Consider the following 127,172-nt stretch of genomic DNA (forward strand, 5'->3'; position numbering starts at 1 on the left):
GAGGACAGCCTGTCATTTCCTCGGTAGTAAACATCCCTTCAGGCCCCTAAAACCACTCTGCCACTCTGTCCTCTACTTGTATGTACGAGTGTCCAGAGGATAAGCTTGGGTGTGCCATTCCCCAGGCTCTGCTCCTTTATCTGCTGTTAAAGTCTCTCACTGGCTTAGAATTGACCATACAGGTTAGGCTAGGAAACCCTAAGGATATACCCATCTCTGTCTCCCCAGCACTAGGATTTCAAGTTCTTACTACCACACCCAGCTTTGTTGTTTTATTTTGTTTGTGTGTTTGTTTGTTTGAAATAGGGTCTCTCTTTATAGAGCAGGCTGACCTCAAACTCTTAAACATCTGCTTGCCTCCTCTCCTGAGGTATGGATTTAAGATATGCACCATGGGTCCTGGAGAGATAGCTCAGAGGTTAAGAGCACTGACTGCTCTTCCAGAGGTCCTGAGTTCAAATACCAGCAACCACACAGTGGCTCACAACCGTCTGTAATGAAATCTGGTGCCCTCTTCTAGCATGCAGGGAGAACACTGTATACATAATAAATGAATAAAATAAAAAAAAGATGTGCACCATGACACCCAGCTGACACACAGCTTTTTATGTGAGTTCCGGGGATGGGACTAAGTGCCTCATGATTACAAAGCTAGCAGTTTGCTGACTTAGCTCTTTCCTCACTGTGCCTTTTATTCTTGACCTCCATGCAGACTGTGCCATCCTCTCCTCTAACTGGAGGCGGGGGACTACAGGGTGGCAAGCCCTACACTCTGATGGTAAATACTAGCCTCTCCCCATTCTTTCTCTCCTGTTGGCAAAGGCAGGATGAGGGGATTATGGGAAAATGAAACCAGAAGGTGGGAACATTTGGAGGATCCAAAGCCTGGCACACATTAAATATTTTTTTTTTTAATCAAATGAGGGGCTGGAGAGACGGCTCAGTGGTTAAAAGCACTGGATGCTTATTGCTAAACCTCCTTCCCAGGAAATGTAATCAATGTCTATCCTTTCTTCTAAGGTCTCAATGACAAACCAAGGCACAGATCTACCAAGGTTCACTCTGGGGAGGAAACAAATGAGTTTACTGTATTTCCTTACAAAGCACAGGTGAGGGTTTACTTATGGGGTGTGGTGCTCCTTTCCCTTAGTCCACACCTGAAAGCATTTATCCAGTAGGCTTGAGGGTTTCCCCATAGCTGAATAAATGAAGCTAAACACACCAGTCATACATGTGTACTCTAGCAGGCAGATCTCTGTGAGTTCGAGACCAGCCTGGTCTACAAGAACTAGTTCTAGGACAGCCTCCAAAGCCACAGAGAAACCCTGGCTCAAAAAACAAAAAACAAAACAAACAAACAAACAAAAACACATGTGTACTCTAGCCCTACTAACAGTCAAGGCAGCACTTTATGCCACAGCTGGTTGGGAACATCTGGATGCTCAGGGAAGGGTCCTGTGACTCTCCACATCCCTTCTAAGTGGGTATAAAACAACAAGTCCAGCTGAGATGATCTTGTTGCAATGGGAGTTACCCGAACGCCCCAAGATAGCAGTTGTTTGGCTCAGAGGATGGCCATCTACAGCACTGCTGGTCCAGAGGATCTGAGTTTGATTCCCAGTACCCACATGATTGCTGACAACCATAGCTAATTCCTGCCCTGGGGGATTTGAGACTCTCTTCCAGCCTCTTCAGGCACCAGGCATGAATGTGGTACACAGACATGAATGCAAGTAAAAACACCCATATAAATAAAATATTTTTAAAATGAAGTCAACATTCAGGAGACAGAGGCAAGCCGATCTCTGAGTCTGAGGTCAGCCTGATCTACCTACATAGTGAGTTTCAGGAGAGCCAGGAAGGATTACAAGCAAGACTCTGTCTCAAAAATAAAATCAAAAGGAAAGGAGAGCCAAATAAATGAATAAAGGTAGGAGAAATCTTGAGAGTCAACCCAGAGAAAGCATTTGCTTGTTTATGTATTATTTAGTTTTTTGAAGATAGGGTTTCTCTGTGTAGGTTGACCTGGAATTTGTTATGGAGACCCCCTTGAACTCAGAGACCTGCCTGCTTCTGCCTCTCGTGGGCTAGAATTAAACGCATGGCTCCTTTTTCTTAAACAAAACAGAACATTTATGTGTATCTGTGTTCACACATATACATAGGGAGGTCAGAGGACAGGCAGGAATCAAGGCTCTTCTTCCACCATATGAGTCTCAGGGATTGAACTCAGGTCCTGAGGTTTGGCCGCAAGACCCTTTAATCCATCTCACTGACCCATTTCTATTTCTCGATTTCTTTGTTTGTTCAATTTTATTTTATGTGTTACGAGCATTTTGCCTGCATGTCTGTATGTATGTGTACCACATGTATGTCTGGTGCCCTCGGAGGTTCAAATGATGCTGTTAGAGCCCTTGGAATTATGGATGATTCTAAGCCACCATATGGATGCTGGGAACCAAACCCAGGTCCTCTTCAAAAGCAATAAGTGCTTTTAACCATGAGCCATCTCTCCAGTCACTTCCAACACTTCTTAATTTAGAGAGCGTTAAGGGGGAGAAGCTTTTGGGTTTAGGTTCTCTTAGCTGGTGATACTTGAATTTCCTCAGCTTTCTGTACATCACACCCCCAACAAATGGCACTTTGCAGACCCAAGATCTGTTGGGGACCTTCCCACTTCCTGACATCACTCACTCAGTAAACTGGATCACTTTGTAACTTCCAGGTGAGATGCAACAATGGGAATGCAGCTTGGTGATAAAGTGTGTGCTTATGCTTTGCAGGCTCTAAGTTTAACCCCCAAAAAACAAATAAAGATGAAATATAGAGGGCAGTTACTGAGGTCTGGGCTAGCTAGCTGCAGGGCTGGCTGGCAGAAGGGCCTGTTCCCTCGTTTCCCAAATTGCTAGAGATCTACAAGCTAGCAGAGTGAAGGATGCTGAGTGGGTTTTGGCTGCCAAGCTTTTGGAGGAAGCTCTGCAGAAAGATATCTCCTGGTTCATAGGGGGTGGAACCTGCAAGAAATCTTGGGGTGCTTCCTAGCAACAGCCTTGGAGGAAGGGGAGGGAGAGGAGAAAAGGAGAGAGGGCGGGGCTTGGGCATGTCAGCTCCCACTGGAGCCCAGAGAACAGGCTGTTCCTCCTGCTTCCTTGGCAACCAAAATTCAAGCTTGGGGGGGGCAGCTGACAGAGAGACAGAGAGAGCCCCTTGGAGGGTCTTTAACTATCTCACTCATGTCCCACCTTCTGGCTTTCTCCATAGGTGAGGCAGTGCCTCGAAGCAGAGATGAGGGGATAGGCAGGAACAGTCTGATGGGGGGTGTGGTTCATGGCAAAGAGAGAAGGAACGGGAGCTGGGGATAAACTGAATCTGAGAAGAGCTGGAAGCTTCAGTAAACAGGTGGGCGGGATGAGCAGGCGGTAAAAAGGATGATGCAACACCAGGTCAGGGGCTATAAGCCGAGACCTGGACTGGATCCTGGCATCTGGTGAGATGCCAGCTCTGGAGGCAGCATGCCCTTCACTTTGCCCTTGTCCAGGTCTGTTATCAGCCCATATTGGAGACCCAGGGGAAAGTGGGAATGGAGAACCTTTGCTGTAAAGCTCAGTGTGCCTTGCTCTACCCATAGCTTGGCTGCTTGAAGGTGGTCTTGTAGGTGTTTCATTTGCTAGATCTCACCTAGGATTTCAGTTGGGGCAGGATATTGAGAATTTAAGGAGGAATCCTCCATCTTTAGAGCCTTTATCAAGACAGATGTAGTGGAGAATGACTGAATCCCAGGACTCAGCAGTTGGGGGAGAGGAGCAGGAGGCTCACCAGTTCCAAACATTTTGGCAGTTAGGGCTATATAGTAAATTAGTAGCAAGACCCTGTTAATCAGACCAACAAGGAAAACAAACAAACAAAAAACTCTCCAGAACATGGAGAGAAACAAGAGTACCACCTTCCCATCTGAATTCTTGAAGCCTGGTCCTGGTCCAAATTACTGCTGAACCACTCAAGCAGAATATAATTGTATTTCTCATACCCCGGGATTATCTCTCAGCTCCTCTGGTACCCCAGTCTCAAGAGACTTATTTCCGTATGGGCTTGAGCATGGCCCCTGAGCCTGTACACTGCCTTGCTCCCCAGGGTTTCCGTCAAACCTGATTATTGTTGAGGTGGCTTCCATTGGCAGACAGCCACTCTCAGCCCTCTGACTGCACACTGCACCCTCCTGCTTTAAACTGCAGCTGTTGCATGTCCACAGGGAGCCGGGACTGAACAGATTCATTGACTGCATGCTGACTCTGCACACTGCAGCCTCAGTCCCCTACTGCAGCTGCCACTGTACAGTGCAGGCTTCCTTCAGCCTGTGTGTGTGTGTGTGTGTGTGTGTGTGTGTGTGTGTGTGTGTGTGTCATCACCAATAACTGTTACCTTCCACTTTACTCTTCCTCATCCCAGTTTTCCTTCTCTTCCCTTTTGTCTCAGGAGCCCCAAGAGAGGCATCCTTCCTTCCCCACAAGCATTGCAAACCCTTAAAATCCCTTGTAAGAGAAGTGGCTCCGTGGTTCAGGGTGTAGGTGGCTGAGACTAAGATGAGCAAGGGCAGCCCAACTTGGATAGACTGTTGGTCAGCATCCCACTCAGCAAACGATTCTATCCAGTATAAACTGAACGGTTAGAAGAGCAGCTCCCCTGACACACTCACTGGCTCCTCCCCAAGAGCAAGCTGGGGAGGCAGGGCTCCGCCCTGGCAGCCGTGGGAAGGCTATGGCCCCCGCTGGTAAAACTGGGCTAATGACAGCGGGGGAACCGGCGGGGCCAGAGGGGGGTGCTAGGGTAATTAGACCTCTGCCTGGCGGTAGTAGATCCCGAGATGAAAGGGGCTATGGCGTCACTGACAGGGTTTTATGTCCATGAATGCAAAGGGGTGTGCGTGTGTGCGCGCGCGCGCGCGCGCGCGCGTGTGTGTGTGTGTGTGTGTGTGTGTGTGTGTGTGTGTGTTTGGTGCACGTGCGTGCGCGTGCGCGCGCAGGGGTCCGGAACTAGCATGGAGACCTCTCCTTTGAGAAAATGAGTCCATCTATTTGCAGCCACTCTGCTCCTTAGGTTGGCCCTGGAACCATTTGGATTTTGATGGTGCAAACATGAGAGGAGATCGTACCTCAGTGAAACTGGGAGCCGAGGGACAGTAGAGAGTCTTGCCCACCCCCCTCCCCAAGCTTAGCACGGGCTGTATATTGTTGGGGAATGGCTGGTGGGCACTGAATAGAAAGAGCCTCTATGGAGAAAAGAAACGTTTGCAGGAGGAGGCAGTGGATCCAGCATTAATGTTAGAAATGAGAAAGGAGGCATGAAAATGAAAAATGAGACTCCAAAACGGTTAGAAAATAAAATGGTTGAAGTTAGGAGGATTTCAGAAGTTACCTGCCCAACACTTGGATTTTAAGCTCTAACTAACCCTGGCAGCTGTAATTTGTTCAAGGTCACACAGAGAGTTGCTTGGAGAGAAGGGACCCGAACTATGAAACAAACCTATCGTTTGGTATCTGGGCTTTCTCCCGGATTTATAAGGTGCAGAGAACTCCCCGAAACTTCCCCTCTACCTCAGGGTGCAAACCAGAAAACCCCCAATTCTCCCAGCGAGTAAAAAGCTATTAAAAAAAAATGACATCTTGCTCAAAATGTGTCACAGAGCCTCCTCGCTCCTCGACGGAGCCTCAGGGGTGAAGTGGGCGAGTCCGAGCCTAGTAGAGGCCAAGGCGAACGAGGGGCTGCGGGGCGACCAGCCGGGGTCCCGGGGCGCGGCGCGGGCCGAGGGGCGGGGGCCGACGGCTGCGAGGCGGCCTGCAGGGAGCAGCCGCGAGCCGGCCGGGCGCGCGGAGCCGGAGCCCCAGCCGGAGCGGGGCGGGGGAGGGAGGAGCCTGAGCGGCCGCCGCCTCTGCCGGAGGAGCGCCGGGGCCGCCACACTCGCCCCCCGCCCCCCGCGCTCACTCGCACTCACACCCCGGCGCTGGAGGCGGGCGGCCCGGGCCCAACCGGCCCCCCATGGACGCCCCCAGCACGGGGCGCTGAGACCCCCGCGTCGTTGCCCAACTCGGTTCAGCGCGCCAAGCCAAGGTAAGGAGGAGGGAGCGAGGGGGCATTAATATGCAAATGCATCGCGATTGATTATGCAAAGCCGCGGGTCTCTGGCCAGCTCGGAGGCGGGCTGGGGGCGGCCAGGGGGTTCCCGTCGCCGACCTGTGCCTTTCCGGGCGCCCGGGTGACCCTGTCACAGCCCGAGAGCGAGCCACTGACGCCCTGGGAAAGGGAGGTGCTGTTAAGTGGTCGGTGGGCCCCGGGGTTCGCTCGCGGAGATGGCGTCTGGGCCTCCCCTTCGAGGGCCCGCCCGGCCTCTGTCCGGCCGGTCTGCTGCGCATTCCCGGGTTGGGCCCCGCTGCCTGCCGAGGCTCCCCCGCCCGCCGCGCCGCGGTTTGTTTACGGTGTGCCAGAAGCCTGTCGTGCCCCCCCAACCCTCCCCCCTCCGCCAAAGAGGGCGAATGGCCTTTGCAAAGCCGCCTCCAGCTACGGAGGGCAATGTGGGTGCGGCAGGGTGGGGGGGGGCCTTGCATGGGCTGGGGGAGAGTGAAGTCCCCCTCCCCTCCCTGCTTTCCCAGTTGAGCATGGCTTTCTGGTTGCAACACTCCTAATTGCAAAAACGCGGCGGGTGGGGTGGGGGGAATGTGAGCCTGTAGTAGTGGGGGTGTACTAGTGGATGGTCCCTGGATGATTAGGAGAATTGCTGGCCTGTGGTGGGGAAGAGAGGAAGCAATGGACCCGTGTTTGTGTGAGTGTGTGTGTGAGTGTGTGTGTGTGTGTGTGTGCTCCCCTGTTTCCCTCCCTTTGCAACGTGTCTCCGGTGGCCCTTTTCTGTCTAGGGCCCTCCCTTGTCCAGTGTGAAAGGAAGGCCTGGGAAGATGTCAAAGGCAATGGAGAGAGCCACCCATTTCGGGGACCAGGGGTGGGGGGGTACACAGAAGGAAAGCCGGGGAGATGGGAGCCTGCCCCTGAATGCTGGCTCTGGACCCAGGAGGGGGAGGGGATGAAGGGGGCCATTGTCCAAGATGAAGGGGGAGGCAAAGGTGACATGCAGACACAGATATGCCCACACAGACAGCCACACGAACACTCAGGGACACCCAGGCAGATTCAAGGACAGGAGCTGCTGGACACACCCACATGGGGACAAGGGAAGAGGCAGACTGCTGCTGCATGGTGGAGCTCAAAGGGGTTGGACACACCCACGGGAGACCAAGAGCAGAGAGACAGCCTGTGCACATACCCACGCACAGGGTCACAGGGAGATGCTGTCACACACAGGGGCAAGGAAGAGTCGCTGTCACTATCACATGCATGCATGCATGCATGCACACACAGCAGTTGCACACAGCCGCACAATTACAAAAGACCCTGTCACTCACAAGCACACACGAGCTCACATGTGCCCAGTCATGCAGTCATCATTGCTTGCCATGACAGTCACTGCCACTCAGTCAAACAAAAAACACAGCTACACATCAACACATGTGTACTCAACTTAGCAACAAGTATTTTCCTGGGTTCATCTGTGGAGCTGAGGTTCTATGGACAACAAAACCTTTGCTACCGAGAAAATCAAATTCATCTGTATAAAAAGACTTTTCTGCATATTGGTGCACAGGATGCATTCCTGATAATATAGTCTGTTACTGTTGGTTGTCATACCACCCAGTTACTAGATGGCAATCTCCTTGAGACATGGGAGAACCTCTAGAAGAACCCTGGATCCCACCCAGAGCCTAGCACAGTGTGTGCTCTGTAAACACTTGTTAATTGATTGACTGTAGGAACTCCAGGCACAGGTGCACTCCTTTACACCTAGTCTCACAGGTGCAGGGGCCATGCACAGGGCTCCCGAGTGCAGTCACAGGTCCCACCTGGCAGTGTCCAGATAACCCTTGCAGATAGACACATTGTAGCTAGGGCAGGAACGCACTTAAATGCACACAGCCACAGACTATTCCCTCTGGCTTCTTTCTATCTTCTAGGCTCAGCCACTGTGTAGCAATGGGCTCTCCCCCCCCCCTTTTAGAGGGACAGAGAAACAAGAGCAAAGTGGGTACAAAGGGGGTTCCAGAGGGCCGAGTCATGGGCCTGCAGCAATGTCCAGTGACTTCTAGCAGCTGGGATTGTCCTGGTTGCTGGGGGAGGGGTGTCTGGGGAAGAGTTGGGAGTGGCTCTCTGGCTCTCTCTCATCCCTAGCCTATAAGCCAGTGGGGACCTGGCTGCCCCTGCTAGGGTTTATTTGGCTGGGCCTTTCCTGGGGACCCTTAGTTGTCCCCAGCTGAGTGCTTGCCTCCCACTGTGAATCTGCCCCCTTTCTCACCTCTGGCCCTCTTGTCCAAACTTGGAAGCTTTCCTTGGGAGGCCGTATGCTGGCTGGCGAATGTCTGTGTGAGTGAGGTGTATTTTTGACTTGGAATTTCTCTCTAACTCTGTCTGTCTTTCTGTTGCTGTCTTGGGGTGTCTGACTCTCTCTCCTTGTGTCTCTGCCAGTCTGTAACTCTCTCTCTCTCTTGCCCTGTGCTTGTCTTCATTTCTGCCACGGTCTCTTTTCTCAGAGCTGGCAGCAACATTCTTCATACTTTTCCAGTTGTTAATGCTCAAATTCGGGCCCTTTGGCCCGCCCAGCCTGCTTCTGGGGTCAGCAGGAGGTTGGGGGGGTGGGGGGGTGCTCAGCTGGCTGCTCAGGACATCCTGCCTTTCCTTAATGCTGCAGCTGCGGCTGGCCAGCATGTTTTGGGGGCTGGGGATGGGGAAAGGGAGGGGAGTAGACTCCCCTGTTGACCCCTGAATCTGGCAGGCCCACAGGGAACACCAGTTCAGTGGGAGCACTTTAGGCTCAGGCTACAACTCTTTAAGGAGGTGGTGAGGAGGCTCCTCCCCTAACTGACCCAGGCGGGAAAACCATGCTCCCCCCTCCCACACACACACACACCTTGTGCAGTGACAGGAGTTGGCAGGACCCAGTTGGGTCTGCATTAGGACTCATGATGGCCTTTCTTCACACCCCTGGCAGCTGAGACCTACCTCAGAGATGTCCCCGACAGCTGTGTCTTCCTTGCCCAACTTCATGCTTGGTTCTGAGGGTACAGCTGTTTAGACTATGACAGTTTTGGGCGGGTTGTACCCATACATGAGGACAGAAAGAGTGGCTCTTTGAACAGGGGCTACTGGCACAGGAGACCCAAAGCCTGGGGGAGGGCAGTGGCACCAGCATGCCGAGCTCTGCTTCCTGTAGCCTTGGTCTGTTTGGATGAGAACATACTAGTAATGATTCCATCATAGAATATGTATGGACTTCAACAGAAAGATAAACTGAGGTTTATCACAAGGCATACATAGCCAGATGAAAGAACAAGGTATCATTATTCTATCAGGTCATATTGCAGATCTTGCGTTGTTATGGTCAACAAAATCGGAATTTTGTTGTTTGCTTTGGAGTTCAGCTGCCTAAGTTTGAATCCTAAATGCCTCTTCCTAGTTGTGTAACCTTGAGAAGACTTTTAACTTCCTTCTTGCCTTATCTATAAACTAGAGATGATGATATCTATCTCTTTTAACTTTTGATATTTATAGTTGTTAAAAATATATTAGATGCTTGGGAGGCTGAGGCAGAAGGATCAAGGCCAGTCTCATCGACACAGAGTTGGAGGACAGCCTGAGCTATAGGAGACACTGTCTCAAACAGATAGACAAGTATACAATGCTTTAAAATTGCCCAGTTCATAGTGAGTTGTAGTGAATGGCACAAGCCTGGATTCTCAGCACTGGCTGGAAAGCCTGAGGAAAGAAGCCAGGAGTTTGAAGCCAGCCTTAGACACAAAGTAAGAGTCCCCCAAAATGTCCCTAGTTTACTCCTGGAGACCCTGGAATTTCTGGTTAAAGTGTAGTAGAGATTTGGGTGTCCTGAACATCACAGGAATGAGAAGGGAAGTGAGGGGGGAGCAATGTATGTCCAGTCTCTTCACCGTTCACATACCATCTCTGGCTCACAGGGGGGTTTTGTGTGTGTGTGTGTGTGTGTGTGTGTGTGTGTGTGTGTGTGTGTTTCTAACAAGAACTAAGAGCCCATAGGCCTCAGTTCTCAGCTGGCCTCTCTGCCCCTCTTCTCCTGACCCTCACCTTTTAACTTAAAAGGAGTCCTTGGCATCTCAGCCTGGGACACACCTCCTCAGCTAAAAGCACATGCATGAATGCCTGAGTGTCACCATATCTCTCTTGGGACAAAGTCTGAGTGTTTACAATGAGAGAGACAGAGAGAGAGCACATGCATGAACCAAAGCGGTGCCATCTCTACAAGCCTAGGAACTCAGGAAGGAGCGCCCTTCCTCCTCCTTAGGCTACCAGCACTAGCTACCTTACCAGGACCTTGTCCTGGCTCGAAGACACCAGATTCCCCAATGCCCATTAGTAAAAGGTGGTGGCAGGGAGGAAACCGAGATGCTGAGGAAGGAGCAACACATAGCACCTGGGTCTGCCTTGGTGTCCCTTACTTGACTGTGACTTTAAGAATCAGGATCCTTTCCCCCACAGCCCCATTTGTTCAGCCCCTGCTCTTCAAGGTGAAGTAAGGACATTGAATGGGCCCTGTCTGTTAGTGGAGTGACTCGGAGCCTTTGGTGTGAGAGACAGTCTCAGTTCCAGTTCTTATGGCTACAGCGGCGCTTAGGGAACTTTGGAGCCTCGTGAGGGGAGGCAGGTGTGGTGTGTGGAAAGAATACTGGCTGGGAGTTGGGGGCTGGGTTTTTGCCATTCACCAGTTGTGTAACTTGGGGCCTGGCTTTTTATTATATATTACCCACTTAGGGTAAGGGTCAAGAACATAATATTGGGCGTAGGGCTATAGCTCGGTAGCAGAACACTTGCCTGGTGTGCATGAGGTTTTAAGTTTGATCCCTAGCACTGCAGGAAAAGAAAAGAAAAAAAAAACAAGACACATAAAGCAATATGGTAAGCATGTTCAATCTGTATTGCCGCCTGTCATGGTAAGCTAGCTAGCTGTTCCTGTGGATTCTTCTCTCTTCCTCAGCCTGGCAAATGCCAGGCTGAGGATGCACGTGCCACCGGGAACCAGGGACAGTTTCATCTCTCACTGAGACATCTGTGGCTCTCATGCAGTAGGACGCGTGTCATGTCCTTTTGCCTGACAGGCAGGAGATGGGGTACCAATAGGGACCTCCTTCCTGTTTGTTCAGAGAGGTCAGAAGTTCACAGGTAGATGGGGAGACAAAAATGGATATTATTGCACCCGGAAATACTGCCATGCTTCTTTACTTTGCAGGTGGGCATTTGACCTGAAGAGAGGGAGTTAGGATTTACAGGTTAGTGCCAGAGGCACAGCCACACCCACTCAGCAGTGGCAAAGAGTGGTGGTTTGGGCCAAGCAGCCACCCACCTTCTCTTCTCCTCCCCTTCCTCTTGCAAGGAAGAGATGAGCTCCTGGCTCCGAAGCCCTGTCTGTTTCATTTTCTCTTTTACCAGGCCTGGGGAGGAGGAGGAGGGGACAAGCTTTGGTGACTATCAGCATTTTCATACACATCAGTGAGTGGGTGTGTTGTGCATGCATCCATGTGAGTGTTTTGTGCATGTGTGGGCTGGGTAGGGCTCTGAATATCTCCTGGAACGGGTCCTGGAGCCCTGTAGTTCTGCGCATGCGGGATGAATGTGTGAGTCTGCACGTGTCCATGTGTGTGCCTGAGACTCAGCTGCATTTGCTCTTCTCTCTCTCTCTCTCTCTCTCTCTCTCTCTCTCTCTCTCTCTCTCACACACACACACACACACACACACACACACTCTCTCTCTAATCTCTCTCCCATCCCCAGTTCCTTTTCCTTCCTTCCCTTTCTATTCTTCCCCTCCCTCTGTCTCCCTCTGCATCTCCTCTCTTGCTCTCTGCCTCCCTCCCTCTGCCGCTGCCAGTTCTGACTAGGTGGGGGCTAACTCTTGCCTCTCTGGTGTGCCTAGGAGAACATCCTGTCTTTCCTTCCCCTACATCATTCCTTCCCTTCCCAGGTGATGTTTCCTGTGGTTGGCAAGCAACTTCTTCTGCCTTAGAAGAGGGGACTGCAGAGGGAGTACCCCCAAGCCTTGTGCCCATGATGCCATCTGCTCAAGTGCCTTGGCCCCATGACATTCATGCCTCCAGCATTCAGCTGCCCCAGCTCCAATTACCCCGATGGCTGAGGGTGGGGTGGGGAGAATACACTATGCCCAGTTTTTTTTTTTGGGGGGGGTTGCTCCTACTTTGCCTTCTTGGTGACTTGGATTTCTTGCTGTTTTTTCTGGAGGGAATTGGGAAAGGGGACCTGAAATTCTGTGAGGGATGGGTGTACAGTCATCCATCACTAAGTGTGGAGGTGTGGAGACTGAACATGGCCAGGGAAGTGACCTCTAGACCTAGCACCCTTGATGCTTTGTGGAATTAACCTGGACTGGGGGAGAGAGAAGAAGCAGGTGGCTAAGGCTCTGGGGGAGTGGGGTGGGAACACAGTCTTTGATGTTAATACTGGGCATCTGGCCCAAGACAAGGCTACTGTTTATGTCTTTCTGTCTTTGACCTGCAGGGGGGGATTTCCTGTTATAGTCTTTCTGGTGGTGGTGAGGGGGGGACGGACAGGGAGGATCCTTTGTTTAAGCAACCCGTCTCCCCCTAGTGCACATCCCCCACCTAGCCTCCCATTCCCTAGTTTTAAGGCCTACAGTAGCTAGGAAATCTGAGTTCCGGGTCACTGCTCTTAAGTTCCAGAGTGCTCAAGCAAGATCCCACCCAGAGGTGCTGCCTCTCTTGTTCCCCACCCCCACACCTATAAACGGCGCCTATGTCTGTGTGTACTTCTCTGCCAAATAGTCCCTGCCTTCCCGCCTTCCCTCTTTCCTGGCACTGGGATAGCAGAGAATTGGGTGGGGCAAGCCCAATCCATACCTGAGACCAGAACGAGGTAGGGGTCTGGGGAAGGAGGGAGAAGCCCCAGTCCTAGGGAGGCATCTGTCCTGAAACATAGGGTATGTGTTGCCAGCTCAGGTACACAATTGGCCATAGCCTCTGTTAGGTCGGTGCTACTTGTGGGAACCCACGCTGGCACCGGGCACGTCGGCACACAGATGCCTGTTTGCCTGTGCATGCCCGTGTGTGTTTGGGCTACAGTGGCCGCCCTGGCCTCTCCACATTGCCCTTGATGATTCCATAGTATGGAATCAGGACATGTAGGCATGATGACTGGGAGTTGGGGTGGGGGATTCTTACCCCCATCCTAGTAGCAAGCAGAGGGGAAGGGGAGAGGGAGGTGTGAACCTACCCACAGCACTATTAATAGCCCACATGCCAGGCCACCAAGAACCAGCTGTCACCGTGGAAACCATTTCTGCTCCCCCCTCCCCCAGCCTCCATGGGGTGGGACTTAGGCAGGGCAGAAGCACCCCCCACCCATCTTTCTTTGTTACTTTCCTTTCTCCCTTTGTCTCTCTCTTTCATCCGCCTCTCTTCCCTTTATCTGTCCTTCCCGCCTCACCCCTTCCGCCCTCATTCTCCTTCTCATTGCTCCCTTCTTCCTTTTCCCTCTACTTCCTTGACACCCCTAGCTCTACCCACATCCCTGCTTCATCTCTTTGTTCTCCCCTTTGGGTTTTTCTTTCCCTCTTCCCCATTATTCACACCACCTGCCTCTTCCTCCTTTTTCTCCCCTTTACAGCTCCCCACTACAGTGTGCATACATGCATGTGTGCCTGTGTGCCCTGGTGTGTGTGAGTGCATGCGTGTGCATTTGTGTGCGTGTGTGCACTGGTGTGTGTGAGTGCATGCGTGTGCATTTGTGTGCATGTGTGCCCTGGTGTGTGTGAGTGCATGCGTGTGCATTTGTGTGCATGTGTGCACTGGTGTGTGTGAGTGCATGCGTGTGCATTTGTGTGTGTGTGTGTGTGTGCGCGCGTGTTTGACAAGGATGGCTGAGCTTTCTTCAGAGTGTTAAGGACAAAGTTCAGGGGCCCCAGGAAGGCAGAGCCATAGCCCAGTACAGATGCTCAGAGGCATGCTTGCTGCATGCTGCTAGATGGCTAAGGGCAGAGTCCCTGCTGGCAGTCTCAGGAGTCCTCTGGGCGTATCCCAGGGATCCACAGAGCTGCAGAGTAGGACAGGCTGCAGTGGGAACCTGGCATAGTGCCCATGGATGCCGCATTGGCTTCTTGTCCCTGTCCCCCCATTGCAGAATCACTTAAGCTTAATGAAATGCTTCCCCCTCTATGGGCAACTTGCCCATTCTGTCACCCAACAGCTCCTAGCTGACAAAGAAGGAGTGGGTGGCCAGGCCAGTGGACAGGTGGGTCTTGCTGTCCTGCTGTCCAAATGAAAATGAGTACCTGCACCCTATAGCTCCACCCCCTCTGTCTCTTTGGGTCTGACCCCTCACCCCCACCCCTTGCAAAGGATGTGCTAGGAAGGAGCTGGGGATATTAAGCTGAACTCCAGGAAGAGTGGGAAGAGGCTGCCCTTCAGGGTGGTTATCCTTGACGTAATACCCCTCCCCACTCACCTTTTCCCGGCCTGTAGCTAACATGAGCTCACATGGTTCGTGCCTTCCTGCATGCTGGGCCTCTGCCTGGGCTCCGTATAGCCTTAGAGGTCCATATATATCCTTGGAGAGGCTTTCAGCTGTCCCCAGGGGTTCTAGACTTTTGCTAGGTGCCAGGCAAAAATGCTCTAAGAGGTGAGGATAGCACCTTGCCCCCTCCCATTGCCAGGGGATAACCTGGACTACAGCACCTGGCACCAGGGCACATTCAGCTCAGCACAGAGGTGCGGCAGACAAGGACCCTGCCCCTCCCGCTGTGGGCACGTGCAAGCCCTTGGCAGTGTCCAGACACATTTGGAGTTAAGGCTGGGCCAGGGAGGAGAGAGGGGAAATAAACAGGGTAGCTTAGTTTGGCACTGCCCCATGTCTGCCTTGTAGCAACTGGTAGTGGTGGGATGCTGGTGGGGGGGAGGCGGGAAGGGCACCTCCAGAGCTCTGGCCTGAGGCAGGAGCCTCCTGTGCCACTGCTCCTGAGTGAGGTTCCCTGCCAGGCCCTGCCCACAGCTGCTAATACCCATTCCTGCACTCCCTGGCCTTCTTTGCCTGCCCCCAAGGCCTGTTCCCCAGGGCTGCCCCTCTCTCTGCTTGCCCACTCCTGGGTCTGCCTCCTCCCTTCCCTGGGGGCGCTTGGGCCTCCGGCTGGCGAGTGGATTTTTCCAGCTTCTGTAAACAAGTGGTGGCAGTGTGCCAGGCGGGCAGGAGACAGGCGGGGGCAACACCGCAGCCAGGGTGTGCCAAGCACCGAGGCACAGTTGGGGCGGGGGGAACGGGGAGGGAGACACCCAGACCCAGAGAGAGAGAGAGGAAGAGAAAGAGAGAGAGAGATTCAGACAGACAGACAGACAGACAGACTAAATGAAGCCTTGCTGGGCACAGACAGCAATGGGAACAGACTAGCCTCTATTGTCCAGCCCCCATCGGGCTCCTTGCTGTTGCCCCTCTGTTCTAGCTAAGAGCAGTGGGCCCCAGTGCCCAGCCCTGGGCATCCCCACCCACTTCTCCTCCTCCCCCACCTCCACCCCTTAGGGCTGGCTACGCCATTATAAATTTATAACAGGAATTTCTCCACAAGCCAAGAAAAACTTGACCTACTTTCTTGATGGCTCCCTGGGCTACGTCTCCCCACTCATCCACCCCCCCAGACTCCTGTCCAGCCCCCAGTGCCCAGTCCTGGCCCGGGGGTGTCAGAGACATGCTAGGCCCCTTCTCTGCGCTCCTCCTGCTGCCCTGCCCCTGCCAATGCCCTGCTTTATCTCTGCCCCCTCCTCTCACCCTGACTCCTTATCAGCTCATGGGGGTGGGGCGGGGGGCCCAAGGCAAGGTCTCTAGTGCAGCAACCACGTGATGGAGTTCTAAGTGGGGAGCTGTTAGCCTCCCATATGCCTGCACCTGCCTATGTGCTTGCAGACAGGGTACCACAGGCCTGCAGCCAGGATCACAGAGGGACTGGAGGTGGGGCCATGTCTAGCACTATCCTGGCTCTAAGTAGCAGAACAAGGTTAGCATTAGAGCCAGGCTGTGGCTACCTGCTTCCTAGCTGCATGAACTTGAGGGACTCAACAAGCTTTCTGAGACTTGGTTTCCCCAACCTGGAAGGTTCATTTTATTATTTTTTAATGTTATGCTATTTTTTTTTTGTTTTTTTGTTTTTTGTTTCTGTTTTTTCGAGACAGGGTTTCTCTGTGGCTTTGGAGCCTGTCCTGGAACTAGCTCTTGTAGACCAGGGTGATCTCGAACGCACAGAGATCCGCCTGCCTCTGCCTCCTGAGTGCTGGGATTAAAGGCGTGCGCCACCACCGCCGGGCTGCTATTTTGTTTTTGATATAATGTTCACTGTATAGTGTAGGCTTGCCTTGAATTTGTGACAGTCCTCCTGCCTCAACCTTCTGACTACTAAAACTATAGACTACTAAAACTATAGAGCTACATAGACATACATCCTCAAACCTGGCTCGATCTGGAATTTTTTTTTTTTTTAAGACAGGGTCTCTAGTACATACTGGTCTCAAACTCATGATGTGGTTGAAGAAAACCTTGAACAACTTCTTTTTTTTTTTTTTTTTTTTCTTTTCTGAGACAGGATTTCTTTGTGTGTAGCTCTGGCTATCCTGAAACTCACTTTGTAGTCCAGGTTGGCCTCAAACTCACAGAGATCCGCCTGCCTCTGCCTCCCGAGTGCTGGGATTAAAGGTGTGCACCACCGCCCAGCCAACTCTGAATTTCTAATCCTCCTGCCTCTAGCTTCCAAATGCTGGGATGACACACATGCCTGCCTGTTCCGTCTGCGGAGCTCTCGAGTCCCCTTCAGAAGGCACCATCATATCTATTCAGTCAACAGCAACATGTGTTGGTTTCCTTCCTTTTCCCATCCTGATGAATGGCAGCCAGTCAGCTAAACCAGCTAATTCTCATTCTTAAACTGGACTGGGCTTTGGGACTTGTGAGAGATTTAAGAACTCTTAAAGGGGCCAGACATGGGGCCAATACACCCTTACTCCCAGCAGCCCCCAAAGCATAGGCAGATGGATTTCTGTAAGTTCTAGGACAACCTGGTGTACATAGTGAGTTCCAAGCTAGCTAGAGCTACATAGTAAAACATGGTCTCAAAAGAAAAAGAAAAAGAAAGAAAATCCTCGAGGGGTAAGAGTTGGGGTTTCATTAATGCCCTGAGAGCAGAGAGAGTCAGTTCCCATTTGCATTTGTTGTCCCTCTCCTTTAAGAGTGGGCTAGGGCCGGGCATTGGTGGCGCACCCCTTTAATCCCAGCACTTGGGAGGCAGAGGCAGGCGGATCTCTGTGAAATCGAGGCCAGCCTGGTCTCCAGAGCTAGTACCAGGATAGGCTCCAAAGCTACACAGAGAAACCCTGTCTCGAAAAACCAAAAAAAAGAGTGGGCTAGGGACATAAACCAGAGGAATGATACTGGCCTAGCATACACAAGGCCCTGGGACCGCCCAGAATTGCTAGGCCCCCAAAAGACACTTAGTGGGAACCTTCGTAATCCCTACTGCTATCCCTCTGCCCCACCCTGCCTTTGTGGGGGACTCCCCGCTATGCCTGTGCTTCAAACTACTTGTCTCTGATCCCCTCTTGCCCTATAACCCTGATAAATCCTAAGAAATCTTGGGTAAAGGGTGGTAACAATAGCTAATATTTAATAGGCGCTCATAAAAGGCCAGGCATTTGTTTGAATGTGAATATTGAGACTTGCTCCCTGCCGCGTAGATGACCTCATTCTTTCCCTTCATCCCTCCCTGTGTCTGGGGCCTGTGCTGTAGCTCTCCAACTGTACCTGTGATAAAAGGTTATTCTGGCCCTAGTCCTGGACCTTCCCTCCATGCCCACTGACATTTGCTACAGGCCCCAGATAGCCACTAAATATTTCCCCTAACTCTTGCTCACTTACCCACCCCAATGGCAACTTCTTATCCCTGCCTCTCTCTCTTCTCTCCACAGATATCTCCAGACAGGACAAGACTCTGAGGACCCTCCCAGCCCCTAACCCAGTGCTATTCACCACCCCAGCTTGCCCCTAGCTCTCCCACCTGCCACTCCCTGGCCCCTCCCACCACCCGCCCTCACCCCTTGGGGCGCAGGGCATGGTGTGAAAGGCTGAGTACTGAGGCGGGTACCATGGGTGCTGTGCCCTAGGGCCTGGGTGGCGGGGGGTGGGTGGCCTTTGGGCGTGGGGGGCGGGCAGTGTGCCCACCCCAGTCTCTTGGCGTGCTGGAGGGCGTCCTGGATGGAACTGAAGTGAATGGAACAGAAGCCAAGCAAGGTGGAGTGTGGGTCAGACCCAGAGGAGAACAGGTAATGAATGGATCTGGCAACCTGGTTGTACCTACTCAGAGCAACAGGCATGGACAGCTTTCTGGGCTTAGGAGAGCTGGTCTCTTTTAAGTACACCTGAATATGGACATGAGGCCAGCAGGCCTGCTGCCTACCTTTGTCCAGGGGCTGAGGACATGTATACATGTCTCAGGGAATAGGCACTTGGCTTGACAGATGCTCACTTAAAAGGAGGAAGCGATAGGAAACAGTCATTACAGGCAACAGACACGTGGCCCCTTCCTTGGAAGTGCTGGGTGGTCTCAAATGCCCCCCATCGTCCCCTCTCCAACCACTGTTGCCCTCACTTGAGCGTGTGTGATCCCAATGGCCTTGCCATTTTCTTCTTCTTCCTACCAGTCCATCCACCATCTGACCACAAACAAGCATGCTTGTCCACAAGCCATGGTGCATATAACATAACATTTCCGGGTACAGGCACCAATAACTATTGGTCACAACCCACACTTATTTTTGGAATCTATTGGAAACTCCACACACTCTTCCTTGTTCATGGTCAAAGGCGGACGCTGCTATGGGGCTCCTCCCAGGAAGTGGAAGTGCATGGCACATGAAAGCTTTCCTTACACATGGATGAGGCGTCACCTTGTACACGCAACCAGGGAGGGGTTACCTCTTATCTGCGCTAACCTAGATCAGTTCAGAGGGTCCCTGTCTTCCAGGTCCGCTCCAAGTGGCACAGAACCCTGTCCCATTTGGCATGGTGTCCCAGGAGCTGGGTACAGCCTGTGCCTATGGCCAGGGAAATAGTGGGGGTGGGGTGCTCTGAGGAGCAGTGTAGCTATCCGTTGTCTAGGAGATCAGATCCTGAGCCAGAAGGCCGCAAGCTCGACCAGGCAAAGCCCTTGTGTTCAAGACTGGTTCCTGGAGGGGTAGAAATGGTGGATGGAGTTTGTGGTTGTGTAGGTGGGGCACTGGATAAGCCCGCTCTCCCAAAGCCGACGTACCGTACCACGCTTAGACTGTGAGACAGACTGTCACCATGTAAACTGTCACTTACATCTCCTGTACTTCCCTGCCCAGGTTTATGGGCGAGCCTGCTCTAAGGTCTTGTAAAAAGGTAGGAATGAGATTCTTAGTCCCTCAGAGCTGAGGCACCACTTCTGGAGCCCTCCCCTCCCCCATGGCTATGCGCCACCTTGTGGCTGTATGTGGAACTGCACCCAGAGGTTCTAGTCTGGTGATAGCCAAAGCTGCCTGGTCAACTGGGCCCCAGGTGGCCTGAGTTCGCCTGCACTCACACACAGAAGGCAGCAGGCAAGCCTGACCTTCTAGCCTTGTAGGAAACAGACAGGGGTAATCCCCAGGGTGTGTGAAGCACAAGGCTGTCTATGACCGTGACCCTGGCCAAGGTCACTGTGTCAGTGTGTTGGGAGCTGCATCAGGCTGTAGGAGGAGGAGCCCTGCAACATGTCAGACACAGGGTGGGTGTGGAAGGTTATACAATCCTTGCATGCGTAGAGGCTTATGTAACCCGTGTGTACTGAGGTTACGTAACACATATGTGGGAAATCTGGCAACATGTATGTGCTGTGGCTGACAGTTGCTAATAATACCTTGGATGGGGCAGCTCGGCCCTTTCCCTGGCTGGTTCCAGGTGCTTGGTGTCACAATGCATGAATGGCGCCTCAGTTTTCTGATTTGACATATGGAGGCCTTGAACAGGGTCAGCATGGGTTATTTAGCATGTGTGCATGGCCTTAGACATTAAGCAACATGTTCACATGGCAGAGAGCATGGCACCAGTAGTAGGTGCCTGTCCAGGGGCTTCTACAACACATGGACACATCCTAGAAGTCATCCGAGAATGCCCTGAAAATTGCATGAGTTTGTAGATCCCAAAGCTTATTACCATATTTGGGTTTATACTGAAGGCTGCATAGTTATTCACATGCGTGGGTGTCATGTTGCACATATATATATATATATATATATATATATTCTAAAGGTTACATAGCTTTAAGAATATTCCAAGGAGCATTTCAGCATATTTGGCATAAATTGAAGGCTTAACTATGTGAGTGTCCTATAGATTGTGGGTGAAATGTGTATGTGTATGTGGACTTTAGAACGCTGCTTATATGTGAGACATGTGTGAATTTTGGAGTCTCATAGCAATACTTGTCTGTGTGAATGTGTTGGGGCCCTAAGCATAATTTTGTCCCCATTTAAGCCCCTTATCTCTCCCATGCAGCTACCAGATAGCTGGCTAGACTCTTCTAAGCTTTGTCAGTTGATGTAGGGGTAGGAGGTAGACTAAGGACTTAAGACAGAGGGAGCCAGACATGGAGGGTTTTGGAACCTCTTAGATGAGAAGGGACTGTCCAAAGGCTACCCTGTGATTCTTCTCGCTTTGCCCCATGCAGTGCCAGGTCACCAGATGGAAAGCGAAAAAGAAAGAACGGCCAATGTTCCCTGAAAACCAGCATGTCAGGTGAGCCTGGCTACACATGCCCCTCTCCCTACCCTCACCCCTACAAGAGCACACTTGGCTCCTCCAAGGCTGGGCCTGGACCTCCTATGTCTCTAGAGGGAACAGCCTACAGAACATGGGTTGGATTTGCATAGGGGTGAGAATGGTGATTCAAAATGTATCCTGGCCTTTAAGGAGGAATTAGGTCAGGAAGGGCCTCTTTCACCCTCCTATAACCTCCCCATTGAAGGTTCTTTCTGTTCTCCTGGGGGGGGGGCGTTTCTTCTCCTAACTCCCTATGCTATCCTGTCACTTAGATGTAACATTGAAAAATAAAAAGTCCTAGCCAGGCCAAGTGCAATGGCACCTACCTGCAGTTAGAGAGAGCTGTTTGGGATACTGACATAGAAGGATCACCTGAACCTAGGGGTTCAAGACCAGCCTGGGCAATATAGTAAAACCCAGGTTCAAGAATAAATACATACATGGAAGGAGGAGCGGGGAGGGCCACTGAATGGGCAGTCAGAATGAAGATTCCATATATTAGAAGGGAAGGGATGGACAATCCCCCCCACTATATGTCTCCAGGACTTTTCCTGTCTACTTGGCGGTAAAGAACGCTTTAGTGGAGCTGGGCTAAGAGAAGAATGAGAAAGGCAAAGATGGGGGTGGGTGCAGTATAGAAGTTCCTCTACCGGGCTCCACACCATGCCCACTGCCTCCACCCTTTCCCCCTTCCCAGGGTATATCCCTAGTTACCTGGACAAAGACGAGCAGTGTGTCGTGTGTGGGGACAAGGCAACCGGTTATCACTACCGCTGTATCACTTGTGAGGGCTGCAAGGTATGGACGAGCCATCTCCTGCCCCATCCCCACTGCCTGTGCCCCTTTGAGTCTCCACGCGTGGCATGACAGTCGATCTCTATAAACACGTAACCTAAAGCCTACTCGTTATATCATTTTTCTCCTCATGCATTTATTCATTCATTTGTTCATTTATAATCCTCTCACGTGCCATTTGCCTCACCTCTTTGAGCCTCGGTTTCTTCATTTATGAAATGGGATTATGCTACCTTTATCTTAGAGTTAATAAGCAAATTAAATGAGATAATTCACCTGGTCCTGCTTTAAATACCTGCAGAGGGTTGGGAAAAGGAATATGGCAGAGGTAAGAATTATAACCGTGATAGAGTCTTCAAAATAGTGCCAAGCACATCCAAGAATTTCATCCATCCTTGAAATGTTCTAGGGGTAAGGGGTGAGCAGCCAAGAGTGGTACTGCACACTTGTAATTCCAGGACTTGGGAAACTGAGGCATGAAGATCATGAGTCCCTGGGATGGATGGATATACATACATACATACATATATATATGTTTTTTTTTTTCTGGGCCAGCCTCAGCTACATAGGAAGACCCTATCTCAGAAAAAGAATTTGCAGCACAGTAGTGCACACCTTTAACCCCAGCACCCTGGAGGCACAGGCAAGCTGTTGCCTATGAGTTGAAGCCAGCCTGATCTACATAGAGAGTTTCAGGCCAGCCAGGACTACACATTGAGATCCTGTGTCAAAAAGCAAAAAGCATGAGGGATAGAGGATATGCCCTACCCTCAAGCTACCTGCAGTCAACCAAAGAAGCAATCTGCAAACAAGAATCAGAGTCTTTCAAAATATGGATCGTGGAGGTTTGGCAAGATGGCCCTGTGGGGAAAGCACTTGCTGCCTGAGCATGAGGATGTGAGTTCAAATCCCCAGCTCCCATATAAAAAGCCAAGGATGGCAGCATATGTGTTTGTGATCCAAAACTGTAAGGCAGAAACAGGAAGATCCTTGGGGCCTGCTGGCTAGTTCCATAGTGAGACCCTGTGTCAAATACAAATGAGATCAAAAGGGCAGAGAGTGATTGAAGAAGACACTAGATGTTGACCTCTGGCCTCCCCGTGTACATGCACATATATGTGTACACACACACACACACACACACACACACACACACACACACACACACACGGGTGGGGGGTATGATTGATTCCTGGGTCACCTACAGCACTAGTTATAATGCGGATTCCCAGGCTGCATTTGCCCCTACTTAGTCCCAACCTTATTGTGCTGGAGCCCAGAAGTCTGCTTTTAACAAGCGCCCCAGGTGATCCCAATGTACCTGAAAAGGTGAGAACCTGTGCTGAAGGGTCATAATGGGGACATAGAAGAAAAGATGACCAAAGGTTCTTTAATATCAGAGGGTCAAAGGTCACAGACTTGACAAAGCCTATTAGATTCAACCTGTTGCAACCTGTATGGCTCTTTCAGGACCACTGCCTCCTGCAAATACAGGTCTTTCCAGAAAGAAACCATTTAAAAGTAGGTGAAACCAGTAGGGATGGTAGTGTATGCCAATAGTCCCATATACAGAAGATGGAAGCAAAAGAGTTAGAAGTTGAAGGCCAAGGGGTGGAGAGATGGCTCAGAGGTTAAGAGCACTGACTGCTGTTCCAGAGGTCTTGAGTTCAATTCCCAGAAACTGCATGGTGACTCACAACCATCTATAATGAGATCTGATGCCCTCTGATGGTGCAAAGGTATACATGCAGATAGAGCACTCATATACATAAAATAAATAAATAAATAAATAAATAAATAAATAAAAGATTTATTGGTTATGTATACAGTGTTCTGCCTGCATGTCTGCCTAACAGAGGAGGGCACCAGATTTCACTATGGATGATGGATGGTTGTGAGCCACCATATGGTTGCTGGGAATTGAACTCAGGACCTCTGGAAGAGCAGCCAGTACTCTGCACCGCTAAGTCATTATTTCTTCAGCCCATAAATAAATCTTTAAAAGAGAGAGAGACAGAGAGACAGAGACAGACAGAAGAAGTTCAAGGCCATCCTTAGCCAAATAGTGAGTTTGAAGCTAGCCTGGCTCACATAAAACCCTCTCTCAACCTGGGCCATGGTGGTGGCACATGCCTTTAATTCCAGCACTCAGGAGGCAGAGGCAGGTGGATCTCTTGAGTTCAAGGCCAACCTGGTCTACAGAGTGAGTTCCAGGATAGCCAGGGCTGATACACAGAGAAACCCTGCCTCACAAAACAAGACCTTCTCTCAAACTAACGCACAAAGGCATACACACAGTGTGGAACCCTGAAGTTTTTCTCTCCTACTGTTGGCCAAACCAAAACCAGTTGAGATTCCAAGTTTCATAGCAATGTTCCTGGAAATCATAGTAGCAACAAAGTCAAGAGAAAGAATCCTTAGCTCCAAGGACATCTGGGTCCCAGGGGAACATCTCCCAAAGTGCCCTGTCTCCACTTCTAGAGTTTGGTTTTGTAGGTCTAGAATGAGGCCCAGGAGCCTGCATCTTGGTGCAGTAATTTTAATTCACTCCAGGTCTGAACTCTCAGATCTTAATGTCTTCCACAGAAGGCCCAGTTCTGGTGTCAAGGTTAAATGTAACATGCATGAAAGGCACATGCCAAGTGCACATCATGTAGTAAGATTCAACAGGAATCCGCACTTCACGTTGTTAACCTCCCGATTCTGCAGGTTTTTCATTTAAAACAAAGACTAAAACATCAGATTTTAAAAAATTTACAGCCAGCGTAGGTGGCGTACGCCTTTAATCTCCTCACTCTGGAGGCAGGCGGATCTCTGTGAGTTCGAAGCCAGCCTGGTCTACAGAGTGAGTTCCAGGACAGGTTCCAAAGCAGTACAGAGAAACCCTGTCTCAGAAAAACAAAAACAAAAACAAAAATTACAAGTTATTAATGTTCCCACTCAGTGCATTTTCTTGAATATTGATCTTCCTATTTTATAAATCCCGTCTGCACAAAAAAAAAAAAAAATAGGCAAAACATTGTATATGAGAATGCTTTTGGGGTCAGCATTGCTTTTAGAGTCATTAAGCAAGCTAGGCAAGATATTAATTGGCTTTTCTAGGGCTGGCAACGCAGCTCTTTTGGTTGAGTGCTTGCTTAGTGTGCACAAACCCTGGGGTCCATCCCAGCACCACGTAAACCAGCTGTGGTGGCACTTGCCTGAAATCCTAACTCCAGAGGTCAGAAGTTCAAGGTCAGACTTAGCTACACAGTGAGTGTGAGACCAGCTTAGGCTACATGAGACTCTGTCTTGGAAAATATATGATGAAAATTTAAGAATGATTTAAAGTAGACTTCCAAGGCCTCATAACGCCCACACCAGCCCAGGCCCAATGCTTTCTGTTACATTCCCTGCTCTGCCACCACAGACATTCCTCATCCCTCTGCAGCCTGAGGGTAAGGGCATGTATTTCTCAGCTCCTTTGGCCTGGTAGGATCCAGCAATCCTGGGCCTATAGTGACATGTGGATGCCAGATGACACTTGCTTCCCGTGCCCCAGTCTTACTCGATGAACTGTGTGGTTGGCTCAGGAGAGGAAGTCATAATGGCGAAAACCTGCTTCATGTGTCCCCACCCTAGGGCTTCTTTCGACGCACGATCCAGAAGAATCTCCATCCCACCTATTCCTGCAAATATGACAGCTGCTGCGTCATTGACAAGATCACCCGGAATCAGTGCCAGCTGTGCCGCTTTAAGAAGTGCATCGCTGTGGGCATGGCCATGGACTGTAAGAGGCACCCATGGGGCAATGGAGTCAAGCAGCTGTGGTGGGGTTGAGTATAAGACTAGCAGATCCCTTCCTGGGGACCTTCAGGGCAGAGTGGTGCAGCCCTAGTCCAGGTCAGGCTGATTGTAAAGTCTCGATCTCAGATTTGGGATCTGGTGCCCTCATCCCAAAGGAAGTGCAATTCCTGGGTAGGCTTGATGCTTCTTGCCATTTCAGGACCTTAGAGAGGGAGTTGTTAAGTAAAAATTCCTGTGTACCCAACCTAGCAGGGTTCCTGCACCCCAGGGAAGGCACATCTAAATGAAGAGGGGGTATTTCCTCAACTGTGGGTTGAGTAGAAGGGTCAGCTAGCGACTCCTCATACCATAGGTCAAACCAGAACATGGTATTCCTCAAGCCAGCCTATTTAGAGTTGACTGGGTTCCAGTGATTAAACATGGTTTGTATTGTGCCACCCTATTGCTAAGTGATTTGGGAAGTCACTTGACCTTTGTACGAGGACAAGCAATTTCTGAGCATCGTTGGGGGGGTGGGGGTTGCCATGCAAAGTGTCTTTTGTCTGTCAACAGTGGTTTTAGATGATTCGAAGCGAGTGGCCAAACGCAAGCTGATTGAGCAGAACCGGGAGCGGAGACGGAAGGAAGAGATGATCCGATCGCTGCAGCAGCGACCAGAGCCCACTCCTGAAGAGTGGGATCTGATCCACGTTGCCACAGAGGCCCATCGCAGCACCAACGCCCAGGGCAGCCACTGGAAGCAGAGGCGAAAATTCCTGGTAAGGAAGCATGCACACCAAGAGAGCAGAGGAGTAAGAAATCGGGCACACCCAGAGAGCAGAGGCTCTACTCTCCTGGGAGCCTTCTTGGTTTAATCCAACCCAAACCTGGCGCACTGTACCTGTTGGCAGTTACGGCTTTCTTTTCTTTTTCTTTTTGTAATTTATTTATTTGTATTGCACATTGGTGTTTTGCCTGCGTGTCTGTCTGTGTGAGGGTGTTGGATCCCCTGAAACAAGAGGTACTGACAGTTGTGAGCTCCCATGTGGGTGCTGGGAATTGAACCGGGCTCCTTTTAACCACTGAGCCATCTCTCCAGCCCCCAGTTCTGGTTTTCTACACCTTTGCTTTCTGGAGCCTGTCTGTTCCATCCAGTGGGGTGCTCCATGAGAACTGGGCCTTATCTTCCTGAATTCCAAGGTAGAGCTAACCCACAGGGACTGAGGACAGAGTCAACATAACAGTATTGTGGGGCACCTGCAGGGCTCCAGGCGTTTTATTGAACCCTCACAGAACTTACTGCCAAGTTGAGGGCCGGAAGGCGATGGACCACTGGGGCCAGGCTCCCTGAGTATGCTAAGGGATGGAAATTACACTAAGGACTGGTTGTGTGACTCTGGTCATACCATTTAACTGTGCTAGGCTTCTGTCTATGAAGTGCTGTCTTCCATAAAGATTTGTGATGAGGATTAAAAGGAGCTATGTAAAACAGTGTGGCCAGCCTATGGTCTGCTGCCGTGTTTTCAGTCGTTATGGCTGTGTTTTATTACGATTTATTGACTACTATTCTCACTATTATCAGCACTAGCAAATTTGAAATGCTCGCCCTGGGCTATCCTTTTGGAACACAGTCATGGCTGGGATTTTTTTCCCCCAGGCTGCCTTGGAGCTCCCCCTGGTGGGCAGGGAGTCTCAGTGAGCAGTTGAAAGGGGTCCACAGCCCCAGTGACCCTCATCTCTCTCCCTCTAGCCGGATGACATTGGCCAGTCACCCATTGTCTCCATGCCAGATGGAGACAAGGTAGACCTAGAGGCCTTCAGCGAGTTTACCAAGATCATCACCCCGGCCATCACCCGTGTGGTGGACTTTGCCAAAAAACTGCCCATGTTCTCCGAGGTGAGTGGCAAATGGAAGGAGAGACTTGCTAGAGGGAACCTAGGATCATTTCTGAGGTCACACAGCCTCACTGGGTATTCCTCAGATATTTTCTGGACAGGGGGTGATTCTCGTAGCTTGTGTATACACACACACACACACACACACACACACACACACACACACACACTCCTTGAGTGACCATTTTACCTCCAGGCAGCATGACTCATTTCTTCATTCTGCACAGCACTAACTGGAAATAGACTGTTGTACTAGCTGTGGGACCTTGGCCAACTTACCTAAATGCCCTGTACGTCAGTGTTTTGAAGAGGACTGGAAGAATGATGGGACCTCACTCTTGGGCCTAACTGTGGGGTTTAAGTGCATAAGTGGCCATGGCCCAGCAAAGAGGGTGGGGAGGTTGTGGGGCATGGAGAGGATGTACTGAGTGGCCTGTGCTCCTGTTGTTCCACAGCTGCCTTGCGAAGACCAGATCATCCTCCTGAAAGGGTGCTGCATGGAGATCATGTCCCTGCGGGCAGCTGTCCGCTATGACCCTGAGAGCGATACCCTGACGCTGAGTGGGGAGATGGCGGTTAAGCGCGAACAGCTCAAGAATGGCGGCCTGGGTGTAGTCTCTGACGCCATCTTTGAACTGGGCAAGTCACTCTCTGCCTTTAACCTGGATGACACGGAAGTGGCTCTGCTGCAAGCTGTGCTGCTAATGTCAACAGGTATCTTGCCATGGCTGAGAGGTCCCAGAAGCTCTCAGGAGCTCTAGAGTTTATTTACACCTAAGGGTTCTTGCTTTCCCCTTTATTGATCTTGCATAGGCACTGTCTCATCTCTTCACTCCCCGGCTCCCTCTCTGTTTATCAGTCCCTCCTCTGCCCCCTAGTCCTATATTTTAATTATTTTTTTTGTCCTCGTGTTTGGTCTCCAGACTATTTATTGCTTTTGATCTCCAACCTTCTCTCTGCCTCTGTTCCCCCTCTGCCTCCAGTTTTCCTCTCTTCTCAATGCCATCTCTGTTTCTCCACCCGCCTCATGGATCGCTTCCTCAGGTTCTTAGGGGCCTTCCTGAGTCCCGGTCACCTATTCCTACCAGGTTGGCCTCTAACTCAGAAATCTGCTTGCCTCGGCCTCCCGAGCGAGCGCTGGGATTAAAGGCGTGCGCCACCACTGCCCAGCCTTGATCTCTCCTGGCGTCTCTGCCTCAGAGTCCCTTCATGCCCTCCTGAATGTTTCTTCTGCATTTCTCTCAGACCCTCGGTATTCATGCCTCCTGCTTTCCCTCCCTGCAGACCGCTCCGGCCTGCTGTGTGTGGACAAGATTGAGAAGAGTCAGGAGGCGTACCTGCTGGCGTTCGAGCACTACGTCAACCACCGCAAACACAACATTCCACACTTCTGGCCCAAGCTGCTGATGAAGGTGACTGACCTCCGCATGATCGGGGCCTGCCACGCCAGCCGCTTCCTCCACATGAAAGTCGAGTGCCCCACCGAACTCTTTCCCCCACTCTTCCTCGAGGTCTTTGAGGATCAGGAAGTCTAAAGCCTCAGGCGGCCAGAGGGTGTGCGGAGCTGGTGGGGAGGAGCCTGGAGAGAAGGGACAGAGCTGGGGGCTGAGGGAGAACCCCCCACCTCTTCTCTCCTTCCTCCCATCCTTGGATAGATGCAGCTCCCATATACCCCTGCACTGCCCAGTCCCCCTCAGAACCTCCTCCAGCCCTTGGACAGGGCAACAAATGAACTTGCTATGAAAGACAGTGTGGGAGGCTGGGGCCTAAGTCCTAGAGTTTCTGGGACCCTAACCTCTAAGAAAATAGGGGAAGGGAGGAAGAAATAAGAGGGACAAGCCATCCTGATTGTAGGGTCAGGAGGAATGAGGAATAGGGGCAGATGCCCTCACTCACCCCTATATACACAGGAGAGCCCTGCCAAGTTTCTTGGCCTAGATTCCCTTCAGGCCACAGGTCTCTACTTCCCCAAATACCTGGGTCCTGGGTACAAAGGACAGTTTGGCTTGGCTCCTCCCCTGGAGGCTAAAATGGTAGTCATCCTTACTGCACTTTGGAAACCAAGCGAGGGGAGAATATAAATGAAGAAAAACTAGACAGAAAAGACAAAAAAAAAAAAAAAAAGACAAAAAAGAGAATGTTAGAGAGAGAGAGAGAGAGAGAGATGATATTAAGTTATTAGCTGAGGCTGGCCCAAGGGGAAGGACCCCCTCCCTTCCCACCCCCATGCACTTTGAGAGCTGCCCTTCTGACCCCAGAGAGAAATGCCCCCAGCAGACCTACAAGGGTAGGGCTGCTGATTCGAGCTGTGAGATGACAGAACAGGGTCCTGGCGCCCCCTTGCCTTGCCCCCACCCTGTGCCCCTTTGGCACCGCACCCCAGTACTTCCTCTGCTGTCTGCCACTCGTGCCCGCTGAGTGCCATCTACCTCTCACGCTGGATGCCAGCTGGCCCCTCACCAGCCTGCCCTGTTGCCCACACAGCTCCCCTTTCAAGTGCCCAGCCCCAGGGGCCTCCTGTCTCCCTCCTCCTACACCTTGGCACCCACACACAGGAAAAACTGTGGCCCAGGCTCCTTCCCTCCTCATACCCTGCAGTATTAGCTACAACCCAGATGCTGCTGCAAGGGGGTGGGGGTGGGGGTGGACATGTGTGTCTCCCAGAACCTCCGCCTCTGTGGGACTCTGTTTCCTGTCTATTTTCTGGGCTCCCTTTGCCCTCCTTAGTCCCACTTGATGCACTAACCCAGACGTAGGGCAGGTTGGCACGCAGTGGGAGTTTCTATCAGTGGCACTTAGGGGCCCAGGGGAGGAGGCATTTGGCACTCCTCCTGTTTTCTTTGAAGCTCTTTAGGCCAGCCACCCCTCTGCCCCTGGGAACCTTCTCCCCTCTTCTTTTCTAATTCAGGGACTTTGGCTTGAGCCATCTCCCACCCTCTGGTGAGGAGTGCTCTGTTGGTCTGCGCTTGGGTGAGCTGCCCTCCTCTCCTCCTTCTCCTCCCTTTGGCTACAGCCCACTCCTCTGCAGAGAGAGGGAGGGAGGAGGTGGCCCTCCCATGAGTGGGAGGGATGGGAGGAGAGGGAGAAACAGAGCAGACCAGTGGCCCTGGGCTCAGGGCTGCATGTCGGCAGGGATGGATGGGTGGACATAGATGCCCCCCGGAAGCCATGGGGAATGGGGCAGGGGGCGGGGGAGGGGTGCCAGGGCTTCCTGCGCTTTGCACTATTGGGGCAAAAATGTCTTAAGCAGTGGGGAACCTGCCACCCCACTCTGACCCTCAGCCTGCCACAGCCCCTACACACACACACACACACACACACACACACACACACACACGAGGAAGGCAGTGCTTCACTGTCCCCAGGGCAGTGTCCTCTGCCACTGTTCAGGTGTTCCAACTGGGCAGAGGGCCTGGAGGAGCATCTCCTGTCACCTGTGCATGTGCCTGCCCCACCCCTTGGGGCCCCTGGGCCACCTGTGCTATCTTTGTCTCTATCTTCTTTCTCTCTCCTGGGGTACTGATTTCCATATTCCTCCAGTCCCATGGGTAAACCCTCTCATACCTTCCTCCTATACCTTGGGGCCCAGTGGAGTTCCTGACCTGCCTGCTGTCTCCCTCCTTTCCCTGGCTCCACTCCTCCTTCTCCATTCCCGTTCTCAGCCATGGGCATGGCCTCTTACAGGCACTTGGGAATCCCCCCCTTTCCCCAAGTCATATGAGCTGTGAGCCCCTTCCCCTCAGCCCTTCCCCTTCCCCTCCCCTTCAGCCCTTCCTTCCCCTCAGTGATGTGGAGTGTATGTGTGTTCCTATGTGTGATTGTATGAGTGAGTACATGTTGTGGGGAGGAGCCAGAGAGACTCAGGAGTGCCACGCACCTGCTCTAGAGAGGCAGCTGTCCCAGTCCCTGCTGTGGAAGTGGGGGACAGGGCCCTCTCCTGGGGGCCATTGGTGCTAATGGGGGGTTGGTCTTGGCATGGGTGCTTAGCATGCCTTCCCCCAATGTTGGCCCGGGGCACTAGGGCAGGCCAGGTGGGGCAGCAGGTGCAGTATTGATGGGAGGATGGGTTGCTGGGAGAAGGATGGGGGGGGCCAGGCCAGGACAAGGGGGTGCCAGAGCCATGACCACTACCCTGCCCCTACCACTGCCTCTCCATCTCAGTATTCCCCCCTCCCATCACTTATAACACACATACCTCATCCAGCCTCCTCCCTGCTCAGACTTGGGGAGGGTGGGGGAGGAGGAGCCCCTACCCCTTCCCTGGGTGGTGGGTCTATAGGGCTGGGAGAGGGCAGGGCAGGGCGTGTGACATAGACACCGTCCATTAGGGGGAACGTACTTCCTGCCCTAGGAACTCCTGGGTGGAGGGGGACACTACCCAGAGGCGCTACTGAATGTATGAGAAGCTGGTGCTGGGGTGGGGGGGGGTTATGGCTAGAAAACAGGGAAGGAGATAGGTCCCTTCCCCAGAGAGGGGTGGGACCGGTAGGGGTGACTTGAGGGGCTCCTACTCCTGCCCCACAGTTGACAATCAGTATGTCTGTTATGTGCGATTTTTCACCCCATTGTGTTTTGGGTCAGGATTTTAAAGAAAGATATTTTTATGGTAATTGTTGCTCGTCTATTTTACTATATATTTATGTAATAAATATATGATGAAAATAACTCCCCTGGGCACCCCCCCCTTAGACTTGCGTGCTGTTCCCCCTTATTCTCCCATCTGCTGGCAGAGTACCCACCCCACAAGCTGACCAGATGGAGAGGTGCCCCCCCCAGCCTTGGCAGTAGTCCCCTCTACCCCCCCCCCAAACGAGCACACATCACAGAAGCCAACTCAGCTGTGAACTATTGGATTTGAGACAGGAACAGAACAAATCGGGGGGCTGGAGGAGGGTGGGAGAGCAAGAGTGGTTTAAATAGGGGGGGTGGGGAGCATGGTGATGGGGGTGGGGGAAGAGTTATTTACAAGAAGGCTCAGGGGGCCAGAGGCTCATCTTGGAATATTTTATAACAATATAAATAAGATTCTGGTTTGCTTTTCCTTTTCGTCTCGTAAAGGAGAGAGAAGTGCAGAGTTCGATTCTGTACAAGGGGGCAGCGGCAGAAGGCCGGCCGGGCGGGTCACTGGGCGTCCACCCGGAAGGACAGCAGCTTCTCGGAATGCATGTTGTTCAGGGTCCGCAGGTCCGGCAGCTTGAGCAGCAGCTTGGTGAAGCGGGAAGTCTCCGAGGGCCGGTTCTTCAGCACCAGAGCCCGAAGAGCCCGCAGCAGCGTCTCCTGGAGCTGCTCCACCGAAGCGGAATTCTCCATTCCCGAGCGGTCTGTGGGGAAGACGACAGCAGTGAGGCAGGCTCCCTGAGCTCCTCCTCCTCCTCTGACGAGGACCCGGAGGTCTGCGAGGACCTGGCAGGCAAGGCAGCCTCGCCCTGAGGCCCCTTGGAGGGTGATGGGGGAGGAAAAGGAGGGCGCTACTCCTCCTCCCAGGCCTCTGCCCCAGAGCAGGGCATGCCCAAATGCTGGGAGCAAGGCCACAGGCTGGCCACCTCCCACCCCTCAAGACCACCCTCCCACCCCGAGCAAGCCACATATGGCCAAGCTCCCTTGCTTTTTGCTCTGTAGTACCCCCTGCCTGGGATGCCCTTCCCCCACTATGCCTGGCAGTTATCTTGTCCCTTTGAGGCCCTACTCAAGTGTCACCTCCTTCCCCAGCTCTCCCAGGCAGAAATAGTTGTCTGTGCTTTCTTGGTTCATGCTAATACTGTGACACTTATCTCACTGTTTTATAATTAGTCGGGCATGAGTCTGTTTCCCAAGCTAGACTGTGTCTGAATCATGTCTGTACCCCAGTGCCCAGTGCAGGGCCTGGCATAGAGTAGGTACTCCATAAAAGGTATGTTAAATTGAACTGCGTGTGCCTCCTCCAGGGTCAGGCGAGAGCTTGGCCTACCTGCAGAGACAAGCACCACAGCGGTGAAAAGGCCCAGCTCCTCCTCGGTAAGCGCCAGGGAGTTGAGCTTCTCGCTGAAGTCAAACATGGCATTGAGCAGGTCGCCCATGCCCATGGCACCGAGCTCCTGCAGACTGTAGGTTGTGCGGCTCAGGAACATCACTGTCTGGTCCTTCACATTGAACAATGATGCAAAACGCACCATCAACACCTGAAGGGAGGACAGGCATTTTGAGTGAGGAGGGAGGAGCATTTGCCAAATGATTCCCTACAGTTTCCCCCAAACTTCAAGGGTGTGGCCTTAGATTGCCAGTAAGGGGTGGCCTCTGAATGGCCAATGGTGGGGGGAGGGCCCAGGTGGAAGTAACACCAGTTCTGGGATGTGCATCTAACTAAATACCATCCATCTGCCAGGTGTTACTCTGATACAGTGAGTCTGGAGTAGACACTGGCTTGGAGGACAGAAGCCCCACATACCCAGAGGCGGTAATGGGAGTTCCACCTCCTCCATCAGAAAGAACACAGTTCCAAAGTCCCTGAACCCCTTCCCCACCCTAGTCACTGAGCTATTCCCACTGGCTCCTTCCCGTAGTTAAGAGCAGGGAACATCAAGTATTGCTCACCTCAAAGGTGCCAGCCTTCAACAGGGTCACCTGGTCATGCTGAGAAAGGTCACGGAAGCCGGGGATGTGCTTGGCAAACTCTACCACCTCACGCACAGCAGGTGTGAAGCTCATTGAGAAGTCTTCCCAGATCTCCTGCACAGTCCGGCCACTGCGTCCATGGGGATACATGTTCATGGGACATGCCTATGGGGACGATGGAGTTAGGAGGGCCATGTCAGCCAGGTGGGCTCCTCACCTGGGCTCCCCCAGCAGGACTACTTTCCAGGTTCTGCCTGGGCTAAGAGCTATGGCCCCTGAGGATGGGTCTCTGGCTTAAAATAGCATTCAGGTGTTAAGTGACGATTAAGAGTTCCCAGGGAGAACCCAGGTTTCAGGGTCATTTCCTGAGCAGGGGGTATTCCCACCATCGCCAGTTCCCACAAACAGCTGACACCACCTGCCTTCCTCTAGGTCCAGCCTTCCAGGCCCCCTCCCTCTCTCTCTCCACATTGGCTCCATGCCCTCACCAGCAGAACATTCTTGGTGTTGCCTTGCCGTAGACCGTTCGCAGGCGCCTCGCCTTCTGAGGCCGAGTATACGTGGGTGGGGCACAGACGATGCCCATTGCTGTTGGGTTGGTGGCAGCTGTGATGGGCAGAGCCAGAGGGCCAGGTAGGAGGGTAGGAGGAGGGGCCCTGGCATAGACCATTCAGTGTTTCATTATGACGCTGAGCCGCCAAAATATTGTTGTCGTTGGGGGCAGGCGGGCATCCCTGACTTTCCCAGCGGTGTGGGGTAGTAGCTGAAGGGCTACCTGATGCGTGATTGGCATTGAAGTTGCCAGGTGAGGTGCCTAACTTGTCATGGGCGTAGGTGAAGATTTCTCGATGGGCCCGAGCCACCTGGGATATGACATCCTCCACAGTGGGCTCAGGGCTGGGGGATCTGGGTGGTGTCAGCTGTTGTGGGAACTGAGAGAAGCCCACCAAAGGAGTGGGGGCTGGCGCAGGAGGGGTCGAGGGGCCTATGGAACCCGAGGTGGGATGTGGGGTAGGTGAGGTCTCTAGAGGACACAGGCTGCTCAGTTGGTTGTTGGCCAAGTTCATGGCGCTCTGCATCTCAGCGAGCATCCGTTGCTTCTCTCTCTTGGGGATGCGCCCAAAACGCACAGCTGCAACAGGATGAGAGCCGTGTCAGGAAGTTCTCACATACTCACATGCCTGCCTCTCTTCCTTCCTTCCTCCTAAAGGGGTAAGACCCTGAAAGCTGGAGTTCCACTTCAGAACTGAAACCAACAAGGCCACGCCCATTCAAAGGATATGATAGTAGATGGATGGGGGGGGCGGGGCACACACACAAGCGTGTTTGTCCAAGAGGTTAACACATGGGCAATGACATTCGCAGTATCACATGTCAGAACTCAAGGCTTTTTTTTTCCCCCCCCTACGGGGAGGATTAAGGTAGAAAATGGGTGGAAGGATATGGGGCAGGGAGGAGACATGGGGATACTGCCTTACCATCTCTAGACATGCCAACGGAGAGACACTTCTTGAAGCGACACTGCTGGCATCGGTTGCGATTGATACGAACAATGGAGCAATTCTCATTTTTCAGACACCGTTTGTACTGGATATTCTGTTGGATGCTCCGACGGAAAAAGCCCTGGAAGGCAGGGTGACTAGTGAACCTCTTCATCTAAGCTGAGCCCCTGCATCATGGGGGGAAGGCATCACCTGCCTGGGTCCTCAACCCCAACCCGCCTCACCTTGCAGCCCTCACAGGCATGCACGCCATAGTGGAAGCCTGAGGCCACGTCCCCACACACTTTACACAGTAGCACCATGCCATTCAGCTCTGTGGGAGGAGACAGGCAGAGGGTAAGCAGAGAGGCCTGAGTGACCTGAGATATGGAGGCTTTCCAGGCTGAAGATTGTCAGAGGGAAGGGCTAAGGAGGAGGCTGCTGTGTCTAGGAACACTCAGGTGACTGGACTGGACGGAAACCAGTACAACTCTAAAGAGAAATCCCAAAGATCAGGGCATAGACCTGAAGGTAACTGTCAGATGGAAACCAACTATCAACTGAATCCTGGCTCAATTCCTTTCCCCTAAATCCGCAGGGCATTTACTCACTGGTAATGTTGCTGGTGCCTTTGCTGGGAGGCACTCGGCTGCTGTCCTCCATGGCCACTTGTAGACTTCTTGGGGGGCTCCCGTTATAGAAGGAGGAGGAGGAGGAGGAGGAGGAGGAGGATGACGATGATGCTGAAGAAGGGGAGCTATCATCACTGAGGCTGGGTGGTACACTTCCAAAAGAGCGGGCAGGGTCCTGGGTGAGGGAGCCGGTGGGAGACGGTGGGAAGTATGCCGGACAACCTTGAGTCAGGGACTGGAAGCTGCCATTGGAGCTGTCACTATAGAGGGACTCCGGGCTGGTCCGGCTGGGAGAGGAGCCACTAGAGCCAATGTAGGTGATAACGCCACCTAGTAAGACAATGCAAGAGAAGGGTATCAACTATCATGTGTGGTTCAAGGGCACCACCTGCTCATCACCAAAATACTGCTCTTAGAAGTTATGCATGTAGAACCCCTAAGCTTGGGTAATAAACAATTCTCCCACACACACTAGGTAGGCATGGTCAACCTTAAGAAATTCTCCATCACCTACTACATGATAGTCAACCTAGTCACAAGAAACACCCATAGCCATTTATTTGCACAATACATTCAAATTCTGCTTTGGGTGAGGCATAACCCCCACTGGGCATCTCATACATGGGAACCCCTGCCCTAGATATTTTCCTGAGGGAATACTGACTGCAGCTAGTAACTTAGTTATAAGGGGTACACTTGGGGCTGGGATGGGCAGCTGACAGCCATTCACAAATAAACCTGCTGCCAATTATACACTAACACCTATCCAGTGATGGACCATGAAGAGTGGCTAGCCAAGAGGTCATACTACTGTAAGACAGTCACCTTCCCTTCAAACCCAAAGACATTTTCTCATAGAGTAAGGAACAGCCTGGCGCCCCTGGCCTGCAAGCGATGAGTCACAATGACTCTGAGTCCAAGAAAGACTTAGAGATATGAGCTGCAGAAGATACAAGAGAGGAATAAATTGTCCAGCCTGGGGATTTAGGCATTCCCCCTTTCGGGTCTCAGCCAGATGATGACTTTGGCTCTATAGCTCCACTCAGGGACTTTGTCCCTATGGCTACACCGCCAACCAGGTGGTTCTGCAGGTATTTGTTCTGTGGTATTTGCAGAAGAGAAAAGTGACTTGCTTACCAAACCTCTGCCAAGCACTTTGCTTGGCCTGCCATGGGTGGAGTGGGGAAAGGGAGGATCCCCAGACACGTGTGTTCGCTGACACATGCCATGCCACCGTGTCTGCAGAAGCACATGTCTCACTCACCCACTGACACACACTAAACTAGGCAGGGCAACCTTAAAATAGCTCAAGGTTGGTCAGGGTGAACCCAGCTGCCCATAAAATAGTTGCAGAATGGCTAAGCGGCTACTGTTTCACGGCTGGGGTGGGGGATGGGATATTTATGTGGACCTAAATGAACTTGACCTAGTTTATCCATCCTGAAAGAGGGCATGAGAAAGTCACTCAAAAAGTCTTCCAACTTTGAAGTGAGAGGCACTGCTCAAAGACCCCAGTTCTAAATCTAGATCTGTATTACTACCAATTTGCTTTCCAACCTAGAGGAAACCAACACTTCCTCTTTTGGTCTGTTTTCCTTTCTGTGAGAAACACACACACACACACCAACAAAAAAACAGTATGACGGAAAGAAGTAGGCTTTCTGCTCTGATCCTCAGAAACTCATGTTTTGGCGGAGAAGACATTCATGGCAGGCAATGAGGGTACTTGGGGAACAGTTAAAGACTTTGGGAACGAACATGGGAAAAAGCTGAGTCTAAATGCAGTAAAATGATGTTAGTGCGATTAAAATAAAGGGGAGTAAGTATGAACTGGTGTGAGGTCTCGTTGGGACGCATAAACTTGAGGCCAGAACAAGTCACAGGGGTGGCCCCGTCTTAGTCAAGTCTCGGCCATGGAGGGTAAGAGGACCAGGCAGTTGGAGAGGAAAAGAAAGCAGGCGGGGGCGGTGAGTCAGCCCAGCTTCACCCAGATCTAGGTGGAGAAGGGCGGGGCGGGAGCCTGGCCCTCAGCTGGCCTCACGTCCCTGCTCCACGTGTGCCCCTCGCACGTGGCTCCCCAACGAGGAACCCCGGAACTCGAAGCACCGCCTTCTCTTCCCTTCTGTCGCAAGCAGAAACCCGCCCTCACCCCGCCCCTTCGGCGGCGTCCTGGGTGGAAGGCTGGACCCTAAAACCAAGCTGGGCCGGGACAACTGAGGGGAGGAGAGAAGGGAACACGCGTTGCTCAGGCAACTTGAGGGGCGGAGCTCATTATGTAACGAGGCCGGGAAGCAATGACCAATGGGATGGTGGCCACGGCTTCTACTGAATGAAAACAAATGCAGCACGTGGGCCCGGCTCTGCAGCCATGTGAGCCCTCCCCAGGTTCAGGCGCTGTGGGTGCCCTGCCTGGAGATGAGCCCCAAGCACCCGACTCCTCAGGTGGAGTTCCCTACTGCCACTGAGGATTCCCCTGTAAGAGCTGACCCGTTCCTTCACACCCTCCAGTCCCACAGCTTCCCAGACTCCCTGGAAGTGGGCTAGAACTTGAAAGTGAAAAGCGACAGGCATTCTACAGCAGCAAGGGATGGACAGATGGGGAGGTTCCCCGACACTGCTTCAAAGCGGTCCGTCTCCCTAAACTCTTCCACTTGCCACGAGTATCCACCCTCTGTTTCATCTGCCCAAGATTCAAGTTCCTGCGGCTCAGGGGAATTCGGAGGGGTAGTTGTGATGATTAGGCTTTAGGCGCATTACCAGCCAGAGTAACCCGCCCTGGAGATCGTACCTAATGGCTCTCAGCACAGTAGCAAACACCGGCCAGAGGGAATCCCCAATCCTTTACAATTACAAAGTTCCTCTCCTAAGCCGTGGATGGAAATGGAGACAGTGACAGAGCAAGGATAATGATAAGAATCTTAGTACCTGTGTTGTTGTTGGAGTCCAGAGTCGTCATGTCTTCACCGGCTGAGAGCGGTCATTCAAACTGGACCTTGACACAAACTGGAGGTTGCAGTGGTCTCTCTCGCCCCCTGGGCAATGGCTGAGGGAGACAAGTGGACCCCGCGGCTGAAAATCAGGATTCCAGGCACCAAGCAATAAGGTTTTGGGGTGGCCGGGCTGCAGCCCTGCAGAAGGGTAGGACGCTGAGGCAACCGAGGTCTGATTTGCATGGGAAGAGCAGAGAGAATGTGTGTAAGGAATCAGCCTGCAGCAGATCTGGCTGTAAGGTAGCAAGGAGGGTAGGGTCTCTGCAGTGCACCGATGCCACTCCTGAAGGTTCCGCAACACTGCAGGGTAGCAAATCTGGAGCTTCGGGTGCAAAAGTCCCAAAAGGAGAGAAGCTGCAACCAGGAAGTAAGTAGGTGGTGGAGAAACGAGGCACCCAGACACACAGAGAGACGTGTGCCCTGCTACGTTCCCTCAGCAGTAATATTTCACTCTGCCAATCTCAACCGCCTTTTGCCCGAGCCTTTCCCTGGGACAGAGGACTCTGCGCAGGCGCCAGCAGCCCAGGGTTCCCGGGCCGCACGCGGCACTGGAGCAGGTACCATGTGATTCCAGGGAGCGCCTCGTGCCCCAGTGACACACTTTTCCAGCAGCCGGCACGTTGAGCTCTATGCGGCTGCGCACCGCCAAGATTGTTGGGATTTGTAGTCTACTGACAAAGTAGGCGGAGTGCGTCTATTCCCCCCTTTCTGCTTTGCAAAAGTGCTTGTTGGCAGCAGGGAGGAGCTGAAAGTGGACTAGGGTGGAGTTTTCTGAAGAGTCAGGGTGGCGTGTTTGGAAAGCCTTGTATGGCAAGGGCATGTGAATTCCTGGGGAGGGCCTGGCAAGCTTTACTGCTCTATGGGAGATCAAAGCTAAAAGGCTCTTTTTGCAAACCTAGCAAACAGCAAACGTGAGACCTTCACGTGATTGCAGAACTGACCTCGCCCTGAGGTTATTGGTAAGGGGGGGGGGAGTGGGGAACACGGGACACGGGACAACAAGCTGAGGAAGGAGATTTCCCTGGAGTCAAGAATTTAAGCTGGTTTTTGCTATGGTGACAAGGCGGGATAGACATTGTGAGTGCCTTTCACTTACACCACCCCCCCCCAGGAAGAACACCCGCGGGAAAGGAATGACACAGATAGAGTGGGGATATCCCTAGGGACTCCCTGTTTGCTTATACGACACCACACTGCCCACTCAACTGACTTTGGGGTGAGTCATTTCCCTTTATCTGGGAAATAAAAAGGACAACAGAGGGATACTTCATGGTGAAAGTGCTTTGAGGTCCTAATGTGAAGGGGTCTGCTCGTGCGTGCGGTACATACTTCGTACTTCGTACTTCATGGGGGCAGGAGTTCACAGATTACCAGAGAGGACACGAAGATCATTTAATCCCTCCTCCCATTGGCAGTGTGTGCTGGCTCGTGCCTGCAATCACCGTACTTGAGAGGCTGAGGCAAAAGGACTGCCATGAATTTGAGGCTGGCCAGAGCTACATGGCAGGACCCTATTGGGGAGGGTTTGGGGGGCAGTCATCTTCCTTCCTCTTAATGAAGAAGGAAAAGAAGGGGCTGGCCCAAGGCCAAGCATACACTGCTGCTTTTTTTAAAAAATAATTTATTTATTCTTATTTTATGAACATTGGTATTTTGTCTGCATGTATGTCTGTGTGAGGGTGTCAGATCTTGGAGTTACAGACAGTTGTGAGCTGCCATGTGGGTGCTGGGAATTGAACTAAGGTCCTCTGGAAGGACCACTGAGCCATCTCTCCAGCCCAGCATCCACTGCTTCTTTTGTTTGTTTGGTTTTGGTTTTCTCTGTGTAACAGCTCTGGTTGCCCTGGAACTCACTCTATAGACCAGGCTGGCCTTGGAACTCACTCTATAGACCAGGCTGGCCTTGCACTCACAGAGATCCACCTGTTTCTGCCTCCCGAGTGCTGGGATTAAAGGTGTGCCACCACGGCCTAGCCACTGCTTCCTTCCTTCTTTCCTTCCTTTCTTTTATTTTCGAGACAAGGTTTGTCTGTTTAACAGCCCTGGCTGTCCTAGAGCTCACTCTGTAGACCAGGCTGGCCTCGAACTCACAGAGATCCGCCTGCCTCTGCCTCTGCCTCCTGAGTGCTGGGACTGCCTGGCAGCTTTCTTTTTTTCTTTTTACCTGAAAGCTTTCTTCACTTGCTTTTAGGCAGCTCAAGAGAAAGAAGTAATGGAATTCTGGGAAGTAGGGCAGCCACCTAGGAAGCAGAGAAAAGCATATTGGCAGGCTGGTGGTTTGCCCTGGGCTATTTGGTTTGAAACTTAAACAATGAGTGAGCCCCCCCACACACACACACATACACACACACCTCAAAGCTGGAATGAGGGCACCAAGGAAAAAGTAAGCTGAGGGTTAAGGCCAATGATAGTGACTGCACAGCAGGCTTGGCCACCGATCCTCTGAAACCTAGGCTTCAGCTCTGTTCCCTCACACCTAACAAGAGTGGGACAGACAAGAAACAGCAGGCTTTTCTCTGGCCCTGCCCCTTGAGCCCCAAGCAAGGAAGCTGTTGCAGAGCACTATGGGAGGAACTGGGAGGAGCTAAGACAAAGGAGGAAAGAGGCTTTCCAGGAAAACTTGGTTTTGAACTCAACCTCCACTCCCTATCCCTCCTCCCACTAGACTGTGTGGAAGAACTGGGAGGTGAAGCTGCTCTGTCCCTGGCTCCCTGCTCTGAGTGACCTTCCTGAGTGGGTCAGAGCCAGGGGACCCCACCCAGGTATCTGTCAGGGCTGTTCAAATTCCAAAATCCCATGGTGCTATCTAGACCCTCCACCCCACCCCAGTGCCAGCATTGCCTCTGACATGGCATGCTTCCCTTAGTTGCTCTGTGGCCCCCAAGGCACTCTGTCTGCTCTGTGTACAGCTGTTGTGGTCCTGCTTTTGCTGAGCATGTTTCCATATGAAGGAAGGGCCAGAGATCAAGACTCCCCTGGCGTTTGCAGCCAGTGAGAAGGCAGAGGGAACCAGAGCTGAAATTCATTCAGCCTAATCCTGCTCTTGGCAAGAAGCAAAGTTGTTTTCCAGTCTGTGTGAGGTATGAAGGCAGAGGCTGGGAGGAAGGGAGGGAGGGGTGCTGCCTCTGACCCCTGTTTCCTCTGCACTTCACATAGGGCTCTGCCTTTTCTCCCTGACAAAGAGCCTTTTTTTTTTTCTTCTGAGACAGGGTCTAGCTCAATGGGATGGCCTTGCATTTTGAATCTTCCTGCTTCTGCCTCCCAAGTGCTGGGGTTGCAGCTGTTACTCATACACCCAAGTCAAAGAAGTGACTTTGGATATTCCTTGCAGTGGAGATGAGGACATGAGCCTACTTCGCACTCTCTACCTCTTTTGTGGGATTCAAGGGAATAAAATGAAAGGTTGGGCTTTTTCTTGGTTCTAGAAGATTCTAACATGTAAACTCTGCTTTTTTCTCTACCAGGGACTTCTAGAAGAAGAGCAGAGGAACCAAGGAACCAGGGAATGTGTTGTCTCACCCAAGGGAGACTAGAGTAGACCGATGGCTTTTCTTTGGCTTAAATCTTAGCTTAAGACAACAGGTGTAGGGGCTAGAGAGAGATGGTTTAATGCAACACTTAAGAGTGATTGCTGCTCTTGCAAAGGACAAGGGTTCAATTTCCAACACCCAGCATGGCAGTTCACAGCCACCTGTAACTCCAACTCCAGAGAATCTAGCACACTCTTCTGGCCTCTCTGGGTACCAGGCACATACATAAATGCAGGCAAAACACCCATACACATAAAATAAAAACTAAGTTAAAAAGGCAGCAGGTATAGTTCAGTACAATCTACTTATAGCCAGTATAGCGGCTCCTCATGCCCATAATGCAAGTAATGTAGAGGCTAAGGGAGGAGGATTACTATGAGTTCAAAGTGAGCCTGGGCTTCTTAAGAGTTCCAGGTCACTACAGTAGAAGACCTGTCTCAATCAATCAATCGATTAATCAATCAATCATCAAAAACTCTACCAAAACAAAAACAACCACACAACATCCTTTGCTCTCACACCAGCTAGACAGTCTAGCTTTACTACACACACACACACCTGGCATGCACATGCACACAGACACATATAGAGTCAATTTTAGCTCCCAAGAGACCAGATTCAATGAACAACACTCCATAAAGTGCAGCCTGGCTCCATATTGTGTGCACCTCCACTTGGCTTCTTTGAAGTCTAGGATTCTGAGGAGTGACCTCACTATTTGGAGGCTTTGTTGGATCCTCTGTGTTTGTGTTTTCAACTGTGTCTTTAGTTTCCCCAGGATTCTCTGAAATGGGGATGACATCAGAAATAGAAAAACAGGGCTGGAGAGGTGGCTCAGCAGTTAAGAACACTAGCTGCTCTTTTAGAGGACATGGGTTCAGTTCCTAGCACTTATATAGTGGCTCACAACTGGTGTAACTACAGGTCCTGTCGATCTGAAGTCCCCTTCTGCTTTCCTCAGGCACCAGACATGCATTTGGTATACATACATACATGCAGACAAAACACACATACACATAAAATAAAAATAAATTTTTAAAATCTTTAAAAAGAAAGAACTAGAAACAGGAACAAGGGCTCTAAGCTCTGGTCAGAGCTTCTTGGCATGCTTTTAGGGGACTGGGGTTTGATTATGAATGTAAACAGCACCTTTACATGTGTCTGTGTGCAGTGAGTCCATGAGTGGCTGAGTGTTTGATCCAAGATCTATTCTCCTTGACAGTAGGTTGGTTGTTCTGGGTAATAGGGCAACACCCTGTGCAAATCTTGAGTGGCCTAAATCTTGGTCAGACTGTTTGACTGACTGACTGAGGGTGGGTCCCTATTGAAAATAGGTCAGGCTTCAGTTAGGTACCTTCCCATCCCCCTCCTTTCTCATTGGGAACCCATTATCCAGGGTAAAAACCTGTTGGCCCAGATGATGCAAACCTGGAATAGAAACCCAGAGATGCCCCTGAATCAGGGAACCAGACATTTACCTAAAAGAGGTTCATTTCTTACCTTCCTGAATCATTTTCCTGGTTTCTAAAAGGCCAGCTAGCCACATCCAAAATCCCACCATTTGGGGAGGACCTCAAGACAGGAGAGACAAATTCTGAGTTAATTTGTTATGAAACCTTGAGAAAAGAAAAGGCAGGAGGCAGCAGCGCTGACGGGGTTCAATGGATATGTTTGTCACCTTTTCCCCACTACAATTCTTTCCACAGAAATCACACACACACACAAAATCGTATTAAGTACTAACTGTATGCCAGGCATTGTGCTAAGGACCATATAAAAGTTCTCTCTACTGGGCAGTGATGTCCCATACCTTTAATCCCAGCACTCAGGAGGCAGAGACTGGAAGATCTCTGTGAGTTCCAGGCCAAGGCCAGCCTGGTCTACTGAACAAGTTCCAAGACAGACTCCAAAGCTACACAGAGAAACCCCATCTTGGGAAATAAATAAATAAATAAATAACCAAACAAACATTCTTTCCTTTGGTTTTCATAGAAATTCAGTGCTGTAGAGTACATTGGGGTTTTTTTGTGTGCGCCCCACCTACACACACCGTGGAGATGGGGTTTCTGGCTGTCCTGGAACTTGCTTTGTAGACCAGGCTGGCCTCAAACTCACAGAGATCCACTTGCCTCTGCTTCCCAAATGCTGAGATTAAAGTGGTGGGCTACCACCCCCCGGCTGTAGATCACATTTTATATTTTGGAGATCAGGAAACTGAAGCTTAAAGATGTTTATTAATATGGTCAGGATGCCAGAAGGGACTAGGAGAGCTGTCTTGAAGCTGTATTTACAGAACACTATCAAAGAATGACAGAGTTCGCAGAGATTATTGGAAGCACAAAACTCCCTAGCCCTGCTTGGAACAGCCACTATCTGTCACTGTCAATAAACATGGCAGTGCTGGGGGTTCAGCGCCGGGCCTGAAGAAGAAATTCAACTAGCAAGACTTGCCCTCCCAGAGAGAATGGGTCCTGCTGGGGATACGTCCAAGCCACATAGGCATACTGAGCCCTGTTTCCCAAGCTGGGGTGCTGCTGGGAAGGGAGGTGTAGCATCAAGAAGAGAAACGTCTGTTCCCTCCCACACAAGAACCTCAGCTTCCCAGAACCTCTCCTTTAACTCCAGCATTTCGTCTTCCCTTAAACTCTTCCTCCATCCTACACTCCCATTATCTGGTCGTACGAGGTAGGAACAGATCAGAATAGGATGCAAAAACCAAACCCACCCAACCCAACCACCCAATAAAAACAAAACAAAACTTCCACATGGGCTGCTCTAGAGGCAAGGGACTCAAGCAGACAGATGAGCTCTGGACTCCACTCAAGTCTCCTAATTATAGGGGCCACAGCTGGTGATGGATAGGGGAAGGGCTGATAGGCCAGGTACTTCCTTTAAGAGATTATTGAAACTGGGTTCACCCAGACATGGTGGCTCACACCTTTGATCTTAGCTTGGGAGGTAGAGGTAGGCAGAGCTCTGTGAATTCCAGGCCATCCTTGTCCACATAGTGAGTTCCAGGTCAGCCAGTGAGACCCTGTCTCAATCAATCAAAATAATTAATCAATTAATGAGTTGGGTTTGCTGAAAGTCTGGAAGGCCATCAAAGACAGAGAGAAATTGTCACATGACCCTAAGAAAGGACAAAACTGGCATTCCCATTTATCTGCCTGAGAAATGTGTACCTTTAAAGCCACCATCCAGGATCAATTACACCTCAGTGCTTTGGGGACTCAAAGGAGAATCCCCTTCTTTGAGCTCAGGATCTTAGTCACATCACAGGATCCTGGAGGAGTCCTACATTGTCCTTAGCAATACAAGACAAGCTCCAGGTGACCCTTAATCTGGTGAAGAGCCCACCTTCCTAGCTAGGGATACAGTGCTAGCCAGCATGTCATGCAGACGTCTCCTGTCCATTCTTTGCTATACCATTGCTGCAGCCCACTGGTGATACCATCTCCCAGCCTCCTGTACCAGACGGAGCTCTGGCTGTCCTTGAGTTAAGCCTCTGTGGATTGGGATGCAGAGAAGTGTGGGGTGTGTGTCTGAGTGAGAAGGCAGGGTGCCTCTGTGCCTGCCTTATCTCCATTCTAAGCTGCATGTCAAACTCTCTCCTGATCCAGCGTCTCCTATTCTTTGGGCCTTTGCAGATCTCAGTGCAGCTGTCTAGGGAAGCTGCTCATGACAGTCCTCGTGACAAGGATGGACTTCGGAGGACCTGGGGCCTGGGCAGGCATTGGGGGCCCTGTGTCGCTTCTGGGAGGCTTACATAAACACTGGCTGGGATGAGGAGGGAAAGGAGGGTGCAGTGGACTGCCCAGAAAAAGAAAAGAAAAAAAAGCAACCCCCGCCCCGCCAGCTCAGCCTGTGTGGAAAGAAGGAATAAGGCTCACGTTCGGTCCCTCCTCCCGCCCTTCTCCACTGGTTGCAGCTGTTGGTTGGAAGGTCTGCAGTATGATGGGGGAGGGAGGCAGGGGAAGGAGAGAGAAGATGCTACTTCACAAATTCAGGATCCTTCCCCCTCCTCTAAATCGGTGCGGGGGGGGGCGCGCTGGCAATTTGATGAGATTTTCAATGCGGCAGGAAGGAGCTTTGGCTCATTAGAATGCGCAGTTTGCACCCTTGGGGGGGGGGGATGTGCTGGTTACAAAAATGCAGACGTGTGTAGGGGCCCAGAAGAGAGACTTTAAAAAATAAAATAAAAAGCGCCAGCTCTGCAATGCAGGATCTGCAAAGTTTTTGGTGTGTGAGGAAATGTGGGTCGTGCTCATTTCAATTGCTTGTTCCTGCTAACCTACTGTCCGCTTGACTCCAGCAGAGCCTCACCTCGCAGCAAGAGGCACTGCGGTGCAGAAACGGGGTCACCAGTGGGCTGGAAGTAGGGGCTCTGGGGTTACAGTGCCTGTGAGCGGGGGCGAGGGGGACCGCTGCAGTGAGGATGAAAGCTAAACTTGTCTTTTGCCCCGTTGCTTGTTCTGTGACAGCCTTTCTAGGTCTCCAGTCCCAACCACGGACTACCAAAGGGACTTACCCTTCCAATCCACCGTCTCCACAGACCCCGCCCCCACGACCCCCGCTGCAGACCTGTTCTTAGCTTCCTGTCCCAGACCCACAGATCCCTGATTCTCTTTGTTCTAATCCTGAGTGGACACTAGCTGCACGAACGTGTAGCATCCTCCTTCCTAGAAAGAGGGGACCCAGAAGCTGGTTTCAGAAGCCCAGGCTGCAGCTAAAGCAGGACTCAGCTTGGAGGCCAGGACCCCACTTCATAAGGAGGCTGGGATGAGAGATGCTGTGCTCTTGACCTGGATAGACCCTTTGTTATGGGGGGGGGGGATCTGGGATGTCTGGTAGGTGAGCATGCTGCCTTGCTGATGACTGCGCTCGCTCCCGGTGGCTCGGGAGAGACCAAAAGGACAGGAGCAGAATACAGGGCAGGAGACGAGGCGGCCTAGTGGCCTTTCACTTCTTCCCCCTTCTTTCCCTCCTGCTTCCCCGGCCACTGGAGGACAGACGAGTGTGTTTGTGCCGTCTTGAAGCTCACGCGGGCTGCCCGGGTCACATGGCCCGGGCATGTGCAGCCTGCTCCATTTCTACCACAACAACTCGCTCATAAACAGCCCGGCTGCTGCGGCGGTGGCGGCGGAGACATGTGCAAGCGAGGGGGTGGGGCACGTGGCCCTGCCCGAGCCAAGGGAAGGACTGGATTGCTCAGCGCTGCCTCCACCCCTGCAGGCACTGGGCTGCCTAGCCACAGGAAATTCCTAGTGCTCCCTCGCTGTAGCAAAACATGTTTTGGGGGAAGTGACTTTCAATAAGGATGGAGTCAACGAACTAAATAAAAACGAGCACAGATAACCAGTCCTAGATAGACATGCTTGCCCTTACCTTGCGTGGTGGAGCGTCTGTGCAAAAGTGAGGTACTCATGATGCTCCCAGCTTCCCTCTTCCTATATAAAATTGGGGCCAACCAGGTCTTCTGGGTGAATATTGAGGTGAGGGTCTTGGATTCACTGAGGCGACCATTCTCAGATCAGTAATGGAGATTATCAGCCTGGAACCCCTAGAGAAATGCAAATTCTTAGACCCACCGGAGGCTCACTGACTCAAACGCTGGGGACAGCTCGGGAATCTGGTTTAGGACGCCCTCCAGGGGATCCGTTGTGTGAGGGAAACACAGCGCTAGGTCTGAGTTCTCTCCAGGAGATACAGCCATGATCGGGGATATTTTTACCTTTCTCCAATGTGGGGCAACATCTCAGAGTTCAGCCAGCAAGCATAGTCAGATTTAGTTTGACTCCGTGCAAAACCCATTTATCGGGTTCCTCCTGTATGCCAGGATTCTGGTAATGAGGACAAATGGCACACACTGGTGGGATAGTGAGTGTCTGTGTTCTCCAGGGGAGTAGCATGCTATCTGAGGGAGAATGAAGCAGGGAGATGACTAGGTCCTCCCTTCCATCCCCTTCTTCCCCTCATACCCTTGTTCTGAGTTTCCTGTTGAAACTACTAATTAGGGGGCCAGAGATGCAGCTCTGGCTTCAAGTCTCCGCACAAAGACCTGATGAGGTGGCAGACCTTAGGACCTGCCTCAGCCCTGGCGGGTAGCACACCTTTAATCCCTGTACTCTAGAGACAAAGGCAGGGGGGATCTCTTTGAATTTAGGGCCAGCCCACTCTATACATCGGTACCCTATCTCAAAAGCAAACAAAAAACAAATCAATGCTCCCCCCCCCAAGAAAAGCCCACTAAGATTGTTATTTTGTTTAAGTTTAAAAATATAAAACGCACAAGATGGGATGCCAGAATGAGAGAGACATTAACCACGGAGTTTATTCCAGGTGGGAGAGGGGGGAGAGCGAGAGTGGGGGAGTCGAGACAGAGAGAGTGTAAGAGACAGAAAAGCAAGAGAGACGGTGTAAAAGTAAGAGAAGAGAGCAAAGAGCAAGAGAGTAAGTGGGCAGGAGTCTGTCTTTTAAAGGGGTCCTCTACACCGATGGGCAGACTTAGTTCTCATGGAACGCTGGGCTGAGCAGGCCAGCATGATGCTTGAACCTTTCAATTGTGATTTAATTTTTTTGAGGCTAGAGGTAGAATTGTTTTCCTTATTTATTTTTGTTTTGTCTTTCATCTATTTTGTTTTTTGAGACAAGGTTTCTCCCTGTAGCTCTGAATGTCCTGGAACTCACTCCATAGACTAGGTTGGCCTTGTACTCAGAGATCTGCCTGCCTCTTTCTCTAGTGATGGGATCAAAGGTGTATGCCACCACTCTCTCTCATTTATTTTTATTATTTTAGTTGATGTGTATGAGTGTTTTGTCTGTATGACTGTGTACTGTATGCATGGCTGGTGTCTGTGGAGGCCAAGAGAGCAATGGGTCTCCTAAAACTGGAGTTATAGATGATTGTGGATAATGGAAATTCAATCCAGGTCCTCTGAAAAAGCATCCAGTAATCATAACTGCTGAAACATCTCTCTGGTCCTCCCTCTTGTTTTTGCCAGGCCTGGGGATCTTGAGCTAGGTATGGTCATAGACCCTTGATTCCTCTGTGTGAAACTTAATGAATGAGTACACATTTGCCCAAACTCATATTGCTTAGTTCTCCAGGGTAAGAAATGGTAGGAGGAGCCAAGAAAAGGATGAGAGGCTTGGAAGTTCCTTGGGACCTGGGTCAAATGAGTTTAGCAGATAATGAACAGGAAAAGGTTTTCAATAGGAGAGGATAAGGGATAGCACCAGCCTACCCCAAGACCCAAAATTGTGGTGAGAGGGTCTCAAGGTAAATCACAAAGGCTCCTGAGAATGAAAGCTGAGCCTGGAATGCCACTAGAGAGTGGAGGGCCAGAGTCTCCCTCCTTACATAGGCACAGAAAACAAGAAGGGAGAAGCCAAGAACAGGAGGTGCCCAGGCCTCTTTGGCTTTCCCTCCAGCACAGGGAGCTAGTCGCAGGCTCCAGCTTCTGTTAGACTGGGCTCTGACCACTTGCCTCCTTCGTTCTCCCTGCTTTCCTTTCTGAACAATATATTTTTATCTGAATCTCATAGAGCTTTCTTTTGCTTCTCTGCAAGACTTCCTCTGGGCCTGAAAGGCTCTGGGCCCAAGGAGCAGACAGCGCTGCAGGCTCAGCTGCAGTGACCTACATTGGCTCTCCCCTAGGCCTGGGGTGTGGGGGCTGAAGTTTCCAGATAGGAACTTGGGAATCTGGCACAGGTTTATAGATGACGGCGGCAGGGCCTACTGCCTGCAAAAGTGGCACTGGGGATCTGTGAGGCGGGGGAGGGGGGGCACCAGACTGAATTCTCACTCTTTATATCGGTGCCTTGGTGGACATATCAGAAGATTCTCCTCCCACAAATGCAAAAACTATTCTTGAGCTGTGCCCCCCTCAGTAGGACAGAGAGGTCCCTGTCGGACCTGGCCTCTATCCATGGGATCTGAAAGTCGTTTTTTTTGCAGGCTCTTCATTCTTGCTAAATGCATCCCACTCAGCTGCATCAGGCTGCAAAGATTTCCTTGGTCTTGATCTGGATGAATGAGTTCAGATTTCAGCTGATTTATTTCAGAGAAAATGGAGGCCGAGTCAAGGTCGGGTACTCAGAAATCGGCTTACTCCTGGGTTTAACTATATAGAGACTTTAGACCCAAGGTTCTGTGAAAGAACTTGAGGGGATGAATTGTCACTAATAATTGATGGCTTGAGACCCTGACAACTGAATCCCTCCTCCTAGGCGGGGAAGGCAGGTCCTGAAATAGGTGTCTTCCCTACCTATTGTGAGCCATAGCGCACAGGGTGATCACCCGCCTCCACATTGTAGATGTTTTTACTCAGCCTAGGAAATCCTATTGGGGTGGAGTGGGGGGGGGAGGAAATTAAACTGTGGTCACAAAGAGTGACTTCAGAGCCTTTCACTTAGCGGAGACGAGTGGGGGAGGGGAGACAGGCTGTGCAAGACTGGGTGTTATTCTTTGCCTGAACCTTTCACTGGGTGGCTCTGTGTCCAAAGGGCTTCCCCTTGCCAAGCCCCACCCCAAAGCCCAGGAAGTCCACCGCTTGGCACCTAGCCAAGGCAGAGCATTCCTCAACCTTCAGACCGGCTGTGGGATGGTTCCCACAGGAGGAGATGGGAGGGGAAGAAAATGGTCAGTGAAGAAAGAGGTGACCCTAGTGTGTGGAAGGTGGGGGTGAAAGGTCAGCGTTAGTTTGCAGTGCCACGAGCCTCCGTTAGTGGAGATGAGATTGGATGCTTTCCAGCGGCTATGCCAGGGGTCTACAGACTGCCGAGCAGAGGACCCTTGTGTCAACTCTCCGTGCAGGGTCATCCTTGACGTCCTAAGTTGTCCTCTACAAGCTACTTCAGTTTGCTTGTTGTCTCTCTCCCTTACTCTGGTTGAGCTTGGGCGCCCCCGAGTGGTCAAAAGCAGGAACTGCAGTTGGGCTGGGGGGAGGCGCTCACTGGGTCTCCCTTTGCCTCTGCCCCTCCCTTTTCCTCAGCCTAAGCCCTGGACTCTGGAAATAGCACCTGGTAATGGGAGCGTTGACAGATGCTGAGTTATAGGAGAGCAAGTGGCCCAGCCAGAGATTTCAGTCTTCTGACTTGATGGCTTTGGGACTCTTTCCCTTAAAAGTAGATGCTCCAGGCCAAGTGTGACAATAGATGCCTGTAATCCCAGCCCTTGAGAGGTCAGGGCAGGAACACTGGGCATTCCAGGCTGGTCTGAGCTAATAGTGAGACCATGAGAAAAATGGAGGAGGATTGTGGTCAGTGTGATGGGGGTCTCAGGACTCGCCCTATTTGTTTCCTCCACATTTCCACACTTCATTCCTTAACATGTCCGAGTGTTAATATGTTTCTTAGCTACAACAGGGCCCTTTTCCTTGGGCTCCCAGGCTTGTCTTGGGCTATGACTTCTGTGACATTGGAATCGCAAATAGCCCCACAATCATTCCATTTTTTTTTTTTTTTTTATTTCTTTGTTTTTTTAAAACAGGCTGGAGAGCCATCTTGCTGATACCTGTGGAGGCCAGAAGAGGGCATTGGATCCCCTGGAACTGGAGTTACAGATGGTTATTAGCCACCATGTGTGCTGGGATTCTTCCTCTAGAAGAACTAATGCTCTTGACTACTGAGCCATCTCTCCATTCCCTCTGGCCCCAACCTTCCTACCTCAACCTCTCCAGTACTGGGACTCCCCACTATGCCAGCCTAATAAATTTACCCTTTCTTCCCCACACCACTTAGCACTACCTTTTTGTGAATACTGTCCACAATCCTCCCCTCCCCAATTCTATAACCCCAAGTCCCCATCCAACTCTTTATTTCCAGAACAGGAAACGGGAGATTTCTGCCCCATTGTATTTTGCTCAAGGTATTTTCCACCAAATAAGTTGAGAACTGCAGTGTTCAGAAGAGACCTCAAAACAGGGGGAATGAGCACAAGAGTACTGTCCTCTTATTTATTGGAGACAGGTTCTCTATGTAGTCCTGACTGTCCTGAAGCTTGCTATGAAGACTAGGCTGTTTTCAAACTCAAGAGATCTGGCTGTCTCTCCAGTGCTAAGACTAAAAGCATGGGCCACCATGCGGGGCACTGGGCTAATTTTCACTGCTTGCTCCTTCTTCCAACACCATCTCCTGGGGCCTCCATTCTAAGCAAGTGCTCCTAATGCTGAAGGGGAGATACTGTTTTAGAAACCTGTTAGCTTGACCAGTCTGACTGAGCTCATAGAACAAATTACACTGTTGTTGGGGAAGGCCATTTAGGAACAGTCCACCCATTGCAGAGAGGCACTGTGCCCATAACCCAGTTCATAATTAGGGAGTGCTTGTCTCTCAGCTCTTTATCAACACTATGAAATCGAAGGGAAGCAGAGTTGGAGTAAAGGTAACCAAATTACCTAACTTCACACCAAGACAACTTTCTTTTCTTTTTTGGGGGGGCAGGGTGGGGTGGGGAGGGGTTCGAGGCAGGGTTTCCCTGTGGCTTTGGAGCTGTCCTAGAACTCACTCTTGTAGACCAGGCTGGTCTCGAACTCACAGACATCCCCCTGCCTCTGCCTCCCGAGTGCTGGGAGGCATGCACCACCACCGCAGGGCGGGCCGACAATTTTCACTGATGGAAGCTGTCTTGGATTTGTCCCTTTTCTTAAAGAGGGCACTGGGGATTGAATTTAGGGGCTCCAGCTCCTATCATTCAGCTATGTTACCACTGAGCTAGATTCTCAAACCTTTTACAATTTTGTAACAGGGTGTGGCTAAATAGCCCAGACTAACCTGCATGTGGCTACCCTCTTCGGCCTCCCCATGAGTCCAGATTACTCGTGTTAACTATACAGGAGTCTTCTGTGTAACCCTTTAAGTTATTTTTGTTTGTTTTGTTTTTTGACAAAGGATCTCACTATGTAGTTTTGGCTAGTCTGGAACTAGCAATACAGACCAGACTGGCCTCGAACTCACAGATCTCCTGCCTGCTCCGCCACTCAGGACCCTAACCCTTAGTCTTTAACCAGAGAACTACTTGGGTAAACAGTCGTCTCCAGCTGAAGCATCCAAGTTGCCGTATAGTACGTGAGCTCTCAGTAACGCCCCCTAGGCCAGGCTGCTGCCCCAAAGTCACCCTGAAGAGGGCACCTTTGTTCGCTGGCTAGCGGATGCCAGCTACAAGGGGGCCTGAGGAAGGAAACACAACAATTGACCACGTGTTAGGGGTGGTTCTCGCAGAGGCTGCTGGGACAGGGAAGGGAGGTCCACGTGGAGTGGGCGGGGCGCTCTGAAAGTTTTGGCGGGGGGCTGCCTTATAGAGGGGAAACAAACAAAATAAATGAAAACCCACCCGCATTTGAATTGTGATCTTAATGGCGAAGGAAACTGGGGAAAGCAGGTGGGTGCTCCCGGTCCTGGGAGAGCACTGGGAGACCGGGACTCCCGCAGGCCCGCTGGAGCGCAGGGCAGGGCTGCTGGCAGAAAGCTCCCTGAGCCCTGCAGACCTTCGGCGGAAGCTTCTGGCTCCCGACTGGTTGGTTTCCTAACCTCAATCGAGAAGGGAGACAAGGTGTCGAACCCGGGCCGTGGTCTCCCTGCGGTGCTATGTGGGTGGGACAAAAGCTATAATGTCAGTCACACAACTCCAATTTTTATTTACCTTTCCTGAGCACCTCGGGAAGCCGCCCGGGAGACTCCTCTCCCTGGAGAGAAGCCAAGACAAACGTTGGCCTTCTTACTACCCAGTCCTGCCCCCTGTTAGCAACCTCATTGTCAAAAATGGAAGAGACCAGGCAAGATGAGCTCCTCCAATCAATTTTCCTTCTCCTGGGGCTGTGGTGGAGGTCGGAGTGGTGCCTGAGAAAATCACACCAGGGCAGGTAAAATGGCTTGCAGAATGCTCTTCACACCACGATGCCCTTCAAAGAATGGGGATAATAGGAATGGAATTCTGCAATGCCATAAACCTGCGTAGGATGGTGAAAGACTTGCTATTAACTCCAGACTTGCAGCCACTGGGCAAAGTGGTTATCATTCCACTAGAGATAAAATGGTTCAGGGACTTGATTTATGGGTATTTGGCACTGCTTCTCTTATGTTCCCTCGCAACTGACTCTGCTTTTAGTTTTTTGTTGTTTTAGGTCACTGTTTCTCTCATATTGTAGCCCTGGCTGACCTGGAATTCATTATGTACAACAGGCTGACCTCAAAATTCTCGGGCCTCACCCTCCTTCCAGGGCTGGGATTAGGGGCGTGCCTCACCATACCTCTCCTGGCCTTTACACTTTGAAACCTCACTTCCTTATGTGTTTAAGTTCCTGGGTCACCAAAGCTTAGGCAAGAATTCTAATGAAAGTAATTCTTTGCCTGGCCTGGAGGGGCACACCTGTAGTACTAATCTCAGCACTTTGGGAGGCGGTAAGGTCAGAAAGAGTTAAGAGGTCAGCCTGGGTTACAGAATGACACCCTGTCTCTAACTAACTAAATAAATAAAAATCTGAAAATCAAAACCCAGAAAGACCTTCCTAAGTTTCTGGTGGTCTATCCTTTGGAGTTGAGCTACAATCAGACTGCCAATCCAAAGATTCCAGTCTTTGGGAGAAAAGTATGTTTATTTAGTTTGATGCAGTGAAATTGTAGACTTTGGATTTTAGGGCTGAAAAGTTTCCAGGAAAAATAAAGTTGGGGACTGATGTAGGATTACCAGCTGGTAATTTATCTGCGGGTAAAGACATCGTTCATTTCACATAAGACATATTTTGGGGCAATGGATCGAAAGTTCACAATTCAAGGTCAGACTGGGCAATTTGGTGAGACTGTCTCAATGTGTCAAAATCAGGCTGGACATATTGCTCTATAGAACACTTGCCTAGCATTCATGAAGTCCTGGTTCAGTGTCTAGGACTTTTAACAAACACAAAAGAGCTAAATCTCCATTAGAAACTGCTCCCACACACCTTGCACCAATGGCTACAGGTACTAGACAGTGCTCTCCCACCCACAATTTATCCTAGACGTCTCTAGTTCAGTCTGTGTACCCCAGATCAGGGATGGCACCAGGAAGAGAAGATCTAACTCAGCATTTAAAAAGCAATTATAGGGGCTGGAGGGATGGCTCAGAGGTTAAGAGCACCAACTGCTCTTCCAGAGGTCCTGAGTTCGATTCCCAGCAACCACATGGTGGCTTACAACCATCCCTTATGAGATCTGGTGCCTTCTTCTGGTGTGCAGATATACATGGAAGCAGAATGTTGTATACATAATAAATAAATCTTTTAAAAAAGCAATTATATAAACAGGCTCTTGCTGTGTACCTCAGCTGGCTTTTTTTTTTTTTTTTGGTTTCTTCGAGACAGGGTTTCTATGTGGTTTTGGAGGCTGTCCTGGAACTAGCTCTTATAGACCAGGCTGGTCTCTGAACTCACAGAGATCCACCTGCCTTTGCCTCCCGAGTGCCGGGATTAAAGGCATGCACTACGAAAGCCCCACTGGCTTCTAACTTTTAATCCTCTTGCTTTCATCTTGTGTGTTGGGATTACAGGTATGTACTTTCAGGCCTGGTGGCACAACACCTTTTGGTTTGCCTGACAAACGAAGATTTGTTACTAGCACTCTGGAGGCAGAGGCAGGCCAGTCACTGTGAGTTCCAGGCCAGCTTGGGCTACATAGTGAGATCCTGCCACAAACAAACCAAGAATTTGTAATAGTTGCAAATTTTAAAATGAGATTATAAATTAAGATTACTAGAACTAGGACTGGAGATATAGATCAGTTGTTAGAGTACTTGGCCTGTGGTGAATGTGTACAATAATAAATGCCTAATAAATACAGCACTCAGGAGATAAAGGCAGGAAAATAATAAGTTCAAGGTCCTTCTCAGTTACACAGTTAGAGGCTACCTGGGATGGACACACACACACACACACACACACACACACACACAGACACACACACCTCATCTTAAAACTCCAAACAAAATTATGAGAAATACAAATACCACATAATAAAGTTATATTGGAAAATGACCTCATTCATATCATTTCTGGGGGCTAAGCCGGGCATTAGTGACACACGCCTTTATTCCCAGCACCTGGGAGGCAGAGGCAGGTGGATCTCAGTGAGTTCAAGACCAGCCTGGTCTACAAGAGCTAGTTCCAGGACAGTCTCCAAAGCCACAGAGAAATCCTGTCTTGAAAAACCAAAAAAAATAAAAAATAAAAATAAAAAAAAAAATAAAAAAAAAATAAAAAGGCTTTACAGCCAGCCAAGCCTAAATTAGTCACTACCTGGTCCTGCAAGAGTAGGTAAATAGGCTTAGCCTAGCATGATGGTGCCTGCCTGTAATCCCAGCACTCAGGAGGTGGTAGGTAGCACGAAGACCAGGAGTTCAAGGCCAGTTTGGTCTACTCAAGACCCTGTCTTGAAAAAAAATAAAACAAAACCCCAGAAAAAAACCCAAAGCCAAACTAGAGCTTCTGAATGGTCAGGTCTAAGGTGGGACCTGGTAATTTGCACATTCAAGTTTTCAAGTGGTGCTAATGATGCTGGTTTGGATTTATTATGTTTGTGCATGTGGGGGAAGGGGGCTTGTCACAGCTTTCTGTGAAGTTGGGATAATCTTGTGGAGTTGCTTCTCTCCTTCCACCTTTACACACGTGTTGGAATTTAACTTTGGTGGCCAGGCTTGCAGGACAAGCACCTGTGCCTGCTGAACCAGCTCACCAACCCGATGATTGCTTCTTGTAGTTTCAAGCCACAGCCTTGGCTTCTCTCTTTTTAACTTAAAAAAAAATTTAATGAATATGTATGGGTTTTTGTCTGCATACTACATGTGTGCCTTCCAGAAGAGGGTGTCAAAGCCCCTGGCACTGGGGTTACAGATGGTTGTGAGCCATCATTTAGGTCCCTGGAATTGAACTTGGGTCCCTCTGTAAGAACAGCAAGTGCTGTTAATCCCTAAGGCAACTCTCCAGCCCTTGGAGTCTCCTTTTATGAATTAATATTAATTTTATTTGTTTGGCATGTGTACCCTCACTGTGAAAATGGAGGTCAGAAGATGACTTGTTTATCTTTCAATGGAGTTTCAGGGATCCAAACTACGTCCTCAGGCTTGGTGGCAACTTGCCTTACCCTTTGAGCCATCTCACCAGCCTTTTTCCCCCCCATGTGATACTGAGGATTGAACCTAGTACTTTGTAGGTGCTATGTAAGGAAAAAGCAGTCTACCACTGAACCAAAGCACAGACCTGTCACTGTGACCTGGGAAGTCTTGAACTTTCAATGGTACTAAAGTCTTCCCAAATAGCTGGGCTCTGCTCACCCTCTACAGATAGTTTATATATCCCTGCACCACAAGCACCCCAGATTAACTACTGATCCCAAACTAAGTCTAAGTTGGCTTACAATTAAGAGCCTACTTTGTAACAGGTATGGGTCTAGATACATGCAGTAAACAATGTATGAGATTCACATGTTAGTAGTTGAGGATAATGCAGGACAAATTATGTATTATATGGTGATAAATCTTGCAGAAAAAATAAAGGTCAGCACTTAAAAGATGACATTTAGGGGGCTAGAGAGATGGCTCAGAGGTTAAGAGTATTGGTGGCTCTTCCAGAGGTCCTGAGTTCAATTCCCAGCAACCACATGGTTGCTCACAACCATCTATAAATCTCAGACACACATGCAGACAAAACACTGTATGCATAATAATAAAAAAAGATGACATTTAGTAAAGGGCCAAAGGAAGTGAGTCCATGTGGATGACATGTGATGAAGTGACCCATGCAGGGAGAACAGCAAATGCAGGAACTGAGCAGACAGACACAGGCAGTGAATACACAGAAGTGGAGGAAAACCGAAGAGCCCCGACATCCACAGGAGTTCCAAGGGCCAGATCTTCAGGCCCTTACAATGGCTGCTTTTACTCCAAGTGAGATAGGAAGCTGAGAGGGTTTAGAGTGAGGACGACTATGATCTTCTGTTTTATCAGGATCACCATAGATGCCCAGAATAGACAAAGATCGAAACGGAGAGACTAATTACAAGCATTCCATAACTAAAACAATAAATAAAAAAAGCAGATTGAAAGCCAGGCATTGGTGGCGTACGCCTTTAATCCCAGCACTTGGGAGGCAGAGGCAGGTGGATCTCTGTGAGTTTAAGACCAGCCTGGTCTCCAGAGCGAGTGCCAGGATAGGCTCCAAAGCTACACAGAAAAACCCCGTCTCGAAAAACCAAAAAAAAAAAAAAAAAAAAAGAAAAGAAAAAAAAGCAGATTGTAGTTTACATCACAGTGGAAGTTGTGGACATGATGCAGAAGGGTATTATTTAGGATTTGTAGTTTGAAAGTAAGATGAAGCCAGGTGTTGGTGGCATACGCCTTTAATCCCAGCACTTGGGAGGCAGAGGCAGGCGGATCTCTGTGAGTTCGAGGCCAGCCTGGTCTCCACATCGAGTGCCAGAATGGGCTCCAAAGCTACACAGAAAAACTGTCTTGAAAAACCAAAAAAATAAATAAATAAGTAAATAAATAAAGTAAGATTAACTGGCTTACTGGGTATGGGGAAGCAGGACTTAGGTGGCAGTCAAAAGCTTGACTTTGAAATGCCTGTTAGAAACCCAGTTGGACACATTCTATACACTTGGAGATATGACTTTGGAGTAAGAGTACAACTGGCTTCAAATCTGGAAGGTTCCAGTGTATGTCAATGGATAGTGAGATGGAGTCTTTATCCTGAGAAAGACATTCAAAGAACTTGAGAAAGTTCTTCAAACTCCTCAAACTCCTGCCCTTCTGCCCTGTCATATCTCTGGCAGATCCAAGGCCACTGGGATGGAAAGAGGGCTGGGACTCTGACTTTCACACCCATTCCCTTAAGCTTTTCAGTGTTTCATGGTTCGAGCCCCCAAAGCAGAGGACGTTTCTAACAAGCAGCTTTCAAATTGTCCTCTCTATTCCTGCACTGTTTATTTTTGGAGACAGGGTCTCTCTCTCCATGTAGCCCTGCCTGTCCTGGAACTTGCTATGTAGAACAAGCTGGCCTCAAACTCACAGAAATTCTCCTGCCTCACAAGTGCTGGGATTAAAGGGGTGCACCACTACACCAGACTACCATAAAAAAAATTCAGAAGTGCACTTGATTCAGAAAAAAGTTAATTTGCAACTATTTACAAGATTTTCCATACGGACCTATGAGAGCTTGGTGGCTAAAGTTGCTTGGAAAATGATGGCACACACATAGACACTACGAACCTGGAGAAATGGAAAGAGTGCTCAAACAGAAGCCCCCCCCCCCAAAAAAAAAGGCTTAGTCCTAATAAAAGCATACAGCTCTTCATAGCATTTCCTGCACCTTCTTCCTGGAGATGCTAGCAGTAGCTCAAGTCTGGGGACGGACATGGCTGTTGGGAAAGAACTGTTGGTCGTTGGCAGCACTTCACCCCAAGAAGGTTGTGGTGAAAACTCCCTGGACCGCAGACCATCGTGGATTTTGCTGCTTCTGGAACCAGAGGTCCCTCCATTTCCGTGCTGGATCCCTTAGAGACAAAGAACTTCATTTCTTTTCCAGCCCGTGTGGGACCGCCTTGGAGCCTACGGGGTGGAAGCTTGACCTTCCACTCCATGAAACACCACCGGCAGGCTCCAAGGGAAGCCTGGGTCAGGGCTGGTCCGGAAGGTGCGTGGGGCTCCGGCGTGGGCCAGGCGCGTTGCCAGGCTGCCGGGGAAGGGCCACCCATCGCAGCAGCCGGCAGGCTCAGCGGAGCGGTCGGCAGGCGACCGCGAGGGGCGGGCGCATCTCCCTCCCTCCCCCTTCCTCCCTTCCTTCCAACCCCATTCTCTCGCGCTTCGCTTTTCCGGGGATCCTCCGCATTCCCCAGCCACCAGCGGCCGCCCTCGCCCTTCTTCCCGCCCCCGAGCCCGCCCTGCCTCTGCAGCCCACCTTCGCCCGCTGCAAGCGTGCTCGCCCTGGTCCCCGTCCTCCCCTCGTGGGCCCCGCGCCCCGGTCCCCTCCCCCTCGCGGCGGCGGCGGCGGCCCCTTTCACAATAGCGCTACCCGCCTCCCTCCACTCGGCTCCCGGTTCGCTCCCGCCCGCTCTCCTCTCGGCGCATGCGCGCTCCGGTCGGCGGCGGCTGCGGCGGCGGCGGCGGCTCCGTTTTTTTTTAAAGGGAAAACGCTGAGGCGCCGGGGGTGACTGTGGGGGAGGGGGACCCGGAGCCGCGGAGACCCCCGGGGGAGGCGGCAGACCCCCTCCTCCCGGAGTAGGAGGGTTCTGGGCGGACCCGTCCCTCCCACCCCCTCCTGAGGAGGAGAGGGGGGGAAATGGAGGCTCGGGGCGGCTGAGGCGAGCTCCGGGGCGGGGGGCCGGGGCGGAAGGGGGGGTGCGGGGTGGGGAGACGAGGCGGGCCCGGCCGGGCCAGGGGGGGCCGAAGCGAGCTCCGGGGATGAGCTCGGGGGCGGCTGGGTGCGAGCTCCTGCCTCTGCGGCGAAGGCGACGGTGGCGGCAGCAGAGGCGGCGGCGAGGCCCCCATGGGTCGGCGGCGGGCCTCAGCCGCGGCCTCCTCCACTTCTCCGCTCGCCGGCGGGATGGCGCCCGGGCCTCGGAGAAGCCGCGTTAGCGGAGGCCTGTGGCCGCTCTGCTGAGGCGAGCCCGCCAAACTCCCCTCCCCCTCCTCCGTCCTCGACCCCCCGCACCTCGCCCCTTCCCCACCCCCTCCTTCGTCTCGGTCCCCCGCGCCGCTCCGGACCACTATGACCATGAGATCCGCAGTGTTCAAGGCGGCCGCGGCTCCTGCCGGCGGCAACCCCGAGCAGCGACTGGACTACGAGCGGGCTGCGGCGCTGGGCGGGCCCGAGGACGAGTCCGGGGCGGCCGAAGCCCACTTCCTCCCCCGGCATCGTAAGCTCAAGGAGCCGGGGCCCCCGCTGGCCTCCTCCCAGGGCGGGAGTCCCGCGCCCTCTCCTGCCGGCTGCGGCGGCAAGGGCCGGGGCTTGTTACTCCCGGCCGGGGCGGCCCCCGGGCAGCAGGAAGAGAGCTGGGGCGGTTCGGTGCCCTTGCCCTGTCCGCCCCCAGCTACCAAACAAGCCGGCATCGGCGGGGAGCCAGTCGCAGCCGGCGCCGGCTGCAGCCCCCGGCCCAAGTATCAGGCGGTGCTGCCCATTCAGACGGGCTCTCTGGTGGCGGCGGCCAAAGAGCCTACGCCCTGGGCTGGGGACAAGGGTGGGGCGGCTCCCCCAGCTGCCACCGCCTCGGACCCGGCGGGACCCCCACCACTACCTCTGCCCGGGCCGCCACCCCTCGCGCCCACCGCCACTGCCGGGACCCTGGCGGCCAGCGAGGGCAGATGGAAGAGTATGAGGAAGAGCCCTCTCGGGGGTGGCGGCGGCTCGGGAGCCTCCAGTCAGGCCGCCTGCCTCAAACAGATCCTTCTGCTGCAATTGGACCTCATCGAACAGCAGCAGCAGCAGTTGCAGGCCAAGGAAAAAGAGATCGAGGAGCTCAAGTCCGAGAGAGACACGGTACGGGAGGGGTTAATCTGCAGTAGCGACGGGGAGCGAGTTGTGCGCATGCTCGGGGGAAGGGGGCTGTAGGAGGCAGAGGTCCCCGCTTGGTTAGGGTTAGAGGAAGTTGGCCACCAGCGATGCAGTGCCTTAGATGCTGGGTCGTTAGGAGCCTGGCTCACTGACACGTTGGGTTGGAGGGAAGGGTTAAAGGGCGACTTTCAGTATGTGTGTGTGTGGGGGGGGGGTAGGGGAAAGGTTTCGGTTGCTAAAGGGTTAATTTAAAATGACAGCCCCGGACTTGTGGGAAAGACGTTTAGAGTGGGAAAAGACCGATTTATGAGGGGTTAAAATGACAGGGTGGGGTGCAGACGTGGTGGCTGTCTAGAAGGGGTTAAATTAAAGCGCTGTTGCGTTAGAAACGCATTGTAGAGGAGAGGGACATAACAGCTGTTGCTCCAACCACTGCTGCAGCATCTTTAGCCAGGAGGGTTGTCATAGGTCTTACAGCCGGTAGAGGGTAAAGATGGCTTATTTGGAATCCCATTTCAGCTTTCCTAAATGAGAGTCACTGCCTTTGATTTCAGATAGCTTTTTTAGTAGGAATCTGAATTATAAAACACTACTGACCAAGTCCCTTGAATAAACTGTAAGATTTTGAGACATTGAGCTTATTCAGTATGTTCAATAGATCCTTCCCCCTCCCAGACCCGTTTTAGAATCTCGAGGTAGTGGAGAAGTCGTTTATTTCTTTGTACTTCTGAGGAACATGACTATATAGGTTTGTTTTCACTGCTGCAGCAGTTTTAGGTACCTCCATGTTAAGCACAGTCCCTCACACACAGGGAAGCTGGTGTGGTTGGGGTATTACTGTGCTAACATACCTTTTAGCTGCCTAAAAATAAACATGGTTTCTACAGTTGTGTTCAGGCTGCAGCTCTCTTTCTCACTCTCCTCTCTGGTGCTGTGTGCACCAAAGGCTGAGCAGGGGAGCAGAAGAGCAATTCATTTTGTTTGTTTTCTAAATGAATCGCCATCAGGCGACTGTTAGGTTGGAGATTACATTCTGCAAGGTGGAATGAGAGCTGGGGCAGCTCTTACTGAAACACCTCAGTGTTGATTTGTGGAAGTTGCTCAACATGGAGGTGGCACTGCTCAGCTACTGTACTGCAGTCTAGGGGTGTGATGGTACTGTAATTACAACACATCATATCCTTCCTTCCATGGGAAGAGGGTGGGAAGAGAAAGATCAGTAAAAGAGAAGAAACCAAGAATATGTCACCCACAACACATGGTTAAGTAATGCTAAGGCTGTGAATCAAAACAGAAGATGAAACGAGAGAATGGCTGTCAAGGGGGACACTGCTGATTGTGGAGGTTTCACTGATTTCATGAGGTAATGCCCCCTTCGTAGGCTTTTTGAGGTAGGAAAAAGTGGGGTGAGTTAAGAATAAAGTATCAGTCTAAACTTGGCTTTTATTGCTTCTCTTGTGTACTTCAGTCTTAGCATTGCTTAAGCTTGTTTCTCTTATCCCAGTTATTATTTGCCCTCTACCGAAATCTATGCAATGGATGTAATAAAGTCAGGATTGGTATAACTGTCTAATCCAGGCAAAATTCTTATAGTATGGTGTAAGTAGCACTTTTTTGTCAAAACTGAGTTAATAGGAAGTCTTTTTATGACAATTCCATTTTCTGTTTGATTTTTGTGGTTCTCTTTAATTAGAATGAAAATAATTTTAACAGTTATTTAGATAAGTTATTTTTCGTTGTCTCAAATGCAAAGCAGAAAAAATAAAATCATTTTGTTGGGATTATATTCCTGATATCTATTATAAAATTCTTTACACTATAGTGTTTTAGAAGTACTCCCTCAAATATGCACACATAACATTTTGATATGATACTGCTATCCCTAGTGACACTGTGCTCCTGATTCCTTTTTACTGTACTGTTTGAACATTCCATTGTGTCTAGAGTTTTAGAGTGAACATAGAGCATATAGAATTTGGATAACCTTAGGACACTTTAAAAGAACACGGGGCTGAGAATGTAGCTCAGTGGTACTCAGAGTGCTTGCCAACACACACATGAGGCCCTGGTTCTATCCCTAGCATCACATCCAACAGTGAAGAACATATATATACACACACAAGGTTAACTTTAAGACTCCTAAATGACTTGGAGCCACATGGCTAGCTGTAGCAGAGACCTTGTCATTAAAGGGCACACTGGCCCCACCCAGTGGAGAGGATCTTCTTTCAGAAGAAAGAGCTTAGAATTGCCCCATCCCTCTTAGCATCCAGACTAACTCCTTCAATTAAGTGTCTTTTGCCTTTATTGGGTTTAAGGAAAGCTATTCAGATTCATGTCTGCCAATTCAAAGTAAAGTTGAGTTGAATTGGTAGGGTCCATGGCAACATGCAGAAGACTGCTGAGTTCTAAATGGGGCTAATTGCTCCTGCTTAACTTTTGTGTGTAAGTTGGCATCTCGTCACTTTTCTTCTAGCTCCTTGCTCGGATTGAACGTATGGAAAGGCGGATGCAGCTGGTAAAGAGGGATAACGAGAAAGAAAGGCACAAGCTGTTTCAGGGCTATGAAACTGAAGAGAGAGAGGAAACAGAGTTGTCTGAGAAAATTAAACTGGAGCGCCAGCCGGAGCTTTGTGAGACATCCCAGGCTCTGCCTTCCAAGCCTTTCTCATGTGGACGGAGTGGAAAGGGACACAAAAGGTGTGCTGATAACTTTATTTCAACTCTCTGAATAAGATGAGAAACAGTTACTGATGAGTGAGGGATTGGGATTATGAATTGGCTTTCTAGCAACTATAGCCTGAATTGAGAAGTCTCTTAGGCTAGCTAGGGGCATGGTGGCTCACACCTGTAATCATAGCACTTAGGTTATTGAGGCAAGAAGATTGTTGTGAGTTCAAGGCCAGGCTGGGCAAAGGAGACCCTGTTTTAAACAAACAACCCCTCTTCCCCAAGTTTCTGTGTTGAGAAATTGTCTTGAAGCATTTTTTTATGTCACAGTACTAAATCCAGAGTACATCTTAAAGAGAATGGATAAAAAATGTTACCTTGTTGAATATAGTAGGGAGTAGAATAGTTAGGTATGTTTTTTCTTTTTCAAGATAGGGTTTTTCTGTGTAGTCCTGGCTGTCCTAGAACTTGCTCTGTAGACCAGACTGGCCTCAAACTCATACACCAACCTGCCTCTGCCTCCTTAGTGCTGGGAATAAGGGCGTGTGCTATCACCACCTGGCTCAGTTAGGATATTCTTTTTTTGGGGGGGTGGGGTTTCGAGACAGGGTTTCTCTGTGTAGCTTTGGAGCCTGTTCTGGCACTCACTCTGGAGACCAGGCTGACCTCAAACTCACAGAGATCCGCCTGCCTCTGCCTCCTGAGTGCTGGGATTACAGTTAGGATATTCTTAATCATAGATGCTTGCTCATTCACCAAAGGCATGTTCTGTATACTTTCAGGCATGACACTTGCTGCCCCTGTCTTCCAAATGAGCAATAGATGATAGGTACCTGGATACCTCTCTTGCCTTCAAACATATTCTAATCAAATTTTATTCAAAAGTCAATTAATTTTATAACATTTCTTTCCTACCTAATAGGAAAACCCCATTTGGAAATACAGAAAGAAAGACTCCTGTTAAAAAGCTGGCTCCTGAATTTTCAAAAGTCAAAACAAAAACTCCTAAGCACTCTCCCATTAAAGAGGAACCATGTGGTTCCTTATCAGAAACTGTTTGTAAACGTGAATTGAGGAGCCAAGAAACCCCAGAAAAGCCCCGGTCTTCAGTGGATACCCCACCAAGACTCTCCACTCCCCAAAAGGGACCCAGCGCCCACCCCAAGGAGAAAACCTTCTCAAGTGAGATGGAAGATTTGCCGTACCTTTCCACCACAGAAATGTATTTGTGTCGTTGGCATCAGCCTCCCCCATCACCGTTACCATTACGGGAATCCTCTCCAAAGAAGGAGGAGACTGTAGCAAGTAAGGCTTAGAGAACACTTGCTCTTATACCCTAGTGGTGGCGGTCAAGCTAACAAGTGTGAAATGCCTTTGGCATTTTTTAAAAAGTGCAATCAATAAAGCAGAGTTCTGTCAAGAATGAGTAAGTTAACAGCCAGAGACAGACACTGTGCAGGCATTGCAAATAGATGGAATTACAGCAAAATGTGCTCAATGTATGTGTCTGCTTACAACACTGGGAGATGTGTTTGCCAGTAAGTTGCTCATCACAAGAGCACCAGACTTGGGGGTGTAATCTCCGGCAACTTGCATGCCCTCTGAAAGAAGGGTTTTCTGTGCTGTGAAATGCATAGAACTTACACTTTGCCGTGCACGACTGTTCCTGCATTGATATTGTGTGAAACCTGGGAGGGTGGTCTTTGGGTGTTCTCAGGGGCCAATGGTAATTTTTGGTTGGGGAGCCAGCTTGGGGTGGGGAATTTCACCTGGGCCTCCGCTCTCTAACTACATAAACATTTATCTGTATCTCTATGTCCCGGTCTGGGGGCAGGAGGGATCTGCCAAAGGCCAACAGTCTTATTTACCTTACTACACTTCACAAGGTTCTAAGATGTGAAGAGTTGACTTGGATTGCAGTAGCCCATTGGTTGTTCATATATTTAAATAAAATGGTCTACAAACTATTTTTCAAACAATAAGGACTATCTTGGGATATCTGAGCTGCTTGGGGAGGGGGTGGGGTGTGGGAACTTGGTCTTTATTTCTGTTTATTTTCTTAATGGCATCCACACAGAGATGATCCCCACCTTCTATATGAACCAGTATCTGTGATGTGTCTTCAATTGTGTCATATTAGTCTATGACAGTTATTGTGGGTGCTCTTGGGTAATGGTGGGAATGCTTTCTTAAGTAGAGCCTGAGATCTAAGTTTCTACCCCCGTGCCTTACTATAGCAGAGATGGGGATGGGAATCCATTCCAATAAGATGTGAGCAATCTCCAGGCTTTGTTTGGCTGTTGTGGGGAAGACAGATACATGATCTAACCTTTATTTGGCCTCACTTGAGTACACAAGACAGACCAGGGTCCTCTCTAGATTCAGATACTCTTTGTTGTTTCAGTCAGTTGAACAGGTTCATCTTAATAGTTAATTTTTGCTGCTACAGCAATGCTGTGTAACAATTTAGGAGAAACCATGAAGCAACTTCCCACCCGGAATTAGGAAATGGCTTGATCTGGAGTTCTTCTGTGTGACTGGCTGTTTTTGAAAACCCTGTCTACTCTAGTAGAGCAAGTTCCAAACACATTTGAGATTGTGGGCATAACAATATGAGGGAGTGTGATTGGGAGATCCCAGTCTCTTGAGGAGCCTGAGAAATGCATAAATGTGTGAACCCTTATTTTATGACGCCCCTATCTCAAGAGGAAGTCTCAATGACTTATCCTAAGGAAGCCAAAGTCTTTGTGCATGTTGTTCAGGCTGGACCAGCAAGGTAGTTTGTGTGGAGGGAGGAGGAAACTGTTTAAGAAGACTACATATGTAAGTTCTGAGAACACTGATCTATTTATTTGAAAAATAGGGTTAACTTTTACTCACCTGCCATGTTCTGAGTTTAAGGTTTGATATCCTTGGCCATCAACTGTTGCAGGGAAACCACCCTAAATAATGAAGAAAAGAAGTCGTCTCAGTGTAAAAAAAAAAGTGGTGGGCTTATTTTCTTTTCTTTTGTCTGTTGTTCCCTCTTTCCCCTTCCCCAGAGAGAAATTCTCAGAACAACTCAAAAAACAAAATGGCTTCCTAGTGAGGACATCAGTGATGCTCCTCTCCTCCATTTTGGGTACGGGCTTTTTTCTTTTTACACTGAGATGATTCTTCTTTCCTGCATTATTTAGGGTGTCTGATGCCATCAAGTGTTGCAGGAGAAACTTCAGTCTTGGCTGGTGAGTAGATTAGGAATTGCTGGCTGGGCTTGGGGTGGGGATTGGTGGGATGGTGGCTGGTTGGGAGCTACATTCTCCATCTGTTGGATGTGGAAGAGTGAGATTCCTTGGCGTTTGATGACACTGCTGTAGACATCAAAATGACAACACATTTCAGTTGTTTTTCAGGAACTACAGTAGCATCCATTATATGAATTGTCAGGTATTGGCTTAGGGCTTTTTGTGATCCTGAGTTTGTCAGACTGCAATGGCATTTTAGGTTCTTTTATACCATAGTGAGGACACTTGACTATGGCTTTGGTGAGGCCATAGAATGGATTCCTGTCACTTGGTAACTGTCTTATCTGGGGATAGACCGCTCGTCCTAGTGAATAGTTGGACAGTTGTGTGACTTTGGATTTAAGGGTGGTTCCACCCCTCCTCTTTTTCTTTTTCTTTTTCTTTATTTTTTCAGTTCCTTCTTGGAGGGACCACTCAGTAGAGCCTCTAAGGGACCCAAATCCTTCAGACATTTTGGAGGTAAGTACCAAGAACTGTTAACAAAGAGGATTGGAAACAATAGAATATAGGGGTGTGCAACTGGCCCTTGTTGGCACCTATAGTCTCAGCTACTTAAGGAACTAAGGCAAGATAATTACTTGAATTTAAAGATGCTGAGACTTGTCTAGGCAGTATAGGGGGATCTTGTCTTCAAAAAAGGCACAGGGGGATGGGGGACTTTGATATATAACTGTGGATGGATTAAAAAGAAGACTTTAGACCAGAAAGGAAAGCCAGGAAGTGGTGGCGCATGCCTTTAATCCCAGCACTTGGGAGGCAGAAGTAAGTGGATCTCTGTGAGTTTGAGACCAGCCTGGTCTACAGAGCTAGTTCCAGGCCAGCCAGGGATACACAGAGAGACCCTGTCTTGAAAAACAAACAAACAAAAAGACCAGAACAGAACTTGAGGATAGTCTATATTTTTCATCTTATGGATGAGAAAAGTGGGTTCTAAAGTAATGAAGTCATTTTTCAAAATCAGTATTGAGATGGTGTTCCAAATTGAGGTAGGATCCATACTGAGTACAGAAGTTAAGCTGTGCCACTCAGCAGTGTAATTCTATGTTCCAAGCTTACTTGGTTATCAAAAAATGGTTATTTTGAATTCAGACTCTTATAAAGTATAGAGGTAGGAAGAGTTTCTGGCCCTCTCACCAGGGTTTTAAATGACTTACCTGGGAAGTTATGGGAATTAAATTTGAAATTTAGGATTTTGGAAAGGATGGGGTAAGGACAGGAGTCCTCTTTTTTTTTTTTTTTTTTACCAGAAGGCTTACATGATATCTATAGAACTCAGATATTTTTAGAACCTGAAGGTGAAAAATTTATATTCCTGAAAAACTGTGAGTTATTCCAACATTGTCATAAGTAGCTTACCCCTACTGTTCCTCTTCCAGAACCTAGATGACAGTGTGTTTTCAAAGAGGCATGCAAAACTGGAGCTAGATGAGAAGAGAAGGAAAAGGTAAGACCAAGACCCAGTCCTGGGAACATCTGAGCCTCAGGACTGAGACTCCCTCTTCCGTATTGGGGAGAGTCTTAGGGCACTTAGCTTTTATGTGTAGTACTAGTGTCCTAGTTAGCTGAGTATCTTAGCTGGGGCAGTTGTCCTTACAGACAAACAAATATGTTGGCCCTTTCTTCGATGCCTTCCCTCAGTACTACTTAGTGTTGAACAGCAACACATAATCTAGACAGCTAGACCTAAAGTGTTCTTCCTCATCCAGGCAGTCAGTTCCCTTTATCCCATCTAGAGGAGTTAAATAGGATCTTCTAGCATTTGGAGAATGGATTGTTTTTGTAGGATGGTCTTTAGGTAAGTAGTAATGCTGGGTTTGTTTCTGTTTGTCTGGTTTTTCCCAGATGGGATATTCAGAGGATCAGGGAACAAAGAATTTTACAGCGACTACAGCTCAGAATGTATAAAAAGAAAGGAATTCAGGAATCTGAGCCTGAGGTTACCTCATTTTTCCCTGAGCCAGATGATGGTAAGTTGTATCTATCTAAAAATGTAGAATTTGGGGCTGGAGAAATGGCTCAGTGGTTAAGAGCACTTCTGTTCTTGGAGAGACCACAGTTTGGTTTCCAGCACCCACATGGGCAGCTCAGAACTGCTCGTAACTCCAGTTTCAGGGGACCCAGTGTCCTCTTAGGACTCAGGGCACTGCACTCACGTGTACACACACACACACAGTCACATTCATAAACACATAATATAAAATAAAATAAATCAATTTACAAATGTAGACTTTCCAAGGAAAAAAAGGTGCAAGTCTCCACAGCACAGCTTTTGTTCTGATGAGTAAGCTGTGCTCTGGAGGTAATATATTGTTGGCATTTCTCACCTCTTGCTAACAAAGTCCCATGTGATTTTCTTCCATAGTTGAAAGTTTGATGATCACCCCCTTCTTGCCTGTTGTAGCATTTGGACGACCATTACCAAAATTAACTCCACAGTAAGTATAAAGGGTTTTTTATCGCTCCCTTTTCAAACTCTATGGAAGCCTAGATAAAATGGTGACCACATGGCTTTGATGACAAGCCAGGAAGTAGGAATGCTTTTAAGTTAGAAGTAGATGATCTTGCTACTTCCGTGATCAGCTGACTTTCGCTAGACTTTGAAGCAGCCTTCTTACTTTGCTCTCCTCAATTTTTTTTTTTTGGTTTTTCAAGACAGGATTTCTCTGTGTAGCTTTGGAGCCTATCCTGGCACTTGCTCTGGAGACCAGGGTGATCTCGAACTCACAGAGATCCGCCTGCCTCTGCCTCCTGAGTGCTGGGATTAAAGGCGTGCACCACCAACACCTGGCTCTTAAAAGGTTTATTTATTTATTATGTACACAGTTTTCTGTCTGCATGTATCCCTGCAGACCAGAAGAGGGTACAAGATCTCATTATAGATGGTTGTGAGCCACCATGTGTTTGCTGGGAATTGAACTCAGAACCTTTGGAAGAGCAGACAGTGCTCTTAACCTCTGAGCCATCTCTCCAGCCTCTCAATTTTTTTTTTTTTTTTTTTTTCCAGGAACTTTGAGCTACCCTGGTTGGATGAGCGAAGCCGTTGCAGGTTGGAGATCCAGAAGAAGCAAACACCTCACCGGACGTGTAGGAAGTAGCTGTGCTGGCAAGAACCCTGTCTTCAGATAGTTGTAGCATGCCGTTCCAAGAGAATGGCAGAGACCTGTATATGTGACCTATGTCCTCATGTATGTTACCACTCACTGGTAATGCCTTTCCATACCCCCTTCATTTTAGTTGTGTTTTCTTCACTCTGAGTTCACAAAACAAACAAACGAAACCTCTTGCATTGGGCTAATTGTGAATTCTGGAGAGTTATTGGCACTTCTTTTCCCTTTTTGGGGAAATGAGCTCTTGAGCTTGTCCTTTAGGGTGGTAGATTTGGGAGTTTCGGGAGCTACTTCTACTCACTTGCCTATATTAAAGGGGTACAAGGGCTCTTCATTAGCCATGTCAAAGATGGAGGAACCCCTGCCTTGTAGGATCTGTGCCTGCCCTGACCCTGTTGGTCCCTGGTGCACCTTCTGAATAGTTGGGGTATAGTAGATTTTACACTAAAATAAAACAAAAAGACCTTACCATGAGCTTCAGGGCCCAAGGAGGAATAACAAGATGAAGCAAGTCATCCTCGTAGAGGAAGAAATGAGAGCATTGTGTGAAAGTTGGTTCTCTTAAAACTATTCTTTGATAAAGGAAGTGGATAGATGTGTGGGGCCGATCACTTTCTTTATTAATGGGTAACTGAAGTTCTCCCCCCCTAAAAAATATTTAGAAAAAGAGATTGGGGATATAAGTTTACAACTAGTTACAGTGCTGAACAGATGCATTGTCATTTGGGGATGGCATGCCAGAATCTTTATAGATGTCCTTGTGTCACATCACTTCTCAAGTATTCCTTAGTGGGGTTTCATCCTATTAGCCAAACTTTGGTGGTGAGGTAGAAAATTTGGTGAGGGTGGGGGGTGGGTATGGAAAGATATGCTTCCTTTGGCTGGCAAATGTCTACATCTTGAAACAGTTGTACCTAATGAACCTCTATTCGTTAGTAAAAATAGATTTATACATGTACCATCTTGGTTCCCATATCCTGCCCTTGTTTTGTTCCCAAAAGAAAAAAAGAAAAAAGGAAAAAAAAAAATCAGGACAGCACTCCCAGGCCACTATGGTCTCAATGTAAGATCCCTGTTAACTATCTGAAAGGAAAATAGAGCTGAGACCTCTGGTCTTATATATAGGAATTGCCTTTCATTAGTCTTCAGGACTATTGTATAAAAATAAGTAGGGGTCTAATCTCCTAGGAAGTAGGGGCTTTTATCCTTGAAGAGACTATGTCCCCGGATTATTAGCACTTTTAGAGGAGAAGCCAAGGTATGTAGGGTGTGTGGCTGACCTATCAGCTGAGCATGAGAGAATGGGATTGCCATTGTGGGAAGAGAAAAAAGTTCCTCAGGGGCCTCCCACTGCTAAAGCTTTTTTTGAGATGTTATCTCTGCTCCCTGGGTTTGACTTTGAAAGGAATTATTCCAGCAGTACATGTAGTATTCTTGGATAATCTTGCTGCTCTCAATTCTCTTTTGTGTGTGTTTGTGTGTGGCTATGGGTTTTTATTTGCAACTCCCATCTGCTTAGGAGTGTGGTCTCTCTGGAGCGGAAGCTGCTGTGAACTTCACTGCAGCAAGGATGTAGAGAGAAAGAGGACTTACTCCACAGAGGCTTTCATCTCACACCTTCAGGATGAGGATATATCTAGAAAAATTGGGCCAGATTTTTGTGTTTCTGTTTTTTCTAATGAGGCAAACTGGTTAGTGCTCCTACTCTGACCGATGTTATTTTTCTTTATAATGTGCTCCTCCCATAAGGAGTAACCTCAGTCAGTTGTCTCTTTTGTTTCGTGGTCCCTCTCAGTTTCTTCTTGCTACCATGATTTGTCAAGATTCCTATTTGGGGTATGGGTTAGCAGACCTAAGCTCTCACAGAGGAGTCAGCCCTCAGATCTTGTTTTTGCTCAACTGAGAGGAATCCATGAGGTGCTATCTGGCAGGATTAAGTGGATTCTATTGCTTTGGTTCTCCTTTCCCTGAGGACCTGATATTTTTTTATGTCCTCCTAGATTTTCTTGGTTTGGGTATGTTGAGGTTTGTTGAGAAGGAGGTTGAAGCAAAGTTCCAGGAGCGAAATTACAGTGTGTTAAGAGTGTGGGGAAAATTAGTTTTATTTTTCCCTACATGGGATACAACACTGTGAAATTCAGTCTTCAACAGAAAGGCCCTGCAGTTCTCCTAAAACATAGTTCTTATTTCTTTCTTTAACAAAGTTTAAGCTAGTGTTAATAAATTAAAAGAGAAATTGCTTGTCTCTCCACCTCAGCTTTGTTTTATGCCCGTTTCATATCGTTGTCTGTGCTGTAATTCATACTTTTGATACCATTTCTGATGTGTAAAGTCGGCTGTCTTGTAAATATCTTATAAAGAGTTCAATTGTAAATAAACTATTGTGGCCGTTAATTTTTGAACTTTTGCCTCAATTTATTAGATTTGTTGGGAAACATTAAATAATTCTGCTTGTATATATGAAATATTGGAAAATAATCTTATTCTCAAGTAAAATAGAATAACATTTCCCCCTTTTAATAAGGAACTCAAAAATTCTGTTTGTGTCAGAGTATGGTGTATTTTTCCTTTCCCTTGTCCTGAGTAAATTCCAAAGCTCATGGCAAGACCTACAGGTCATCTACTTAGCCTCTGATACATGATTTCTCCTGGATAACAGTCCAGACAAATCAACTGAAACTGTCTTCTACACACATTTTTCTGTATGTTTGAAAACCCTCATTGTAACTTGAACCTCTTGGTTCTTGTTTTGTGACTAGTTTGATGAGAAAAGATAAAATCTCTTCCCTCACAGTTTCTGTATTAAAGATGTCTGGCATCCCAGACCATCTACCCATGCTAAACATTCGCAGTTCTTATAGCTGTTTCTCTGAAAGAATGTCATCTCAAGCCCTCACAGCCAGGGTACTGGCTTCCAAATCAGCTTGTCTCAAAAGAAAGCTGGACCAACCAGAGTATGTTGGTGCACACCTGTAATCCTAGCACCCCGGGAGGGAGGCTGAAGCTGGAGGATCTTAAGTGAAAAGACCAGCCTGATCAGGGTCATAGACTCTTGAAGGGAAAAAAAAAAAAAAAAAAAAAAAAAAAAAAAAAGGACTCAGACCAAACAACTAAAGGACAAAGTGGCAGACTATCCTTTTCCTTATTTAGACACTAAACTTGGCAGTCTTACTGCACCATTTTAGCTTGTGATGGATAAGACTTTTATGCCTTTCACACTATTAAATCTTGCATCCTCCATTTTGAATTCAGACAGTTAGCTTTGGAGCTGAGCTCCATGACACATTTGTCTTCAGTTGAGAGAAACAGCCCCTGCAAACATTCATGATTCCTTATAGTCTCACACTGTAAATCTGGTAAGCAGCTCAGAATCCAGTTACCTCACGGCGACTTGATGTATATTATTAATGTGCACTTAATAACTTAAGTTTACGAACTATGTTAATTCGAGATAGCAGTACTGAGTTATTTTTTCACGGCTCACAAATGCGTTGCCCAAAGCATTTTCTGTCAGAGAACAACAACACATCAGGATTTTAAACACGAGATTTCTAATACCCCTAGACATCTTTTTCTTTCTTTTCTTTTCTTTTCGAGACATGATTATTCCAAAACTAGCTTCAGTGTCCTACCAACCTGAACTTGTAAAACTGTGGTAACCAGGTTGGTAAGACACTTCGAGAAAGGAAATTTTGAATACACACAGAAGACACCAATTTAGTTCTGTGTCTCCACTGCAGTTTCTCCTTTCCCCTCAATTTAGACCTAGGTGACGCAGGACTAAGGCTTTTTCACCTGGATTCGTGATTTTATCATGCTAAGGAATAAATGCAGTAAAATGCTGTCTAAAATTCAGGGGGAAACGAGAAATGGAAAATGAAAATCATGCAATAGCTCCAACGCCGCAGCGGAGCAGTAACAGGTCGAAGCCCTCCCCAAGGAAAGCCCAAGATGGCCGAGCTAAGCGCCCACAGAAGCTGCAGGAGACCGAGCCCCGCGCCCTACGCCCGCCCGCACCGGGGAAATGAAGGGCCGGGCCACGCCCCCTTACATCACCGGCATACGTCATCTCGCTCTCCCGAAAACGTGCCGCAGGGCGCAGGCCCCGCCCCACGGAAAGAGGGGCGGCCCGCCCTGGACGTGAAGCACGCCGGGACTCCTCTCGAGCCTCCCGGCAGCCTCTGCGACGGGCGTGGTGCGTAAGGTGCTGACCAGCGGTGGCCGTTCTCCGTAAGATGGCGGACCGGCGTCGGCAGCGCGCTTCCCAGGACACTGAGGACGAAGAATCTGGTGCTTCGGGTTCTGACAGCGGCTCTCCGGCGCGGGGCGGCGGCAGCTGCAGCGGGAGCGCCGGAGGCGGCGGCAGTGGCTCGCTGCCGTCTCAGCGCGGCGGCCGCGGCGGGGGCCTTCATCTGCGGCGGGGAGAGCGGGGGCGCCAAGAGCGCCGAGGAGTCGGAGTGTGTGAGTGAGCGCTGGCCGGGCGGGCGGGCGGGCGGCCGGGCGGGCGGGCGGCGACCCGGCAGGGGGCGGGGTGTGGGTGATGCGGGATGCTGGGCCTCCTGTTAGAGGGAAAGGTTATCCCGCTGCGAGTCTGCATCCACCCTGAGCCCCAGGGAAGGAGGACTGGGTGGTTTCTGAGCGCGAGGCATGCAACGCGGATGTTTATACAGAAACTGGGGCTGGAGGTGTCGAGAATCCGCCTTACTGATTGTGACTTACAGGGGTTTTCCTTTCTCCATGCCCCTAGTCAAACATTTGTGTTGATTCTTCTGTCCTCCCTCACATTAATCTGCGGGGCGGGGGCGGGGGGCTCCTCACATCTGGAAATCACAGCTCTAACCCATGTCATCTTTCTCTCAGGAGAGTGAAGATGGCATGGAAGGCGATGGTGAGTGATTTTACTTATCACGATGAGTGTTTTGGACATAAACTGAGGCCACGTATTTTTAACAGTGGATTTCTCTCAAGTCGTTAAGGGTTTTCGGGGAGTGTTGCCCAGGAGTGGCTTTTTGTACCATAGTGATAATGAGCATAGCTGTTTTTGGAAGGTGACAGATTGAGTATACTGCAGTTACTTAGAGTAGTACCACCTGCCGATAGCATAGTTTGTTTTTTTTTTTTTTTTTTTTGTCAGCATGGTCACAAACTTTTCCATCTGTAAATAAATAGAAACTATAATTGTATGTGCCTCAAAAGTTGCTGTTCAAATTGAGTGAGGATTTAGCCTGATCCAAGACACGCAGTCAGGAATGTAGTTATTTTTATTGTTTTCTTCCCCCCGTTCACATATTTGTGTTTTCCTTTCAGCTGTTCTTTCCGATTATGAAAGTGCAGAAGATTCAGAAGTGAGTGTGACAGATTCTTTTTCCTTATGGTGTAAATCAGAAAAACGTCTTTTCAAAACCTACATCTTTGTGGTACAAAGATTCCCTGACTTGTTTCTCTGCTTGTATGTTCCTCTTTTATGCTTTTAAAAGTGTGTTAGAAGGGGGGCAGTTGGTGGCACACCTCTTTAATCCCAGCTCTCGGGAGGCAGAGAAAGGCAGATCTCTGTGAGTTGGAGGCCAACCTGGTCTCCAGAGCAAGCTCAGGATAGCTAGGTCTACATAGAGAAACTTTCGAAAAAGGCTTTTAGAGGACATCTTTTTTTTTTTTTTTTTTTGGTTTTTTGAGACAGGGTTTCTCTGTGTAGCTTTGGAGCCTATCCAGGCACTCGCTCTGGAGACCAGGCTGGCCTTGAACTCACAGAGATCCACCTGTCTCTGCCTCCCGAGTGCTGGGATTAAAGAGGAGTGCCGGGATTAAAGGGGTGTGCCACCAACGCCCGGCCAGAGAAGATCTTGTTAAGCTAATGACAGCAACTTGAAGCCACTCCTCTTCAAGCTATGGGTTATAATGTTGGTTAGTTCATTCTCATACGAAGAAAGTGAGTTTCTAAGGCAGAGAATGATAAGATGCTGAAATCCTTTAAGGATGTTTGACAGTTCACTTTATAGTGTCCAGGTTGAAAAGACCTCACTTGGACACCCCCCCCCCCCAATCTGTGTAGTTTGTGGGGAAAAAAAAAAACAAAAAAACACCCCTTATTTTATAGATAGGGCTTTTTTGGTGTCTATGGGAGTGTTTCCCAAGGCAGATAGCATGTTTTGTTTTGCTTGGATAAATAACTGTAGATACTGTCAGATACCTAGAATTGTCTGTTCCAGAGCTGTTGAGCAGTCTTGTTCGTGAGTTTTGTATTTTGTGGTGGAGTTCTATTTGGGGGAGAATTGGATTTGTTCTATAAATATGTTTGTTTCATTGGTTAGGTTTTGTGATTTCTTTATTTTGTGATTCTGGAGCTTGAGCCTAGAGATAGGTGCAGTCAGAACCCTTATCCTATTAATCTCCTAGAATTTTGACTATCTTAGGCTGTATTATGGAGATGTAATAGTACCGTGGTTGTGAGTACTCATGGCTGTGAGCCACCATATGGTGCTGGGAACTGAACCCAGGTGCTCTCCAAGGGCAGCCAGTGCTCTTAACTGCTGAGCCTCCAGTGCTTGATTGTTAAGTTTATAGTGCCTCACTGTTCTGTTTATAAAGGAGTTTGGATATAATTGTGAGAGCAAGAACAGAAATGGCACAGAAGGTTTACATGCACCACATTAACTGTAGGTGACGAGAGACTACAAACAACATCGGAGTTATTTTCATTGGATTAATAGAACCTCCTCCCCATTAAATTAAATTTGGAGTTTAAAGAAGGAGTCTATAACAGGAATAATAAAAACCCAGGGACTAATACTGGTGTTCAAGCTGAAGATGAGAAAAGCAAAGCCGCCGGCCACTAGCTATTACCTTTATCTCAGGCTGAATGGGCTGTCTTCTCAGCATGGCTGCAGAATAAATCTCTCCACCAAACCTCAGACTGCAATCCCAGAATGCTGCTTCTTCCTTTTATATACCCCTCAAATCCTGGGATTAAAGGCGTGTGATCCCAAGTGCTGAGATCACCTTTGTGTAAGCTGTTTCTCTTTAGCACTGGATCAATTTCATGTAGCTCACTGTGGCCTTGAACTAACAGAGATCCATCTGCTTGTCTCTTGAGTAGCTCTGGCTGTCCTGGAACTCACTCTGTAGGCCAGGCTGGTCTTGAATTCACAGAGATCCACCTGTCTCTGCCTTCCAAGATCTGGTATTAAAGGCGTGTGAAATTGTACTTTTGATAGGGTACGCCCATGGCATGCCTTTATTGTCTGTAGGAATGCTGCTCTTTAAAAAATTATCTATCTATCTATCTATCTAGTATACCATGTTCTGCCTGCAGACCAGAAGAAGGCACCAGTTCTCATTATAGATGGTTGTGAGCCACCATGTGGTTGCTAAGAATTGAGCTCAGGACCTCTGGAAGAGCAGTCAGTGCTCTTAACCACTGAGCCATCTCTCCAGCCCAGGAATGCTGTTCTTTCTATTCCCCCCTTATGTGTGGCTCTCAATTGCAGCAGGAAATACAGTTCAGTGTTGCTGGCAGTTCAGCCTGTGGGGCCTTTCTGAAAGCTTTGAGAGGGTTCTATTCAAATGTCCCTGGGGTCCTGGATGAATGTCACAGCAAAGGATTTCAGGACAAGTCAGAATGAGGCAGTTAGTTGAGATTATTGATGAAGAATAAAGCTGGGCATGGTAGTGCATGTTTTTTATCACAGTGGGAGGCAGAGGCACGTGGATCTCTCTGAGTCTGAGGGCTGCCTGATCTACCTTTCAAGTTCTAGGCTAGCCAGAGTCGAGGAAGGGAAGGAGGGAGGGAGGGAGGGAGGGAGGGAGGGAAAAGACCAGAAACAAACCAGTAATTACCCAAGAAGGAAAATCTAGAGAGAATTTAATGAAGGTATTAAGAGGAGAACATGCCTCGTTTGTTTTTATTTATTTTTGTTTTTGAGGCAGGGTCTCTTTGTCTATAGCCCTAACTAGCCTGAACCTCTTCCTTTTTTTTTAAACATTTATTTATTTATTATATATACATGTGTGCCTGCAGGCCAGAAGAGGGCACCAGATCTCATTACGGATGGTTGTGAGCCACCATGTGGTTACTGGGAATTGAATTCAGGACCTCTGGAGGAGCAGCCAGTGCTGTCAACCTCTGAGCCATCTCTCCACCCTGAACCTTATTTTTCTTTTTGTTTTTTCTTTCTTAACCATGGGATTATGTCCTTAAATGGGAGACCTGTTTTCTTTATGTACACAAGTGGGGGGGGAGTGTTAAAGGGTCCCTGTTTATACAGAGATCACAAGGAGGATAGACTCAAGGCATAATTGTTTTTAAGAGATATATATATGCATGTTTTGCTTATATGTATGTATGTGTACATGTATTCGTAGTATGTAGGATACCCTAGAACTTGAATATTGATGCTGTGTCACTGAATGCTGGGTCTTGAACCTGGGTCCTCTGCAAGAGCAACAAGTACTCTTAATTGCTGAAATGTCTCTCCAGCCATTCACCTATTGGTTTCATGCAAGTTTGTTTTTCCTAAACCTTTAGAAGACAGTGTGGTTTAAGGTAGTGTGCCTTTTCTAACTTCACAGAGCTCTCTCTGTGATGTTGAAAAATAAGAGCTTTCTGAGGTTTCTTGTTTTTGTTCTTCTCCCCAGGTTGTTCTGGAACTTCCCTGTGCTGATTGATTTGATTCCCTTCTCAGTCTGTCTCTGTTTGCTGTTTGTTGTGTTCTAGAGGAGCTTGGCAGCTGGGTTAGTTTGACCCTTAGATTGTACCATAAGCTTTTCCATTTACATGGTAACCCCTCCTGGTCTCAGCAGTCAGTGACAGTTGGTTATTTCAGGTCCATTTACGTCTCTGCTAAACACCAGTGAGTGTTTAGCACCATGCAAATGCTATGGCTATGGGTGCTTATACGGTTAGAATTGAAGGTTTAAGACACACCTTGTAGCAAAGTTTTGTTGTAAATATTGTTTAAAGGTTCGGATTTTGCTGTGATAAAACACCATGACATGAAGCAACGTGAAGGAAAAAGTTTGTCTGGCTCACATAGTTTTTAGCCAGATTTTTCTTTAGGCCACCAGATCAAAAACAAAAACATGGAAACTTATTACTAAAACTCGGCCTTAACTTAGGCTTGTTTTTAACTAGCTCTTATAACTTAAATTCCCCATTTCTGTTCATCTATCTGTTGCCATGTGACTCGTGGCTTTTACTTCTGTATGTCTGTTCTTCTGTGTCTACTGGCAACTTCTTTCTTCTTCCCAGAGCTCTCTGTCCCCAGAAGTCCTGCCTAAGCTCTTCCTGCCTAGCTAATGGCAATCGGGTCTTTATTAAACCAATCATAGTGACACATCTTTACACAGTGTAAAGAAATATTCCACAATAGAAGGCCAAGGCAGGAACTCAAGCCTGGAAGAAACCTGGAGGCAGGAGCTGTTACAGAGGCCATGAGAGGTGCTGCTTACTTTACTGGCTTGCTCCTTATGGCTTGCTCAGCCTGCTTTCTTATAGAACCTAGGACTACCGGTCCAGGGATGTTACTAACCATATTGAACTGAGCCCCACATCAATCACTAACTAAGAAAATGCTCTACAGGCCTGGCTGCAACCCAGTCTTACGGAGGCATTTTCTTTATTGAGGTTCCCTTCTCTGATATTATTCCAGCTCTCTCAGATTATTCCAAGTTGACATAAAAACTAAGCAGCACATCTCCCCACAAAGGAAAGCGTAGGACCTAATGGATTCACTGCCAAATTCTGTCAAACTTTCAGAGATCTCCTACCAGTCCTTTTCATTTTTTCCCCACAAAACTGAAAGGGAAGTAACACTGCCAAATTCATTCTATGAAGCCAATGTCATCCTGGGATCAAAACCAGGTAAAACATAACAGAAACAACAAACCATTTTCTCAGATGAATGGAAATGCAGAAGTTCTCAGCAAAATACTTGAAGACCAAATTCAGGAACATATTAAGATCATGCGTCATAACCAGGCACTTGGGAAGCAGAAGCAGGAGGATGTACATTGAGTCCTGGGCCAGCCTGGTCTACAGATCGAGTTCCAGGATAGGCTCCAAAGCTACACAGAGAAACTCTTGTGTAGGTCGAGTTTCTTGTTCCTCCAGGTCTTGCTGCCCTTCTCAGCTCCAAATAAGCACACAGACGCTATATTAATTATAAAATTGTTGACTGGTAGCTAGGGCTTCTTATTGGCTACCCCATTTCCCATTAACCCATTTCTATAAATCTATGTATTTCCACGTGGTCTTGACTACTGGAGAATTCCCAGACCTCTTACTCCTTTGGCAACTACATGGCATCTCCTTCCAGCGCCTCTTTGCCTCTCTCCCTAGCATCCTCCTCATCTCCTAGCCCTGCCTATACTGGCCAAACAGTGTTTTATTCATCAACCAATAAGAGAAACATATATACAGGAGGACATCCCCATCACACTTGTCTCGTAAAACAAACAAGCAAAAAACAAAGAAGAATCCTACATCACAAACAGATGTCTTTATTCCAGAGGTGCAAGGTTGGTGTGACATGAGTAAATTAATGAATGTAATGCACCATATAAAAACGGCTAAAGGACAATGAATTCTCAAAGAAATTAGGGCAAGTATCTCATTCATAATAGAATTCTTAGCCAGGCAGTGGTAGCGCACACCTTTAGTCCCAGCACTTGGGAGGCAGAGGCAGGTGGATCTCTGAATTCAGGACCAGCCTGGTTTACAAGAGCTAGTTCCAGGACAGCCTCCAAAGCCACAGAGAAAAACAAAAAACAAAAACTGTCTCGAAAAACAAAAAACATAGTAGAATCTTGGCCAGATTTATAACTTGTTTCTCTCTTCCCCTCCCCCCAGAATTTCTCTGTGTAGCTTTGTAACCAAGCTGGCCTTGAACTCACAGATCCTTCTGCCTCTGCTTCCCTAGTGCTAGGATTAAAGGTGTACACCACCACTACCTGGCCCGTCTCTCTTTAAAACTTATTATTGCTATCTCTAAATAAAATGCCTGTTCTTCCAGATGTCCTGAGTTCAATTCCCAGCAACCACATCCTGTCTCACAATTATCCGTAATGTGATCTGGTACCCTCTTCTGGCCTGCAGACATACTTGCACACACATTTTTGACACTTATTGTTTGGTGGTAGGGCATACAAGGACTATAGGCTTTGAGCTGATTTGGAGTCTCCTCAGCACTATGCTGTATTGTTTTGCCCAGTTAACAAAATTAGTTTCTTTGTATTTGTGTATAATATTGGGCTTCATTTTGTAGCCCTGGTTGGCCTAGAACTCATTATGATAGACCAGGCTAGCCTCAGATTCACATATATGCCTGCTTCTGCCTCCCTAAACTGAAATCAAAGGTGTGTATCATTACAACCAGCTGAATTAGTTTCTCAATAGGAATGTACAAGTTTTCTCGTTGGCATTCTATCACAGCCTAAAGAGAATGTTATATAAAACAAAATTCCTGCCGGGTAGTGGTGTTGCACGCCTTTAGTCCTTGGGACACAGAGGCAGGTGGATTTCTGTGAGTTCAAGGCCAGCCTGGTCTACAGAGCCACTGCCAGGACAGGCTCAAGAGCTACACAGAGAAATCCTCTGCCCCCCCCCCAAATCCCTCAGTAATAGTACTGATACTATTTTTTAAATTAACTGGGCATGATAACATGCCTGTAAATGTAGCTCTTGGGATGGGCGTAACTCACTAGTTCAAAGCCAGCCTGAGCTGTATAGTTAGACCCTGCCAAAACAAAGGAAAGGAAAAAAGAAAGAAATGCAGGAAGGAAGGGTGGAGTAAAGATGGGAAACCCCTGGTTTAGTTCCCATCACCCATGAGGCAGCTCACAACCACTTGTAACTCCAGTTCTAGGAGACCTTAAGCCTCCTGACAGCCACAGGTTTGTGTATATGTATGGTGCACTAGCATTCAGGTGCACACATACATACATACATAGAATAAAAGTAAACTTAAGGTTGAATTTATGTGCGTAGAGGAGCATATGAAGTATGTATAAACACCAAGCAAGCTCTTGTTTGTCTGCTCCATAACCTAGGATTAAGGAACTTACTCAATGATTACCATCCTCTCATCCCCAATAGAGGGAAAACAATATAATTGCACAGGATGAAAAGAACCAAGGGTGCTTGCTAAGCTGTAGATAAAGACTGGATTGTCACAGAGCAGGTGTAGTGAAGCTTCTTTAGTTCTCCATCTCTTCTGAATTGTCACTCAAAATACTTTGATGACAAAATATCCAGATGATGAGTAGTTTGGAGTGTAAACAGAAATGGAAAGAATGGGAAAAGGGATTAATTGGCTTGTTTGTTTAGGTCAATAGACGAGCTTAGCTTTATTTGAAAAAGGTACAGAACATTGAAACCTTCTGGCCTAGCCAGGACTCTCACATGGTATCGTTGACTAAACCCTGGTAGGCCAGCTTGAGCCTGAAAGCAGTCTGATTTAGGTTAGTTGCCAGGTACAATAGGAGAATAAGAGACTAGTGTGCATACATCTAACAGGTGGTAGAGGTTTAATATATCATTAATGACTAAACCAATTTTTTTCTCTCCATTTTCCAAGACAAGGTTTCTCTGTAGCTTCAAAGCCTGTCCTGGAACTCAATTTGTAGACCAAGCTGACCTTGAACTTGAAGAGATCCGCCTGCCTCTGCCTCCCGAGTGCTGGGATTAAAGCTGTGTGCCGCCACCAATGCCCGGCACTTTCTTTTCATTCTTACAGCTCTTTAAACCTCCCTCTGTAATCTAGTATCCTAAGCATTAGATTTGGAGAGAATGGGAAAGAGTATGACCATGTTTTAAAGCCACTGATTTTCTCTATGTAGAGCTAACAATACCTTCATTTCCTGTCCCATTTTAGTTTCCTAATAATACCACCACTCCCCCCTCTAGACAGGGTTTCTCTGTGTAGTTTTGGCTGTCCTTGAACTCAGGACAGAGGTCCTGCCTTCCTCTGCCTCCCCAGTGCTAGGATTAAAGGTGAGTGCCACCACCTACCTGGAGACCTAACATTCTTTGTTAGGATTATTCGTGTGTGTGTGTGTGTGTGTGTGTGGGTGGGTGGGTGGGTGGGTGGGTGTGTGGGGGGGTGTGTGTGTATGGGGGTGTGTGTGGGTGTGTGGGTGAGTGTGTGTGTGGGTGTGTTAAGAGAACAGAAAAAAAATGTGACCAGGCGGTGGTGGCATTTGCCTTTAATTCCAGCACTTGAGAGAGGCAGAGGCAGGCAGATCTCTGTGAGTTCCAAGACAGTTAGAGAAATCCTGTCTCAAAAAACTTTTTAAAAAAAAGGGGGGGCGGTGAGCTGGAGAAATGACTCAGCCGTTAAAGGCCAACCTGGACTACATAACAAATTCAGGCTAGTGAAGACTATGTTGAAAGACCTTGTCTAAGAATATATGGGGTAGTAGTGGGGGAGTAATTGTTCAGAGTGCTCATACATTTCTTTGTTTTCATTTCTATGGCAGGTTGATAGCTAAGGTTTTCCAGATAAAAAATCTTAAATTTTAGGATATTATTGTGTATGGTGTTTGTTTTCTCTGGGAATCTCATGCTGTAGAAAATTCAGTTCTCCTATTAGAGACATAAAAAATACAATCTTAGAAGCTGGGCATGGGAGTGCACATCTTTAATCCTAACACTTGGGAGGCAGAGGAATTATTCCAGGCCACCATCGTTCAAACTGGCCTGGGCTACATAGTAAGACTCTTGTCTCTAAAACAAGAACAGACTGATGTGACCTGGGCCTGTAGAGCACATAACTCAGTGGTTAGTGTTTGTCTTGCTTGTTTGAGGCCCTGAATTTGCTTCGGGGTAAGGAGGGAAAAAGTAAGTCAAGAACTGTAAGCAAGCTGGGACTGTAGTTCAGTGGTATAATAAATATATCCCAGGCCCTGGATTCAATCCCTAGCTCCACAAGAGGGACATGGAGGCCCTTCAGATTACTCAGTGAATGAGAGACTTGCCATAAAGACTGTCAGCCTGAGTTTAGTTTCTGGACTCTACATGTGGAAGGAGAGAACTGACTCCCAAATTGTCCTGTGACCTCCACACCAGTCATGGAAACCTTTTGTCTTCATGTTTTCTCAGTCTGGTTCTAGAAATCCTGAGAGTTGGAGATCCTAGATTCAGAAGATCTCTATGTAGGCTTTTTTTGGGGGGGTGGGGGCGGATATTAATGTGATACCCAGGCTAGTCTTGAATTCTCAATCTTCTCACTTCAGCTTTCTGAGTTGCTAGGGTTATAGGCGTGTGCCACCTTAATGAAGTTACATAATCAGAAGGATTGGTAATTTCTACTCTAATCCATTTTTTAAAAGCAATTGCTTATGGGGTGTGTGTGCTTGTGTGTGTGTGTGAGAGAGGGGGGGGAGAACACATGCTGTGGCATTCGTATGGAAGTTAGAGGAGTGGGGTTAGGTTTTCTCTTTGTACTGTGGGGGTTCTGTAGCTCAAACTCCAGTCCTTAGGCTTGGCAGTAAGTGCAGTTACCCACTCACTCAGCCATCTTGCCAGTTTGCTAAAACATTTTGAGATGAGAAAATTCTTAACTTAAGCCGGAGTGCTATTATTAAACACTGTGTGTTTAAGACTTGCAAAGGAGCCAGGTAGTAGTGGCACATGCCTTCAGTCCTAGTTCTTGGGAGGTAGAGGCAGGTGGACCTCTGTGAGTTCAAGGCCAGCTTGGTTTACAGTGCTAGTTCTAGGCCAGCCAGGGATACACAAAAAGAGAGAAAGGCACTATCAAGTTAGTCTTCCATCTGTAACCCCTTGCTCCTTTCCTTAGACTACCATTGTTAAAAATTCCTGTGTGTGTGTGTGTGTGTGTGTGTGTGTGTGTGTGTGTGTGTGTGTGTGTTATATAGTACCCTGTTCTCGAGAAGTTTGGTTAAGAATATTGGCTTGGGGTGTGTATGCCAGAAAATGATCCCATTGCCTTGCCATGCTAGGCAAATACTCTACCACAGAGTTAATAACCCCAGCCCTTTTAATGCTTACTTTATTTTATTTTATTTGGTTTTTTTGAGACTGGGTTTCTCTGTAGCTTTGGGGGCTGTCCTGGAACTCACTTTGTAGACTAGGCTGGGATTAAAGGCGTGTGCCACCACCGCTTAGCACTTGTTTTATTTTTATTTGGTATGTGTGGAGGCCAGAGGACAACCTCAGGTGTCAATCCTTAGAGCTATCTACTTTCTTTAGACAGAGTCTCTTATAAGGACCAGAGACTCATCAATTAAGTCAGGTCAGCTGTCCAGCTAACCCTGAGAATCCTGTCTGTGTCTCTTGAGCTCTGGGATTGCAGGTGTGTACCACCATGCCTGACATGGATGCTAGACTTAGGTCCTCATGCTTTTGTGGCAATCATTTTATTGCCTGAGCTATCTCCCCAGTCCTTGTGTTTTGTTCTTATGGGGCAGAATCTTATGTAGCACAGGATGGCCTCAAACTTAATGTGAGTTGAAAGTGATCTTGAACACCTGATCTTGTCTCTACCTCCCAACTGCTGGGGTTATAAACATGTATAACCACCCTCCCTGTGGTGCTTGTTTTTAATTCCAACGCTGTAGTAAAAGTTTGTCAGGAATTAATTCCAGAAGAATAGAAAATAAAGATTCACTATTCAGATCTTATCTCCATAATTAACAAGGATACCTTTTCAGGGTGAAGAAGGAGAATACAGTGAGGAGGAAAACTCCAAGGTGGAGCTGAAATCAGAAGGTAATGATGCTGCTGATTCCTCAGCAAAAGAGAAGGGAGAAGAAAAGCCTGATACTAAAGGCACTGTGACTGGAGAGAGGCAAAGTGGGGATGGACAGGTCAGTACATAGTGTAGTCCTCCACTTGGGGGCTGGCATAGGGCCTCTCACTCCTTGGAAGAGTAAGGAGTCCTTTATCTTCCAGGAGAGCACAGAGCCTGTAGAGAATAAAGTGGGTAAAAAAGGCCCTAAGCATTTGGATGATGATGAAGATCGGAAAAATCCAGCGTATATACCAAGGAAAGGGCTCTTCTTTGAGCATGATCTTCGAGGGCAAACTCAGGAAGAGGAAGTCCGGTAACAGCCATTTTATGCTATTCCCACTACTGCTAGCTTGTGCTGTATGCTTAAAGTGTGTCAGATGCTTTGATGACTTCTTCACCTGCCTCGTTTCCTTTATTACTCAGAACATTTTAAGAGAAGTGTTAGGGTTACTCCTCCTGTACAGATGAGGAAAATGAAGCTAAGCATGGTTTCATATATATACTTGTAGTCCCAGCACTCAGGAGCCTGAGGTCAGCTTGGGCTACATAGTGAGACCCTGTCTCACAAAGCAAAAAGAGAAAAAGAGGTAGGTGTAGTAGTGTGACATCCCCCGCATCCCGGCTCTCAGGGGGCAGAAGCAGGAAGATCTCAGGTGAGTTCCAGGCCAGCCAGAGTTACATGGTTAGACCCTGTCTTAAAAAAAGAAAAGGTTTGGTAACTGTTGGTGGTAAAGGAGTTGGGATCCAGATTCTAAATCATTAGACCTCTACAACCTTGAACCTGTGGCTCTCTTGAGATAGGGAGTTTTTAATAGGCTACATTTTAGTAGAGAGATAATTTTAAAGTATTAATTATCTCAAGGCATCTCTGTTGTTGGTTGTTTTTACTCTTGACTTTTGGAGGAGGCACCACCCAGCTCCCAAATAATCACACATGAAGGCATATTTTTACTTAGAAATGCTCAGCCTTAGCTTGGCTTATTTCTTGCCAGCTTTTCTTAAATTATCCCCTCTCCATCTTTTGCCTCTGGGTTTTTATCTTTCTCTGTTCTATGTACCTTTCTTTACTTCGTACTCTGTGGCTTGCTGTATAGCTAGGTGGCTGGCCCCTGATGTTCTCTCTTCCCAGATTTCTCCTGTTTAGTGTCTCTGCCTGCCAGTCCCACCTATCCTTTCTCCTGTCTTGCTATTAACCGTTCAGCTCTTTATTAGACCAGTCATGTTTTAGGCAAGCAAAGTAACACAGCTTCACAGAGTTAAACAACATAAAAGAATGTGTAACACATCTTTGCATCATTAATAAATGTTTCACAGCATAAGCAAATGTAACACAACACACTTCTGCTTGGTTTGGTCCAGACCCAAGGGACGTCAGCGAAAGCTATGGAAGGATGAGGGTCGCTGGGAGCATGATAAGTTCCGTGAAGATGAACAGGCTCCAAAGTCCCGACAGGAACTCATTGCCCTTTATGGCTATGATATTCGATCTGCTCACAATCCTGATGACATCAAACCCCGGAGAATCCGGAAGCCTCGGTAAGGAAGTTCAAGAGCCTAGATTGCTGATATTTCAAACTTCTTTGCTTTTCTAAATGCATTTCTAATCTTTTAAGTGACTAAGTATAGCACTTACTCTCCCTTACTCTCCGTGTGTATACATGGAGGTCTCTTTTCTTACGTTTTGCTTAACAATTTTCAGATTTGGAAGTCCCCCACAAAGAGATCCAAATTGGATTGGTGATAGATCAAACAAGTCCCATCGCCACCAGGGTCCTGGGGGTACCCTACCACCAAGGACATTTATTAATAGGAATGCATCAGGTACTGGCCGCATGTCTGCATCCAGGAATTATTCACGATCTGGGGGCTTCAAGGAAGGTCGTACTAGTTTCAGGCCTGTGGAGGCTGGTGGGCAGCATGGTGGCCGGTCTGGTGAGACTCATAAACATGAAGCTAATTACCGGTCACGACGTCTGGAGCAAACCCCTATGAGGGATCCATCTCCAGAACCAGATGCTCCGTTGCTTGGCAGTCCTGAGAAAGAAGAGGCGGCCTCGGAGACACCAGCTGCCGCTCCTGACACTGTACCACCAGCTCCTGACAGGCCCATTGAGAAGAAATCCTATTCCCGGGCAAGAAGGACCCGGACCAAAGTGGGGGATGCAATGAAAGCTGCTGAGGAGGCTCCTCCTCCAGCTGAAGGGCTCACTTCAGCAGCCACAATCCCAGAAACAGCTCCTCCTCCAGCTGCTAAGACTGGGAACTGGGAGGCTCCAGTAGATTCTACCACAGGTGGACTGGAGCAAGATGTGGCACAGCTAAATATAGCAGAACAAAACTGGAGTCCAGGACAGCCTTCGTTCCTGCAACCACGGGAGCTTCGAGGTAGGCATTGCAGGCTGGGGACTAGATTTTACTGTGTCACTGGGACTTCACTCCCAGGGGTGTAGTTTCTGACGGAAAGCTCCTTTCCTTAACATTCTGTCTGCCTGTCCCACTACATACATGCACTTAACCATCAGGACTTAGCTCCTCAGTCAAGATTCATTTTCTCTTCTTATGCAGAGGGTGACAGAAGATAGTTCTTCAGACTGTTTGAGCCAGTGGCTAAATGCTTAAAAGCAGAAACCTTTGAATTTGAATCTGGATATTTTGTTCTAAAAGGAAAGCCTTTCTAGTATCCTTTTTTTTTCTAGAGACACTAAAGCTACATATAGTGCTGGTGCTTTTGAGTTTTTGAAAATGTGGCTAGAAGGAAGAGTTGAAATTGTAGTTAATCAATTTTAAAAACTCATATAGCAGTCAGAGGTGGTTGCACACACCTTTGATCCCAGCACTCGGGCAGAGGCAGGTGGATCTGAGTTCGGGGCCAGTCTGGTGTACAGAGTGAGTTCCAGGACAACTAGGGCTACACACAGAAACCCTGTCTCAGAAAATTAAATAAAAACACATATAGCTAGCAGGGATGATTTAATTTTTGAGATCTAGCCCAAACCTGATTGATTGATTGAGATTTGGTTTTGTGTGTAGGTGTTCTGTCTGCATGCATGTCTGTGCACCATTTGTGTAAGCGCCCACAGAGGCTAGAAGAAGGTACCAGATCCCTTGGGAATAGAATCTTAGATGGTTTTGAGTTGCCATATGGGTGCTGGGAATTGAACCCAAGTCAAGGGCAACCAGTGCTGTTAACTATGGATCTATCTCTAGAACCCTCTAGGCCAAACTTTAAAGATTGGAAATCTTAGCTGGGCGGTGGCGCATACCTTTAATCTCAGCACCTGAGAGGCAGAGGCAGGCAGATCTCTGTGAGCTCGAGACCAGCCTGGTCTACAAGAGCTAGTTCCAGGACAGCCTCCAAACCCACAGAGAAATCCTGTCTCGGAAAAAAAAAAAAAAAAAAAAAAAAAAAAAAAAAACAAATCTTAATGAGCACTGGAATTTTGGCACTCTACTTTGGTACAAGTGATTTTATTTTGTTTTCTTTTAGGTTTTTTTTTTTTTTTTTTTTTGGTGGTGGTGGTGGTTTGTTTTTGTTTTTTTTTCTCAAGACAGAGCTTCTCTGTGTACCTTTGGAGCCTGTCCTGGCACCTGGCCCTCGCTTTGTAGGCCAGGCTGGCCTCTAACTCACAAAGATCCTGCTGCCTCTGCCTCCCCAGTGCTGGGACTAAAGGCGTGCACCACCACAGCCCGGTGTCTTTTAGTTTTTGAGATTATAATTACATCATTTTTCCCTTCCCTCCTTCCAAAGCTTCCCAGATTCTCTTCCTTATTCTCTTTGGAATTCATAGCCTCTTTTTTATTAATTGCTGCTACATGCATATAGCATATGCATATTATACACTTATATTCCTAGATACATAATTATTCACCCTGCTCAGTCTGTATGTTACTTGTATGTATGTTTCAGGGCTGACTGTGTGGCACTGGGTAGCTACTTGGTGTGCTCTCACCTGGCAGAAGACTTGGTACTGATTAGTTGCTGGTAGGTCCTTGTATGGGGTTATGGCCTGGTAGGTTTTTCCACTGTCCACTTTGGCATGTCTGGTGGTATAGTCCTTGTTCAGCTCATGTTTGTGAGAACTTTTGGGTGTAGCTTCTGATGATACTAGGAAATAAAATCTCTCAAGAAACACCCTGATCCTCTGGCACTTTTCTTCGCTCCCCACCCCCCATCCCCAATTCTTAGGTGTGGCAATTGTTTTATGGATGTACTGTTGGAACTGAGTTCCAAAACTGCATTTTGATTGGTTGTAGTTTCATCTGTTGCAAAGAAGTTTCCTTGATGGGTGGTCAGGACTGCATTTGTCTGTGGGTATAAGGATAGATATTTAGAATGTAGTTAGAGATTATGCTGACAGTAAAATGGTGGTTGTAGGTTCTCTTCCAAATCCATGACTTCACTACCTTGGGTAGCTGGCTAGGTTTCCAGTACCAGATATGGTTTCTCTTATTGAGTGGATCTATTTTTTTCCAAGACAGGCTGTTGAGTGGATCTTAAGTCCAATTATAGAACTGTTGTTTACCACCAAGCTCTGTGTACCACTACTATATCCTTGGGTTATCCATGCCAGGCTGGTCATTGTTGTGGTTTATAGATGTCTTAGCTGGGTATTGTTGATTGTGTCCTTCCTTTGGAAGTTTGCATCATGCCTTCTGGTACCACAAGTGTTAGTTATCAGGGAAGAGGCTTTCAGGTCACTTCCATCTTGGGAGCTTCTGGGCTGCGATACAGGTATTTTTTGAGCACCAAAAATGAGTTGATCTCTGGGCATAAAAGTATAACTTTTGTACTGATGCTCTGCTATCTTTGTGAGATTGTCTTTTTTAAACTAAATTTTTTTTTCTTTTGGGGGCTGGAGAGATGGCTCAGAGGTTAAGAGCGCCAACTGCTCTTCCAGAGGTCCTGAGTTCAATTCCCAGCAACCACATGGTGGCTCACAACCATCCGTTATGAAATCTGGTGCCCTCTACTGGTGTGCAGATATACATGGAAGCAGAATGTTGTATACATAATAAATAAAATCTTTAAAAATTTTTTTCTTTTTCTCTTCTTTTTTTTTCTTCTTTTGGTTTTTCGAGACAAGGTTTCTCTGTGTTACTCTGGCATTCCTGGAACTCACTCTGTAGACCAGACTGACCTTGAACTCAGAGATCCCTCTGCCTCTGCCTCTGCCTCCAGAGTGCTGGGATTAATGGCGAGTGCCACCACTGCCCAGCTGCACTTGTTATTTTCTTGATGGTACCTCTGACTCCTATTCACATACATCTACATTCAACCAGTGACTTTTTTTGGTATATTACAGGTATGCCCAACCACATACATATGGGAGCAGGACCTCCACCTCAGTTTAACCGGATGGAAGAAATGGTACAAAAATGGGAAGAAAGAGGACTGGGGCTGTATATACTCAGTGGTAGAGAATGCATGATACCCTTGATTCAACCTCCATTATTGTCAAAAAAAAAAAAAAAGTGTTGAGATAGAATCTCCCTGTTTTGCTCTGGCTGGCCTGGAGCTCCCTATGTAGACTAGGCTGGCCTTGGACTCAGATCTATCTGTCTCAACCTCCCAACTAAAAGGTGTGTACCACCATGCCTGGATCTTAGTTACTGTGACAGAACACCATGACTAAGGCAACTTATAAAACAACTAATTGGGCTTCCAGTTCCAGAGTTCATGATGGCAAGGCAAAGCCATGACAGCAGAAACATCTGAGCTTACATTTTGATCCAAAAATCGGAGGCAGAGAAAGCACACCTGGAATGGCCTAGTATTTTGACATACCTCCTTCAACAAGGCCACACCTCCTAGTCTTTCCCAAACAGTTCCACTATCTGGGGAGCAAGTATTCAAATGTGGGATCACTTGAATTGAGACCACCACTGGCGGTCACTGTTAAAACCAAAACAAGCTCTTTTTATTGAGATGGTCTTATGTCCTTTAACACAGACTGGCCTTGAATTTATAATATAGCTCAGGTTGTCTTCAAACTAAGGCCTCCTGCTTTGATTCCCGAGTTCTGCAGCTACAGGCTTAGGCTATCGTGCCAACCAGTATATGTTTTGTTTTGGTTTTTGGGTTTTTGTTTTTTTTTTTTTTTTTTTGCCTGCATGCATGAGGGGTATCAGAAGCCCTGGAACTGGAGTTACAGATAGATGTGAGCTGCCATGTGGATGCTGGGAATTGAACCGTGATCCTCTGTAAGAACAGCCAGTACATTAGTCACTGAGCCATCTCTCCAGCCCCCTAATATAAGTTCTTGATAGCAGTTTTTACACTGATTATTCATGGGATTTGTTTTGTTTTAATTTGAACCTCAGAAATGTAGAGGGTTTAGGTTTAAATTCTGGTATTTTTCACCAAATTTTCAGTCCATCTTATACATATTTATTAAGTACTGCCATGTATCAAGCTTTACCAATCTACAGCAGGTAGGATTTGACATGAGAATTACCCTTCTGGAGTCTTAATCAAATCTCTTTATCTCAGGGTGTCCAGGGTAGTCGAGCTAAACGTTATTCATCCCAGCGGCAGAGACCTGTGCCAGAGCCCCCTGCTCCTCCTGTCCATATCAGTATCATGGAGGGACATTACTATGATCCATGTGAGTTCTTTTTTATTGTTGGGATACCTTTCTTGTCAGCATAAAGGGAATTAAGTGCCCACCCTTCTATCTTTTAATTTCCCTTCTGACTTCATAGTGGTTATCTCACATTGTCTAGTTGCAATTTTTTTCTTCATATGGAAGATTTATTTAGAACATCAGAGGTCTGCAAGACAGAAAGAGTTGCTGATGTGGTATGAAGGGTTGGGGTTTATAAGAATCTTAACATATCTTACAGTGCAGTTCCAGGGACCAATCTATACCCATGGCGACAGCCCTGCCCCACTGCCTCCACAGGGCATGATTGTACAGCCAGAAATGCACCTTCCTCATCCAGGTAAGCTTGCATTCCTCTTGTATGCTTATGGTGTGCAAGGATCTGTGTTAGGGACTCTACAAACCTTACCTTTCCGCACTATCCTGCTATCCAGTGATGCTGACCACCCTGACTGCTTATGTAGCAAACTCAGTTTTAAGTCTATCTTAAGGACTGCAATCAAACTGTTGTGCTCCGTGGTCCAAGTTAAGCCATCCCATGATAAAGGAAGGTATCCTCCTTTACAGTTTTTGTTTGTCTTTCTTTGCCTAGGTTTACATCCCCATCAGTCACCAGCACCTCTGCCCAATCCGGGTCTCTACCCACCACCAGTGTCCATGTCTCCAGGACAACCACCACCCCAGCAGTTGCTCGCTCCTACTTACTTTTCTGCTCCAGGTGTCATGAATTTTGGTAACCCCAGTTACCCTTATGCTCCAGGAGCATTACCTCCTCCTCCACCTCCTCATCTGTATCCTAACACACAGGTAAGACACTTAATTTTTTTAGGTATATATCCTTTAAATTATTACACAAGATTGTGGTAGGGGAAAATGTTACAAGAATTTTACACGATTATTTCAATGCCACTGATTCTCCTGTGTGGCACTAGGATGCCCCTTGGTGGTCAGGAGCTGGAAATGCAGGTTATGTAATGTCTACCATTGCTTCTGATTTCCAGAGTATTTTTTGTTTGATACAGGCTATCTCACATGTAGCTCTCACTGGCTTGGAACTTGCTATATAGACCAGGCGGACCTCAATTTAACAGAGATCCATCTAACTGTACCTCCTGAGTGCTGTGATTAAAGGCATGCACTTCCAAGTGTGGACTTGTTTTTTGTTTGTTTGTTTTTTGGTTTTTTGAGACGGTTTCTCTGTGTAGCTTTGGAGCCTATCCTGACACTCGCTCTGGAGACCAGGCTGGCCTCAAACTCACAGAGATCCGCCTGCCTCTGCCTCCCGAGTACTGGGATTAAAGGCGTGGGCCACCAACACCCGGCGTGGCCTTGTTTTTTGTTTGTTTTTCTTTTTCTTTTTTCTTTCTTTCCTTCTTTTTTGAGGCAGTGTCTCACTGACTGGAAATATATTTGGTCCTCAGCCTCTGATTCCTAGGTGCTTGGGAAAACCATGCCTGTTTTCTCTTCATTTTCTTTCAGTATATTATAGGTATCCCCATGTGTCATTCAGCTGTACGAATTACTGTATTCTTCTGGATAGCATATCCTATCCCTGTCCTGGGGGCACTTGATACCATCTGGCATTTAGAATGCCATCACTGAGCTCAGCCTTTCTATTTGTCAGCTAATGAAAGAATTGGGGGGCTGGAGAGATGGCTCAGAGGTTAAGAGCACTGACTGCTCTTCCAGAGGTCCTGAGTTCAATTCCCAGCAACCACATGGTAGCTCACAACCATCCGTTATATGAGATCTGGTGCCCTCTTCTGGTGTGCAGATATACATGGAAGCAGAATGTTGTATACATAATAAATAAATAAAAATCTTTAAAAAAAAAAAAGAATTGGAAAGAGTGGGACACTACATTAAAGAATGGAAGCTGGGTTAAGGGCACTTGCTCTTGCAGAGGACCCAGGTTAAGCCCAGCACCCATGGCAGGCAGCTCACAACTGCCTGTAACTGCAGCTCCAGGGGATCTGATAACTTCTTCCTGGCCTCTGAGGACACCAACATGCACTCTGATGGACACTGTCTAGTTAGAGTTTCTGTTGCTGTGAGACAAAAGCAGAAGTGTGACACATGCATCCTGGGGAGGAAAGGGTTATTTGGCTTACACTTGTGCATGTTGGTCATTGAAGGAAGTCTGGGTGGAAACTTGGAGGCAGGAACAAAGGCCAAGGAGGGGTGCTGCTCTCTGGCTTGCTCCTCATAGCTTGCTCAGCCTGCTTTTTCTTTTTCTTTTCTTGGTTTTTTAAGAAAGGGTCTCTCTGTAGCTTTGGATTCTGTCCTGGAACTCACTCTGTAAACCAGGCTGGCCTTGAACTCACAGAGATCCGCCTGCCTCTGCCTCCCGAGTGCTGGGATTAAAGGTGTGCACCACCACTGACCGGCCTCAAAATTGTATCTTTTAAAAATTAAAGTTCTTCGGTGCTTTTTATTTTTGCAGCTAGCTAATATTTTCTGTTTCTCTTAATTTGGGTTAATTCTTAACTTTTTTTTTTCTCCTGGCTTATGGGATCCTAGGCTCCATCACAGGTGTATGGGGGAGTGACCTACTATAACCCTGCCCAGCAGCAGGTGCAGCCAAAACCCTCCCCACCCCGGAGGACTCCCCAGCCAGTGTCCATCAAGCCCCCTCCACCTGAGGTTAGTCTCCCTCCCACACTTGAAGCATGTGGGCTTTCTTTCTTCAGGGGGTTTCTGTGGGGGGTCTTTTTTTTTTTTTTTTTTAACTTGTTTGTTTTGAGACAAGGTTTCTCTGTTTATGTATTCCTGGCTGGCCTGGAACTTGATCGGTAGACCAAGCTAGCCTGGAACTCAGATCCAGCTGCCTCTGTCTCCTTGAGTGCTGGGATCAAAGGCGGGTGCTACCACACCCGGCTAATGGAAGTCCTTTTTGTATATGATAACAGATTCCATTTTTTTTTTTTCTTTTTTAATTTCAGGTTGTAAGCAGGGGTTCCAGTTAATACTGAGTTTGCAAATATTTTAAATGTAACATCATGTGAAAGTAAGTACTCAGTGTACTGTGATTCTTAGTCTAAAACTAATTCTCACCCTTACGTGTTTAATAAAACCACCTAATTAATGCTTTACATTATAGTCATGAAATATCTCAGGGAAATTGTTTTATGAATGCATTGGGCAGAATTGAAGAAAACCCATCCCTACCTTCAGAGTTTCATATAGGAAACTGAAGAATAAAAATACAGGAGCCCAGTCTAAACTAGATTAAGGAAAGAAAAAAAAAACTGAATTTAAGTTGTTACAGCCAGAGAAGCCAATTCTAAAGATTTGAGAAGATATTGGCTTTGGGGCTGTTTCCGGGTTTTGGAGGAGTGTGTTTTGTTTAAGAAAAAAGATCTCACTATATAGCCCTAGCCGGCCTCAAACTTTCCATCTTCTTCCTTCCACCCCTGACTGCTCAGATTACAGGTGTGGGCCGCCACACCTGACTCTGGGATATTTTTATTGCTGTTGTTTTGTTTTGTGGTCATTAAAACACATTATTTAGAAGATGTGGGTGTAGCATGTTCAAGGTCTTGGACTTGATCCTTGGCGCCAAGTAAACCACATTATTTAGAAATGTGGCCTTCTGAGAAGGGTTATATATGAATACCCAGAGAGCCACTGACACTCGGTTCTTCCTTTCTAACTCTCAATACAACAGGAGAGGTGAAAACTCGGGGGGAAAAGAGAAATACGGGGTGGCCCTGCCAGCCGACAGTTGGAGGATGAGAGGCCCTCTTCCTCTGAGGACAGGCCTGCTAGAGAGAGAAGAAACCTCCACTCTTCACTTGAGCTGCCTGGACTCAGGGGAGCAGAGACTGGACAGCCCAGGCTTCAGAGTCTATTCAGAAGTCTACATCTCACTGTTGTTTACTTTCTCCCCGGAGATCCAAGTGTCTTCTGCTCCCAGGGAAGTTCCTTCCTGCTTATTTGTTTGAATGTTCATTTTTAAAGCCTAACTTACCCTTCTTAAACTAATATTCTTAGTTTTTTCTCCTTTTCCCTGCTCTATCCCCTGACTTTACATGAAACAAGTTCATTCTAGTTTACTACCCTTTCTGGAGTCCCTTTTGACTCCTCCCCAACTCCCACGTAATTGAGAGTGTATCAACCAAGTGTAAAAATAGCTGGCCTTTTCCTTGTGATTGGTCTTTATTAGTCCCTTAACTTCTCTAGCTCTATGGAAGCTATCTGCACGAAGTGTCCCACTGTAGAGGAGGGGTCAGAGTGGGTGAGTAGGAGCCCTTGTTGGAGGTGTGGGTCTCACAAATCTGAGCCTCCTTCAGTACCTCTATTCCGATGGGCTTCATGCCTCCAAGGGGGCAGAATCTCTACTGTGGAGAGAGAGAACAAACTGAATGCTTTTGTGAGAAGGGAGGGTGGAGTGAGATCCTCTGCACGACTAGGGGAACACATGGCCGAGTCCTCAGGGCTGTCTTTGAGGTAAGTGTAATTAGTGGGCCCTGCTTCTTTTCTTTACATCCCTCCTACTACACCCCCTTCCCAGTTGCTGTGGACCAATGCATCTCTAGAGACAAATACTATCCAGCAGTCTGTCTGCCTTGTCTTTTGCAGTTCTTCTCCATGCCTTCCCTGCTACAAGTGTTTTTAGATGTTCTACCTTACTTTCCCCAAATTCTGCTCCTGTACTTGTAAACAGAAAGTAACTGTATCTGGACTTAAATCCTAAGGAAGCAAGTCGCCTTCTGGGCAAAGGCTCTCCCTCTTATCATTCCTCTTCATGGCACCAAACCACATCCCTGTGCCTCTGTGGAAGTCCATTACTGCAGCACTATGCCTGCCAGGGTTCTTACAGAACCTGAGGGAAAAAGTGGTGGCTGTCCCTCCCCAGTAATGTCACTGTTTTTATTCTTCCCTCCTACAGCTGGCCTAACCACTCTTGAGTCGGGGGTGGGGGGTAACCCCCAAGGAGGAAATAACTAAGAGGTTATTCCTGGGATAGCTGGTGGTTGTGCCTTTTATAGGCTTCCCTTTGCCTTAAACCTGAAGATGTTTCCTCAAGCCTGTGGGCAGCATGCCCAGATCCCCAGACCTTAAGACACTGTGACAGTTGTCTGTTGGTCCACTGTGTTTAGTTGCAAAGATTTCACCATGTGTGTTGTTTTTGTTACTGTTTTAAAGGGTGCATATTTGTGATCAGCATTGTGACTTGGAGATAATAAAATATAGACTATAGACTTGACTCTGTTGCCAGTTTTTATTTGTATCTTGATTGGGGAAGGAAAAAAGAGACTCATTTCACTACAAAATTACAGTCATAATTTGGCCAGCTCAGCCTGGTAAAATGGAAGGTCATCGAGGTAAGGAGCCCCTGTGAGGCCCCAAGTTTGAATATGCTTGCTAACAGTTTCTCATTCTATCCCTCTTTTTTGTTGTTTATTGTTTTTAGGTCAGGGGCTCATGTAGCCCAGGCTGGCCTCTTAACTCACCTTGTAGCTGAAAATACCCCTCAGTTTCTGATCCTATTGTCTCCATTCCCAGGTGCTAGGATTTCAGGTGTGTACTGCCACACACAATTTCTGACAGTTTTTTTTAAAAAATACATTTATTTATTTATTTTTGGTTTTTGGGACCTTGTCTCACTATGTAACCCTGACTGGCCTGGAACTCACAGAGATCCACCTCTGCCTCCCAGGCGCTGGGATTAAAAGTGGGTCACTATGACTGGCTTTTAGTGGTATCTTTACTTTCCAAGAAAGATTACAATCTGAAGCTGGGAATAGTGGTTCTTGTCTGTAATCCCAGAACTCGGGAGGCAAGTGGATCTCTGTGAGTTCAAGGCCAGCCTGGTTTACAGAGTGAGTTCCAGCCAGGTGTACAAAGAGAAACCCTGTCAGGGGTGGGGTGGGGGTAGAGATGGCACTAAAATACCAAGGCCCACAGTCTGAAAGGCAGCTACCAGTCTTAGTACTGGTAATGATAAGGAAAACAAAGACCACCAACAGGTTCATGCTGCCTTTCACTTCAGACCCTGGAACACACAGGGTAATTACCACTTTTGAATTAACTTTCCCTGGGTGGAAGTTTACAACTTACGCAAAGGTCACCCTGGTATGAAAGAACATATGGGTGTTATGGGGCTGGAAACATTTGTTCTTAGTTCCACAAAGCTTTACACTGGTGTGGTGTGGGTGCCATTGGGACATCTTCCCTCTGTCCCACAGGTGATGGGTAACTATATCCCTGGTCTCCTGGGTCATACAAAGAATGCCAACCAACCTTGGGGGTGGGTTACTAGCCGGAAAAAAAGAATGTTAGGATGCTTCCTTCTCACCTCTGCCTCTTTCCCAGTCCTCTGGTTAGATCCCATTGCTCTCTCTGTTGCCCTGGTAACCAGCTCAGCAAGAAGAAACTCAAGCTCAGCAAAGCCCTCAGGTTTTTCTCCGCTCCCCCCCCCCCAGCCTGCCTCTGTGGGCAGAAATAATGGGAGCTTAAGGGGCAGATGCATTACTGCCTTGGGTAGCCCTGTCTAGTACATTTTTTTAGTTCATGGGTTGGGCAGGCCCAGTTAAGCTTGTTGGCCCCCATTTTCTCAGTTAAGTAATGTATACTACCCTACCTTTCTCTTTACTTCTCTCTCAGTAATGCAGAACCCCCCCTCCCCAACACACACACACCCTGGGGCATCAGTTCATGGACCTACCTTATAGGTAACTCAAAACAGCAAGGATTTGCAATTGCCAGATCACCTGGTACCTGCTAGGGTTGACCTAGAGCAGTGATTTTTTTTTTTTTTTTTTTTTTTTTTTTTTTAACACTGGCTATTTGAATCACCTGGGGAGCTTTCTAAGTTAAGAAGCCTTGGGCCTGCCTCAGGATCTACCTCATAATTGATCTATGGTGTGACCCAGGCATCAGCAATTCTAAAAAGCTCCTCTGTGGTTCCAGTGTGTAGCCAGGGTGGAAACCACTGGGTCTCTGGTAGGACCACAACGTAATGCCTCCTTTTCTTCTGATTCAAGGTCTTGAACAGAAGGGTCTGGAAACCAAGCCTTTAGTTTCTAGAAGTCTCTCTCAGTCCCTTTATTTCCAGCCTCCACACCCTTTACACTCCCCAATTTTCACCCTTCCTAACCGACAATCCCAAAATCCTGCCCAGAGAGGAGGTTACCAAGGCAACCGCTTAATCTGGTAACTGTGGCATGTGCAGAAGAGAAGCCCTCCCCTCTTCTTATTTGGTTCCTAAAAGGTTACCTGGGGAGCTTCAAGAAGCCTTCCTAGCCAGTTTCTACTTTCAACCTTAAGAGATACTGAGTGTCCAATGAAGGGAGCCCAGAAAGTCAATGAGACCTAGTTTCTTAGCTAAAGTCAGAGCTATTTTTTGTTGTTGTTGTTCCCTTTCCAAATCCACAGATGGGTGTGCAGAGCTTTATTTCTGTGAACACATGCTCTAGCACACATGGAACTGGGTATGCACAGACAGCAACCCAAGTGTAGTACACACCCTGTCGGTTCCACCACTCCCAGCTATTAGCATTCCTGTTCATCCATGCCTGGCTGGTGCCTAGTGAGCAGGGCTGGGGCATTGTCCAAGGAGCTCCAACCCACTAGGAACCTGGTGCCGCTCCCTCTCTTGTGTATACCTAGTTTGGATGTGTTCACCTGTCTCTATAGCCTCATCCTCTAAGTGCAGTGTGCCCTTGGTGACAGAATGCACTGGCATGGCCATCAGGAGTAAAGGCAACATTTCTCCCATTCCTTGGCTACATACACTGAACTGTCTGTGCTTCTGGACAATAGCAGTTTGGGGACCTACTTCCTTTTGCTACCACCTGGGCTAAGGTGCCCTTGTGTTCTTAGTCTCCTCTTGCTGCCTGCTATCTCTTTTCACCCCAGTTAGACCTGCCATGACCTGCCGGTCTCTGCTCTGCCTGGCTCTTTCCTACCTGCCGGTACCTGCCTTACAGGGCGGCCCTGCACCACCTACTATACCCTATCAGAAGGGTGTGGGTACCGCCCCCAGTTCCAGTGCCAGTCCACCCAAGACGCCGTCCCAGCCCTTTTCACGGGTGGGGGATAAAGATCACATAATTGTGGGACAGATCAGTCTTTTAAGCCTCACCTATGTACAAGCAGGCGCGTCAAGGTGTAATTCAAAGATCTGCCCTGGTTATTTGCAACGATAGTAAGAGACCCGGTAATCGAGACACAGGAGTCCTCTCCGTTGGTAAATCCCTCCCTCGCCTTTGCCCTTAGTTTCTGCGACTGTCAGAAACCAAGTCCGAATTTTCCTCGCGGTCAGCACCAGCGCGCCCAAGTTCAAGCCTCGCGCGGCCGGGTTGGGGCGGGCCTAGGCAGGGTAGGGGCGGGGACTGGATGAGGGGGCGCGGTCTCAATTCTGCCACCTTCCCCGGGGCCAGGAGCGCAGCCGCCGCCGCCGCCGCCGCCGCCGCGTCCTCAGCCTTGCGCTCCGCCCGCTGCCTCTGCCGCCTCAGCCCGGCCCCGGAGCACTGAGCCGGGGACACCGGCCTCTCTGCCTGCCCGCCCTTCAGCCACAGCCAGCATGGGGGGCCGCTGAAAGCGAGCTCCTCTCCCCTCTGGCACCTTCCCCGGCCACTGGCCACTGGACTCTGGCCAGCGAGCCTCGGCCACCTCTGGCTCGCAATCCCGCGCCTGGCACGGCCCTCGGCTCTGCCCCTCCGGCTCTGAGCATCGTGTCCCCGCCCCCCCGCCGCGCCTGGGACACCTGGGTCCCCCCTTGGCGGGGGGGGGGCATGAAGCCACTGGAGAAATTCTTGAAGAAGCAGACGTCGCAGCTGGCGGGGCGAGCGGTGGCAGGAGGTCCCGGCGGGAGTCCGGGTTGCTGCGGAGGGCCTGGAAGGGGTGGGGGCCCTGGCGGAGGCGGCGGTCCGGCCGGGGGACCGCGGCCGCTGCAGCGGCGTCAGAGCGTGTCTCGCCTGCTGCTCCCAGCTTTCCTCCGAGAGCCCTCAGCTGAGCCCGGGCTGGAGCCGCCCGCTGAGGAGGAAGGGGGAGAGCCATTGGGGGGCTCGGAGGAGCCGGGCAGCGGGGGGCCCTGTTGGCTGCAGCTAGAAGAGGTACCCGGGCCAGGGCCTCTTGGGTGCGGGGTACCCGTGCGCTCTCCTTCCTCGTACTCCTCCGATGAGCTATCCCCCGGCGAGCCCCTGGCTTCACCTCCCTGGGCCCCCCTGGGCGCCCCCGAGCGGCCAGAGCATCTTCTGAACCGGGTTCTTGAGCGCCTGGCTGGAGGGACTACCAGGGACAGCGGCGCCTCAGGTAAGCCTGCTCATCTCTCCTGGAGCAAGAGGGTGCCCTGGTTTCTTTTCTTGTCCTCGGCACCAGTGTAAGAGCTGAGGGGAACCCCGCAGTAGGATAGGGGAAAGGGACATGGTAGTGCCCACCCACCTTTCTCCCAACAGCCTCATCCTCCGGGAAGAAACCAACCTTCCTCTCCTTCAGCCACCCTCCCTCTCCCTTGGACATTTAAGCCAGTCTCCTGTGGCCCTTGGTACTGCCTACTTCCTCCCATGCCCCCCAAATAGGGGCTGACACCCTAAGATGGGAGCTTTCCAGCCGAGGTTATACCACCCTCCAGACCGTATCCAAGGCCTGAAAACCCTGACAAGAATCCCTGGCTGTGTAGAAGCCCCCAGAGCACAGGCTGGCTCACTTGGTGGGGCAGTGTGGATAGGCACAGGACCCGACTGCCTTTAGGGAAAGTGGCCTCCTTGCGGGGGAGAGGAAGGGGGTGGATTTGAAGGTCTCTAAGGAAAGGCACCAGGAGGCTGCAGCATCCGGAAGGATCTGGGCCTCAGCGGCTCCCACCCTGACTATGTCATGCCTCAGCATAAGGCTTCTTTAAAAAAATAATAACCACACCCTGGGAGGTTTATTCTCTAAATGATAATGCCATTTCAACCTCCCCACCAGCACCCTACTAAAGGTCTTACGAGGGACTGAGGTCCCCACATTACTGGCTAGGACTGAAATAGAAGACAGCAGGGTCTTTAGGTCTAAGTAGACACTCCATTGAACCCAGAGGGTCTTAGGTTTGGGAGCCCAAAGTTGAGAACCGAAAGATGAGGGTGTTATATGCCACTCTTCATCCTCTACAAAGTGCTCTGGCTTTATAAGTAGGTGTCACTCCCCTCTACTCCATTTTTTCTTTCTTTTCCTGAAGGTCTGGGCCATCTCTTTTGGCTCGGGCTGCAGTTGCCCTGGGGAGCTGACACCTTTTGGATTTAATTAGAAAAATATCAGACACACACAGCTCTCTTAACCATAACTTCCCGCCTACACCACATACCCTGTGTCTCTATGACACATTCCCCAGGGAGGCTGTGCGTTGGACCAGAGCCTGCTTTGGAAGAAACAGATGCCAAACTGTAGCCCCCGTATCAGCATCTCCCCCACTCTGCCCATGTTCCTTTTCCTTTACTCTGGTTTCAGCATTCACACCCAAGTGAGATTAAGATGCTTGGAAGGATGTCAGGCCTCCTTGTGCCTGGTCCCTATCCCCAGAGCTGGGCATGAGGGCCAGGGGTGCTTCTCACTCTCAGAACATAGCAGGGTAGCTGGGCAGAGAGGGAAAAGGAGGTTGACTTTCCTCTTCTACAGGGGCATGGTGCCCCTGGGTTAAGACTCCCAAATTGTCACCCATAGTGTCTGGCTTGGCAGGCCGAATCCCCAGGGAAACTGGTTTGGGAAACCTACCAGCTTAACCTGCCACTCCAATATTACCAATATAAGCCACGTTCTCAAGCCATTTGGTTTCCTCCCAGGCTGTGTGGGAGGAGACAACTGCTTACTGAGGGCACTCCACACCTAGCCAGGGCTCCTCAGAAGTCTAGGCAGCCCCTTGTGGCCACTAGATTCTACCCTGACACTGTTGCCCTCTAATATTGAGGAAAGAACAAAGACTTGGTGGTCTAAATTCTTCATCTGGTTCGAGGCAAGGGCCTCCCAGCTCTGGGTCTCAGTTTTCTCATCTGTGAAATGAAATAGGTCCAAGTAGACAACCTTGTGTTGCCTCTCCCATTTCTACCATCATGGCTGGCACTGGCAGCAGGGCATGGCAACCAAGGGTTGTCAGAAGCCTTAATTTTGGCCTGGAGCAGTGCCTGGGGACCTGGCCCTAACCTGTCCTGCTGAGGACACCTGGCTCCCACCCTGTGCCCTGCCTGTCTGTGTGTGCCAAGCAGCCCTGCCCCACCCCAAGGCTGGCTGCAAGTCAGGGCGACCTTGTACCTGGCTGACTGGCTGAGCCAGGCCCAGACAGGGGTGTGGAGGGAAAGGGTGGTGAGAGGAGCCCCTCCCCTCTCCTCTTCATCATTAACCCTTCCACCTCTGGGCACCACCCAGAGGACACAGAGGTTCTATTTAAAGCCTGAGAACAAGAGGTGGCAGTCTGTCTCCTCTCCTAATTTTAATGGGGCTGGTCCCCACCTGTCCTGTCAAAGCTATGACGTCAGGAGTGGTGAGGGGGGGGATGGACACACATCCCCACACACCTACATCTCTCTGTTACCTCTGTTTGCTAATTCTCTGTTTAGGGCCCCTTCCGTGGACTCTTTTTTTTTTCCTAGCAGATCTCAGGCATGGTGTATTATCTGACCAACTTCCCACACACTGAAGAGAAGTGTGCATGGCTTTCAAAGGCACCCCCCCCTTCCCTCCAGCTGCCTTGGCAGCTGCCAGCCCCACCCCCGCAGCGGCTGCCCAGAACCTTCACACATGTGTGTATGCGCGTGTGCAGAGCATGACAGGGCAGGTGGCCAGGGCTCCAGTCTTACTAAAGAGGCAAGAAATGAGGGTGCAGAGTTTCCAGCCGGGTCCTAGAAGCTCCCTCCTGACATCTGTGACGCCATTGATCTCCACAGATATTCTGCTTGATGACATTGTCCTCACCCATTCCCTCTTCCTGCCAACAGAAAAGTTTCTACAAGAGTTACACCAGTAATATCCTTTTATGGAGCTTATAGAAGGGCAGACCAGAAGGGAGTCATTCCTACCCACTAGCTGCAACCCAGCCCGGACTCTCCCTCAGAAGACACAACCAGCTTTCTGTCTCCCCAGCTGCGCATGACCTTGGGTAGATCACTTCACATGACGCTCAGTTTGCTTCAGTCAGTAAAATGGAGACGAGCCGTTGCTCTGCTCTGGGCTGCTGTGAGGATCAGCCTTGCTGCAAGTGTGAGAGTGCTCTGGAGAGACCTATGCAAGGGTTAGGTGCAAGGGGGGCGGTGATGGTGCACCTTCAATCTCAGTATCCCAGAGGCAGAGGCAGGGGGATCTCTGTGAGTTCCAGGCCATCCTGGTCTATAGAGCGAGTTCCAGGATAGACTCCAAAGCTACACAGAGAAACCCTGTCTCGAAAAACAAAACAGCAAAAAGATCTTGCTCTAAACATAGGGTCTGATATCAGCGTTAGGTCTTGGTGTGCTTCAGTGGGGTCAGCTAGAGATGAGCTACTGCTGGCCTAGTCACTGGGTTTCTTGGCAGCATACGGCATTCACTTTACTTGGGGCTTTTGTTTGTTTTCTTTTTAGAGACAGGTCTCACTATGTAATCCTAGGTAGTTTGTATTTTTTTTTAAGATTTATTTATTTATTTATTATGAATACAGCATCCTGCCTCCATGTATGCCTGCACACCAGAAGAGGGCACCAGATCTCATAACAGATGGTTGTGAGCCACCATGTGGTTGCTGGGAATTGAAATCAGGACTGCTGCAAGAGCAGCCAGTGCTCTTAACCTCTGAGCCATCTCTTCAACACTGTTTTTTTTTTTTTTTTTTTTTTTTTTTTTTTTTTTTTTTTTTTGAGACAGGGTTTCTCTGTGTGTATCCCTGGCTGTCCTGGAACTCACTGTGTAGACCAGACTGGCCTCCCCAGTGCTAGGATTATAGGCATTCACCACCACTACTTGACTCAATTTGAACTACTAATGTAGACCAGGCTACCATTAACCTGTGGTGGTCCTCCTGCCTCTGCCTCCTTAATGCTGGGATTACAAGAATGTACCACCAGCCAGGCATTGGTGGCACAGGCCTTTAATCCCAGCACTCGGGAGCAGAGGCAGGCGGATCTCTCTGAGTCAAGGCTGGCCTGATCTGCAGAGCAATAGGCTCCAAAGCTACACAGAGAAACCCTGTCTCGAAAAACAAAACAAAACAAAAAAAGAATGTACTACCATGCCTGGCTTCTTTGAATTATTTTAAAACCTAATTGTATTTGTCAAGCCCTTGAGTAGAATGTTACTAGGCTGTCTTAGAATAACCAGGCCTCACCATGAGGTAAAGTCAGGTTTGTGGGCTGGTCAGAGATTAGATGGGTCCTGGCAATATTCTTAACAGGCCAGAGCTGAATGTGATAAATTGAAGCCCTCACTCTTTGTACTCTCAGCAAAACCATGGCTGTGAAAAGTCTTGGTTCCATGTCCCTGAAAACCTTTTCTCTGGTATCCAAGCCCAGAATATTTGGGGGCAATTTGCCTTTCCCAGTTTCTTTGGCCATCCAGAACTTTTACTTAACTTAGGGGTCAGCTTTGTTCAGTCAAGGAGTGTGGAGGGTCCAGAGGGGCTGGGCCGGAAGCAAGCCTGTCTAGCTCTACTCCTCCATTTCTTGGATACCTACCAAGGACTACTGCAAGAGGAAGAAGGGGCCGGCCACATTATCAAGGTAGGCCTGGGAAGGAAAAGGCACATGAGCTGGCTGTCAGCTTGGAAGGGGGCCCTTTGAAAGATTCACACTCCTCAAGTTGGGTATCTAGAAGCAAAAGATGCCAGTGGGCTTTGGTCTATGTGATTCTTGGGTGCTTGGGGCATGAAGGCCCTGCCTCAGCCCTTGTAGTGAGTGGTCCCTGGGATGGGACATCTGCCTTCATCTCATCTGTTACCCTCTCCCTAGGAACTGTATCTACTAATTATGAAGGATGAGTCCCTTTACCAAGACCTCCGAGAGGACACTCTGAGGCTGCACCAGCTGGTGGAGACGGTGGAGCTGAAGTAGGGGGAAGGGGTCCCCTGAGTTCCTCGATTACAGGGGCTGCCTCTGGTCTTGTTGTGCCAACATATTAGTTGTTTGTTTGCTTTTTAAGATATTTATTTGTTTGTTTTTTATGGTTTTGCCTGCATGTACATCTACATATGACCTGCATGATTGGGTGTGCTGAGGTCAGAAGAGGGCATTGGGTCCCCCAGTAACTTGAGTCACAGATACCTGTGAGGCACCATGTGGGTGCTGGAAACAGAGATGGGGTCCTCTGGAAGAGCAGCCAGTGCTCTAAACCACTGAACCATCTCTCCAGCCCCTCAACCCTTCAGTGTGGTTTCTTTCAGCTCCTCTCCCTTACTGGAGAGTAAGGAACCACAGAACACTGTCTCTAACCCAGTCTTTTCTTTGGCAGGGGCGGGGGTGCTAAGCAACGTGACTTACTATGTAGCTCAAGATAACCCCCAATTTACTGTGTGGCCCAAGATGGCTTCTACTGGTAATCCTCCTGTCTCAGGAGGATTACCTCCTGTGCCACCAGGCCCCCTCGGCTCCAGTCTCTTTTTAATTTTTGGTCCATTTTTTCCATCAGTTTGCCTATTAATCTGGTAGTGTTCTGGCAGGTATTTAACAACCTGTGCTCTATGAGAAACAGCCCTGGTTGATTTGATGTCTCTGATTCTCAGAGTGTAAATTCTCTTACCATGGTTGATTTCAAGCTATCAACAAGGCATCACTGATGGTGGAGCTGGGAAGAGATCTGCAACGGTAGTTACAGTGTATTTCCACCACATTGTTACATATGCCTAAAATGCTGCAGCATGGGCAATGCCAAACAGCAAGAACACAGAAAAAGCTACTTCTTCTTGCTTTTTTCCTTCTTATTTATTCATTTTTGAGACAGAGTCTTTGAAACTTGCAGCCACCTTCTGAATTTGCCTCTGAGGTGGGATCATGGATTTGTGCCATACTGCCTAGCTTGAAACTATCTTTTTGATAATAATTTATTTGACCTCAAGTGTAGTGGCATCTTTGCAAAATGAACACACACATATTTAACATCTGTCCTTAAAAAATCAGTTAGTGCTGGGCAGTGGTGTCACATGCCTTTAATCCCAGCACTCGAGGACGCAGAGGCAGGCGGATCTCTGTGAGTTCAAGACTAAGTTACCTGGTCTACAAGAGCTAGTTCCTGGACAGCCTCCAAAGACACAGGGAAACCCTGTCTCGAAAAACCAAAAAAAAAAAAAAAAAAAAAAAAAAAAAGAAAAGAAAAAAAAATTTAGTTAGTGTACTGTGGGGCCGTGGTGGCACATGGCTTTTAATCCCAGCACTCTGGAGGTAGAGGCAAGCGGATATCTGTGAGTTCAAGGCCAGCCTGATCTACAGAGCTAGTTCCAAGACAGCCAAAGCTACACAAAGAAACTCTATCTTGAAAAAAAATTCTGCAGAGGTTAAGAGCACTTGTTGCTCTTCCAAAGGCCCCAGGTTGGATTTCCAGCACCCACATGGCTGCTAGCAACCGTCTGTAACTCCAGTTCCAGAAGATCTGATGCCTTTTCTGAACTCCAAATGTAGTGCTTGCATTCAGTACACAAGGCACATACAGGCAAAATACCCATCCATACACATTAAAAATACAGATAAGTCTTTACAAACATACATCAGCTATGGAAGTTAGCACATCCCTGTAATCCTAGGTATTCAAGAGGTTGAACCGGAAGACTCATCAATTCAAGGCCAGCTTGAACAACTTATTTTGAGATCATGTCTCAAAATAAAAAAAATAATAATAAGGGCTTGGGATATAGCTCAGTGATGGGGTGCTTGTTTAATATGTGTAAGGTCCTGGGTTTAATCCCCACTATTACCTAAACAAACGAAGAGTTGACAAAATTCCCCAAAACTGACCTCACTAGCTTCAGGACAGGAGTATACCTTGGTTTTCTCCTCTCCATTCCTGCTGCTACAAGGTTCATTCACTCTCACCTAGACTGTTGCCACAGCCTGTTCAGGACCTCAGCTTCTGGCCTTGCATCTTTCTCCTTTTCTCTTCTGACACCAACGGTATTTTCGAGACTTTCATAAACAATGCCCTCGCCCTCCTGCTCCCGACGCATCCGTGCTCCCTAGTTAAATGCCCTGGAGCACCATCAGCTCCCTCTCTTCCTGACCGATCTTTCCCATCTCTTCCGTGGAAACATCTCAGATTTCCCCCTTCAGGAAGAGTTTCCTTCCTCCCCCACACCAACTCACTCTCCTGTACCTTTGTCATCTCACCAACGCTTGCTGGCTGGTGTTAGAAGTAGTGTATGCATGTCTGTCTCCTTCCCAGACTGTGAAGTCCTTGTCAGCAAAGTTCAGACATCTCATGTCCTGCTACCTACCATGTGCCAAGACATGTGCTAGAACCTGAAGGATGAAAAACACTCAGTAAAAACCAATCCCATTCCTCAAAAGCTATCGATCTGGTAGAAAAGATGACTCGAACATAAACAATATTGTTCCATTGTTTTATAGCATTTGAGACAAGAGAGTGAGTGGCCTTCCCTTGTGGGTGGGTGGACCAGAGAAGAGCCCCTGAAAGAGATGGCATTTGATTTGGGTCACTTGGACAATTGTCCTATGCTGGTCATTATCCTATCCCTGCTTAATGGTCCTGCCTGGTGCTCCATATGCCTGGCAGGCTTGCTGATGCCCGGCTGTGTTCACGCCAGGATTCCAGAGGAGAGCCAGCCGCCCAGCAAGCAGGTTAAGCCACTCTTCCGCCACTTCCGCCGGATAGATTCCTGTCTGCAGACCCGAGTGGCATTCCGGGGCTCAGATGAGAGTAAGTATGGCCATTAGGAAGAGCACAGTTTCTGGAGTGGCTCCAGGAGGTGGGTGGGGTCCTTGAGCCTTCTGCACCTTCAATGGAGTCTCTCGGTCCCTTTCACAGTCCTTTCCTGTCTTTTTGCAGTCTTCTGCCGTGTGTACATGCCTGACCACTCTTATGTGACCATACGGAGCCGCCTCTCAGCATCAGTGCAGGATATTCTGGGCTCTGTGACAGAGAAGCTGCAGTACTCAGAAGAGCCTACAGAGCGTGAGGATGCTCTCATCCTGGTGGCTGTTGCCTCCTCTGGAGGTAAGGGTCAGCATACTAGGCAGGGATAAACACTAAATTCTAGATCCTTGATACTCATCACCCTGGGTCCAACCTTGATGAGTGCATCACCTAGGAGATCGTATCCCAAACCTACAGGAGTAGAATATGCATTTGGACCAGACCACCTGACCCATACCCAGGGGATCCCTATGCACATTTAAATTTGGGACACACTGGCTCAGAATCATTGGGTTCTGTCCTGGGTGCTACCTAATACCCACCTGGAGACTGTGTTCTGGTCCTTCATACACATACCTCTCTCTGGCTTTGTATATGCTGCATTTTTTTTCAGGTTGAGGACATAGTGTAGGCTCTAATCCTGTGGGGAGGCAGAGAGCCAGCTTGTGCGTGTGTGCGCGCGTGCTTGCTTGTGTGTGTGTGTAAAACCCTGGGCTGGTTTGGAATTTACAGTCTTTCCTGGTTCTGCCTCTCAAGTGCCAGGACTTCAGGCATGCTCCAGCATGCTCATCTTAGCCTTATTTTCCATAAAGAAAAAGTATTCTGAGCTGGAGAGATGGCTCAATGATTAAGAGCACTGGCTGCTCTTCCAGAGGCCTTGAGTTCAATTCCCAAGAAAGCACATGGTTGTGAGCAACCATCTGCAATAGGATCTGATGCCCTCTTCTGGCCTGCCGAGCACTCAAACATAAAATATAAATAAATACGATTTTTTAAAATATTAAAAAGAAAAAAGTTGGGGCTGGAGAGATGGCTCAGCGGTTAGGAGTACTGCCTGCTCTTCCAAAGGTCCTGAGTTCAATTCCCAGCAACCACATGGTGGCTCACAACCATCTGTAATGAGATTTGGTGCCGAACACTGTACACATAATAAATAGATAAATAGAAAAAGAAAAAGAAAAAAGTTATTCCAGCCTGTGAGTGTCATGGAGATGAAGGAATGAGAGATGAGCGTCACATGGGGTAGAGTCTACATATGCCAAAGAAAGCATTTTACAAATCTCAGAAAACTATGGTATAAGCTGGGCATAAGAGCCCCACTAGTGTAAGATGCTTCAGCATAGTCTCATGGTTTCTGGATGGGAAGGGTGATGGTGGCTCAGGTATGTGTGGGGTGTGGGTGTCCAAAGCTGAATGGCCTGTTCCTCTGCAGAGAAGGTCCTCCTCCAGCCAACAGAGGACTGTGTTTTCACCACGCTGGGCATCAACAGCCACCTATTTGCCTGTACCCGGGACAGCTATGAGGCCCTAGTAAGAATTCCTTCACCTGTCTTGGCTGGTAACAAGACTGAGGGGGGCTGAGAGCAAGTCTCTCACTCTACCACGGGAAGCCAAGTTTTTCTGACCCCTCCTGACACCAGGTACCCCTTCCTGAGGAGATCCAGGTCTCCCCTGGAGATACAGAGATTCACCGGGTGGAGCCTGAAGACATTGCCAACCATCTGACTGCCTTCCACTGGGAGCTGTTCCGATGTGTGCACGAGGTGGGACAGGCTTGTGCTGGGCAGCGGGCGTGGCTGGGAATGTGCTGTTGCAGCAGACAGTCCTAGTTAGAAGGCTCCTTTGCAGCCCACACATGGGCAATGTGCAGGTATAACCTTGGTAGGCCTTTGTCCCCTCATGTGGGGAAATGGTAGAGAACCTCTACAGCAAGCAGAGTGTTTTAGGTGCTGCCTACTTAGATGCTGAACTGGGATTCATTTCAGGATTCATAAAAATACCTGCCAAGCTGAGGGTGTAACTCAGTTGGTAGAGTGCCTGCCTAGCATGCACAACACTAGAAAATCAGGTGTGGTGGAGGACACCTGTAGTCTCACCACTTGGGACTTGGAGGCAGAAGGATCCAGATTATCCTAGGCTCCATGCTGAGTCGGAGGCCAGCCTGAGATACAGAAAACCCTGTATCAAAACAAAAAAAACAAGGGGGCTAAAGAGATGTCTCAGTGGTTAAGAGCACTGGCTTCTCTTATAGAGGCTCCAGGTCCAAACTCCAGCACCCACATGGCCATGAACTACTGTCTGTAACTCCAAGATTTGACATTCTCACACAGACTTACCTGCAAGCAAAACACCAATGCATATGAAATAAAAATAGATAAATTAAAACAAATAAACAAAAAATATGAGGGCTTGAGAGTTGGCTTAGAGGTTAAGAGTGCTACTTGCTGCTCTTCCAGACGGCCAGAGTTGATTCCCAGCTCCATAGCTAATGGCTTACAACCACCTCTAACTCCTGCTTCTGGGGCTCTGATGCCCTCTTCTGGCCTTAGTACGAATGTGCATGTGTGTGCACATTTTTGAAACAGTCTCAATAAGTAGCCTTGACTGGTCTACTCATTGTGTAGATCAGGCTGGCCCCAAACTCACAGTGATCTGCCTGCCTCTGCTTCCTGAGTGCAGGGATTAAAGGCATGCACCATCACACCCAGCAACTTTGTTTTAAGATTTATTTTAATTGTGTGTGCACATGTGTGCGTTCATACATGCACACATCTGAGTGCAGGAGCCCACAGAGGCTGGAGATATCAGATCCCCCTGGAGCTAGAGTTACAGACAGTTGTGAGCCACATTTTGTGGGTGCTGGGAACCAAATTTAGGTTTTCTAGAAAGCCAATATACATTTTAACTACTGAGCAATATTTACAGCCTCCCCAATAAAATCTTTTCAAAAAGATTTTATTATTACTTATGCATGAGCACTTGTATATTTCTGTGTATAAGATCATAGAGGTATCAGATTCCCTGGAATAATGGACAGTTGTGAGGTGCCTGATGTGGGTACTGGGAATTGAACTCTGGTCCTCTGCAAGATCAATATGTGATCTTAACCACTGAGCTATCTCTCCAGCCCCTAGAATAAAATCTTAAAAAGAGAGAAAGAAAGATAAAAAGCAGTAAGTAAGTGGTAAGTGTGTGTGTCGGGAGGGGGGCGATATCACAGGTTTTAGCAAGTGCATGCTGCCTCTATGCTCACTAGGTGGAGAGCAGTGTTAACATTAGTTGTCTGTGTGGCATCCTGTCCTGTCCCTATTTTTCTATTTTCATACCCACTCACGCCTGTCTTTCCTTCTCCATGTGCTCTGTGCCATCTTCCCACCCACATCCCCGTTGCCCTGGCCTCGCCTCTGCCACTGTGGTTGCAGCTGGAGTTCGTGGACTACGTGTTCCATGGGGAGCGTGGTCGCCGTGAGACAGCCAACTTGGAGCTGCTACTGCAGCGCTGCAGCGAGGTCACTCACTGGGTGGCCACTGAGGTGCTGCTCTGTGAGGCCCCCGGCAAGCGGGTACAGCTGCTCAAAAAGTTCATCAAGATCGCCGCCATGTGAGTGCTGCCGGTGGAGGCTGGGAAGGTCACAGTTACCCAATGCCCTCTGACCCCGCCTCCTTCCCACACAGCTGCAAGCAGAACCAGGACCTGCTGTCCTTCTACGCTGTGGTCATGGGCCTGGACAATGCAGCTGTCAGCCGCCTGCGGCTCACTTGGGAGGTGAGACGACCTCTCCCTTCTCTACCCACAGCGCCAGAGCAGTCATGCCGCCTCAGGATCTGTGCTCAGGATCTGTGCGCATCCTCCCGGTACTGCTCTGTGGGCAGTCTTTGTGCCAATGGGAAGCAGGTGCCCTCTTCTGGCCTCTGCTGCTCAGGACATATAGCTTTGCTCGTGTCTTTGCAAATTAGTCAAAAGCTAGAATCCCAGCTGAAGTGCCCTTGCTCTGAGCATCAGCTGGGTCTCAGGCAACACTCTCTGTGCATGGCACCTGTGTAGGCAGAGGTCTCACTTTCTCCAGAATAATCTGCTCCTCAGGCAGTTCCACACTCCCTGACTTACCCTTAGGACTGATTCTCTGTCCTCACCTGCTAGCTTCCCCTCCCCCTGCAAGAGGTGTAAGCCCAAAGCCCTGTAAGGGAGAGCAGTCCCGCAGGCGCTCACACAGGAAGCTCAGCCCTGATGTTTCTTGTCTCTTCCTTCAAACTCTGCAGAAACTGCCAGGGAAATTCAAGAACCTGTTCCGCAAATTTGAGAACTTGACGGTGAGTGGGGTTGGCTTTCGTTAGCCAGTAGAGAATAGGAGACATCTTTGGGGGTACACTGGGCCCATCTGTTTCTGCTCCTTCTGTGGAATGCTAGGACCCCTGCCGGAACCATAAAAGCTACAGAGAAATCATCTCCAAAATGAAGCCCCCTGTGATTCCCTTCGTGCCCCTGATCCTCAAAGGTCAGTCCCTGCCAGGCTGTAAGTCTCCAGTTCACACTCCTTTCTCCCACACCCCAGGCCTGCCTTTGAGTCCCCTCTCAATTCAGCTGTGAGTGCCTGCTTGCCTAGAAGCACCCCACACCCCGCAAGACTGCATGTGCCTTAGAAGGTGGGATGGGTCCCTTCTGCCTACTCTGTTCTCACATTTAGCTGTCTTTCTGTTCCCTAGACCTGACCTTCCTGCATGAGGGCAGTAAGACCCTTGTGGATGGTTTGGTGAACATTGAGAAGTTGGTGAGTGGTACTGCCAGCCCCTGTCCTAGGACTGAGAGGTGACTTCCTTCCTTCCTCTCTCTCCTGTCACTTGCCCAAAATAGCAGCCTTTCTCACTGGTGCCCAGCTTGCCTAACAGACTCCAGACTGTCTCGCTGGTGGCATCACTGTGGCAACCCACCCACAAGAGGCAAAGCTGACAGGCAGTTTGGGGGCAATTCTACCTCCCTCTCTTGGCATCTTGCTATTACCCATCCTTTGGCCCTTTAGAGGCCACATCACTGGAGACTGGCGATGGCAGAACTAACTCAGTTGAGATTGAAGCGGGAAGCAGCTGTCTGTGCCCTTTTCAGGGCTAATTCCTTGTCATTTCCCAGCATTCAGTGGCTGAGAAAGTGAGGACCATCCGAAAATACCGGAGCCGGCCTCTCTGTAAGTACCCGAGACTCAGTGAACTCCCCACTGTAGAAGAGGCAGGGTTGGGAGAAGTCCGTGACCAAGTGTATGTTTCCTTATACTGCTCCGTTCTTCCTTCTTTCCTTGGGCTTCCTGCCAGTACCTGTGCCCATTCACACCCCTTCGCACTGCCCTGCATAGCCCGGCCTGCATGTAGGGGATAAAGGGAAGCTAAGAGCTGACCACCTCTCCCTCTCCACACCCTAGGCCTGGACATGGAGGCCTCCCCACATCACCTGCAGACCAAGGCCTATGTGCGTCAGTTCCAGGTCATTGACAACCAGAATCTCCTCTTCGAGCTCTCCTACAAATTGGAGGCTAATAGTCAGTGAGAGTGAGGGGGTCCAGTGCCCCCACATAGGTCCTTGGCACCTGGCACTCAAGCACTTTGCACGATGCCCTCAACAACCCCCACCTGGACATCTTTCCCCTGGAGCCACTTCCTGTCCTACAAGGAGGAGTTGGGTTGACCAACCAGAATGCACAAGCCTGTCCATCCTGCTGAGGTCCTCTTACCTTATTCTTTTACACTCCTGGTATCTGACCTCTCTGGGCAAGAGACCGAGCAGTCCCTGTGCCTTCCCAGTGAGGTCTGTTCCAGAGATGGAGTTTCTAGACTCTGCTTCCCAAGAAGGAAGGAAGGAAGCGCCCCCTCCCAGATCGCAGCTAGGTATGGAGGCACTGGGAGCCGCCCGCCCTGCCATCTGTTTGACTTCCTTCTGATCAGGGCTGAGATCCCTGGATATACACCCCCCTAGACTGTGTGTGTGTGTGTGTGTGTGTGTGTGTGTGTGTGTGTGTGTGCGCGCCTGCCTGCCTGCCTGTCTGTCTGTCTGTCTGTGTGATTTACATGTCCCCTTTTAGGGAGCAAGAGTGCATCTGATAAGTATGATAAGTAGGGAAAGTATCACAAATGTTTTTTTTTTTTTTTTTTTTTTTTTTTTTTTTGTGTGTGTGTGTGTTTTGAGGATTCCCTTTTGTTTGGTGCTGCCCTTATTGTCTATGTCTCCACTACTTCCTGGCCAACTCTGCCTATTGTCCTACACATGAAAACTGTGGGCCAACCTGTTCCTGAAGGCAGGGCATATCAGAAGGCAGGAGAGTAACCCACCAGCCCCTGAAAATGCCCCACTCAAGCTTCCCCAAGATCTCTGGGTATGTGCCAGCGAGAAGCTAGAAGATGCTCAGGGAAACACAGGGAAACACAGGCTTAGGCTGCCTAAGGCCCTGCCTCCGCCTGACAGTGGATGGGATGCAGCGGTGTCAGGAGTCAGGGGCACCTGGTCCCCATACCTCTCTGCTTTTGGGGGTGTCTCACTGCTAAGGAGGGAGTTGTCATCCTTCCTCTGGCTCTGTGTCTGCCATCAATTGCACAATCTGTCCATCTGTCTTCACCCCCTCCCTGCCCTTTGTCTTTCTAGAGAGTCAAAGGTGGATCTCAGTACCTGGGGCAGCTGGCGCCTCCCTTAGTGGGGAGAAGAGGTGGCAGCCGCTATAAAGATACAGCTGCACAAGGCCTTTATTACCTCTCTGTTACTCTTCTTCTCCCATCTCCGGCTCCAGCGCTGAGGGGTTGCAGGGGTTCTCGGCAGCTACTGGGTGAGGTTTCCTGGCACAGCCTCACCCTCCTTCCTGGCCCTTCCGAAGAGGTAGCGGTGGCTGTGGCAGAAGTGAGATCAGCTGCAGCTCCTGCCCTGGGTGGGGTGGGGTGTATATATTTTTTACCCAAAGCTCTGGAATTGTACATTTATTTTTTAAAACCCAAAGAGGGAAAGACCCTTGTATCATATGTAAACATTGTATTATAGGTTATGTTGTACAGTCCCTTTTATACAGCAGTTCCTGACAAAATAGCCACAAACATGCCACACCACTCCCCCAGCTGCTAGTGGTGATGGTGACCATGCTATCCCGCAGCCCATAATGGAGAGGTGACCATACCTCCCCATCCTCTGCTTCTACACAACTGCTGACTGCTCTTCCTGCAGCCCAGGCTTCCTGCCCCTCTTCAGTAACCCCTCATCCGCTTTCTCTAGTTCCTTAGTCTCCAAGAACACTGCCTCCCCCACCCCTTGGCTGTTGCTTGCCTCTGGTTGTGATGCTTGCCCCACTGCTTCTCAGGGGCCCCCATTCCCCAACCCTGTAGCTTTAATGGAGTGAACCGTGTGTGTTGTACAGGCCCGTTTGTCATTGGAGAAACTGCTGGATAGAGGAAATACACTAAAGTCTATGAACCAACATCCATTGTTCTCCACTGTTTCTCTGAAACTGGGGCAAGGGCTGAGTTTGGGAGATGGAATAGGGGACAAAGCCCCTCAGCCGGGCTATCTAGAGTGATCTGGAAAATGTGAGTGGGAGAAGGTCCCAATCTCACATGATCTGTGTCTGGAACTCAGGAGATGTTTGTATTCTCACCTGTTCCTGGCCATGTTGGTATGTGATCACACTTCTAACCCTGCAAGGTGTGAGGTGGAGGCCGAGCAGGTCCAGTTACAGGGCTGAAGTCCAAGTTACAGGGCTGGATAGGGCAGGTCTGCTACCCCAGCCCTGGCCTGTCTGCTGCAGGCAGCACAAGCTAGTCATGCATCCGGCAGTCACCAGTTTTGCCAAGATAGAGGCACACTCCAGCAGGTACCGTATGCTTAAATAGCCTCCCTCGTGTGAGTTCTTAGCTTGTGTAATTCTCCCTGAATCTTGGTATCAGAAAGCATTCCTCTCCTTTGCCCAGCTTTTCTTCTCTTTTGATTGTGTTTCCACCCAGCTTTTCAAGGCAAAAACCTAGAATTTAGGGGCCTGTGAGATGGCTGACAAAGTAGAGTGCTGGCCCTGTAAGCCTGACAATGATCTGTGTTTGATACCTGGGATCCGTATAAAAGTAGACGGAGAGAAAGAACATCACAAATTGTCCCCTAGCTTCTATGTACCTACTGTGGCTTGTGCAAATATGCGCGCGCGCGCGCACGCACGCACACACACACACACACACACACACACACACACACACACACACACAGAGCAAACATACTGATAAAGTCTAGTATTTAGCTGGGTGTGGTAGTGCATGCCTGTAATCCCCACAATTGGGAGATGGTGGCAGGATAGAGACCAGGTATTCTGTCTGAAATAAATATTCTGTCCAGAATTCATCCCACCTATCTCTTCACTTATCATCACTCATCTTGCTTGCTTGCTTGCTTGCTTGTTGTTTTTGAGGCAGGGTCTCACTGTAGAGCTCTGGATGGCCTGGAGCTCTCTGTGTAATCTCACTCACTGCAGTCCACCTGCCTCTGCCTCCCAAGTGCTAAGATTAAAAGGGTGCACGGCCATTTCTAGCCTCGCTCATTTTATCAGCCAGTCCCACCAGGGACAAGTCCAGCATGTCTGGATTGTTAATTTCCTTGATCACCCCATGATACCCTCGCCCATGCCACCTTCAGGGCTTCAGGACTAACCCCCTGCTGGTCTGTTAGCATCTTTCCTCTAGCCGGTTCCTACTTGCTGCCAGTCAGGACTCTACACTTAGCCCACACATTCTTTCTAAAACCTTAGTTTCATTGCTTATAGCTGAGATGAAAAAGACTGGCAGCACTGGTCCCAATGAGGATGTGGAATTGTTTTTTTCTGACTAGGTCTCACTATGTAGCTCAGGCTGGCCCATAGTTCTCATCAGTCCTCTGCCTTCAGCCTCCCAAGTGCCGGGATTACACTAGTGCACCACTATGCCTGGGTACAGCTGGAACTTTTATACGCTGCTGTGGGAGTGTAAACTGGTGCTACCACTTTGGAAAACTGACAATATCTGCTAAAAGTAGGTTACATAACTAATACATAGTACATGACCTAGCTTTTCAACTCATGAGCGTACACCCATGAGAAATTAATACAAGACATATATAATAGTGATCGTAGAAGGAAATTTTTTTTCTGTTTTGTTTTACGATTGTTTTTCTTTTTTTTCTTTTTTTTTGCCCACCCTGAGACAGTCTATGTAGCTTGGTCTAGCCTTGAACCTTCTTCAATTATATAACCTCTGCCTCCCAAGTTCTGACATTACAGCCATGGACCACACTTAGGTGATCACAGCAATTTTATGGTGATGAATTAAACAGCACTTGGGAGGCTAAGAAAGGAAGATTGCTGCAAATTGAGGCTAGCTTCAGATACACATTCTGTTCCAGAGGGGATGGGGGTGTAGCTTGATGGCAGAACACTTGTTCAGTTCCTCAGTGGTGGGGGTGGGGTACAAAAGAAAAGAACAGAAAAAAGAGGACAGGACTAGAGAGATGGCTCAGCAGTTAAGAACACTGGTTGCTCTTCCAGAGGACCCTGGTTTGATTCTCAGAAGCCATGTGGCAGCTCACAGCTATCTGTAACTCAGTTCTAGGGAATCTGATGCCTTTGCATGTACCAGGCATGTACATGTACAGGCGCGATGCACAGATGTACACGCAGACAAAACATCCATATTCATAAAGATAATAAAATAAACTGTTTAAAAAAAAAAACGCACAGCCAGGCAGTGGTGGCGCACACCTTTAATCCTAGGACTCGGGAGGCAGAGGCAGGCGGATCTCTGTGAGTTCAAGGCCAGCCTGGTCCACAAAGGTATGCAGAGAAACAAAACAAAAATCCAAACAAAACAAAACAAAACAAAAAACAACCCACACATACTACTCTTGTAGAGGACTCCAGTTCAGTTCCCAGCATGCACATTAAGTGGCTCATTCCTGGGGATCTGAGGGCGAACACTCACAACTAGAAATCTTAAGGAAAATGACAGTCAGGTTTGGTGATTCATGCCTGTTATCAGCACTTAAATTGAGACAGGAGAATTTGTACAGGGCTGAGGCCAGCCTGAGCCCCATAGTGAGAACTTTCTAATGTAGGCCAAAGAGTGAACCCTATCTCAAAAGAGCAAAGATAAAAAGGTAGAAAAGCGCCGGGCGTTGGTGGCACTTTTAATCCCAGCACTCGGGAGGCAGAGGTAGGCGGATCTCTGTGAGTTTGAGACCAGCCTGGTCTCCAGAGCGAGTTCCAGGATAGACTCCAAAGCTACACGGAGAAACCCTGTCTTGAAAAACCAAAAAAAAAAAGGTAGAAAAGCAAGCAAGCTGTGTGTGAGGCTGAGGAGAGGCTCAGTGGGTCCTACCACTTGCTATGCAAGTGTGAATATCTGAGTTTGCATCCCCAATATCCACATAAAAGCTTCACATGGCCCCACACACCTACAATGCCAGAGTTGGGGAGCAGACACAGGCAGCTCTCAGGAGCTTGGTGCCCAGCCAGCCTATCTGAACCAGTGAACTTCAGGTTCAACGAGAGACCCTGTCTCAAGGGAATAAAGTCGAGAGCAACTGAAGACACTGGACAGTCTCCTCGGTCTCTGTACTCATGGGTATGTACAAATCCACCTGAACACACAAATGCACGTACATCACAGAAAAAGCTGGCCATGATGACATACCTGTAGAATTCCAGCACTCTAGGCAGTTGAGGCAGGGAGGCTGTAAATTAAGGCAAGACTGAACTATGGAGGAAACACTCATCCCCAAACAAAAATACACACACACACACACACACACACACACACACACACACACACACACACCCCACAACACAGAATATAAATCCACAAAGAGGAATTGTTTTTGGCGGTGGTGGCGCACGCCTTGAATTCCAGCACTGGGGAGGCAGAGGCTGGAGGATCTCTGGGAGATCAAGGCCAGCCTGGAGAGAAGTTAAAAAAAGCGTGGTGCTTAGTGAGGGGCATTTAGGACTCGTGTGGCCATGCTGGAGTAACAGAGATGTCCCGTATTGCGAACCCTCCCACAAATATGTGCACACCATTGGGTTGTTCATTTAAAATGTGTATGTTTTGTGTACCTGTAATCCCAGCACTCAGGAGGTAGAGGCAGATTGATCTCTGCCAAGTTCAAAGCCAGCCTGCTCTACACAGAGTTCCAGGCTAGCCAGGGCTGCATAGTGAGACCCTTTCTCTGACTATATAACCCCTTCTTCCCTCTCTCCCTGGTCCTATCTCTTGCTCCCCTATCTGTCCTTCACTCTACTCTGGCCATCCTGACCATTTTCCTGTCCTTGTAGCAATCATTGTTGGCAAAGAGATTTTGCCTTTTCCATTCCCTAAGCCAAACTTGATCACCTGGACAAAACCCACCTTATGCCCTGCTCTCCCAGTCTGCGTTTTGCTCAAGGGCACTCCTCACGCATGACATCACATATGCTTCTCTGTGTGTTTGCTTAGTGGTTACCTCCCACACCAGAGCAGATCATCCCTGGGAGTGGATCTTGCTCACTGGCCGTAACTGCAATAGTAGCTGGCACAGAGCAGACACTCAATACATATTTGTTGAATGAATAAATTAAGTTGGTTGTAATAGAAACCAGAGGAGCAGGGCACAATGCAAGATAATAAGTGCTCTAGGAATTAAGCCAAGGAGAATCACTGTTGGTCTGGGAATAGGGAGCAGAGAAAATAAGAAAAATTTCCTTTGAAGAGATGAGCCCAAAGCTGCGGGGGGTGGGGGGGGTTAGGTTGGTTGTTTTCTTCTTGTTGGTTTGCTTGGTTGGTTGTTGTTGGCTTTTTTTTTTTTTTTTTTTTTTTTTTTTTTTTTGAGATAGGGTCTTTTCATGTAGTGAGGCTGGTCTCAAACTCTCCATCCTCCTGTGTCAGCCTCTGAGTGTTGGATTGCATGCATGTACCACCATAGACAGCCAGAATGTGGAACTGAATTGTAGGGAGACATTGTAGCCCCGCCTCCTAGTAGCCCCTACAGAGGAGGTGGAAGATGACGTGGAGAGAATTCTTAAGAGGCCATGAACACATAGATGCCCCTTCTCTCTGGCCTCGCTAGCTTGCGGCCTCTGGGCACGCTCTGGCTCGCGTTTGGGCTGGTGTTTATCTGAATAAAGAAATCTTAGCATTACGGCCTACGGATCATCTTTGAGTGCACGCAATACTGAATGGCTAGAGAAGAGCCACTAGGAGTCACTCAGGAATTGGGCTTCATTCAGTATGGAGGGCTGCCCCTGCCCTATAGGACCAGTACAGGACAACAAGGGGGGACAGAAGTGTGGATGTTGAGCAGTTTCTGCCCTGGTACAGAGGACATTGCCATTGTTGTGCTCCCACCCCAGGGCGGGCAGAGAAGTGACCTAGTTAGTCTACTTCTCTCATCGTGGATTCAGCCACTCTCAGAACCATCAGTCATTACTTACAAGGTGACATTCCAGGGCATGTCCTTTGCCACTTCCTGTGATCAGCTTATATTTTTTTTTCTAGCCTGGACTCTGTGCATCCTCCTGCCTCAACCTCCTGAGTACTGACATTGTAGGGTTTGTTCATATTCTCTCATTTAATCTTTCCAGCAAACTCACAGAGCTGGCTGTGTCAGCTCTACTTTCTAGATGAAAATTTGAGAGCTTGGGAGACTTCTAGTTGTACCTGGAATTCTCCATATAGCTGAGGATGACCTTGAGCTCCTGATCCAACTGCTTCCACTCCCCAAGTGTTGGAATTATAGGCATAAACCATCATCTCTGGCTAGAGACAATTTTTCTTTTTTAAAACAGAAGCAACAAGAGGCCAAGTTGTCATCCTGGGTCTCAAATCCATTCTTTTGAACAGAAGCATTGGGTCTCCTGGGATGGTAAAATGATCAAAAGAATCTAGAGTGGTCAAAAGACCAGCCTAGCTGGGAGTTGGTGGTGCACGCCTTTAATCCCAGCACTCAGGAGGCAGAGGCAGGCAGACCTCCATGAGCTCGAGGATAGCCTGGTCTACAAGAGGTAGTTCCAGGACAGCCTCCAAATCCAGAGAAACCTGGTCTCAAAAAACAAAAACAATAAATAAATAAATAAATAAATAAATACCAGCCTAACCAGGATCTGTTGGGAGTGTAAGCAGGGGAGTGTAAGCAAGGAATTCAGGCAGTAACATCTGCAACCACCAGGTGTCACCACAGGGAATACTTTCTCAAGGTGCCTAGGAGTGGGAATAATTTGGCATAGAGCTTTACCCCAACTTGAGACAGGGTCTCACTGTGTAGCTCTGGCTGGCCTGGAACTCACAGAGATCTGCCTGCTTCTGCCTCTGTAGTGCTGGGATCAAAGGTATGGATTATCACGCCCATCTTCAATCTTATTTTCGAGATGGGGTCTCTCACAGAACCTGAAGCTCACTGATTTAGGAAGACTAGCTGGCTACCGTGGGATCCACTTGTGTTTGTCACCCCAGCTTTGGGGTTACTAGTGCACATCACACAGCTTTTACATCGGTGCTGCAGATCCAAACTTGGGTCTTTTTGCTTAGGCAACAAGCACTTTACCCATTCAGTCTTCTCCCCAACTCTATTGTCACCATCATCATCATCATTACTATTATTATTTGGCTTTTCCAGATGGGATTTCTCTGTGAAGCTTTGGAGGCTGTCCTGGCACTCTTTCTGTAGACCAGGGTGGTCTCGAACTCATAGAGATCCACCTGCCTCTGCCTCCCAAGTGCTGGAATTAGGCGTGTGCCACTGCTACCCAGCATATATATTTAAAAATAGGGTCTCTTAAGCTGGGTGGTGATGGCACACACATTTAATCATGGCACTCAGGAGGCAGAGGCAGGCAGATCTCTGTGACTTTGAGGCCAGCCTGGTCTGCATAGTGAGTTTCAGACCAGTCAGAGCTACATAGTGAGACCCTGCCTCCAAATAAATAAATTAATAAATACATAAATAATAAAACTACAATCATGGGGCTGGAGAGATGGCTCAGCAGTTATGAATACTTATCGCCCTTATGGAGGACACAGGTTCGATTCCTACCATCCAGATGGTGGCTTACAGCCATCTGCAACTCCAGTTCTACAGGATCCAATGCCGCCTTCTGACCTCCAAAGATACTAGGCCTTGTACTGCTCATAGGTGCAGGCAAAACACTCATACACATAAAAACGACTCATTCACAAAAAAGGAGGGTACAGAGTCACTGGTGTGAGCACTGACAGCACAAAATATGAAGACATGTCTGCTACTTTGTTAGGTAGGTGACTTGAACATAGATAGTTAAGCTTCATGTCTCTCATTTCCTTACCTGTAAAGTGGGAATACTATTACCTACTTGAGAAAACTGTGAGGATTAAACGTTATGACAATTACTGGTATATGGCAAATTGCAATAAATGTCAAAACTTACAGCGTGTGTGTGTGTGTGTGTGTGTGTGTGTGTGTGTGTGTGTGTGTGTGTGAGTGTTCTGCCTCCATGTACTCCTGCAGGCCAGAAGGGGGCACCAGATCTCATTACAGATGGTTGTGAGCCACCATGTGGTTGCTGGGAATTGAACTCAGGTCCTCTGGAAGAGCAGCCAGTGCCCTTAACCACTGAGCCATCTCTCTAGCCCCACAGTTTCTTTTTTAAGTATTTGTTTTTGACAATTTCATACATCTATATAATATACTGACCAGAATCACTCCTACCCCCTCTTTTATCCCCTTCTCCTCCCTCTGGAACTCTTCTGTTTGACATGTCACCTTCCTCCTTTCATGTCTTCTTGTTTGAGACAGGAGTCTCACTGTGTATCCCTGGCTGGGCCACTCCTCCTGGCCCTCAATTACTGTTTAAAACCTACTTTCTTTCTCCTTTAAGTTCTAGCTCTAACTACATCTGAATATTTATTATGGAAGGGAGAATCTGGAGAGATGGCTTGCTGGAAAGGCACTTGCCATCAAGTCTGCCAACTTGAGTTTGGTTCCAAGAATCCACAGGATGGGAGGAGAACCAGTTCCTGCAAATTGTCCTTTGACCCCACATGTGTCCTATGGTGTGCCTCCAGAATACACAATAAATAAAAATTTAACATATTGGCTGGGTGTGGTGGCACCTTTAATCCCAGCACTCTCACTGCAGACCTGAAAGTGGCAGTGGATCTCTGAGTTCAAGGCCAGCCTGGAATACAGAGGGAGTTCCAGGACAGCCAGAGCTGCTACACAGAGAAACTCTGTCTCAAAAAAGAAAAAAAAAAATTCTTTCTGCTTTGAACAATTTTTTCCTGGCGTGCTTTCTTTTCCTTCCCACCCTGGCCTATTCCTACAGACTTCATGTAGAAAATGAGAGATAGCCTCTGGGTTTCTTTCTTCATAAAGATTATCAATATGTCCCCAAATGAGATGCCTCTGTATTCACCCTCATGGTTGCCCTTGGCATAGAGTGGTGTAGTAAGAGCAGGGGCTTACTTTAGCTCTACTGGGCACAGACTACCCTCTGGAGTACTGAAGCAAAGGCTAGAACAATGAAGATAGGACAATGATAACCCACTCAAAGGCCTTGAGGTGGGAACTTCATTGCATGTTTCAGGAGCTGAGAAGTAGGTCCACATACTGTTGAGCCACTAAGGATGAGATAGGTAAAATGATGAGGCAACCACCCTATTTTCATGGATCCTGACTGGCATGTGTTTCTTGCCTTTGCCGACTGGTAATGGAATTCTACTCATCTTTTTTCTTTTTCTTTTTGGTTTTCTGAGGCAAGGTTTCTCCAAGTAGCCATGGCTGTCCTGGATCTTGCTCTGTGGACCCGGCTGGCCTCCAACCCACAGAAATCCACCTGCCTCTGCCTCCTGAACGCCTCTACAACCTGGCAAAATTTTACTCATCGTTCGAGGACTACTTCAAACCATTTACAAAATCTTGTCTCATTCTTCAGCAAGAATTAATCATTCCTATGACATCCCAGCACACATGCCATCACAACTCATCACGTGCTGACTTGGATCTCAGCTAGCTGTTTACATGCCAGTCTGCGCACCAGCATGGTGAGGTCCCAGAGGGCAGAAGCTCAGTCTTAGTCACCTCTGGAACCACCTCCTGGTATCTAGCCTAGTGACTGGCTCACAGCAGGTATTCAATGTGACATTTACCGGACTAGTGGGTGGGGCCCAGCACTTAAGACAGAACAGAGGGAAAACAAAAATAATAACAGCTTATGACTTATCTATCACATGCTTTCCCATCAGTTACCCGATGAGCCTTCAAGGACTCTAATAGAAAAGGACAAACACTCTGAGGTAGCTGAGGCCCAAGAGCGCACAGCTAGTAAGTGGGGATTAAGCCCCCATACTGTTCTTTTACTTGAGTTTCAGCCCTGGTCATTGGGTTGACCTGAGGAGCAGAGAGGAAGCAATGGGGTTGCCTGGAGTGGTGACAAGCTTTTGTGTGTGAAGATATCCTTAGTCATTTGCAACAGAGTGAAGGCCAGCAATGGACAAGGATTCCTCCCTCTCATCCAGGCACCCAGAGTAGTTCACAACACCATCTCTCAGCCCGGTGAGATGGGGATCCCTCTGCTGGGGAGGATGTTCGGGTTCAGTGGTTAGAGTGACCTAACCGATGACATGTAAGCAGACGCTTGCCTCTCTGTTGCTATGACAACCGGAGCTTGTCTACCGGGCCCCTGCAAGGATAGCGGAGTCGTGTTCTTCCTTAACTCTAGACCATATAAGGGCTTATGGGGTGCGCGCGCGTGTGCGTGTGCGGATGTCTGCGTGTTCGCACGCGCAGCGGAATAAACACGAAAAAAAAAAAAAAAACCACAACCCATATTTAAGAAACAGCGGTT

At 48.7% G+C, this 127,172-nt stretch overlaps 5 protein-coding genes and 2 long non-coding RNA genes across 9 annotated transcripts; 6 read left to right on the plus strand and 1 right to left on the minus strand.

The window, feature by feature from the left end:
* Positions 1 to 5,939: 5,939 nt before the first annotated feature.
* On the plus strand, positions 5,940 to 32,865 carry Thra (thyroid hormone receptor alpha). 2 transcript variants are annotated; one of them, XM_027424121.2, is made up of 10 exons: positions 5,940 to 6,105; positions 18,090 to 18,443; positions 20,849 to 20,916; positions 21,638 to 21,738; positions 25,357 to 25,504; positions 26,074 to 26,279; positions 27,251 to 27,397; positions 27,852 to 28,110; positions 28,681 to 28,808; positions 32,455 to 32,865. In XM_027424121.2, the coding sequence occupies exons 2-10, from the start codon at positions 18,391 to 18,393 to the stop codon at positions 32,824 to 32,826; spliced, it is 1,482 nt and encodes a 493-aa protein (XP_027279922.2). In that variant the 5' UTR covers positions 5,940 to 6,105; positions 18,090 to 18,390; the 3' UTR covers positions 32,827 to 32,865. The 2 variants fall into 2 exon arrangements, with proteins under 2 accessions (XP_027279922.2, XP_035304249.1); XM_035448358.1 differs by having other exon boundaries at positions 32,572 to 32,865.
* Positions 32,866 to 33,182: 317 nt separating this feature from the next.
* Nr1d1 (nuclear receptor subfamily 1 group D member 1) lies at positions 33,183 to 36,723 on the minus strand. Its single transcript, XM_035448152.1, has 7 exons — positions 36,672 to 36,723; positions 36,080 to 36,430; positions 35,714 to 35,802; positions 35,466 to 35,610; positions 34,476 to 35,119; positions 33,967 to 34,152; positions 33,183 to 33,554 (listed from the first exon to the last, which is right to left on the minus strand). Exons 1-7 carry the CDS (start codon positions 36,721 to 36,723, stop codon positions 33,183 to 33,185), a joined length of 1,839 nt encoding a protein of 612 aa, XP_035304043.1.
* Positions 36,724 to 38,467: 1,744 nt separating this feature from the next.
* Positions 38,468 to 46,631, plus strand: LOC118239228. Its single transcript, XR_004770921.1, has 3 exons — positions 38,468 to 40,167; positions 42,000 to 42,170; positions 42,555 to 46,631. It is a non-coding gene; the product is annotated as an uncharacterized LOC118239228 (long non-coding RNA).
* A 978-nt stretch (positions 46,632 to 47,609) lies between these two features.
* On the plus strand, positions 47,610 to 52,353 carry LOC118239229. Its single transcript, XR_004770922.1, has 2 exons — positions 47,610 to 48,037; positions 52,111 to 52,353. It is a non-coding gene; the product is annotated as an uncharacterized LOC118239229 (long non-coding RNA).
* Positions 52,354 to 61,004: 8,651 nt separating this feature from the next.
* Msl1 (MSL complex subunit 1) lies at positions 61,005 to 73,600 on the plus strand. 2 transcript variants are annotated; one of them, XM_027424116.2, is made up of 9 exons: positions 61,007 to 62,122; positions 64,614 to 64,837; positions 65,730 to 66,112; positions 67,984 to 68,031; positions 68,486 to 68,550; positions 69,468 to 69,535; positions 69,934 to 70,058; positions 70,454 to 70,526; positions 71,096 to 73,600. In XM_027424116.2, exons 1-9 carry the CDS (start codon positions 61,355 to 61,357, stop codon positions 71,184 to 71,186), a joined length of 1,845 nt encoding a protein of 614 aa, XP_027279917.1. In that variant the 5' UTR covers positions 61,007 to 61,354; the 3' UTR covers positions 71,187 to 73,600. The 2 variants fall into 2 exon arrangements, with proteins under 2 accessions (XP_027279918.1, XP_027279917.1); XM_027424117.2 differs by lacking the exon at positions 67,984 to 68,031 and having other exon boundaries at positions 61,005 to 62,122.
* Positions 73,601 to 75,369: 1,769 nt separating this feature from the next.
* On the plus strand, positions 75,370 to 98,752 carry Casc3 (CASC3 exon junction complex subunit). The gene is given in 15 exon segments (XM_027424115.2): positions 75,370 to 75,618; positions 75,620 to 75,659; positions 76,059 to 76,086; positions 76,506 to 76,543; positions 86,862 to 87,017; positions 87,103 to 87,254; positions 88,301 to 88,477; positions 88,641 to 89,326; positions 92,245 to 92,309; positions 93,432 to 93,546; positions 93,785 to 93,883; positions 94,136 to 94,350; positions 96,064 to 96,186; positions 96,486 to 96,550; positions 97,211 to 98,752. Coding segments are annotated over 14 exon segments (2,103 nt in total). The 5' UTR covers positions 75,370 to 75,433; the 3' UTR covers positions 96,510 to 96,550; positions 97,211 to 98,752.
* A 3,532-nt stretch (positions 98,753 to 102,284) lies between these two features.
* On the plus strand, positions 102,285 to 116,475 carry Rapgefl1 (Rap guanine nucleotide exchange factor like 1). Its single transcript, XM_027424114.2, has 15 exons — positions 102,285 to 102,804; positions 105,408 to 105,486; positions 107,072 to 107,207; positions 107,436 to 107,533; positions 110,237 to 110,349; positions 110,479 to 110,646; positions 111,779 to 111,876; positions 111,987 to 112,109; positions 113,769 to 113,947; positions 114,022 to 114,112; positions 114,607 to 114,657; positions 114,755 to 114,842; positions 115,051 to 115,115; positions 115,472 to 115,526; positions 115,758 to 116,475. Exons 1-15 carry the CDS (start codon positions 102,285 to 102,287, stop codon positions 115,880 to 115,882), a joined length of 1,989 nt encoding a protein of 662 aa, XP_027279915.1. The 3' UTR covers positions 115,883 to 116,475.
* Positions 116,476 to 127,172: the final 10,697 nt, after the last annotated feature.

The sequence above is a fragment of the Cricetulus griseus genome, chromosome 7 (genome assembly GCF_003668045.3).
Source record: "Cricetulus griseus strain 17A/GY chromosome 7, alternate assembly CriGri-PICRH-1.0, whole genome shotgun sequence".
NCBI classification, from domain to species: domain Eukaryota; kingdom Metazoa; phylum Chordata; class Mammalia; order Rodentia; family Cricetidae; genus Cricetulus; species Cricetulus griseus.

What these genes read in the sequence shown, in the direction of transcription:
- Thra (XM_027424121.2), top strand. Translation starts at nt 18,391, where the DNA reads ATGGAACAGAAGCCAAGCAAGGTGGAGTGTGGGTCAGACCCAGAGGAG. An exon ending in CCTGAAAACCAGCATGTCAG is followed by an intron (nt 20,917 to 21,637) that starts GTGAGCCTGGCT and finishes CCCCCTTCCCAG; the next exon opens with GGTATATCCCTAGTTACCTG. An exon ending in GGCCCAAGCTGCTGATGAAG is followed by an intron (nt 28,809 to 32,454) that starts GTGACTGACCTC and finishes CGTCTCGTAAAG; the next exon opens with GAGAGAGAAGTGCAGAGTTC.
- Rapgefl1 (XM_027424114.2), top strand. Translation starts at nt 102,285, where the DNA reads ATGAAGCCACTGGAGAAATTCTTGAAGAAGCAGACGTCGCAGCTGGCG. An exon ending in GTGGAGACGGTGGAGCTGAA is followed by an intron (nt 107,534 to 110,236) that starts GTAGGGGGAAGG and finishes TGTTCACGCCAG; the next exon opens with GATTCCAGAGGAGAGCCAGC. An exon ending in GGCTGTTGCCTCCTCTGGAG is followed by an intron (nt 110,647 to 111,778) that starts GTAAGGGTCAGC and finishes GTTCCTCTGCAG; the next exon opens with AGAAGGTCCTCCTCCAGCCA.
- Nr1d1 (XM_035448152.1), bottom strand. Translation starts at nt 36,723, where the DNA reads ATGTATGAGATGCCCAGTGGGGGTTATGCCTCACCCAAAGCAGAATTT. An exon ending in CGTTGGCATGTCTAGAGATG is followed by an intron (nt 35,120 to 35,465) that starts GTAAGGCAGTAT and finishes ATCCTGTTGCAG; the next exon opens with CTGTGCGTTTTGGGCGCATC. An exon ending in TGAAGGCTGGCACCTTTGAG is followed by an intron (nt 33,555 to 33,966) that starts GTGAGCAATACT and finishes TCCTCCCTTCAG; the next exon opens with GTGTTGATGGTGCGTTTTGC.
- Msl1 (XM_027424116.2), top strand. Translation starts at nt 61,355, where the DNA reads ATGACCATGAGATCCGCAGTGTTCAAGGCGGCCGCGGCTCCTGCCGGC. An exon ending in GAAGGAGGAGACTGTAGCAA is followed by an intron (nt 66,113 to 67,983) that starts GTAAGGCTTAGA and finishes TGCATTATTTAG; the next exon opens with GGTGTCTGATGCCATCAAGT. An exon ending in ATCCTTCAGACATTTTGGAG is followed by an intron (nt 68,551 to 69,467) that starts GTAAGTACCAAG and finishes TTCCTCTTCCAG; the next exon opens with AACCTAGATGACAGTGTGTT.